Source organism: Setaria viridis, chromosome 5, assembly GCF_005286985.2.
Source record: "Setaria viridis chromosome 5, Setaria_viridis_v4.0, whole genome shotgun sequence".
NCBI lineage: Eukaryota > Viridiplantae > Streptophyta > Magnoliopsida > Poales > Poaceae > Setaria > Setaria viridis.
Window position 1 is genome coordinate 33362895 of NC_048267.2, and position 139040 is coordinate 33501934.

General features: G+C 46.2%; 14 protein-coding genes, 1 long non-coding RNA gene and 1 pseudogene across 19 annotated transcripts; 8 read left to right on the forward strand and 8 right to left on the reverse strand.

Annotated features, from left to right (window-relative positions):
• Window positions 1-4839: 4839 nt before the first annotated feature.
• Window positions 4840-6927, reverse strand: LOC117859025 (threonine synthase, chloroplastic). The gene has a single exon (XM_034742194.2). The coding sequence runs from the start codon at window positions 6677-6679 to the stop codon at window positions 5102-5104; it is 1578 nt and encodes a 525-aa protein (XP_034598085.1). The 5' UTR covers window positions 6680-6927; the 3' UTR covers window positions 4840-5101.
• A 605-nt stretch (window positions 6928-7532) lies between these two features.
• On the reverse strand, window positions 7533-15500 carry LOC117859028 (peptidyl-tRNA hydrolase, mitochondrial). The gene is made up of 8 exons (XM_034742197.2): window positions 15219-15500; window positions 14685-14769; window positions 9258-9325; window positions 9130-9180; window positions 8946-9019; window positions 8263-8321; window positions 8108-8184; window positions 7533-7982 (listed from the first exon to the last, which is right to left on the reverse strand). The coding sequence occupies exons 1-8, from the start codon at window positions 15429-15431 to the stop codon at window positions 7866-7868; spliced, it is 744 nt and encodes a 247-aa protein (XP_034598088.1). The 5' UTR covers window positions 15432-15500; the 3' UTR covers window positions 7533-7865.
• A 1384-nt stretch (window positions 15501-16884) lies between these two features.
• On the forward strand, window positions 16885-20643 carry LOC117859026 (uncharacterized). Its single transcript, XM_034742195.2, has 2 exons — window positions 16885-19933; window positions 20037-20643. Exons 1-2 carry the CDS (start codon window positions 17020-17022, stop codon window positions 20435-20437), a joined length of 3315 nt encoding a protein of 1104 aa, XP_034598086.1. The 5' UTR covers window positions 16885-17019; the 3' UTR covers window positions 20438-20643.
• Window positions 20644-20751: 108 nt separating this feature from the next.
• LOC117859027 (pentatricopeptide repeat-containing protein At3g09650, chloroplastic) lies at window positions 20752-23302 on the forward strand. Its single transcript, XM_034742196.1, has one exon. The coding sequence runs from the start codon at window positions 20905-20907 to the stop codon at window positions 23107-23109; it is 2205 nt and encodes a 734-aa protein (XP_034598087.1). The 5' UTR covers window positions 20752-20904; the 3' UTR covers window positions 23110-23302.
• Window positions 23303-24235: 933 nt separating this feature from the next.
• LOC117855983 (uncharacterized) lies at window positions 24236-27556 on the forward strand. Its single transcript, XR_004640594.2, has 3 exons — window positions 24236-24581; window positions 24684-24734; window positions 25634-27556. It is a non-coding gene; the product is annotated as an uncharacterized lncRNA (long non-coding RNA).
• Window positions 27557-32526: 4970 nt separating this feature from the next.
• Window positions 32527-37350, reverse strand: LOC117858533 (uncharacterized). Its single transcript, XM_072293670.1, has 2 exons — window positions 33708-37350; window positions 32527-33568 (listed from the first exon to the last, which is right to left on the reverse strand). The coding sequence occupies exon 1, from the start codon at window positions 36458-36460 to the stop codon at window positions 35396-35398; it is 1065 nt and encodes a 354-aa protein (XP_072149771.1). The 5' UTR covers window positions 36461-37350; the 3' UTR covers window positions 32527-33568; window positions 33708-35395.
• On the reverse strand, window positions 32928-33710 carry LOC140222885 (uncharacterized). Its single transcript, XM_072294013.1, has one exon. It carries the CDS (start codon window positions 33708-33710, stop codon window positions 32928-32930), a length of 783 nt encoding a protein of 260 aa, XP_072150114.1.
• A 146-nt stretch (window positions 37351-37496) lies between the features above and the next one.
• Window positions 37497-46496, forward strand: LOC117858531 (uncharacterized). Its single transcript, XM_034741610.2, is given in 5 exon segments — window positions 37497-40447; window positions 40538-40935; window positions 42970-43876; window positions 43879-45954; window positions 46046-46496. Coding segments are annotated over 5 exon segments (6708 nt in total). The 5' UTR covers window positions 37497-37557; the 3' UTR covers window positions 46483-46496.
• Window positions 46497-48331: 1835 nt separating this feature from the next.
• LOC117858532 (uncharacterized) lies at window positions 48332-52215 on the reverse strand. 4 transcript variants are annotated; one of them, XM_034741614.2, is made up of 8 exons: window positions 51345-52215; window positions 49975-50292; window positions 49761-49892; window positions 49368-49448; window positions 49231-49281; window positions 49070-49144; window positions 48850-48952; window positions 48332-48753 (listed from the first exon to the last, which is right to left on the reverse strand). In XM_034741614.2, exons 1-5 carry the CDS (start codon window positions 52198-52200, stop codon window positions 49253-49255), a joined length of 1416 nt encoding a protein of 471 aa, XP_034597505.1. In that variant the 5' UTR covers window positions 52201-52215; the 3' UTR covers window positions 48332-48753; window positions 48850-48952; window positions 49070-49144; window positions 49231-49252. The 4 variants fall into 4 exon arrangements, with proteins under 4 accessions (XP_034597505.1, XP_034597504.1, XP_034597503.1 ...); XM_034741613.2 differs by having other exon boundaries at window positions 48332-48763; XM_034741612.2 differs by having other exon boundaries at window positions 48850-48969.
• Window positions 52216-52834: 619 nt separating this feature from the next.
• LOC117858529 (uncharacterized) lies at window positions 52835-66663 on the reverse strand. The gene is made up of 27 exons (XM_034741608.2): window positions 66276-66663; window positions 65286-65445; window positions 63749-63841; window positions 63340-63442; window positions 63079-63241; window positions 62439-62613; window positions 61584-61703; window positions 60882-61466; window positions 60209-60796; window positions 59929-59997; window positions 59109-59222; window positions 58765-59007; window positions 58435-58482; window positions 58206-58346; window positions 57393-57557; window positions 57246-57308; window positions 56787-56897; window positions 56618-56698; window positions 56449-56496; window positions 56199-56273; window positions 55836-55931; window positions 55484-55564; window positions 55340-55411; window positions 54898-54942; window positions 54375-54458; window positions 54188-54291; window positions 52835-53505 (listed from the first exon to the last, which is right to left on the reverse strand). The coding sequence occupies exons 1-27, from the start codon at window positions 66404-66406 to the stop codon at window positions 53385-53387; spliced, it is 3879 nt and encodes a 1292-aa protein (XP_034597499.1). The 5' UTR covers window positions 66407-66663; the 3' UTR covers window positions 52835-53384.
• A 35562-nt stretch (window positions 66664-102225) lies between these two features.
• On the forward strand, window positions 102226-108149 carry LOC117854983 (putative clathrin assembly protein At2g01600). The gene is made up of 15 exons (XM_034737252.2): window positions 102226-102546; window positions 102648-102717; window positions 102866-102963; window positions 103895-104033; window positions 104120-104247; window positions 104390-104482; window positions 104631-104681; window positions 104927-104992; window positions 105102-105167; window positions 105280-105360; window positions 105455-105532; window positions 105923-106102; window positions 106176-106251; window positions 106341-106468; window positions 107448-108149. Exons 1-15 carry the CDS (start codon window positions 102457-102459, stop codon window positions 107799-107801), a joined length of 1698 nt encoding a protein of 565 aa, XP_034593143.1. The 5' UTR covers window positions 102226-102456; the 3' UTR covers window positions 107802-108149.
• Window positions 108150-108692: 543 nt separating this feature from the next.
• LOC117854984 (phosphoethanolamine N-methyltransferase 1) lies at window positions 108693-113228 on the forward strand. The gene is made up of 12 exons (XM_034737254.2): window positions 108693-108968; window positions 109110-109237; window positions 110473-110610; window positions 110743-110880; window positions 111041-111184; window positions 111347-111457; window positions 111553-111694; window positions 111780-112060; window positions 112291-112452; window positions 112567-112620; window positions 112732-112806; window positions 112900-113228. Exons 1-12 carry the CDS (start codon window positions 108938-108940, stop codon window positions 112993-112995), a joined length of 1500 nt encoding a protein of 499 aa, XP_034593145.1. The 5' UTR covers window positions 108693-108937; the 3' UTR covers window positions 112996-113228.
• Window positions 113229-114531: 1303 nt separating this feature from the next.
• LOC117854985 (phosphoethanolamine N-methyltransferase) lies at window positions 114532-118835 on the forward strand. Its single transcript, XM_034737255.2, has 12 exons — window positions 114532-114814; window positions 114983-115110; window positions 115969-116106; window positions 116238-116375; window positions 116583-116726; window positions 116882-116992; window positions 117074-117215; window positions 117306-117586; window positions 117859-118020; window positions 118119-118172; window positions 118260-118334; window positions 118452-118835. Exons 1-12 carry the CDS (start codon window positions 114784-114786, stop codon window positions 118545-118547), a joined length of 1500 nt encoding a protein of 499 aa, XP_034593146.1. The 5' UTR covers window positions 114532-114783; the 3' UTR covers window positions 118548-118835.
• A 2342-nt stretch (window positions 118836-121177) lies between these two features.
• Window positions 121178-126012, forward strand: LOC117857302 (glycosyltransferase BC10). Its single transcript, XM_034739899.2, has 11 exons — window positions 121178-121843; window positions 121962-122078; window positions 122188-122288; window positions 122804-122875; window positions 122984-123065; window positions 123151-123231; window positions 123925-123966; window positions 124532-124564; window positions 124765-124830; window positions 124927-125073; window positions 125397-126012. Exons 1-11 carry the CDS (start codon window positions 121598-121600, stop codon window positions 125571-125573), a joined length of 1164 nt encoding a protein of 387 aa, XP_034595790.1. The 5' UTR covers window positions 121178-121597; the 3' UTR covers window positions 125574-126012.
• Window positions 126013-129736: 3724 nt separating this feature from the next.
• LOC117857301 (putative D-cysteine desulfhydrase 2, mitochondrial) lies at window positions 129737-133263 on the reverse strand. 2 transcript variants are annotated; one of them, XM_034739897.2, is made up of 6 exons: window positions 132873-133263; window positions 132740-132782; window positions 132154-132486; window positions 131713-131842; window positions 131017-131193; window positions 129737-130505 (listed from the first exon to the last, which is right to left on the reverse strand). In XM_034739897.2, the coding sequence occupies exons 1-6, from the start codon at window positions 133200-133202 to the stop codon at window positions 130277-130279; spliced, it is 1242 nt and encodes a 413-aa protein (XP_034595788.1). In that variant the 5' UTR covers window positions 133203-133263; the 3' UTR covers window positions 129737-130276. The 2 variants fall into 2 exon arrangements, with proteins under 2 accessions (XP_034595788.1, XP_034595789.1); XM_034739898.2 differs by having other exon boundaries at window positions 132154-132468; window positions 132873-133262.
• Window positions 133264-135546: 2283 nt separating this feature from the next.
• Window positions 135547-138036, reverse strand: LOC117856463 (uncharacterized; annotated as a pseudogene).
• Between the last annotated feature and the right edge of the window lie 1004 nt (window positions 138037-139040).

Below are 139040 nucleotides of genomic sequence, written 5' to 3' on the forward strand. Positions count from 1 at the left end.
TGGATCGAATCGACCGGTGGGAAACGCATCGACCTCTTGCTTGCCTGGCGTAATTACCGTCGTCCTCGCAAACAAGGCTGTAACCCACGTGAAGGAGCAAGACTCGAAGCGCACTTTGACAAGGTCAGTCGTCGTTGCACTGTGCGAGTACGAGTACATGCTGCGTAGTGTGTGGGAACAATGCAAGCTCGCGGTCCCACAGGCAGGCAGAGGGAGGCCAACGGCAGGTGGAAACGAAAGACGAAGTGGCCTGGCTAGCAGCGTGCTGCAATTTTCTTTTTTAAAAAATAAGCGGGTGTTTGATACTACATGCTAAACTTTAGCAGTGTCACATCGGATATTCGGATGCTAATTAGGAGGACTAAATATAAACTAATTATAAAACTAATTGCAGAACTCCGTGCTAATTCGCGAGATGAATCTATTAAGCATAATTAATCCATCATTAGCAATGGTTACCGTAGTACCACATTGTCAAATCATGGATTAATTAGGCTTAATAGATTCGTCTCGACTCCATTTGTGCAATTCGTTTTGTAATTAACCTATGTTTAATACTCATAATTAGCATCAAACATCTGATGTGATAGGTACTAAATTTTAGTAGGGGTATCTAAACGGATCCTAAATGCATCCGCCGGCACAGTGCAAATCTGCCTCTGCAACGGGATCCTAGGGGGAAGGGTGCATGAAATATAAGAGGCGTTGACACGCGTGGAGTGCGGGTGCAGGTCCGTGGGCGCGCCAATGATTGGCAACGATCCAAACACGCTGGCTGAGATCAGTTAACGTCCAACAAATTGGTAAGGTCATCGTTGGCATCCATCCAAACGTCCCTAGATCACTACTCCACATACCTACATTAGTACCGGTTCCAAACCGGCCTTCGGTTTAGGATCCGTCGTTTGACTTTCGGCTGTGATGGAAGATCTTATCGCCGCAAAACTCAGAACCGACGGTGATGCCAATTTTTTTTAAAAAAACCACGACCCGCCAACCCCACGGGTTGCGCTCGGCCGCATCCCGGCCTTCCCGGCGGCAGTGTTGGGCCTCCCTGCCGTCGGGTGCCACCGCTGCAGCCCGTCCCGCGCCGCCGCCCTATCACGACGCCTGTCGCTGGCCACTGATACGGCCCCGCTGGATCCGGCCGTCAGTCGTAGTACCGGAGAGAGAGAGACAACATGGATCTCAACGACGCCCGCCACGTCGCCACGCTCAACTCCTGCCGCCGGATCTAGGGGCCTCCGCCGCTGCCCGCTCATCCCTCCGCCGCACTTGACGCTCGGTGCTAGATCTCGGGGCTTTTGTCGCCGCCCGCTCGTCCCTCCACCATGCTCGACGCCCACCACCAAAGCTCAAGGCCTCCGTCGAGGCTGCGCTGCCACCTGCTGGCCGCTACTGTGCGCCACCGCTCCCGCTCCTTAACCCGCCGCCGCTCCTCACCAGCGAGTGAGGGGTGAGTAGAGGGGGAAGGAGAAGGGCGGTTGAGATCCGACCGAGGGAGGGAGGGAGCAGAGGAGAGGAGAGAGCTGAGGAGGCGGCGGAGGGAGGAGAGGAAGGGAGGGAGCGGAGGGAGGAGAGGAAGGGGTGAGAGAGAGGGCAAGCGGGGGACGGGGGAGCGGATAAAAGAAAAAAGAGGGCGTGCAGGGGAGCGGACACCAGCGATTCAACAAAATTGGAGTCCATACTAATTTCAGGTCCGAGAACACCCCATCATCAGCAACTCGTAATACAAACCGATGATAATAATCACCGCCAATTATAGTTTTCACTATCAGATCATGTTAAAAACTGATGGTGATAACTTATCACCTCCGAATCGCTAAAAACCGGCAGTGATGGGCGGTGGTGATCTAGTACTAGTAGTGAATATGTGCGTGGGCCGGCCGGGTTGGTCTGGTCAGTCGCTTTGTGATTTGTGAAGGACCTGTAGAGATCTTTCGGTCTCAAGTTCCCGTCCGAACACAGCAGGGAGAACAATAATAACCGTTCCTGATACACTGCACTGTTGTGTTGCGTTGCTTAGCGGCAAATCGAGTGCAGTGTGGTGGGCCAGGTACCAGTGGGAAAGCATGCATGCATGGAGGAGGCATCGGCCACGAACGTGAAAGCGAGGTTGCGGCGATCCATGACTCTATCCTCCTGTCATACCTCAATTTTGGTGGACCAAGTGGAGCGTTCAGCTTGCTAATAACACCTAGCTTTTGGTACCAAATTTGCTGCTAGTGTTGCTGAATGATATGTCAATCTCCGGTCGAAGAGGTTCTGGGGGTCAAAAGTGAGCCTCGGTTCAGCAGGCTCCCGTCGCTGTCTCGTCGTCGTCGTCCAAGGCTACAAGCTACTATGATGGGTGGTGTGGTGGTCTGTTGTAATGGTCCACCAAAGGTAGATACCTTTTGGGATTTTTCTATGACCATCGTCCAGTGCACGTACCCAGCTGAAGAAGATGCCACAGGGACTTGCAGTCCTGTTGCTTTCTCGGTTCCTTCTTGATAAGCTCTCAACTCCGACTGGTGACGTGTTAGTAGATATCATGTGCCTAAGAGCAATGCAGGCATGGACTCTGGCGATATAATAGCCAATAGGTAGAAATCAAGAGGATTCCAGCGCCAAGGTGCATGGACGTCTGATTGGTGTGCAGATCAGGCCAGTGTCTTCGTTGCTTCTTGTCCTGCAGATATGCAGTATGTCATGGATGCTGATGGCCCTACGGAATTAGAAAGAGGAGGGTCACCTGCAAGCAAGTCCAAAATTAGTTCTGTGCTGGCCCATTGGGCTTCTAGTTTCAGCCCAATAAACAGGAGGAGTCCTCCTCGGCCTTACTCAATTGGGTTCGCCCTAGCAGGCCTAGAGGAGACGGTAAATGATCGAGCAAGTCGCCCGAGAAAAACAAAGAAACCTAGATGTTGTTCAAGCTCCTGATATCGACTGACAATTTTGTCCATCGCGCTGCAAATTCTCAGCATCATGCGAATGCGGATGCAAGAAAACATGACACAGGTGAAGGCTGTCACGACCAACTCTCGCCATCACGAACTTATCGACGTCAATAAACGAAAATCTTCTTGCGCCAACAGAGCAACACCAAGCAACAGGCAGTCAGGCACCACAGTTTTATTCACCAATGGAGCCCAGCCAGAATTGCATACGGTCCGTTGCTTGCCTGAGTTGGTGTGTGTTTGCTAGTCGTTTCCTCGTTTTTATGAGCCATTTTGTTAGACAGGCTGGGCACTTGGGCTCCAGCCCAACCGTGGGCTTTCCTTATTACAAACACGCACCTAAACAGGAGGGCCCAAGTATGCTCTTGTATCATCAAGCTTCTGCAGAATCACGTGGGAGTCTTTCAAGCAACCAGCACAAGCAGATCAATTTTTCATCAGAAAGGATATCAAACTACCATGTCTCAACATTAACTAATCACTACGGGTGAATGGCGGAGCAGAAAGCACCATTGTCACCTGCCACTGGTGGCTTATTGCAACCCCAAAATTTCAGTCCCAAGAGCAACAAGGTAGGTTCATGTGTTCTACCTTGGAAAGAGGTAGCAGATCCAAGAGACAAGAAATAAAACAAAATGTGCCAAGTCCTAAATAAGACATGCATACCATCGACCTTCTGTTCACAGAGAACTATCAATGGTTGTCCAAGGAGTGCACAAACACTTTCTGGTACTCCCTCCATATCAAAATACTCGACGTTTCCGACAGCTTTGAAAAAATTAAGGAAACAGTGCAATTACCTTTTTGCCCTTTGTCCAATCGTCCATCTCTCCTGGTCACGCATCGCACTCCTTGCGGCGGCGGAGGAGGTCAAGGGGATCAGGTGCTAAACCAGGGGTAAAAAAGAGAAATGCCTCTGCTGCATACTACTGGCGACAAATATTTTGAGTCGTTCTCGTTTGTACTAGCGGCGACAAGTAAAATGATACAGAGGGAGTACATGGGAACAGACACTGAATGAATGGGCAGTATTCATGGTTGCATGTAACAATGAACTGATACTGAATGGAGCTATCTACTCTATGACATTAGATAACTTTGATTTGTGTTACCCTGCAACATATGACATCAGAGATTTTGCAACTGTAAGGTTGTATTTATGGATTTATGCCCCCCCTTTGAAATAGAATAATTTGCCGGTGAAATCTCGGCATTTGGATTACTTATAGCTTCAAGGTGTTACAGAAATGGATCCATCTTCTGATCTTAACCACTAGTCCAGCAAGAAGGCAAAAACTGAACCATGCCAGATGAAGAAGAGAGGTTACAGCAAAAAACGGAAAAGAAAGAAACCTTCAGGGAATGCAGAGTGGTAGTGTTTTAGGCTTAGGCCCAGTGCTTCAGGAAGCGAGGTCAAGAGAAGAACAGGCTTTGGCTTTCTCAACACCCTATATTATCATAATCACTCGAAGGCCAATTCTGTCACTGGCTACGGAGTAAATAACAAATCTAACGCGCAGTCCGATGCCATGGACTAAATGGAAAGGCTCCAGCAAATGACACCAGCAGATCACTACAGAATAAACTTCTAAAACAATCTCCTATAAAGCAGGCAAAGTTCATCACACACATTAGGATTTTTGGTATTTAGCTATGGTCCCGGAATAACACGTAGAACTAACAGTCTGAACTATTTTGATACACAAGTGTCAGGTATGCCACTGAGCACGGTGACTACAATGACTGGATTTAGACTGGAATTCTCTTGTGACTGCTGAAAGCAACAAAAAAGAAATCATACTACTTGGTAAATTCCATTGATTAGTTTAAATGTTGGCAATATGGATCGCCTAAGCTCAGTGAAAACTACACAGAAGTTGCAAAACAGCACAATCCAGCATTGGCCATTCCAAACATTTATTCATTCAAACACTTTGACCATAATTTATTATTCATATTACATGATACAGTTAAAAGTACAAGGAATAGCTCTATCCACTTCGACCTATAATTAGAAGAGCCTCCAGACCTAGTACTACAAGATATGGATCTTTCCACCATATCATGTTCACCAACCATAGTTCAAAAGGATGCAGGAATAGAATCCTGGCGATGATAATTGACAAAAAAAAACGCTTTGAGGGTTAATTAAACATATAAGCTTATATCTTACCATTGAGATTTTTTTGGAGAACATCCATCACAGAAGCAAAGTCAGCCTTCACATTGATCGGTGGATTAGCATACTGGCACAACATGCCCTGGATCTTTTTGTCATGGTAGTCGATCTTTGACTGTGTGAACTTCAGCCCATGAGCTGTGCTAACAACCACCGTACGGTCACTAGGCCCAATGATACGCTGATCCCGGAGCTTAAACAGAGCAGCAAGCGCAACTCCAGTATGTGGACAAGCAAACATCCCGGTGCGGTCAGCAAGTGTCGTTGCATCCATGAGCTCCTCCTCTGTAGCTTCCTCCACAATACCATCAGTTGCCTTCAGTGCGAACACAGCACGGTCAACAGACACAGGATCACCGATCTGTATTGCAGATGCAAATGTAGTTTCAGCAACTTGTGGCTGGAACTCAGTCCACCCTGACTTGTAGTAACGGTACAATGGATTTGCATTTGCAGCCTGTGCACAGACAAGCCGTGGCACACGATCAACAAGCCCAAGAACACGGCACATCTCGAATCCCTTGTAGAAGGCATAGATATTCCCAAGATTGCCTCCTGGAACAATGACCCAATCCGGCACCTGCCAATTGAACTGCTGCAATATCTCGATGGCCGCTGTCTTCTGTCCCTCAAGGCGAAGGGAGTTGAGCGAATTGGCAAGATAGATTGGCAGCTCCGCAGTCACCTCCCGGATAAGGCGCATGCAGCCATCAAAATCAGTGTCGAGAGAGAGCACGGTGGCGCCATTGGCGATCGGCTGGATGAGCTGCTGCAGCGAGATGCGGTCTGCTGGCAGGAAAACGATGGCGGGGATTCCAGCGGCGGCGCAGTACGCCGAGAGCGCGGCGGAGGTGTCTCCCGTGGATGCGCAGCCAACACCGGCGATGGGGCGCGAGAGCGGGGCGCGGCGGAGGCGGTTCACCTGACTGACGAGCACCGTCATGCCGAGGTCCTTGAAGGAGCCCGTGTGGGAGATTCCGCAGTGCTTGACCCAGAGATCGTTCATCCCGCCGAGGTGCTCGCGGCCGAAGCGTTCCGCCCAGAAGAGGTTGGAATTGCCCTCGAAGAGGGAGACGATGTGGTCGGAGTCGATCTCCGGCAGCACGAACTCCTTCTTGGACCAGACCCCCGAGCCGTAGGGCCAGGCGGTGCGGCCGACGCGGGAGTCGAAGAGGTCCCGCCAGTAGGAGCCCGGGTAGCGCGCCAGCGCCTCCATGTCGTGGCGCACGTCGAGGAGGCCCCCCGAGCTGGAGCGGTAGACGACCTCGTCGATCGAGTAGCGCTCGTTGGGGTCGCCGCCGGGCGCCGGGGGAAAGGGCTCGTACCACGCCGAGAACCCCTGCGCGGGGCCCCGGAGCCGCGCCGCCTCCTCGCGGATGTTCTCCTCCGCGGGGCGGCGGTGCTTCGTGGCCGTGGCGGGCGCGTCGGAGGAGGCGCAGCGCGGGCGGCTGGCGCGGGCGGGGAGGCGGAGTTGGGGGCCCCTCCTGTGGGCGGACGAGTGGCCGGAGCGGGGGTGCGAGAAGAGGAGGGAGAGGGAGGAGGAGGCGGCGGCGGTAGCCATGGCGCGGTTGGTGGGGCTTGGCGGCGCGGCGGCGAGATGGGGACTGGGGAGAGGGGAGACGATTAGGGGAGGAGGCGCGTGACGTGGCGGAGGGTTTAGCCTTTTTGAGAGGCGAAGTCGAATCGGTCGGCCGATCTGGACGTTAATTGGCGGCAAGTTGCCGAGGGGCCTGACAGGTGGGGCCGCGTAGTCAGCGTCCTGCTGCAATTGCCTTTGCCTGACTTCTTTTTTCACGTCCCCCTGGTTCGTTGGCAGCTGGTATGGCAAATTGACAATCTCCTGAGCTGAACGCACGTCCTGTCACGTCGAGCCTCTGGCTTCTGGGCACTAGCTCTAGCTGTAGCTGAAGACTTCAACACTTGGATGGCTCAAAGGCCGTGGCATCCTAACCACACACAGATGTGCTAGCAACCCGAAATGCCGATTTTAGCGAGCAATCTACGTTGTTTTCGTCTGAAAAGCATGAGCACCGCATGTGCAGAACGTGGAGAATCGAGCGCGAGACGACGAGCGGCTGCAAATGGATTTTGGATGGGTATAGTACGTGCTCGCTGAACCATCGAGGGTCCCAGGCTAATTACCACCACAGATGGTCACGTCAGATATTCTAGTCGGCTTCCTCTATCTGGATGGAAATATCCCATGCTCTAATTGTGTAATTGTGTGATAGTAAAGGGAAAGCTGCCACCAATTGTGCGTACGGAAGGGAAGTATGCTGCTTTCCCCCCCTTTGGAAATTGGAACCCAGCAAGAGCAAGATGGAATCATGGAAGTCGCAATAGCGCTGCATTCAGAGAGTCGACAGTATGCGAGGAGTATTGAAGGATCAACAAGAGCACAAAGAAGCTGAAACTAAGGCCCTAAACAGAGTGCATGATTTTCAAAGAGTAGGGTACGGAGTTTTTCAAAATGTCAGTTACACGCTACAGAAGTACATATGAAATCAACAAGCCAGTATAATATAGTACAATGTTATGGGATCATGAATTCACAATACTTAGATTGCTCATATCATACAGTATTCTGCAATGAACACTTCAGCTGTCAGAACTTTCTTGCAGGCAAGATGGCGACCATGCAAATGATGAATCAGGTGAAGCTGACTGCAGCGTGCCTTACTGCAGTTCCTACCTCTGTTTAAAATCTCTTTGGCATGGGAGCACATTTGAATACAGTAATAAATCTATCATCTATTTAACATTTCAGATGACTGTGTGGTATTCACGTAAGTTGCGCTCTTGTTGAATCCTTCAAGCACCATTATTCGCACAGCCTCCAAGCCCCTATGGAAAGCAAAATCGAGCTGCATAAAATGATCACTTGCGTTACCTTCCCTGTCTCCACATGGATCAATATAGAACACCTAAGTATGTCTTTATTAAATTGGCTGAACCAAAGTATCTCTAAGGTACATATTATAGTAAAAACCTCTTCTTGCTCTCTCTTGGTAAAAGGCCGGAGAACAAAATTGGCAGGATCCATCTTCCCCGGTGGTCGTCCAATGCCTGCAAAAATACCATCACAGGAATATCTTAGACTGTGCAGCTGAAGAGCAAAGGACTGGCAAGTGGTATACGGTATACCAATCCTTAGGCGTGGAAAATCACGACTTTGTTTCAAATGGTTGATGATGCTTCTCATCCTGCAAATGGTGGGGAAAAGGTAAATAAAGAAAGAAGTTCTTCTCCAAATAATAACAGTAAAGGCAAGGTTCCCAAGTCACTGCCTGTCACTGTCTGTCAAAGTTTCCACAATGATATAGGACCTCTATGAAATTATAGATCAACAGTGTTGGACTCTTTACTTAAAGAATAAGAGGGAGCAACAAACTACAAATGAAGTTGTTACCAAAGCTTAGATGCTGTATTTTTAACAGCTAAGCGCCTAATAATCAGATTCCAAGCATCAATATACACATGCCTGTGTGCAAGTACAGCACAAATCATATGCTCAGAATATCCTTCTTTTAGGTGAACACTACCAACTGAACTATACATGGAATGGATATAAGAAAAGAATTTGCCTCTGGAGTAGTCTTAGTTTAGCATATAAAAGTTTGAGCTGTGCAGCGCCTTGATAATGCACTGTTAAGTATTGTGCGCTCTGAAAAATGTGCACTTCTCTGGTCTGGTAAGCTAATGAATACCAGAACATGGGGGTTGTTCTGCTAGAATCAAATGAGCTGTAAAACTTGAACAGTCTTGTTTTCCATAACGAAACAGAGCTTAGGCATTTCTTTAAGAAAAGTAGATGAGAAATGGAGTACCCATTATGCCCTCCATGCCCACCCTTTGGCAGCAAGCGCAATTTTGCAAATGGTAAATCTAGATCATCATACATCTGCAGAGAAGAAAAAAACAAGAATTAGATGATAGTGATTTTGCGAAGTGACAATGACAATTATAGTGATCTGTGATTAAATGAAGCCACTGAAGAGTTAGTTCATTTACCACAACGACTTGATTAAGTGGTATCTTGAAATATGAAACCAGCTGTCCCACCTATATAATTCAGTGTCACAAAAGATATAAAGAAGGAACAATAGTATTCAAAGATTCTTTCGAATTGTTATACTTACAGACTCACCGCTTGCGTTCATAAAAGTTTGCGGCTTGGCAAGCATGACAGGTGCATCACCAATACGACCTGGATAATAACGGAGCAGTTTTTGCTAAGTGTAGAGAGATAGGATATGGGGAAACACCACACACCCTAATGAGGGGGGGAGGGGGGTGACCTTTAATATATAGCATAATGGCTTGGTATACAAGGAATAAAATCAAGTATACATGGAAAGCTATAAATCAGCTATATACAACTATACATTGCCTAATACCCGCCCGCAGTCGCAGCGGGAGGTTCCTGGACGCAAAGACTGAACCTAAAGTCAGTGAACAGCTAAACCGATAGGCCTTTCATCATGATGTCCGCGAACTGATGGGAGGATGGCACATGAAGGACTCGGACCTGTCCCAAGGCGACGTTCTCACGGACGAAGTGGATGTCAATCTCAATATGCTTCGTGAGTCAATGATGAACCGGATTGGCTATCATGTAGACAACACTCACATTGTCACAGTAGACAATGGTGATCGAAGCAAGGGGAACATGGAGCTCCTGAAGAAGCCGTCGAAGCCAACAACACTCGGCAACAGCGTGAGCCATAGCCCTGTATTCAGCCTCAGCACTTGACCGGGACCAAGACATCAGGTTGTCCCCAAGATAGACGCAGAAGCCAGAGGTGGAGCGTCAAGAGTCCGGGCAACCAGCCCAGTCCGCATCGGAGTAGGCGGTTAGGGACTGGACAGGGCCGGTGCCGATGTGGAGCCCGGAGGACAGAGTGCCCTTCACGTAGCGCAGGATGCGTTTGATCAGCGCGAGATGGGGCTCGCGGGGATCATGCATGAAGAGGCACATCTGCTGAACCGCATACGCCAGGTCGGGTCGAGTCAGGGTGAGGTACTGGAGGGCCCCTGCAAGACTCCTGCACTCGGAGCCATCCTTGAGCTTGTCGTTGTCGGTCGCCGCGAGCTTGTCATGAGTGTCAATAGGAGTTGCTGTAGAGTGACACTCAGCCATGCCGACACGCTGGAGAAGGTCCAAGGCGTACTGTCGCTGGGACAGGAACAATCCGTCGGGGGACGTGACGAAGATGCTGAGGAAGTAGTGAAGATCACCAAGGTCCGTCATGGCGAACTCAAAGTGAAGGCGAGCCATGATGTGCTGGAGTAGTGTCGAGGATGAGGTGGTGAGGACGATGTCGTCGACGTAGAGCAGCAGCTAGGCGAGGCTCGTGCCCTCCTTGTAAACAACGAGGGAGGTGTTCGAGGTGGAGGCGACGAACCCGAGCTGTTTGATGAAGGAGGCGAACCGCTAGTACCAAGCCCGTGGAGCCTGCTTCAGACCATACAACGATTTCTGCAGCAAACAAACACGATCATGGGCGGCAGGGTCGACAAAGCCGAGAGGCTGCTAGCAGTAGACGGTCTCCTTGAGATGGTCGTGGAGAAATGTGTTCTTCACGTCCAACTGGTGAATCGCCCAGGCACGGGAAGTGGCGATGCTGAGGACGGTCCGTATCGTAGCCAATTTGACAACCGGGCTGAAGGTCTCGTTGTAGTCGATGCCGTGTCGCTGGGAGAAGCCACGGACCACCCAGCGCGCCTTGTGACGAGCAAGAGACCCATCGAAGTGGAACTTATGCTTGAAGATCCACTTGCCCGTCACAATATTAGCGCTGGGGGGCCGCAGGACGAGGTGCTAATTATTGTTGTCGACGAGCGCCTGAAACTCATCAGATATGGCCGCACGCCAATTAGGATTGGCCAAACCGCTGCGGTAGTTCGCCGGAATTGGCGAGGGCGACGTCGAGGAGGCTGTGGCCATGAGGTTCCTGTATTGCACCCGCTAGATGGCCCCTGTAGTCAAGCGAGTGACAGGGCGGTGTGGCACAGGAGCTGGCACAGGGGCCCTGGCGCATGAACAAGTGTAGGGGCCTGGACAGGGACAGGCGCAGGAGCCGTCTGAGGGTGATGGCTATAGACGAGGTGGAAGTCGCGCTGAAGTGGGGAGTGGCGACGTCGTCAGACCCGCCTGGTCTGAGCTGGAGCGGGGCGGTCCGGGGCGGGAGGCGCACAACCGGGCCGCAGGCCAAGATGGTGTGACCGTCGTCGGGGATCTCCTGCAAAACAGCGGGTGAAGGCCGCGGCTGCTCAACGTCCGGGGACAGAGCGACCAAGGCAGCAGCAGGAAGACCGGAAGGGCTTGACAAGAGAAAGTCAAGCTGAGACGGGGGGTGAGGTGGGAGGAGAGTGGGAAGGAGGACTCATCAAAGACAACATGCCTAGAGATGATGATGCGGCGAGTGGTCAGGTCGAGGTAGCGATACCCCTTGTGAGAGGAAGGATAGCCAAGGAAGACACGGGCAGTGGAGCGAGGAGCAAGCTTGTGGCATGCCGTGGCAGAAAGGTTGTGGTAGCATAAGCACCCAAAGACGCGCAGGTGGGAGTAGTCGGGGGGCTGTGCATGAAGGAGGCGAAAAGGAATGTCATTCTGAATAGCCGAGCATGGGCACCTATTGAGCAAATAAGTGGCGGTGCTAGGGCTTCGGCCCAATAGGTAGCGGCCATGTACGAGTGAATCAGCAAGGTGCGAGTCACATTATTTAGGGTGCGGAGGACACGTTCAGCTTTCCCATTCTGCATAGACGTGTATGGACAAGAGAGGCGTAGGTGAATGCCTCGAGAAGTCAAGAAAGATGTGAGGGTCTTGTTGACAAACTCGGTCCCGTTGTCGGCTTGGATGCTCCTAACGGGTAGGCTGCGTGTGGGCATAGGCACAGAAAGCAGTACTATGCATGGCGACTTTGGACTTGTGAGCTAGGGGAAAAGTCCAACAGAAGTGCAAGTAATCGTCCATAATGATGAGGTACTAGCGATAACCAGATATGCTAGCTATAGGAGAAGTCCAAACATCACAATGCACTACCTCAAAAGGTGTAGAACTGCGAGAACTAGAATGGGAAAAAGGTAACCGCACATGTTTGCCTAACTGACATGAATGGCACAAAGTATGAGTCCCTTTATTACAAATAATGGAGGAATTATGTCTAAGAGTATCGATGGCGGCGGGACTAGGATGACCAAGACGAAGATGCCACAGGCTGGAGGTGATGGCGAGGCCGGCGTGGGGTGTTGTGGTGCTGGCGGCTGGAGGTAGGGTGTAAAGGTCACCAGCACTATTGCAACAAAGAATCACGCGTCTGGTTGGAAAATCCTTGATAGAAAAACCAAAAGCGTCAAACTCTATAGTGCAGTTATTATCCCAGGTAAACTGACGAACAGAAATCAGGTTATGGATTAAGGATGGAACAACAAGAATATTGTTAAGGTGAAAGTGGGAAGTGGGGTGGTAAGGGTGGAGTTGCCACGACACGTGATGGGTAGGGTTTGACCATTACCGACTGTGATGGAGGAATGAATACCATCCGAGGATGCCATGTGGTCGGAAGCATTGAAGTCGACCACCCAGCCATTGTTCTGCAACGCCATCTGGTTGAGGGCAGCAACCAACCTGGCCTGGTCCCATGTTGGAGCCGGAGGGGATGCCTGGAGGGGAGCGAACGCCGTGAGCGTGCGGAGGTGGTCCGAGGAGGCCTGGAGCAGAAGCACGCCAGCCCCCCCCTCCCCGCCGCCTGTCGGGTACTGGACGCCAGCCTGCTGGTGGCTCGGAGCACCATAGGAGCCGCCCCTAGGCTGAAGTAGAACCACGGGCCGGTAGGGCGTGGGAGCTGCCGCCATGATGGCCGCCGCCGGCGGGCGCCTGGTAGCCGCTGCCACCCTTCTTTTGCTGCCAATGCTTCTTGCCGCCGTCACCGCCCTTCTTCTGTGGAAGGCCGCCGCCGCCGCTTTGGACAGGACCAGAGGCCGGGCGGCACCGGCCCGTGTAACCGGAGGACGAAGACGATGAGGCGGTCCCAGCGAGGAGGTCGGTGGTGTTGGAGACCTTCTCCTTGTTGGCGAGGCGAAGCTCCTTCAGGGCGAGCATGTCGCGGGCTTGGGCGAAGGTCGAGAATCCGATGGTGGAGTTGGCGATGTCATCAGTGGTGTTGGAGTAGCGCAGGTTGAGGCCGCAGAGAAGGTTCAGGACCAGCTGGGAGTCCTGAACGGGGTGACCAATGCCACGGAGAGCGTCGGTGAGGTTCTTCATGCGCTGGCAGTACTCCGAGATGGAGGAGTCCCCCTATGTCATGGAGTGGAAGTCGTGGCTGAGGAAGATCGCCCGGGATTGCTTGTTGGCGCGGAAGAGGCCTTCAATGGCGAGCTAGACAGCTCGGGCGGTCTGCTCGTCATCCTCCATGGCAAGATCGAGGACGGAGTCGTCGACGGAGCTGAAGATCTAGGAGCGGACGTAGGAGTACGCTTGATCCCAATCGGGGTCGTCAGGACGGGGTGCCATGGTGTCGTCGATGTGCGACTTGAGGCCAAACTTGCCGCACATGGACTTGAAGAAGGAAGCCCACTTGGAGTAGCTAGAGGACTTCATCGTCAACGTCATATGGACGTGAGACTTGACGGAGATCGTGGCGTAAGGGTGGACGACGGCCGGCGGCGCCGGCAAGGAGGGAGCCGGAGCCAAGCGCAGGCTCAGGGCTGGCGCTAGTGGCGGGCGTGGTGGCGGCGCCAGAGGCCGGCAGGGTGCCGGTGCCGGTCGCCGGCATGGGGACGCCGGTGGGCAGGAGGCCGGCGGTCAGGGAGGATTCGGTAGAGGAATCTGGAGCCATGAGAGGAGAGGTGGAGCACCGGCGCACAAGAGAGGGGCGCCGCCTAGGGTTAGGCGCGCCTGGGAGGTGGAGAGGAGCGGAAAGAAAGTCCCAGGACAGATTGATCCCAATCTCGTGATACCACGTAGAGAGATAGGATACGGGGAAACACCACACACCCTAATGAGGGGGTGACCTTTAATATATAGCCAATATGGCTTGGTATACAAGGAATACAATCAAGTATACATGGAAAGCTATAATCAGCTATATACGGCTATACATTACCTAATACTAAGAATGCTTTCTGGAATGTAAATAATTTCAAAGAACTAATGACACAACTATTTGTCATTTATTTTGCTCACTTCGAACGCATATACTCCAAGCCTGGGCGCAATGCATCACAGCACCACCTAAGTACAAGCATTTGTTCCTTGTTTGCTACCCTGTCACCGTTACAATCTACACCCTCGACACTTCCCCTCAGGCATCAACCCATCACTATGACATATTTTATGTTCAATATTCAGTTGTAGAGTATCCTAAACATATAAGTTCCTTCATAGGCAAATACTTAAGAAACCACAAGTTGCGAGGACTCTTTCAAGTTGCAACAAATTTGGTTGCAAAAGGAAGTGAGCGAAAACAATAACAAAAATTTAGCTCTGGAATCAAGATTAGCACCACAGCCTTCAACACATACTTCAGCATGCAAACAGAAATACTTAGTGTGAGTGTTACCTTTCCCAACCATTGCCTTGAACTGCATACTGCTGAGAGGTATACCCTCAGCTTCTGATATAACATCAATCATCTCGAATCCAACCTGAGAATAATCAGATATGATCTCAACTCTATGAAGAGATTGTACACTGGAGTTTTGACAAACATAATCATTTATGGAAGAGTCGATATGTGTTCTAGTTTTGTTTCACGAAACCAAGCTTAAAACTGTGGTATACAAGTCAGCAGCAAATTTCTCCGCCTGCAAGAAAAATCTCCTCTATGACTACTGAATCCTACATTTTAGTGTTTCTATCTCATTCTGTATACAACAAGAAACCAACTGGGCAATCAAATTTCCATATATCATGTTTCGACATTCTTATATCCTATTTGATGTCCATACCTGCATCTTGTCGGAAGTTAAAGCCTGCATTTTGGCCGTACAACAACATTTCCCAATACAACGACTCATGGTAACTAGGCAAATCGGCAATTCCACCGTGCAAAACGGTAGCTTTCACGGCGAACAGGGTTGGGCAGGCGGCTTACGTTGTGGCGAGTCCCCTGGTACACCTTCCCGGGGTTCCCCAGCCCGACGAAGAGCCACGGCTTCCGCGCGCCGCCGTCGCCTGCGCCCGCGGCTGATGAGGAGGCGGCCCGGCAGGCGGAGGAGGAGGCAGGCACGCATCTCGGTCTTGCACGGGGAAGTGACAGAAGCGGGGAAGGGAGGCGGGACGCCGAGGCGCCGGGGAGCAGCCGCATCGCCGTCGCTGCCGCCGCCGCCGCAGCTGTACGAGATTACGAGCTGAGCACGGGCAACGTTTTGGGGAGGGGCGGGACGGGCCGGGATTGTCATATTGGGCTTCATAGCTTAGGCCGAGTTGGGCCAACCGCGCCAGCTTTCCTTTTCATTTCCAGGGATGATTTTTTAGTTAGATTTTAATATCCTCATTCTTTTAGAAAAGGGTATTTTACGATTGCCACTGTCCCGGTTTTCATTAGAGGCAAAAGATGGGCTGACTTCACCCTTAAAGCAATCAAATGAAAAATCACATTTCTCAAGACTCGAGACCAAGAGGATGCAGCACTACTGCTATTGCTTCATATCGAGTCCCGTCTCCGTCTGCATTGGCCCGCCAAGCCTTAGCCAACAGAAGCAGGCCGAAGTTTCTGCGAAACTTGCAGCCTTGCAGGTCTTTTACGTCAAGGTTGCCGATGGATTGATGACCCTCCCGTGCAAAGAACATTCAGTCCGTGAGTTCCCATGTACGCTTTCGCTTTCTGTACCCCGTCCTTTTTTTTTTTTGAACCTACGAGTTTTTATTGATATAGTAGAATAAAACTATGGCTATAAGTACGAAAAGAGAAAAAAATACTCGCTAGGTAACTCAACTCGAAACCGTCGAAACCGATCGGTTGGATTGGGACATCAACACGGTCACACCACTCCACTCGATAACGGTAGCCGACCTAGAACCTAATCGCGACATCAACCAATATAGTTGCTGAAACCTCCCGACATGATCCCGCAATGATCGGAGACTGAGAGAATTAGACCGCACCGCACAAGAAGGCCATCACCATTCGGAACCCTTCGTTATAGTTCTGCTGCGACATCACACTCCACCTGAGAGAGTGATATCATCAGATCTGGACCTCTCGCAAAATATCTTGCAGTCACCGTCATAATAACACAGACGGGGTCCCCCCATCCGCCGTTACTCCTGTCCTTATCAGTCTAGACATGCAGCAGGCTGGAGACGGTATTCTACTGCCCGCCATCCATCGTCGTCAGATCAAACCATTTCCAGGTTCCAACCCGTCAAATGGTTCTCCGTGTATCGATCCACCCATCAGGTGATACAGGTCGTTGACGTGGCAGGTGTGCGTGTGGGTTGGAGTGGGCACCCACGCTTGACGGATGCTCCCGGTTTCGGTCCCGTTGCTTTCACCCCGGCGCGGACGCCGGAGCCGTCTCAGTCCAGTAGCTTTCCTTCGGAGCTTCAAGCCGCGTGCATGATTCCTCTGGCTCTCCAATGCAACAGTCAATCAAAGCCTTCTCGAATCTTGACAGGCAGGACTCTCCTTGCTTTATCCTCTTCTGACGCGCTGCTAACTTTGACTAATTTCAAGTTCACACTACCGTCAGTTTCCTTTGGTAAGATCAAAATTCAACGCTTAAATTAAGACCAACAAACGCACTGCTCATTCCGTCTCTGTCAGTCCTCCCATGGAATTCTTCACTTCGAATTCAGAGTTCAGACTCCACAAAAGACGACGCTACCTTGCAACGCATTACCACCACCATTAGCTATAGACCACCTTGAGCTCCACCTCTTCAGTCTCCACCATGGCCCTCCCCCACGTCGCCTTCCTAATGGCCTCATCACTGCTGCTGCTACTCCTCGCAACCGCAGCCGAAACTGCCTCGGCATCCAACGCCGGCGCCGGCGCCGACCTCTCGGCCCTCCTCGCCTTCAAGGCCCAGGTGGCCGACCCTAGCGGCGTCCTCCGCGGCAACTGGACGGCCGCCACGCCCTACTGCACCTGGGCCGGCGTCTCCTGCGGCCACCGCCACAGGCTGCGGGTCACGGCCCTGGGGCTCCCCGGCATCCCGCTAGCCGGCGCCCTGGCACCCGAGCTCGGCAACCTGTCCTTCCTCTCCACCCTCGACCTCAGCAACGCCCAGCTCACGGGGGGCGTTCCGGCCTCTCTTGGGAAGCTGGCACGCCTCACATATCTCAATCTTTCGAGCAACTTCCTTTCAAGCCCTGTTCCGGCCTCTCTCGGCAACCTTGCCGGGCTTCAAGTTCTCGACCTTTACTCCAACAACCTCACCGGTGAGATCCCAAACGAGCTGCACAATCTGCAGAGCATCGTGTATCTTGATCTAAGTAGGAACGAGCTGAACGGGCCGGTGCCGCAGGGCTTGTTCAACGGCACGTCGTCCCAGCTGAGCTACCTGAGCCTTGCACGCAACAGCCTGACGGGGAACATCCCTAGCGCCATTGGTATCTCGCCAAACCTTCAGGTCCTCGATCTGTCGAGGAACCAGCTTTCAGGGGAGATACCACCCTCACTGTTCAACATGTCTAGTCTGCTAGGATTGTACCTGTCCTACAACAACCTCTCAGGGCTGGTGCCGAGCAACCGGAGCTTCCATCTTCCCATGTTGCAACGCGTGAATCTCCACGCAAACAATCTCGGCGGCACGGTGCCCCCGGGCTTTGGGGCTTGCAAGTACTTGCAGCTGTTCAATCTGGCCTACAACCGCTTCACCGGTGGGATACCGTTGTGGTTGGAGTCCTTGCCGGAGTTGACGGTCATCTCGCTCGGTGGTAACGACCTTTCCGGCGAGATCCCCGCCGGCTTGAGCAATCTTACCGGTCTCACTATACTAGACTTCACCACTAGTAACCTCCACGGGAAGATCCCGCCGGAGTTGGGGAAGCTCACGCAGCTGCAGTGGCTGAACCTCGAAATGAACAACTTGGCAGGTACCATTCCAACCTCCATCAAAAACATGTCCATGATCTCCATCCTTGACGTATCCTACAATTTACTTACTGGACCTGTGCCACGAATTTTCTTGGGGGAATCTCTTACTGAGCTCTACATTGCCGGGAACGAGCTCAGTGGAGACCTTAGTTTCATGACTGACTTGTCGAGATCCAAGAGCCTCAGATACATCGCCATGGAGAGAAATTACTTTACCGGCAGTATCCCCAACTCTATTAGCAATCTCTCCTCCCTTCAAATCTTTAGAGCATTTGAGAACCAAATAACTGGGCACATCCCAGATATGCTTGCAAATCAGAGTAGCATCTGGTTCCTTGATCTTCGCAACAACCTATTAAGCGGGGAAATTCCGATATCAGTTACGGAAATAAAGAATCTCAAAGGTCTTGACTTGTCTAGCAATGAGTTGTCTGGGACTATCCCCGTACACATTGGAAAATTAGCAAACCTGTTTGGCTTGGGCCTGGCCAACAACAAGCTTCATGGCCCTATACCAGATAGCATTGGAAATCTGAGCAACCTGCAAACCTTAGAATTATCAAACAACCGGTTCACTTCAACAATTCCCATGGGGCTATGGGGCATTCAGAACATCTTGGGGCTTGATCTGTCTCGAAACGCCTTGAACGGCGCTTTGTCGGAAGATGTCGAAAATCTGAAGGCAATAACATATATGGACCTTTCTTCCAACCGGTTCCTTGGCAATATACCAACTTCACTGGGAATGCTCAGTACACTGACCTACCTAAATTTATCAAAGAACAGCCTCCAAGATCAGGTACCCAATGCAATTGGCAAGCTAAGCAGCATTAAAACGTTGGACCTTTCATACAATGCCCTGTCTGGTACCATCCCAAAGTCCTTCGCCAATCTCAGCTATCTCACAAGCCTAAATCTCTCTTTCAATAGACTCTATGGACAAATCCCAGAGAGCGGTGTCTTCTCAAACATGACACTACAATCATTGGAAGGGAATACCGCACTATGTGGCCTTCCACGCCTTGGGTTCCTACACTGCCCAGATGACGAGTTCAACCATCGCCACCGGTTTGGTCTCCTAAAACTTGCGCTTCCTAGTGCTGTAGCAGCCATTGCAATAGGAGTTTGCTTGTTCATCATGATCAGGACTCGTCTTAACAAGAGGCCAAAGGAGCTGCCGCTCACTAGTTTGGAGGCAAACAACTACTACAAGCAGATCTCCTACTTCGAATTGGCTCGTGCCACGAATAACTTCGACAGTGATAACCTACTAGGATCTGGAAGCTTTGGCAAAGTATTCAGAGGCATATTGGATGATGGGCAAGTTGTCGCGATAAAAGTCCTTGACATGGAACTAGAAAGAGCCACCATGAGCTTTGATGTCGAGTGCCGCGCGCTTCGTATGGCTCGACATCGAAACTTGGTCAGGATACTCACCACTTGCTCGAATCTGGACTTCAAGGCACTAGTGCTCCAATACATGCCAAATGGGAGCCTAGATGAATGGTTATTCTCCAGTAACCGTCGTGAGCTAGGACTGGTCCAAAGGGTGAGCATCATGTCAGATGTGGCTCTCGCCATGGCTTACCTTCACCATGAGCATTTTGAGGTAGTCCTGCATTGTGACCTCAAGCCAAGCAACGTGCTGCTTGATGAAGATATGACGGCTTGTGTAGCCGACTTCGGCATCGCAAGGCTACTGCTGGGAGAGGATACTTCCATATTTTCCAGGAACATGCATGGAACAATTGGTTACATGGCACCAGGTATGCATCAATCGCCTGCAACTTGATATATACTGCAATTCATACTATCTGTTTTGTGCAATGATCACTAATGTCTCCATTTCCTCTGCTCCAAACACAACAGAGTACGCCTCGACCGGCAAAGCGTCAAGGAAGAGCGACGTGTTCAGCTACGGGGTAATGCTTCTCGAAGTCATGACCGGGAAGAAACCCACCGACGCCATGTTCAACGGAGAAGAAGTAAGCCTCAGGGAGTGGGTGAGCCAAGCTTTCCCATCGAGACTTGCCCATGTCGTGGATCATGGCAGCCTTCTTCCAGACGGGGAGGCAGCAAGTAGTGGAGATATCCAACATGCTGATTGGTCATCATCTGGGGAAGAATCTTCCAACGGCTGGAGCTGCATAGAGCAGGTTGTGGACTTGGGTTTACAGTGCTCGCGGGACTCGCCTGAGGAGAGGTTGGCCATGAAGGACGTGGCTGCTAAGCTTGCACGGATCAAGGAGTGTTTGTCATCCTCGAGATGATTTTCTGCACCTGAAGGCAACTGATTCTGCAGCTGACTAGCTGAGTTGGGAATGGTGTAGATCTTGACGTCTCTAGATTTAGTGCTTTGTTCAGATAGATGACTTCAAAGTCTTTATGATTTCAGAAGTTACTTCTTTTTTAAATTTTTGAAAATACTTCTTGTTTAATTTCAGAGTTTACTTCTTCAGATTTGCTAGATCTCAAAGCCCGTGTGTTTGGTGTCAGTTTGAGATATGGCTGTGTGTTTCTGCAGCCGAGCCGAACTCGGCTCTGTCGATATGGCTGGGCCGGAGCCAATACTTTGCTCGTTCGCTTTGGTTGGGCCACGTCAATACGTCATCCTCATCCTCTCCGCTCCACTCGTCTACCGCCGCTGGTGCCGTTTCTTCTTCCTCCTCCTCCGGCCGTCCGGCGGGCCAAATCGGACCGACCATACGGCCATTGCCTGCCACTAACCGCTGCAGGGATGCTATGCTGCGGGCGCTACTCGCTCCAGCTCCTCCAACCCCATCCCTCCTTCCCCGGCGGCGGCACCTGCTCTTGCTCATGCTCCACGGCTTCTTCTTCCACCTCCGGCAACCAGCGCCAGAGGCTCCATCCGCCGGCCGCCCTGTCCCCAAATACCTCCCGCTCCACCGCGCCACTCACCCACCCGCTGGACGGCGACCACCAGGACGAGGATGGTGCCTCCGACGACGGCACCCTCCTGGCGCTCCTCCGCGCCCATGACACCGACGCCGCCTACCGCCTCTTCTCCTCCAAGCCTTCGCTCCTCCCTTCCTCCCCCACCACGGCGTCCCGCCTCCTCGCACAGCTCTCCTTCAGTTCCAGCAGCCCCGACGCGTTCTCCCGCACCGCCCGCCTCCTCCAGAGCCTCCGCGCCCGCGGCGCCCTCGACCTCCTCGACGCCAACTCCCTCTCCCTCGCGGCCGCGGCCGCCGCCCGCTCCCGCGACGCCCGCCTCGCCCACTCCCTCCTCCTCTACTTGCTCCGCCAGGGGTTCCTTCCCGACCGACGCGCGTACACCGCCGCCGTCGCCCGCCTCACGCCGCCCACCAAGGCGCTCCGCCTCTTCGACACCGTCCTCCGCCACCTCCGACGCTCGCCGCCCGAGCTCGTCTCCCCCTCCTGCCTCCCCGACACGGCCGCCTTCAACGCCGCGCTCAGTGCCTGCGCCGACGCCGGGGATTGCCGCCGGTTCCGCCAGCTGTTCGACGCAATGAGCGAGTGGAGCGCCGCCGCCGATGCGCTCACCTACAACGTCGTCATCAAGATGTGCGCGCGCGCCGGCCGCAAGGGCCTCGTCGCGAACGTGCTGGAGCGCATGCTCTCCTCCGGCATCGCCCCCTGCGCCACCACCTTCCACTCCCTCGTCGCCGCGTTCGTCGGCTTCGGCGACATCCCCACGGCGGAGAGGATCGTGCAAGCGATGCGAGGACAACGCAAGGACATATGCTTGCTGCTCAGAGCCGTCGCCATGGAATGCGACGATGTGCCCGACGCCGAGCAGGGTGCTGCCCTGCTTGACGACATTGTGGCCGGGGCCAAGCCAGAACATGGCACAGACGAGGTGCCGCTGCTCCCCAAGGCTTATCCGCCCAACGCCAGGGTGTACACCACTCTCATGAAGGGGTACATGAACGCTGGCCGCGTCGAAGATGTGGTGACCATGCTGCGCGCGATGCGACGGGAGGCGGAGACGGCACCCGCAAGCCGTCCAGACCACGTGACCTACACGACGGTGGTATCAGCACTCGCCGCCGCTGGCGATATGGCGCGCGCGCATGCCGTGCTGGACGAGATGGCCGCGGCTGGTGTTCCGGCCAACCGGGTCACCTACAACATCCTGCTCAAGGGCTACTGCCAACAGCTGCAGATCAGCAAGGCCAAGGAGCTCTTTGAGGAGATGGTGACGGGCGCCGGCATCCAACCCGGCGTGGTGACATACAACATCCTCATGGACGGGTGCGTGCTCACGGACGACAGCGCGGGCGCACTGGCCTTCTTCAACGAGATGCGGTCGCGGGGCATCGCGCCGTCCACGGTGAGCTACACGACGCTGATGAAGGCGTTCGCCATGTCGGGGCAGCCCAAGATGGCGCACAAGGTGTTCGAGGAGATGGAGCGCGACCCGAGGGTGACGGTTGACAGAGCGGCGTGGAACATGCTGGTGGAAGGGTACTGCCGGCTGGGTCTGGTGGAGACGGCGAAGCAGGTGGTGGAGAGGATGAAGGAGCGCGGGGTGCAGCCGGACGTGGCGACGTACGGCAGCCTGGCCAAGGGCGTCGCGGCGGCGCGCAAGCCCGGGGAGGCGCTGGTGCTGTGGAACGAGGTGCAGGAGCGGTGCCTGGAGGAGGCCGACGAGGAGCTGCTGGGGGCGCTGGCGGACGTGTGCGTGAGGGCGGCCTTCTTCAAGAAGGCGCTGGAGATCGTGGCGTGCATGGAGGAGAAGGGCATCGCGCCCAACAAGACGAGGTACAGGAAGATGTACATCGAGATGCACTCGAGAATGTTCACCAGCAAGCACGCGTCGCAGGCGCGGCAGGACCGCCGCCGGGAGCGCAAGCGCGCCGCCGAGGCCTTCAAGTTCTGGCTCGGCCTGCCAAACTCCTACTACGGCAGCGAGTGGCGGGTCGAGCCTCTGTTGGAAGGTGATGACGACCCAAGCTGAGGCACCAGTCTGTGTCTCTGAGCATGGAGGAAAATTGGGTTCCTTCCGGCAAAATTTTGTCAAACTCACAAAAGGACACACACATCATGTTTCTTGTTGTAAACCTCAGAAAACAGAATGGAATTTATATATTCCCTTTCCTGTACAATGTGACCATCAGTTAGCATCTAATTCACAGAGGAGTGTTTACGAAGTGTTTGGTTGGGTTCAACATCTTTTGATCTACGCAAATCGAGTTATTGTCTTGTGAATTTAAACAAAGTGCTTGGAGACTGGAATATTTATGAGCAAATGTAAGGAATCAGTGCTCATAGCTTAGAAGGGGAATGTATTAGGCAAAATTAAAACTTTAACCTATAGCTTCCACTAAAAAATAAAATATAGATTAGATCATGCTATCTAGATGTGCATCTATGGTTGATCTAGTGAAACTTCCCACCTACTACAAAGAGTTTTGCAACCTAAAATCAATCCTAGCAAATCTCTCCTGGTCAAGGTTTTAGACTCCCCACAAAGGCTCTCGCCAAGCCGGATGAGAAGCTCGCCACAAATGCAAGGCTCACCACTCCCTCTCTTTCGGTCACCTTGACGCCGTCTCCACCACACAGCTTCTCCATGAAGGGTTTCATCGTCCTCCGCACACGATTGTCGTCGCCGCTCCACATCAAGTCCAAGGTCGAAGACTTGCCGATGAGCCATCAAGATCCCAAGGTGTTGGCGTAAAATGGTGGTTCACTCCTAGAACTATTCAAACTCCGATGGTTGCACCGGATGATCCGGTGAATGTCCTTATACATTCATCGGATTCAGATCATTCTCTGAGTACACTTTCGTAAGCACAGGATGTTCCCTGCTTTGTCCTTATATGTTCTCTAACGGGCCGAGCCCGTGGGCCCAACCCGCTTCGATCGGCCCAGCAGACAGCAGGCCACCGACCCCCTTCTTCCGCCAGCCTTTTTCCTTCGCCGGCCCGACCCATCTCCCGTTTCCCTCTCTCCCCCTCTCTTCCTCGCTTGCAGGTGGGCCCCACTTGTTGGGGCCGTCTCCTACCTCCGACCAAGCGCCGCCTGCGTGACCCGCCCCCTCAGTTCCCGCACCCCCTCAGCTGCCCGCGCCACTCAGCCTCCTGCGCGCACGCTGCTCACCCCCTCCAGTTCCTGTCCCCACTGAAATGGCCGCCCCAGCACCGGCCGCCATTAATGGCGCGGCCGCCCTTTCTCCTCCCACCTGTGCCGCCTCCGCTCCCTCCCTCGCCCCTATAAAGCGCCCGCGCCGCCTAGTGTCTCCAGCCGCCACCGCCTCGCGCCGCGCGCCGCCCTAGCCCCACCGCCTAGCGCACCAGCGGCGCCGTAGCCCGTGCCCCTGACGGATACCGCTGCCGTTGGCGGGTCTCCTGACCGGCGATGCTTTTGGATCGAAACGGATGGAGGAAGAAGAAGACACCGTTTTGTGATGAAGCCCCTGATGATCCTGTAAATCTTTGTCTTTTTTTTCTTGTGTCTTGCAGCTTTACAGAAAAGTCCTCAATCTCTTCGATTTCTTTCAATCTAATCCAAGCCGTGATTCTTTTGCAGATCTAACCTTGAGGTTTCACCTTTTCACGAGCTCTGTTCTCGGACTCTAAGGTATCTTCCTTGCTAGCCCCTGTAGTCTATGGTTAATCGCGAATAGGTCCTTAGAACCTTGTTTAATCAATAGGTTACATGTTTTAGCTCCATTCAAGTTGCGTTAGATTCATAACAACATAAAATACATGTTAGTAATATTGTCCATCATTGCATGTCTTTAAAAATAAATTTAATATTAATTTGAGGAATGCCTTTTCTTAATGAGAATTTAAGTAGGGTTTACATCAATTTTTCACCATCAATATTAATTTGACTAATTCTTATTCAATTACTTTTATAAATAAAAGTTGATTAGGTTTATCCCAGTTTTCATAAATTAAGATTTAATTGATTAATTCCTATTTATAACCAGTTTTTCTAAATAAAAGATATCTAGTATTATACATCAATTTTCATAAATAAAGTTAATATCCTTAATAATATTATAAATACCTTTTTCCACGTTAACATGTTTAGTTGAACCCGAAATACAAAGTTCAATTAGATATCTTATACATGCTCTGAGTTTCTAAAGTTAATTGTTAAATTGGCATAACTCGTCCTTGAATATTTACAAATAAAATATGCTTAAGTTTACCGCATTTTCAATGATTAAATATAACTTGCTTAATTTCAAATAGGGTATTTCTCTGAAATAACCTACGTGCATGTTTTATTTAATTAAAATGGATCAAGCATATAGTTTTTTTTTATTTCTTTTGAAGAATCAAACCTCTCGATAGTTTTGCCTTGTCAACTATAGTTCCATTCTTAGCATTTCTTGCGTTTGTGTGACCTTAGATCGAGCCCTATCCTTTAGTACACTCTTTTAAAGCTTTTCTTTTGTTTTGGTGTGTTGTTCTTAGTTGTACTTGTTTGTTTGCCTTTATGTTTGTGCTGGTGCTTGCTTCGAGTAGAAGGATCGCTGTTCGAAAACTTTGAAGATGAAGAGTTTCAAAAGAGCAAGAGCTGAATAGCAGTAAGAGTAACTTGTCATTGGATAAAGACAAGTGTGTCCTTTTGTTTTTGTCCCAATAACTTTAATAATCACTATTGCATATGCTTGCATTTAATTTGATGGGTCCTATTAAGGTTTGCCTAGTTCTTATAATCATTTCTTGTCAACCTGGGTCCTGGGTTTATCATTCTATTGGGTAGATATGCTTAGCTGCTATACTTAGGTTATGGTGGTTTTAATGAACTTAATGATTAAACTTATTTATGCTATACATTTTCTTAATATAAGATCACAATACTTAATTGGAACATGGAGAACCACCCAGGAAAATAGTGCAACCACAAGAACTATAATAGCTTTGGTCTTGGATAATTAATTAGAAACCTTAGTCTAGGGTATAAGGGCAAGAGGGGCGGTGGCAGATGGGGTATAACCTGGCCCTTAGACTAATCTGCTCTATGGTAGCTTTGCAGTCTTGAGAGAGGTTTATGCACACTACCGCTTCGGAAACCTTAGCAGGTTACCACTTACTAGGGAATATTTGTAAAGGTCTTGTAGCGTCCCTATGCAATCACACCTCAGAAATGTGGTATTGTGCCTAATCATAATCAACACAGCATGGTTGGGTCAAAAATTCTTTTGAACTTTTACGTGACTTGTGGGTAAAGATGTGCAACCTCTGCAGAGTGTAAAACTGATATATCAGCCGTGCTCACGGTCAAGAGCAGCCTGGAGCATCACGTGATTAATATACTTAAAGATGGACTTAAATTGTGGTCATGGTTGTGACTTATGCTTATGGTTATGTTTCTATTTAATTGTAGTAATCAGGTGCTAATAAAATTTGACCAACTAAAAATGTTTAATGCAGTCAACCAATCAGCCTTTCTTTTTTTAAACCTTGCATTCATATTTTCTCCACACTTGCTGAGTACGACATGTGCTCACCCTTGCTATAACCAATGTTGCTCAGAAGAAGAAGCTGCTGTGAAGTTGTTGTGAAGATGATGCTTAAGTTCTAGGCATACGCAGCCCCCAATCGTTTAATTGTGAAGTTTGGAACCTCCGTTTCCAGGATTTAAACTATGTATCTCTGATAGTCTCATAAATCTTTTTTTTCTTTATGTGATACTGTTGTTGTTATTCACTAATGATGTCACTATATATATGAAACTAGATCCTGGCATATATATAAGTTGCATTTGGTTTTATTTTAAACCGGGTGTGACACTTTCCAGCTGTGACCAACCTAGCAATAGAACCGACAACACAGGTCAGCCATAAGGCCGTAAGCCACTGCAGAAAGAATGGGCCACCCACAAAGAAAGAGAAGTTGCACACGTTGCTTCATGGGATACGATGGCTAGATATTCAATGGACAAAATGTTGACTCCATCCAGAAACAAAAGAACGGAGATGATGGTCCAGCAAGCCAGAAAGCTACCAGCACATCAACTTGCATGCATCTTTAGACTCCAGATACGGTCACCCGAGAACAGGAAATGTGTGTCAAGTTACAGGCTAACCATGATGTGTGGAAAAATGGGGTGCTAGTGTGTCAATCTGAACGCGTGCCAACCTATCAGGATCATCCTGACCGGACCTCCCGTCATCAGTGCGATCTCAGATTGACCTCTCCAGATGGCAAATGTCAGGAGCAGTTGATATTCTTGGCCCCCGCTTGTTCTTGTTATCTTGTATCAACAACACTGTGTAGCGAACATGACCTCATTAGACAACAGTTTATGATTTTGGTGATTGAGTGACAATATAGTTATTGCGACTAATGCTTTGTCTAGCATGTACCTTGTAGGTTTTCTAGGTCCAAGAATGCAAACCAAATCTTAGCAAGATCTAAATGATGGTATTTTTGACATCCAAATCATGGTATTCGAGTATCCAAGTCATGGTATTTGAGTATCCAAACTATGGTATTTAAGTGACCAAGCCATGATATTTAGAAATATTCTATGGTATTGAAGCATCCAAATGCTAGAGAAAAAAAGAGACCGTCATGGAAGTCATGGTATTCAACACAGAAAAATCAGTACCGTCGGATGTTCCGATGCCCCACCTGAGAAGCGTCGGAGCAACCATCGGCGCAATTGGTACGCTGCCAAGAAGTTAAGTCAAAATCATACCATTGGATGTTCCGATGGCCACTTTTCTAGTAGCGTCAAAGCAATTGCCAGAAGTGAAGGGAGAAACCCTAGACCATCGGATGTTCCGATGCTAGGTCAAGGAAGGCGTCGGACAAAACATATTTTTTTTTGAGAAGTTCCCAACAGGTTTTGGGGAAAAACCCTTCAGCACCAGATGATGCGACGACACCATCGGAGAAAGCGTCGGAGCAATGGCGTTAGGGGGATCCAACAGCTATGTGATGTGAACAGTGGCACCGGATGATCCGATGGGGGCATCGGATAAAGCATTGGATGAGTTCTTGAGGAACTTGGGCGTGGGGAGCCCATGGCTAGTTGCATGAATGTTTTGATGCAAGTCAAAAATAGACCATCAGAACATCCGATGGAATCTTTTTTCACTACTGTTGGAGCAATGGTTCTTTGAGCTCTTTGGGCTATTTATACCCCCACCACTTGCCCATTTTGAGTTGCTGAAATGTCCAGGGATGCATTGAGGATCAAGACTCATCAAGAACACATCCATGCCACCAAAAGTGCTTAAGTGATTCATCAAAGGCTTAGCACAAGTTTAAGAGAGTGATTAGTGCTAGGATAAATTTAGAGAGGAGTGAGTGCAAGGTGTGCCTACCTTGTGATCAGTTCTAGAGTGAACCACGTTGTACAAGAGGTGTGCTGACACCTTGGGCCTTTATCGCTCGCCGTCAAATCTTTGACCCTCTGGCTTGGTGTGGAGTGGCGTCGACGATCGTGTGCGGGGACGTGGAGACCCCCTTCCTTTGTGGCGAAGCTCCTGAGTGGAGACTGCATCAAGGTGACCGAGGGACTTGGCGTGAGCCGTAGTGGCCGAGCCTTTGTGGCAAGTCAAGAAGCGCCTTGGGAGAGACTTGGTGACCGGGAAGCAATACTCTTGTGTGAGTGCTTCAACAACGTGAATTAGTGGTGGCTTAGTGCCTACGGATACCACGGGATAAATCCTTGTGTTAAGAGTTTGCTTTCCATCATCCCTTCCTTACGTTTTCGCATTTCATACTTGCAACTCGTGTGCTTTTACTTTCCTAGAGTAGTATCTTGATAGGATTGACTATAGGTTGCAAAACTTGTTTTGGGATGAAGGTTTCATACTAGATCAACCGTAAATTGCACATCTAGATAGCATGATCTAGTTTATGTTTTGATGCAAATAGTGGAAGCTATAGGTTTAGCTTTTAAGTTGCCTAATTCACCCCTCTCCCTCTTAGGCTACGAGCACCGAATCCTTTTAAATTAGATCAGGATCATCTGGAAAAACCGTTGGACAGAAAATGCAATCAGTGATGTTTCCTGCTAATTTTTTTTCCAAGAAGATTAATTCAGGTTGCTTGATACATATGTCCGAAAGCTGTTTTTTGGAAAGAACTTATTTTCACCGAGCGGTAACAAAGAAATTAAACAACGGCACATCCTTCCATACCTTTGGGGCATAGACGTGGGTATTTTCTTTTGTGTTCTAGATCAAAATTATGAAATTCAAGGTGAAGTCTTGATCTTTTTAAGGAGATCTTTTGGAAAAAGACTCATTGCTTCTGGGCTAACCTTTGGCTAAAATTTTATGAAGTTTGGACATCATTTGATCGAGTTTCCTTTTTCTTTGGATCTTTACCCGCGAAGGGAAAAACAGGAAGTTCCGGTTTTTGCAACTTATTTATTTTGGGGAGATATCTTGAGAATAGACTTTTGACAGTCTTGGAAATCCATTGTCCAAATCTCATAAATTTTGGAGTTTGTTTGATTGAGTTTTGCTATTTTTCTTAGAGCTCCTACTGGTTGTCTGGGTAAACCAGAGGTTCCGGTTTTGAAAGGAGGAAGCTCCGGTTTTGGAAGATTCCCCTCCGATTTTGAAAATATTCCCCTCCAGTTTTGGTTCTAGAGGTCTCTTTTAAGCTTTTGTTTCTTCTTTAGCTCTTTTTGTATTTGCTTCCGCTTTGTGTCAAGAACTTCCTAGTATTATCCCTAGGTGTAAGAGCATCTCATTGGCTATGTGGATCTGAGAATTCTAGAAGAGATGTGCGAATTCCTTTGTTTAAGAAGAAAATTTTGATTGACCCTGTCTCTGATCGCCTGTCCCGGTCCTTCACACGGAGGATCACGATGAGGACAGGGCGTGTCCGGCGGTCGTTCAGCACGGCCGTGCATGACCAACTTGCGGCGGTGCACGCCAACACACGAGGGGGTTTAGCTTGCAGTTTGCATGGCCGTCAGGTGTTCAGCGCCAGCGGGCTCTGCGATCGTCACCAAACTCGCCAAGCTGCCGTCCTCCTGGACTATATTTCATCTTCCGTTAAGTTGCCAAGAGATGCATGAACATGGTGCTGTGCGGGAGCAACGACAGCGGCCTCCCTTTGCGAATATCTCCAGTTCCGTATCACCTCCGGGATCATGTGCCGGCTTTTTCTGGCAAAGAATTTGGATCAAATTAAAGATGAGATGATAATGACGCACCATAATTTAGGTCCAGTTTGGTAGAGCTTCGGCTTCTTCCAAAACGGCTTCGGCTCTAGTTTCTTTGATGGAATGGCTTCTCTAGTGGAGCTAAAGCCGTTTTGCAAAATGTTTGGTAAAACAGCTTCTCAATGGCAATATGGGTAATTTTATGATCACTGGAGGGAGAGGAGAAACCGGTGAAGCCACTTTTTTTAGCTTCTCCTCTCTAGTATAAGCCGTTTTACGACTTCTTACTGATTTCAGTGGTGGAGCCATTTTAAAATTGTCCATTTGGTAGGACTTCACCAAAAATCGGTGAAGAAACATTTTGAGAAGCCCTGCCAAACGAAACCTTCGGCGGGGAGAATCGAGCAATTTCAGCTCTGCGACCAACCCTAGCAATAGAACAAGACAGCACAGGTGAGCCACGCACCACTACCAGAAACAGCGGGCGACCCACAAAGAGAAGTTTTTTTTTTGACGGTCAACGTGGGGAGGGGGGAGCGCCCCCACCTGATTTCATTTCATTGAGGGCCTATTGCAGGCCAAACGTCTTACAAGTAGTTTTCAGCAGATCAAAAAGAGAGAGAGACATAGCACATCTGGTTTTGGGATTGTTTACATTGAAGCAAAGACAGTGCACCAGGAGTCAGTTATTACGCGATCCTCCATCGGAAACCGCTCGTGCCAAAGTCGGGCTTCATCTCGGCATGCCGACCAGAAGTGTTGTCGAGATGGAGCGCAGCACTGGAACACTTAGTCATTCTAGTGCTTCCATAACATCCACGGCAGAAGGAGTAAGAAGCTGTTATAGCGTAGCACAGGGATACTTGCCAGACGGGGAACAGCACAGAGAAGCTCGACCGAGGAGGTTGCTGTGTCAGAGCCCAGCGACGACCAGATGCTTGCCGCGAAAGGACATCAGAACATGATGTGATTGCTGTCCTCAACCTCGCCGCAGAACTCACATGAGGCGTCCCGTAAGAGTTCTTCTTCAGCAAGTTCGCACGGCACTGTATTTTATCCTGAACCAGGAGCCAAGCGAAGAACTGTACCTTCGATGGCACACGATTCTTTTAGACAAAATTGGCAGAGGGGGATGGAGGTGACCCCGCGGCCTGCTCTACGTAGACAGGACCACAACGATGATGCTGCACCACAACGATGATGCTGAACTGTACTGGACCGTACTGGGCCTTGTGTAGACAGCCTTGGAGCGCAGGTGGCAGGCCTCGTCAATGGCATCGGACAGCCGCTGATCTTGCCCATCTCTGAGTTGCACTCGATTTAGAATGGCAGTTAGCAGGTGTAATTCTTCCCCAGCCCGGCGCGTTAGGCACAGCACTAGATGCATGTCGAGGCCATCGGTTAGCATTTGCTGTACTGAGAGCTCTGTATGAACGGGGTGTGAGAAGAGTAGGGGAAACATTTCACACAATCTGCCCTCCGGGAGCCATCTATCAAACCAGAAACTTGTAGATGCGCCATCAGCCACCGCAGAGCAGGTGAGAGCTCGGTAGAGTGGAAGCAGGTCTTGTAGAGCGCGCCAGTGAGCCCCCTCGACCTCGCCCTGCAGGTTAACGGCGCTGATGCGAGCACGCGCCCAATTGGCCCAGGAAGAATTGGCCGGGTGGTGCAGGCGGTGCAGGTTCTTGAGCTGAAGGCTCTTGTTCTGCAGGGATAGGTCCTTGAGGCCAATACCTCCTTGTTCTTTCGGTTGGCATGCCGTCTCCCATGCAACTAGGCATTGGGCACCACTGACAGTCTCGTCGCCAGACCATAGGAATCGTCGACGCCGCCGATCCAAAGCAGCTAACACCCCTGGCGGCAGCAGGAAAGCAGACATAGCATAAGTGACTTGGCTGTCGACAACGCTGTTTATCAGAACTACTCGGCCAGCTTTGTTAAGCAGCGATGCACTCCACCCACTTAGGCGTTTATCCACTTTAGCGATGAGCGGACTGAATGCGGAGAGCCTGAGTTTATTGCTGGACAGAGGCAGCCCAAGATATGTTGGGGGAAACTCCCTAGCTGGCATCCCAATATCTGCTGCAATTCAGTGGTCATCTGGGGCGACACAGCCATTGGTACCATTGTGCTCTTCTGATAGTTGATGTGTAAGCCAGTGGTCGAGGAGAGAAGATCAAGTACCTCCTTTAGAGCAACCAGTGCACCCACATCTGCTTTGAGCAGAATTAGCGTGTCGTCCGCATATTGCAACACAGGACAAGGCTGATCCGTGACGGTAGGGTGGGAGATGCGGCTATCCTGCTTGATTAGCTGCTGGAGCACATTGGCAATGAGCAGGAAGAGGTAAGGGGACAGAGGGTCCCCCTGTCGCAAACCTCTGCCGCAGGCGAACCAAGGGCCTGGCACACCGTTAACAAGAACAGATAGCTTGGAGGTGTGCAGCATAGCAGCGACCCATGCGTTCCATAGAGAGGGGAAGCCTCTGGCTTCCATTACTGAGTTTAGGCATTCCCAGTCCACAGAATCGAATGCCTTTGCAAAGTCGAGCTTCAGTACCAGTGTAGGAAGGCACCGGCGGTGACAGCATTGAATCAACTCAGTGGTGTAGATGAAATCCTCCGAGATAGAGCGCCCCTTGATGAATCCAGTTTGGTCGGGGTCGATCAGTGACGCGATCTGCTACTGCAGGCGCGTCGTCATCATTTTGGAGAGTATCTTCAGGGAACAGTTTTGAAGACAGATGGGCCGATAGTCTCCCGGTGCAGAAGCAACGGTGTGTTTTGGGATGAGGACGATGAAGGACCTGTTGAGGCGCTCGAGGTCTGCAGTCCCGGCGTGGAACGCCTTAGCCAAGTGCAGCACAGTCGGCGCAACAGTATGCCAGGCGGCAGTGTAGAACGCCGGGCCGAAGCCGTCCGGGCCAGGTGAGCTAGACTTGTTCATCGCGCGAACCGTTGCACGCGCTTCACGTTCCGTGAACGGAGCGATGAGCGGGGCAGCGGAGGCACGCCCGGCACCAAGGTAGAGGCGATTGTAGTCGTTGTGGCCGGTGAGCGACGGGGCCGCGTGAAGCAGCCCTTGTAGATAAGCGGTGAGTGCCACGGTCTTGTCGTGATGGGAGGAGACCACAACGCCGTCCACCTCGAACGACCGGATGCTGTTGTTGCGGAGGCGTTGGGTAGCCCGCGCGTGAAAGAAACGCGTGTTCGCGTCCCCCTCCCGGATAGCGCGGTGCTTCCCCCTTTGCTTCCAGTATGCAGCTCGCTCGCGAACGGCGAGCATGAGCTTGTCCTGGCAAGCAGCGCGCAACCAGCGTTCACCTGCGGACAGAGAGCGCACTTCCTCGAGCACATCAAACAGATATATGATAAACTTGCAGTTGGGAATGAGTGTTGGGGGGGAGCGTGCACGCCGTGCCCAGGACTTGGACGCGCGCCGCACAGCTTTCAGGGAGCTTACCATCGCTGCTGCCGCGCCGTGGGGGGAGTTGCCAAGCCAAGCCGGTAGTATCACAGGGAGGAAATCAGCGGATTTAAGCCAGGCGTTCTCAAAATGGAAAAGGGGGATACGAGGGATGACAGTGGAAAGGTTGAGCTGTATGGGGGTGTGATCGGACGTTGGCTTAGGGAGGGAGCAGAGGTGAGAGTTTGGGAAAGCGGCATTCATATGAGTGTTGAACAGGGCACGGTCCAGGTGGGCTAGGGTAGGGATACAGCGGTGATGGGACCAGGTAAACAGGCGGTCCACAAGGGGGAGATCAAACAGGCAGAGAGTGTCGATGGTGGAGTTGAAAGCTTCGCAGAGGTGGGCGTGGCAGGATCCATTGCTATTGTCTGAGCTGCTGCGCGTGAGATTGAAATCGCCCATGATAACCCAGTTCCCATGGATGTGTCGTGCAAGAGATTCTAAGTCCGCCAAGAAGGGGAGGGAGTCGCGGTGGTCGGAGGGAGCGTAAACATTCGTTACGGAAAAACTGTAGTCGGAGGTGGTGGAAGAGAGGAAGGTGGTGAGGGAGTGTCGCTGCGCAAGAGAGGAAGAAAGCCTGAACATGGCGGAGTCCCAGGCTGTGAGCACTCCGCCCCGGGTTTCGACTCGAGACACAGGAAAGCGTCAAGGTTGCTGGGGAGGAAGGTACGGGCGCGTAAAGAATCAACATCGTGAAGTTTGGTTTCCTGCAAACAAACAACGCCGGGACGAGAGGTGAAGAGAGCATCACGAACAAGCGTGCACTTAGGAGCATTGCCAAGGCCACGTACATTCCAGGAAACCAGGGAGAAAACAACACAGTTCGAATTCATGACGGATAAAGGAGCACCAGCAACTTCCGACGGGGAGCAGTTTTCAGGCAAAGCTGGGAGACAGAGGTACAGAAGAGCCGATAACAGGGGCACAACAAAGCTAAACGAGTGAACGCAGAAGGAAAGCTAAAGCAGGAGATCGCCACTCTGCTGCAGGCAGGAGACAAAGCAGGAGGCGCAACCGGTAACATAAGCTTAAGCATCATTGGAGGCGAGCGCCGACTCGAGTTGGGAAGCTGTCGCAGCTCCGATGGCCATGACACGATCAAGAGCCTTGACCGTGGCGGTGTCCTTTCTCTCTGGACCGATTCTAACCTCATCACTTTCCCCCTCTTTACGAAGTTAATAAATGATCGAAGTTAACTATCACGAAGGTGTCCACTTTGTTGTTTTGCAGGAAAGGACTCGCGAAGTTAAACCCCCCGCGAAGCTCCCAGCGTTTCGGCTTCGTGAAGACTCCATGACCAGAAGTCGAAGTCAACTGGCTTCGACCAAAGAAGACGGGAAGTCTACTGAAGGCTGCTCGGTCTCAACGAAGCTTACAAATGAAGAAGAAGACAGTCAAGGTGGCCCTGGAACCGCTTTATAGCAGGACGGCTCCGTAATAGGAGTCTAGTATGAGGTTGGATATGTAATTTTACCGTGACAGCGACGTCTTGAATGAGAACCAAGTTACTGTCTTGTACGGAATATTCTTATGATGTAGTGGTTGAGTATGGGTATAACGGGGATACGGAAATGTAACTTTATGACTCTATAAAGGGAGGTGAACCGTCCTCCCAAGAGGACACGAATCGTTGATAGGACAGCCACTGTAACGTTTGTTTGAACTACCGTTATCATCGTTCGTCATAATATTCTTACTAAATTTTGGGGGTACCCCAACACGGTGCCCAGACCTGCAGCGTCAGCAAGCTTGGCAAGGTCGCCCGGCTCGATCGGCTTCTTGGTCTTGTTGAGCAGCTTCTTGCGAGCGACAAACGACTGGACGACAGTCGAGCAGAGAGCGAGACTGTTCTGGAATGCCTTGAGCTGGGAAGCTTTGGTAGTGGCGTCGCGGTATTTTCTGTCGTCCTTGGCAGCGAGGCGGGCGCTGTTCCGGGTGCCAGCGGCGAGCGGCGGCACACGTAGCGGTTTTGTGTGAGCGCCCTTGCGTGGGCGGCCGCGCGCAGCTGGGTGAGCAGGTGGGGAGTGGTGCTGGGCGGGTGGAGCAGGCGGCGGCGAGAGGTCATCGGTAGGTGAGAGCCCGCCGTGCACGGCTGGGGTGGTAGGGGTGGCCTGATCCGTGTGCCAGGTCAGGAGCAGCACCGGACTTGCACGGCAGGTGCAGGAAGCGGGCACGGGGGAGCGTGGCAGCTGTATGAGGATGGGAAGAGGAGGCAAGCGTGGGAGCGGGAACGCGTTAATGAAGCCGTGGCACAGGATAGCAGCGCCAAGGAACGCGGCGGGGTGCAGCTGTTGCGGAGGTGGCGGGGGTGCGTGTTGCCCTGCAGCGGGGGGCGGTGGAGCAGGTCCGTGCTGTTGTGGCGCATTGTCAGGGGCGAAAGGCAGGGGGAAGGGACCAGGGGCAGCAGGCGGCGGCGGCGGTGGACCGTAGAACGGCAACCAGGCTCCCTCTTCGTCAAGCTGCTGGTCCTTCGGCCAGAACAGCAGAGCGCTCTGGCGGAGGACAATGCCGCGCCCGCTTGGAGTGTGCACACCGATCCGGTCGGGGATGTGGGGGTGCTGTAGCTCGATCACGAACCGCATACAGGGTCGGTCAAATCCTGGGCCTGGGATGCAGAAAGGATCAATCTCAAGCACGGAGCCAACGCAGCTGAAGATATCCTTGACCTTCTCCGGCTCCCAGTGTTCTTCCGGGAAATTCCAGACCGCTACGTGCCAGCCACGTCGGTACGCGCATGAAATGGTCATCGGTGTCCTCGACACGCTCAAGGCGCACCACGGTCCCGTTGACGCGGATTGACTGGACCAGCATCGCGGACTCACGGGCGGCGGGGGAGCCGAGTGGACGAGGGGGGCCGGGTTTGCCGCGGCGAGAGGCGGTTCGACCTCCACGAAGGCGAAGTGGGCGGCGTGGTCCCAGTCGCCCTCGCGCACCCAAACCTCCAGGTAGCCGGGCCCCGCCACAAAGAGAAGTTTCACACGTTGCTTCCTCTGATCTGATACGATGGCGAGATATGCATGGACCTCCGGTCACCTGCAGCTCGACTATGCATGTTGACTCCAGAAACAAAAGAACGGAGATGATGCATGCAAGGTCCAGCAAGCCAGAAAGCTACCAGCATATGCATCAACTTGCATGCATCTTCAGACTAATAAGGTATGGTCACCCTAAAATAATGTGTCAAGTTGCAGGGCCTACAGGCTAACCATGATGTGGACTGGCGAGCTAATTTGCATGAATCTGAACGCGTACCAACCTATCAGAGTATCAGGGTCAGCCTAACCAGACTTCCGTGTGTTCCCGTCTGTACATGCCGGGACCATCTCAAATTGACCCCCTCCGCGTGTTCTTGTTATCTTGTAGTCAGTAGCACTACATCATGACCATCTGGCAGAACCATTCCGCAGAAAATGAAATCACTGATTTTTCCTGCTGAAAGTTTTCCAAGCCACACAAAGTTAGATATAGAAGAATGGGGGAAACAAAAAACCAGCATATCTACTGCAGAACAGGTTGCTTGCTACGTCTGAAAAGCTGTTCCTTGGAAAGAAGTCTTTATTTCCACTAAGCTGTAATAAAGAAAAAGAGGCACATTCATCCATACCTTTGGAGCATATATCATATGTGTAGGTAAAATAGGAAACGTGTTGACCATATTCAACTAAATACCCATATGCAATGCCTCGTCAGAAGAAAAAAAAGTACTAACAAGTCATTTTCTGTTCCCAGCCACTTGAGACAGCTGAAACCTGCATGTCCAAAACTGCTTATATAAGAAGAGGAGCACTCAAGAACACCACACGTCCATATACAGTCCATTGACCTTACTCCTTAGGCTCTCCACATGGCCTTCTTCTTCATCCGCGTGGTGCTCCTCTTCTTGCTGAGCACAACATGCGCCTCTGCACTCACCCCAACATCGAATACCACAGACCTTGCTGCGCTGCTCGCCTTCAAAGCACAGCTCAAGGACCCCTTTGGCATCCTTGCCAGCAACTGGACTGCCACTGCGTCCTTCTGCTCGTGGGCTGGCGTCTCATGTGACCGCAGTCAGCGTGTCACCGGCCTGGAGTTCAGCGACGTGCCGCTCCAGGGCAGCATCGCACCACAGCTTGGTAATCTCTCTTTCCTCTCGACCATTGTCCTCAGCAACACCAGCATCATGAGCACCGTGCCAAACGAGCTTGGCAGTCTGCCCTGGCTTCAAACTCTTAATCTTTCATACAATAGTTTGTCAGGTACCATCCCACACATCCTTGGAAACCTTACTAGGCTTGACACGCTTGATCTTTCTGGAAATAACTTCTTTGGGGGAATTCCACATGAGTTGCAAAAATTGCACAGCCTTATTTCTTTAATATTGCAATCCAATGAACTGAGTGGACCAATACCACAGGGCCTATTCAACAACTCAACCAATTTGAGTGAAATAAATCTTGGGTACAATTGGCTGACAGGAGCAATTCCTGATAGTTTCAGCTCACCGCTAAAGTTGGAGATGCTAGTCCTAGAAGAAAATCATCTCTCAGGCCCCATGCCACCTTCTCTCTTCAATATGTCCCAGCTGCAAGCACTGGCTGTCGGATGGAACAATCTCTCAGGTCCAATTCCTGGAAATGAGAGCTTTCACCTCCCTATGCTGCAAGTGTTATCTCTGCCAGAAAACCAGTTCAATGGACCTATCCCTTTGGGTCTCTCCGCCTGTCAGAACCTTGAAGCGCTCAGTCTTGCAGTGAATAATTTCACTGGTACTGTGCCTTCATGGCTGGCAACACTGCCAAACCTCACCAAAATATACCTGTCAACAAATGATCTCACTGGGAAGATCCCGACTGAGCTGAGCAACCAAACAACGCTTCTTGGTTTGGATGTCAGTGAGAACAATCTTGAGGGGGAAATTCCACCAGAACTGGGAAATTTAAGAAATCTTAGGTTTCTAGGCCTTGCAAACAACCAAATAGCAGGTGTCATCCCAGAATCCATAGGCAATCTATCTAACCTTAAGAAAATAGACTTGTTTGGAAACAGATTAACTGGACCAGTGCCAGTGTCATTTCAAAACTTGCTAAATCTCCGTAGCATCTTTGTCGATAGGAACCAGCTCAGTGGGAATCTCAATTTCCTGGCAGCATTATCCAAATGCAGGAGCCTGTATATGATTGGCATATCAAACAATAAATTCAAAGGGATGCTACCACCCTACATGGGAAACCTCAGCACGGTATTGCAGTACTTCATGGCGGATAACAATATGATCACTGGAAGCATCCCTAGTACATTGGCCAATCTGAGCAACCTGTTAGTATTTTCTCTAGGTGGAAACAACCTGAGTGGGAAGATCCCCACAACAATCGGTGCAATGGACAATCTCCAAGGACTCTACCTCTCTTACAACAGCTTGTCTGGAAACATCCCAGAAGAAATCAGTGGATTAACAAGCCTAGGTAATTTATATCTTAGTGGCAATAAACTAAGCGGTTCTATTCCAAGCAGTGTCAGTAGTCTAAGCCAACTGCAAGTTTTGACGTTATCACAAAATTCACTGTCTTCAACCATACCCACAACTCTATGGCACCTTCAGAAACTTGTTGAGCTTGATCTGTCATTGAACTCTTTGAGTGGTTCCCTACCAGCTGATGTTGGAAAACTGACAGCTATTGCCAATATGGATTTATCAAGCAACCAGTTATCAGGTGAAATTCCAACTTCCATTGGTAATCTTCAGATGATGATCAATCTGAATCTATCCAGCAATTTATTCCAAGGATCACTACCAGATTCAATTGGAAAGTTACTTAGTATTGAAGAGTTGGATCTCTCCTCCAACATGCTTTCCGGTTCCATTCCAGAAACCTTGACCAATCTCAGTTACCTTGCAAACTTGAACCTCTCTTTCAACAGCTTGGATGGACAGATACCGGAAAGAGGTGTGTTCTCAAATATCACTCTCCTATCATTGATGGGGAACGATGCACTCTGTGGCCTTCCACGCCTGGGAATAGCACCATGTCAGAACAACAATGATCAGTCACGGCTAAAACCAAAGTTATTAAAAGTCATATTACCTGCAGTCCTGGGATTTTTTGTTTTAGCTGCATGCCTGTATATGTTGGTAAGAGTGAAGGTGAATATAGGAAGAAAGATGACAGTACCCTCAGACACAGACTTGCAGAAGTATAAGTTGATCTCATACCACGAACTTGTCCGTGCAACCAGCAACTTCACAGATGATAACTTGCTAGGGGCCGGAAGCTTTGGTAAAGTCTTCAAAGGAGAATTGGATGATGGATCAGTGATCGCAATAAAGGTACTAAACATGCAGCATGATTTAGCTTCGAAGAGCTTTGACACCGAGTGCCGTGCACTACGAATGGCTCGGCACCGGAACTTGGTGAAGATAATTAGTACTTGCTCCAATCTCGACTTCAGAGCACTAATTCTTGAGTATATGCCTTATGGTAGTTTGGATGATTGGCTGTACTCAAATGATGGGAGGCAACTCAGTTTCCTCCAAAGGGTTGGCATTATGCTGGATGTTGCAATGGCAATGGAGTATCTTCACCACCAGCACTTTGAAGCTGTCCTGCATTGCGATTTAAAGCCAAGCAATATCTTGCTGGACAAGGACATGATTGCAAAGGTTTCTGACTTTGGCATTTCCAAGCTGCTAGTTGGAGATGAAAACTCCATCACATTAACAAGCATGCCTGGCACTGTAGGATACATGGCTCCTGGTAAGTTAATTCCCCTTGCAATATATAATACAGCATATATCCTTGTTCTTATATAATCTCACCAGTTTTCTTTTGACATGGATTGAACAGAGTTCGGGTCAACAGGAAAAGCATCACGTGCCAGTGACGTTTATAGCTATGGAATAGTTCTCCTTGAAATCTTTACTAGGAAAAAGCCGACTGATGCAATGTTTATCGGTGAGTTGAGCTTGAGACAGTGGGTTAGTCAAGCATTCCCACATGAGCTTTCAAATGTTGTTGACAGTAACATAGTGCTAGATGAGCTGAATAATGGCATTGAAGATGCAAATAGTCTTCCTGAGAACTTCAGCATCTTGAATACCTACCTGGCATCGATAATTGAGTTGGCCTTGCTATGCTCGAGAGCTGCACCTGAGGAAAGGATACCAATGAATGATGTGGTAGTGAAGTTAAACAAGATCAAGTCAGACTACAGTTCGCAGTTCCCAACTTCAACCACATCTGGGTGATAATCGAGGCAATCTGATCAGCAAGAACTGGGAGGATATTAATCAGTAGGGGCGTGCCCCAACAGTTTTCAATCACCGGCACGAGTCAGCAAGAAATAAAGGCTTCAGTTCAGAAGCACTGGCCACAAGCATTCAATTGCCAAGGCACTCAAATCACAGAAATAGCAATTGTGCAGGATTGGAACATCAAGAAAGATCGGGATTGGCATATTTTTCCAGTGCAAGTGCAGGCAGAAGGTGGCTGCAACCTTATACCATTCCATAGGAAACGAAGGGTTGCAATTTATGGTCTTGCCTAAAGTATAGCACATTACTGATATAGAAAAAGTAATGATGTAAAATTGTACTGCTGTTTCAACCGCTGCAATCATAAAAAGGTACAAAATAATAATAAAAAAAGATGCTAACATCCACAAACCTTATTTGCAGTTTTCTGGCATTGTTGTGGGTTGCATCCGAAGGGCAGGAAAGCAACGATTAGCAGTCCACCTACTGACCTAGGCCGACTCCACTAAAACCCAAACCTAATCCGTACATTAATGACATTCTTCAGACCAGCGATCCTTACACTAATGCTGAATTTCGAAAGGAAGGGTGCATCAAACATCATGCAGGGGGGGCATTTAATTTTTTGCCACCGCATGGGATGTTCACTTAACCCCTCTCACATTCACTCCTCTCACGTAGTGGCAAATCTGTTGCCACTCACCCCTCTAATAGTGGCAAAAAATTACGGCCTGTTCGCTTCAGCTTATTCAGCCGGCTTATCAGCCACCAAACAGTATTTTCCTCTCACAACAAATCAGCCGTTTCAGCTTTTCAGCCGGCTTATAAGCTAAAGCGAACAGGCCCTTAGATGCAGGACGGGAGCGTGTGGAATTGGAAAGAGACAGCGGGAGAGATCAAATGACTCACATCGTCACATGGAGGCGTGGAGGTTCGTTGATTTGCGGAGGCCGCTGAACCGATCGGGGAGGGGGGAGGACAGCAGCGCCAGGGACAAATTGTCAAGCCATAGGGTGGAAATTTGCAATGTGCATAGCGTAAAATGAACTCTTTGTGAATCAAATTTTGTTTAGCTACAGAAAAACTTATTTTCGGATAGGAGTACTCCATATATTAAACACCAACAGCAGAATCAGCGTAAAAGAAGACAGACCAAGTTCTGGGCTAATTCCAGAAAAAGAGTGCCGAGGAACAGAAGCAATAATGCGACGATTCAATCTCGGAAATAAGCAGTGCAGATCAGATCTTAGGCATGCCAATATAATGGCTCCTTTGCTGCAGTCGGCAGTCAGCACGCGCTGTTGGACCAGTTCCCTGCGGCAACCCGACGTCGCCGTCCATGAACATCCCATCAGCTGCAAAAGAGATGCATCAACGTCGTCCTTAACTGTACATTAACTACATAGAAATGTATATGATGACGGATCACCCTCAATGAGTCAATACTCAACAGTGCGTCATCAACTCATCATGCTGCGGAGTCTACAGGTAATTAATTACAGTGTGAGAAGAAGTGCTCTCGTCTGTCCAAACCAGAACACGTGCACTTCAACTACCTATCAGGATCAGCAACCTTTTCTCTGCTCCTGCAAGATCATGCCGATAACCTCAGTGCCACCACAGACTGCAATGTATACGGCGAAGGGACGAACAGTCGACAAAAAACACAAGAGGGGCTTTTTCCTGAAGGAAAACCCCTCTTCAAGAGGCCTGAAGCGAAGTACCTGGAGTCTGCAGGGACCCTAACTCTCCAATTCTTTCCAACCAAACTGAAACATATCCAATACGCGGTAAATTAAAGAGGCGTGATTCAGAGACGAGGGTAATTTCCGACAGTTTAACTAGGTGGCAGGAACATTTCGTTCCAAGAAAACCGCAGGGTGTGAACATGTGTAGTTGTGTACAGGTACAAAGTCAACCTACTCTGACCATGTTCCATGGTGCACAAGCCGTTCCTTGTCAAAAGCAGCAGCAAGTTGGCTTCAGCTACTTTTCAGTTCCCAGGGAGGCAGCGACTCAATCTAGCAAATTGAACGTCCGGAAGCGCTGATAAAAGAACCACTCGAGCACACTGCACGCCCATCTTCTCTCCACCAACCTTTGATTCTCCACGGCTCCACCACCATGGCTATCTCTTGCATCCGCATGGCGCTCTTCATCTTACTCACGCCATGTGCCGCTGCACTCGCCACACCATCCAATACCACGGACTTGGCAGCACTGCTCGCCTTCAAAGCACAGCTCAAGGACCCCCTCGGCATCGTTGCCGGCAACTGGACTGCCACAACATCATTCTGCTCGTGGATTGGGGTCTCGTGCAGCCACGGCAGGCAGCGTGTCACCGGTCTTCAGTTCAACCATGTGCCACTCGAAGGCAGCATCGCCCCGCAGCTCGGCAACCTCTCCTTCCTCTCCAACCTGGTGCTAAGAAACACCAGCCTTGTGGGTCCTCTCCCAACTGAACTTGGCACTCTGCACCGGCTCCGAACTCTTGTTCTTCCCAACAACAGTTTGTCAGGTACCATACCCTGCACCCTTGCCAACCTCACTAGGCTCGAGTTGCTTGATCTGGCGAGCAACAACTTCGTAGGGGCCATTCCGTACGAGTTTCAAAATTTGCACAGCCTCCAGATGTTTCAATTGGTAGACAATGACTTGAGTGGGGAAATACCACAAGACATGTTCAACAACACGCCCAGTTTGAGCATAATACATCTCGGATCGAATAGGCTGACAGGAAGAATTCCTCGTAGCATCATCACGCTGTCAAATCTAGAGAAGCTTGTCCTACAAAAAAATCTTCTCTCAGGACCCATGCCACCACCTATCTTCAATATGTCCCAGCTGCAAGCACTGGCTGTCGGACGGAACAATCTCTCAGGTCCAATTCCTGGAAATGAGAGCTTTCACCTCCCTATGCTGCAAGTGCTCTGCCAGAAAACCAGTTCAATGGACCTATCCCTTTGGGTCTCTCCGCCTGTCAGAACCTTGAAACGCTCAATCTTGCAGTGAATAATTTCACTGGTACTGTGCCTTCATTGCTGGCGACACTGCCAAACCTCACCGCAATATACCTGTCAACAAATGATCTCACTGGGAAGATCCCGACTGAGCTGAGCAACCAAACAACGCTTCTTGGTTTGGATGTAAGTGAGAACAATCTTGAGGGGGAAATTCCACCAGAACTGGGAAATTTAAGAAATCTTGGGTATCTAAGCCTTGCAAACAACCAAATAGCAGGTGTCATCCCAGAATCCATAGGCAATCTATCTAGCCTTATTATACTAGACTTATTCGGAAATGGGCTGACTGGGTCATTGCCACCGTCGTTTAGCAACATGCTGAACCTGAGTGAAATATTTATCAATTATAACCAGCTTAGTGGGAAGCTTCATTTCTTGGTTGCATTATCCAAATGCAGGAGACTGAACACCATTAATATATCAGGGAATAAATTCACTGGCAGGCTACCGCCTTACATGGGAAACCTCAGCACGATGCTGGAAATTTTCGCAGCAGGTAACAATATGATCACCGGGAGCATCCCTAGTACAGTGGCTAATCTTAGCAACCTATTGATACTGTCGCTCAGAGGAAACAACCTGAGTGGGAAGATCCCCACAACAATCGGTGCAATGGACAATCTCCAAGGACTCTACCTCTCTTACAACAGCTTGTCTGGAAACATCCCAGAAGAAATCAGTGGATTAACAAAGCTAGTAGAGTTGTATCTCGGCGCCAACAAACTAACTGATCCCATTCCGAGCAGTTCCGGTAACCTAAGCCAGCTGCAATTTATGGCATTATCCCAAAACTCATTGTCTTCAACCATACCAACAAGCCTGTGGCACCTGCAGAAACTTATGGTGCTTGATCTGTCACAAAACTCATTGACTGGTTTTCTACCCGCTGATGTCACAAAATTGACAGCAATTACTGCTATGGATTTATCAGGAAACAAGCTATCTGGTGACATTCCAATTTCCTTAGGTGAACTTAATATGATGATCTATGTGAATTTGTCCAAAAATTTGTTCCAAGGATCAATACCAGATTCACTTAGCAAGTTACTCAATATTGAGAAGTTGGACCTCTCCTCCAATGCACTTTCCGGTGTCATTCCAAAGGCCCTGACCAACCTCACTTACCTTGCCAACTTGAACCTTTCTTTCAACAGACTATATGGACAGATACCAGAAGGAGGTGTGTTCTCAAACATCACCCTCAAATCATTGATGGGAAATGATGCACTCTGCGGCCTTCCCCGCCTAGGAATAGCACCATGCCAGAACAAAACTAATCACTCAAGGTCAAAACAACAGCTGCTCAAAGTCACATTAGCCGCAGTCATGGCAATTTTAATTTCAGCCTCTTGCTTGTGCATGTTGGTAATAATAACAACAAGAAGGAAAGGAAACATTCCACTACCCTTGGGCACAAACTTGCTGAGCTACCAGTTGATCTCATACCACGAACTTGTCCGTGCAACCAGAAATTTCAGTGATGATAACCTGCTAGGGTCTGGAAGCTTTTGCAAAGTTTTCAAAGGTCAACTAGATGATGAATCTTTCATTGCAGTAAAGGTACTCAATATGCAAGATGAATCAGCTTCCAAGAGCTTTGACACAGAGTGCCGTGCACTGCAAATGGCTCGGCACCGGAACTTGGTGAAGATAATTAGTACTTGCTCCAATCTCGATTTCAAAGCGCTAATTCTTGAGTATATGCCCAACGGTAGTTTGAATGATTGGCTGTACTCAAATGATGGACGACAACTCAGTTTCGTACAAAGAGTTGGTATAATGCTGGATGTTGCAATGGCAATAGAGTATCTACACCATCAGAACATTGAAGCTGTCCTACATTGTGATTTAAAGCCAAGCAATATCTTGCTCGACAAGGACATGATTGCACATATATCTGACTTCGGCATTTCCAAGCTGCTAGTTGGGCATGACAACTCCATCATGTTAACAAGCACGCCCGGCACAGTAGGATACATGGCTCCAGGTAATTCGAGTTTCTCTTGCAATGCGTGATGCAATAGGTATCCTTGTTCTTATTTAAGCTCACCACTTTTCTTTTGACATGGAATTGACAGAGTTCGGATCGACAGGAAAAGCATCACGGGCCAGTGACATTTACAGCTATGGAATTGTTCTCCTAGAAATCTTCACGAGGAAAAGACCAACTGATCCAATGTTTGTCGGTGAGTTGAGCTTGAGGAGGTGGGTTAGTCAAGCATTCCCGCATGAACTCTCAAATGTAGTCGACAGTAGCATACTGCAAGATGGTATTGAAGATGCAAGTAGGCCTCCAGAGAACTTCAGCATTTTGAATATCAACCTAATATCCATAATTGAGTTGGCCTTGCTTTGCTCAATCGTCGTACCTGAGGAAAGGATGACAATGAATGATGTGGTGGTGAAGTTAAATAAGATCAAGTTGAATTCAATTCACAGCTTTGAAAATGTGGGTGCATTCCTCATGACACCTGATATTCCCAACTTTTATCAGCAACAACCGAAAGGAATATGAGTAAATTTCACTGACGGCCCTTGAATTTGTCCCAAGTTCTCGTCCTTCCCAGTACTCTCAAAATGCACATAAGTATCCTTAAACTTGTCCGAGCTCTCATTGTGGTTTCACTCAGTTGCAAGCACTAAATAGCCAGACTCATGCTTAAATCACAGAAAGAGTCATGGGCGTACTTTTCCGGTGCAAGTAAGTCAGTGCAGGAAGGGGGTGGTGGCTTTGAACATGCTTTGAAACTCCTAATCCTGTAATGAAATATGAAGAAGATTTCCTGCTGTACTCTTCCCTAGAAAAATCAACAGTTAAAGTTCCTGGCATTGCCCAAGAAAATTAGCAAATTTCTGATGTCAGGTTTCGGAAGCAAAAGTAACGATGTAGAAGTCAGAAATTGTACTGTCGCTTGAAATATGCTTCACACTAACCATCATGGCATCATATCATGAACTGAAATGATATAACTCGTTTTCATGTTTACTAATAACAGGATTGTGTTCGGAGGGCTGTAAATAAATTAGGCTACAATCAGTTAACTGGATTGGGTTTAAGCTGAGGTTCTTCAGTACTAGGCCCGAGCGACGGAGCGAGGGCGAAACCGTAGCAATACGCGCCGATTATGGAGGTTGCCAATCCGCCTACGCCTCATTGCGATCCTAGTGCTGAATCGCACAACGAGCGGCTCGTTCAGGTCCGATGCGTATGTAAAGAGACTCGCAAAGAAGAGACAAGGCACAGGTACTCACGGCAGGTAGCGGCGCGCACGGGGGTGAAGCACAGTCGCGCGTGGCGAACGCGCCGCCGCTGGCTGGCCGCCGGTAGCCACCTCTCCTTTCCTTCAGAACAGCTGCGGTCTGCAAGGTGGCGGCGGAGCGAGCATAGCTCGTTGGGCTGATACGTGGGCCTGAAAACAGCTCGTCTGCTGAGTCAGTCAGACGACGGTAGAAGACCCCGGCCGGGGGCAAACTAGGCGTGGCAATCGCAGGTACGGAAATTATTATCCATTTCTTATCTTTCCTAATCTCATCCATATCTAATAAATAACAAACTTTATGATATATAGATATATATATATATAATTGATTAATTGTACCCTCCCTATTCCTAAAAAATATATAATTTTCTACACATACCCTTTTTATTTGAAATCGATGCAGATTTGGGAAAATCGATGCAGATTTGGAGATAGGGTATGGATATATAATCTGCAGATAGGGTATGGATATATAGTAGTAGGCCTAAGCAAACGCTGAGGTTACGCGCTAGCCTCGAGCGGGTCTAGGCGCTTCTCCAACAGAAACCGGGGCGGTAGCGGTTTTCTTTTTATTTCGAGTTACATGGAACAGGTTTTTTTATTTTAATGTTATGTAAAAAATATATGTCCTAATAAAAAATTTCACGAGCCATTTCAACGGATATATGCGTATAGATTTGAATTTTTTTATTAGAACATATATTTTTACAAAATATTATAATAAAAATATAAAAAAATTCCATGGAACAGCAAGAAGAACCAAGATAGTACTGGCAAGTGGCAAATAGAACTGGCAAATAGTCAAACATACAGGGAAGCTGCAGGGCCCGCGCGGCGCGTTTACAATGGCGGGTGCGGTGCAACTGAGTCCTGTGGCGCGTCGACGGGTGCTGGGCTGCTGGCAGGAACGCCTGTGAGTCGGAGCACGCTGCTCCAGAGCTCAGTCACTCTCGCGTTTGCGTTAAACCGAGAGTGCTCTCGGTGCAGTTGCCTCCAACATAGTATGTTAATAATACTGGTGGTCGTAATTTGGATAGCAAAACTATGACGTTTCCTGCTTGTTTTTTCAAGTTCAAAATGCTGGAATATCACAACACAAAGGCATCAACAAAAAACAACGCAAAGACACAACTGCATTTCAGTTTCAGGAGGTACATGGTAGCAACCTCACATGCCACATCGAGAAAGTACAGCGCAATAGTGGAGCATTTGATCTAGCAAGAGCCTGTACCTTATACGACTGCATTATTCATTTTCTGAGGTCCTCGGAGCACGTTCCCAAATCCCAATCCTCAACTCCCGACACTTCAGTCCAGTCTCTGAACTACACCAACAGCATTGTGCAGCACGAACAGATTCCAGTTCCATAACTGAACGTCTTCGTGGTGATCCACATTCCACAGCAGCTGAGCCTGGGATAGATTTTGCAGCATTGGCTTCTCCAAGTCATGTCAACAAGAACTGCCCTAGTGATGTAAATGTGCAAGTAGAGCAGTAGGGCCATTACAGCATGGTCTCTGCATAATCTGGCATAACCTGTCCAAAAGTTTCCATGAGGCATGCAGAAACATGGCATTGCAAGTTTGCAAGTTAACCAGTATACAAGGTAGAGAATCATGCACCTCTCGACTCTTGCTGGCAGAGCTGTAGAAGTCATGACCTTTTCACCTCCTTACTTTGACTGATAAATAGCTCATGACTTCAGAGACAGGAGGATAAGTTCATCTTCAAAATCACCAAAACTTCAGTTCGGAAGAGAAGGGAGGAAGCATTAGAAGGCAACAAATTAGAATTGTAAAGGAAATGGAGAATTCTAAACCAGTTGATAATTAATGAACTCACCCTGTTTTTAGCCAAAACCCCATCCAAAGCTGCAAATTCTTGAATCATGCTCTAAAGAACAGTGATGTCTCCTCCCTGACATCAGATTAATTTGTGGGTGTTACACTGAAGCAATAACTCGAAGAATAGAGTGAAATGTATTTTTATTCTATTATACTTACAGCACATGACAAACAACCAAATTCAAGAAGTTCCATACAGAAACATGTTGCCTGCGACATAATATTTTATCCTGTTATGAAATTTCAAAAAGGAAGAAATGAAACAAATATATCCGGAATACCAAAGCTCATTTTACCTTGACCAAGGATGAGGACTGTATCCTTGGAGAGAGGTACAATGTCCTGGACTCTTTCGCTTGTAAAGATTGCTTCAATAGCTGCATGAAAACATAATCAGGATCACCTAAGGCAAAGGTTATTATGATGTAAATGTTACACGAATAGACTTAACTATACCAAATATCTTACTACATCAATCAATCGAAAACATCTGTGAACCAACCATTAGATGTTTTTGTAACAGGTTAGCACAAGAGGAAACAGACAAAAGCAGAAAATTGTAAATTATGCATAACCAGGCAAATATCACTTCATTAACACAAAAAATGAACATTTTTGTCAAATTAAGCTAAGAATAATATATTTGACAGAGAAGAGATATGATTTAAGAACTAGGCGAATGCCAGAACCTGAGAGCTTGATAGTCGCTAGCTCTCGTTCGACGATAACACCTTCATCGTCCCCATTAGTGGATTCAATATCCAATGCTGACATTACATGTACAGAATGTCCACCATCTGAAACCCAAAAAATCTGTGTTTCTGCACAAACACTCTGAACATATTTATTAATGAAGTAAACCATAATGTGAAAGAGGACAGAAAATTCAGAACAAAAACTCACTTATAGAGCTACTTGGAAAGACAGCAGACAGTTGCACTTTCATGGGATAATCCAAGCGACATGTATGTATATTTTCAGAATATTGCTTTCTGGCAGCTCCTGAGCCCACTTCTGTTGTTGAAAGACTGAAGACATGCAACACTCCATATGAATCCAGTACCAGAAACTTGTTCTTTGAAAGAGGATGGATCGACACGGCTTTCTCTGATTTCAGCAATTCCATGCCGCCTTTTGAGTTATGACCATCATTTTGAAATGTCAACAAGAAAGGGCAATAGCTTCCTGAGCTCTGTTTTAATCTCAAAGTTGTGAGCTTACCTGGAAAGAATAATTTGCCCCCATATTAGTTGATAGTGTGTAAAATACGCCTACTAAGTTCAGTAGCTGTATAATTCTACTATTTGCATTGGTATAAGCTCTACAGTTTATTGAAGAATCCTGCACAGTTGACATGGTTGGGTCATAACAATAATTTCCACACGAAGCATCCCTTTAATGCAGTCCTTCAAGAGACAACTTCTAGTGGCATCAGTAATAAAGTATGATTGGCTGAATTTGCTTCATCCCCAAGCATTTTACAGTAATTATTCTTCGTATTTGTTTGATATACAACACCAACAGGTCTAAATGTAAACTCTCCTATCTTTCTTTAAACTCTCCTATCTTTCTTTCCCCTTATTGCGAGGACTGTAATGTATACCCTTTGACAAATATATGCCACGATAACTGTCTCTGGATAAACATCAATATATATCCATAGCACAGATAGACTAATTCTAATTATCATTGACCTCTACTAAAGTGACCGTTTTATGTACAAATAACAACCTCTAATAAATTGGCACGAAATGTACAGCAGTACAGGTGAAAATTAGTAACGCAAGAAATTTAGAAGAATGACATTAATGAATAGTTCATATATCCATCTTCTATGAAACTTTCAACTATTGTCTGCTAGCAGTTCGATATGCACAAAAAGAACATAAAAATCCCAAGTTCCCAACAAACATGGTAGGCAGACTCTGAGATAACTAGAGTGCTGGATCATGAACATAAGGGACACAAACATGGTAACCTCCCTTGTTTGCAGTTGAAAAAAGTGTACATACTGAATTGGTTAGAGATGTATCCGAGATTATTGATTCCACCACATTTAGTATGTTTTGAATATCCAAAGTAAATGCACTAGTAGAGTGTTCACCATATTATCGACACAAGGATGCTCCCCTGCATATTACACCTAACTTAATTCTCCACTCAGACTCCTTTTGCAAACGTAAATCCAATGCTGCCTTGTTCCAGTTCTCAGATTATATAACACGGGATCACTGAACAGAATCAAAGCAAGAAGCAGGGCGTGAAGTACTCACGAGTGGAAACGTCATCTCCTTCACCACCTCCCCCATGACTACCACGCCTCACTGGCATAACCCACCCGTTCATCATTCCGTTCTTCTTTTGCAAGCTCTTCCTTCCTGCAGCCCCGACACCTTCCTTCTTCCCCTCCTTCTCCTTCCCACTCTTCATCAAGCCACGCAGGGGGAACAAGCGCACGCCGCCAGCCTCGCCGAGCAGCAGCCTCCCCATTGCGACCTCCATCGCATACACGGGCCGCGCCGGCTCGAGCTCAACAACCGCGCACTTGTGAAGCTCCACCGTCCGTCCGTCCGCGGCCAGCTTCGGGGCGAGCACCCAGATCTGCCCAGCGGCCAGGGAGAGCAGCGCGACGGCGTTGACCCCGCCGACCAGGCGCACGCCGAGGCCGAACGGGAGGCCCTGGAGCGGCAGGCCCGAGGCCGAGGCGCGGCGCTTGAAGGAGAGCGGGGCGGGCGCGAAGCGCGGTAAAGCGGGCGCGGAGGCGAGGGAGTAGGCGCGGAGGTGGACCACGGGGGAGGCGGGGGACGGGTGCGCGGAGAGGAAGAGGAGGTGGGAAGACGGGAGGACGAGCGCGAAGCAGGCGGCGGCGGCGAGCGGGGAGGGGACGGGGGTGGGAGCGGGAGAGGAGGAGGAGGAGGCCGGGGAAGGGTTGGGCAGGGAAGGGAAGAGGTGGGCGGAGGAGTCGGGGAAGAGGAGCGCGAGGGCGCGGGCGGGGGAGGAGGGCGGCGCGAGGAGAAGGGAGGTTGGGGGCGGGTGGGAGGGCGGGAGAGGGAGGCGGCGGGCGCTGAGAGGAGGCGGCGGGGAAGGCGGAGGCGGAGGCGGCGGCGGCGGCGGAGGCGGAGGCGGCATGACCGCCGCCGGTGTTTGAGGGGGTGGTGCGGCGAGCGACTAGGCGGAGACGGCGCGCGGTCGTCGTCGGGCTCGTGGTCGGGCGGGGGTCGGAAACAGGGGGTCTTGCGTACTTGCGGTGGTGTGTCGGGTCGGGCCGGGCCGGGCCATGGCTCCGTGCGACCGTGGCGAGAGTCCACAATCGTGCGTCCGACTCCAACACGGACTCTGGCCTACTACAACACGTCACACACGGAGTAGATGCTTACGAATTTTGTTCGGAGATCTAGAATCAGAGGAAGGTGGTGCCATGTGATTGATTTTTACAGTACAGAATCGATAATGTTGGTGTTGCACCGTCACATTCCGAAGTCGAGACGACCAGCTGATTCATAAACGAATTGTGTTCTAGCGCAATTGTGTTTAGGGTAGTCAGTTGTAAGCGTATGCGGAGGCAAGAGGGCAATTTACCACACCTAACCACATAATCCAATGGGAAAACCTACGCGTATGGAAGCATCGAGATGAACTTACATGATGCGGAAACCCCATGTAAAATCATTAGCAGTGCCACCATTTATTTTCTTGATTAGGGGATTCTGATGACGGTAGATTATTGTTGGCCAGAGACCACAACGAAACAAATCGAAGCGGGTGTGTTTGTTAACACTAGCAGCAAACTCAATCAACTAATGTACACAGACAAACTGTTACAGCAATGGTTAGAGTAAATTAGTCAAATGCCGGCTCCCTATGAAAGGTGCAGCTGCTGCGACCCGACTTCCTTGTGTTTCATGGAAAACAATGATGGAGATCAGCTAATATGGATTACTTTCCTGTAAACAGCCTAAGCTCTGTCCTTTTGCTTTGCCTCGCCCAGCAATCGAGGGGCTCCCAAACCACGGCTATTGGACTACATTTTGCCATAATAGTACAGCTACTATACAACTCGGATTCACTTCCATCCATCGAATCAAGCCCTCCAGCACAAACACTGGACCTCACTGCAAACAACCATCTTGGTTGTTCCAGTCAACAGCTCTTTGTCGTTGACATCTCCTTGCAGAGTCACGTATAGTCACTTGACACAAAATAGCAGCCGTGTCTGAGCGGCATCAATCTTTCTCCTTGCTCCATTCCATGACCATACCACTACCGTCTGCAAAGATCTGTATGTGCATCTGTTTGGTACTACAACATCATATTCACATCAGGGTCGCACCAGGAAGAGAGGAGGTTGCATCCGCTGTCTGTAATGTAGCAGGCACAAACGACATTGGTGCCTGCTGTGGTTCGCTAATGAAGCCCAGACTTATCAACATCTGTCTGCAATTAGGACAAATCACTGGGTAAGGCACGTCAGGATGAATAAAACTAAGAATACTTTGATAAATTCTGCAGAGTATAATAATATTGATGGCTTCACTGACAGAATACTCGGATAACCCCAACAAAGCTGAGGTGATTAAAAATTGACATATCTCAATGAACAGGACACAATTAAAGACCATTAAGTCATATGTTATGAAGCTAGCGCTTGGCATTACAAGTTTACAACACAAATATAAAAGTCAAGGTGATCTTGGTTACGACTTTTAATTGCAAAGGAAATTAGGAATCACACTTATACTTTCTGTGCTTAAACCAAGGAATAATATTTGTTTGCATTAAAAATTAGAAGGTCACCATAAACTCCAGAACCTAGGAAGGAGATGAGTTAACTGGAATACTACCATAGATGACATTACAAAGCCCGAACTCCAATTGAAGCACAAGTACACCCAAGAATCTCTTTAAAGGCCCTGATTTATCATAAGCAACACCCCCCATGATTTGCATTTTCAACAATTTTACACAGCAAACCGATAAAAGTAAATAAACTGATGCTAGTTTGGGTGATTCAGATTACAGAACCTAATGGAAGTCGAAATATCTGCTGCTCAAGCCATCAAAAGAGGGTATGAAATTGAGTAGCTTATATAACACTAATGTAATATTGTAGAGGTACCTGGGCAAGGTGTTATGCATGTTCCGCTGATTAACAAAGGAAGAAAGAGGTCCTCGAAGATTGGGATACTTATTCAACACATGTTCAAACTGTGGTGGAGGTAGCTACAGGTAGCAGCATGATGTGATATCAGTAAAACAGAATTATAGATATCCAGGAATGCTTCAGTAACATGACAGGGTAATACCTGTAGTAAGACATCGAAGGAATGTGGCTGAGTCTGGGATACCAACTTTAAAAATCCAACCCATAGCTTTTGCATTTTCCATATCTGCAGCAAGAACAACCCCAAAAGCTCAGAGCTCAATAAGTCAAAATAGCAAACCAATTTAATGACCTCTATCCATATATTTTTTTTCCACAATTTTAAAACAGAAGATAATTTGTTTAGTGTGCCTACCCACAAAAACTTAAAATTATAGATCAATAATATTAGCACACCTCAGTGATAACTAATCTGCTGAACATGGCACAATGGCTCTATTAAGTTTCTAACCTTCATATATGAAAAGTAAACGACACCAACTGGGTTGGAACACACAGGGGGTATCTATATGTTAAAGTAGCTTCTTTTGCTAGCTAAAAATGTAGCTATAGAACAACTTTGTTGGGTTTTGGTTAAGCTTTGGTATAACATGGTCAAATCAACAAACAGCAAGAAATTAAACAGCCATAAAACAAAGTACATGAGACACTGGAAATTGACGAACCTGTTTATTGATGAGCCTGGAGAGTAATCCCATGACAAAATCAACCTGAATAAGTAAAGATTATCAGATAACTGAAAATCTGAAACACAATGTTCTTCAGACTATATGATTTGGAAAATGGAAAACAATACAAGCTGGCATGAACGAATTGCTCATAGTTTCTGAAACAAAACTAGTCTTTCTAGACAATATACAGGAAAATGTTGGTCACAATAAAGGAATCTATACAGCATCAGATCAGCAAGCGCATACAGTACTAATAGGTTGTTTAGCAAAGTAACCATTTAATTGTTAATAGTATATTCAAGAGTGTATAGATTGATTCCAAAAGGAACAGATGAACTGATTCCAAAAGGAACGGATGAACTAGCTAGCAAGTGTTTTCCAAAGATATCAAATTCATTATGCATAAATTAAAACAAGAATCAGCTTATCAGCGTACCAAAGCTGGGAAAGCATCAAGCGCTTGAATAACTGTTCTCATAAAAAGTAAAGGAATTGGTATCCTGTCAACCTGCAAAACAGTCCAATTAAGCAAGACGTCTTAAAGGATGCATAAAACTGCAATAGCAGTGGTAACGCTTACCATTTGATTCAGTGCCTTCTCCAAGACTTGTTGAGTAAATACCGTACGCTGCTCAAAGCATGCTTTGCAAGCATCTGTGATCTGAAATGAGTCTCCATCAGAAGCTGAAAATAATTTATGACAAGAAATAAAAACACATGACACACATTTACCCAAATGCATGTGGATGTGTTTGGGAGAACAATCTGGTATTCAGACAGTGTTCCAAAAATGTATAGATTTCTCTCAAGAACTCTATTATTTTGGAAGGCAGGTGCACTATACTGTACTCAGGAGCCATGCCATCTGTGTATTGCTAGCATGACAGAATATTATGACACGATATTTAAACAGCTATAGTACATGTTGTTACCTTTTTTAAGGCAACTTTATCTTTCTCCGGGTTAATATCATGAATTGCAATCAGAACTTCAGCAGGAGTCAATGCCGGACCAGTATGAGCAGTTCCCTGTCAAAAGTTATTTAACTGAAAGGTTAGGGGGAAAAAAGATTATGAGTGCATCCTTAATAACTGAAAGGTTAGGGGAAAAAGTTCATGCTAAAGAACACAAACAGGTGCATCAGATCAGTACTGAAACAGAGCCAGCCTGCTCATACTTCAACACCTCCCCTATCACATCTAGGCTCGAACAGGCATATGTTCATATTTCAGCCTTTTGTTGTGAGCTCAAAATGGGGGTTTACATAATGCCTATTAATGGAGTGTAATAATCACCTGCAAGATCCGAGCAAGCGCATCTTGGAACTTTTCCAGCGGAAGATCAACCAGCCTCGGAAATATGGGCAATACCTGAGACCAGTGTAACAAGAGAAATTAATTGCAGATTGCCGTGGAACTCATAAGTCTATTTGCATTTATCGAAACTAAAAAAAAAACAAATTTTATATCAAACAGATTAAGTGATCGCAGTTGGAGCACCATAATTATTGTCATTTGATGGTGTGATAAAATGCAAAGCATATACCTCTTCCTTTGGAAATGAAGGCAGCAAGGGAATGAGAATGGATGCATCCTGCCAGAGAAAGTCACAAGACTCAGCAAACACATTAAATAAACAATTAAACATACCACTGTTAAAAGTGCAAACAAGTGAATTTGAGGCAGTACAAAGCGCAGCAGAAATATATGCATACCTTCAGGGTATTATATAATTGTTTAACAGCACCAACTAGCTCAGCTGAAGGAGTTGACTCGTCAGTCAATGTTTGCAGTATCTTTAAATGAGAAGACAAAAAATAAGCATATAGAACCTACTTTTATTGATATAATATATAAAGAGAAGTCGGGAAAAAACAGTGATACCAAGGTAATAAGATGTACACTGCCTTCAGGTGGATTATGAATTATGTTCAGCATCTCAGGACATGAGGACCCCAGATTACTTACAAGGCTGGGCATATGCCAATGGATACACTGGACAAAAATGCACCACAATAAGCAGCCAGTAATTGTATTCACTATTCCCTCCAATTCAAAATACATGTCGTTTAAGACATTGACTTGGTCTACAAGGTGAAACTTTGAACAACAATATCCATGAAAAATATGACATTTCAAAGGAACGTACCTAAATGTAGGAAAAGTATTTTTCACGGTGAACCTAATAGTTCTATGTTACATTATCAATCTATATACTTTTTTATTTGGTGGTCAAAGAAAAAAAGTTTGACCAGCAGGAATCCTAAACGGCATGTATTTTGAATCTGCGGGAGTAGTCAGTATTTAAAAAACTTGACAAATTGCAAAAGATTAAAGCCGCACCTGCTTGACAACTTTTGGAGACCTTCCATAAACATTGAACAGATGTTGAAGAAGACTAGGCCTCTGCAAGAAACAAAATGCTTTTACCACCACTCAAAAAGAAGAAAATGAAAGAAAAGACTAAGATACTATTTACATAATGGATACCTTTGTGCAAAGTGCAAAGAACAAAGAAATATGGCGTTTTGCCTCAGATAAAGATATTGCCGACTGCTTCCGCGAAACCAATGATGTCTTGAATGACCCACTTTCAGAACACCCAGCATCTGGAATCTGACCGCTAACTGAAGTTTCCTGGCTGCTTACCTCAGACTGATTTCACAAAAGATCGGTTACCAGTGAAATATTCAACCAAAATGCAGTAAATATTGAAAATAATCTTAAGACAATTTATCCCTGTGACAGGAATTAAAGGAGAGCTGCAAATAATTAAATTTTAAGAAACACACCCTATTCTACACTGCTAGATGGTAAAATGAGCAAGGCACTTTCATCAACTGCAATAAATGCTCAGTAAACAATCAAGAGATTGAAGGTTTCATGAGCAAGTCACAAACTAATTGTCCCATCAATCACTAAAAGTTTTCTTTTAACCAAAACAGCTTATGTCAGCTGAACTTTCAACAAGCTTATGGAGCTACTACATCGGTTTTAAATAATCCTTGGTATTTTTTAACCAAAACATGCTAACAGTAACATGTATATTAGTTTTCCAAATTAAAATTTAAATGAAAGTACAGAAGACACAGCACTTTGGATGGATTCACATCCATATTTCACTTTTAACTATGAAGTCTGGAACAGAAACTACAATTCCAACAGGAAATTCCAATATATTTGCTGAACTCAGATTATGTATTTGAATAGTTATGATGTTCCAAAATCTCTGTCAACCCCTAGCAGAGCCTGAGAAAGAAAAGAAGTTGAACCACGGCAAACATCAAAATCATTCAGAGTTACCTCAGCTGTAGATTCTTTTGAGGATTTCAAGTTAATTTCTGTGTCCACATAATGCTCATTCGCAACTCCCACAAGACTCTCTGTGGCGAACTGCTCAATTTTTTCTGTTGCGTATGTCAGATCATAGAGCCTTTTTGCAACCTAAATATAATGCATGTATCAGCGTTACATAGCCTAGTGTTTTATCAAGTCAAAACAAGGAAAAGATAAGGCATTGCTGTTCCCATACCAATCTAACTGCCTTTCCCCTGATTTCATCCTGAGAGTGGACTGCACACTGCAAATTAACAACAAAGAATTAAGTGCAGCACAGAATAATGTACCAGCCACATTAAAAAAAACTTATAACATTATTCTGAACAAAGGTTGGTATTATCGTAAATTGGAAATTATAGTACCACAGAATGTGAGCCATGCATACTGCATGCCTGCACTTCAGGTTAATGGAAATATTACACTGAAATGAAGATAACATGACAAAGCAAACTCAAGCATTGACATGCCAACTTAGAAAAATATCAGAATATATTTCTACTAGCTGAAAAGGAAACAAGCTAACCTTCAAAACAATATCCAAGCAAAGATCGCGAAGAGGAGGCCGACCCAAGATAAGGTTCCATACAGTCCCCAGGCCTTGGGTGACACGGTCACCATCCCCATCCTTTACTTGTTGGCTGTTGTCTTCTGACATGCAAAGACCCTCAAGTAATCTAAACGAGGACTCAGGCAGATATGGTGCATCACATAAAAGTTTGCTAAAAGACTTGTCTGAGGCAGGCATTGAGTCAATCAAGGACCTCGCCTAGAGATGAGAGCAAAGGAAATGACAAATGTTATTTCTTTCCTTATTTCAACAATCAGAAAGAACATACAAGAAGACTTGATAATGCTGAGCATGCTTACAAGTGATATAAAGAACTTCTCATAATGTTTAGAAGTGGAGGTAGAGCTTTCTGGCGAATTAGCAACATTCATAGTCTGCAGCAGATACAACACATGCATTGCCAGTTCATGCCCCTACAAAAACATGTGCCTCGGCAGTGAGAATCTTACGAGGGAAGTTACCAGACAACTAATATAATGCATGCTTAGTTTGGGAGTTGGGAATTGCTATCCACATGACAAACAGAGCAAGCTTAACTAGATCAAACATAGTTAAATTCATATCTGAGATCAACTGGTGGACATACTCAATTAGCAGCAGTAACTCAACTTGACGAACGCTTAAACAGCTCAAGCTCAACAGAAATGGGCAACGGATAGAAAAGACACAAGATCACTCCAACAGTTGAACCCTAGTAAGGACAAATTCCCACATGTATGAAGATCAAAATATTGGAAGGAGAAGAATGAGATTCGCTCTAATAGGCTTAAATGCTTAATACATGTGAGTCTATTTAACCAAATCTCTACTCATCAGCTTGAGACCAACTTCAAGCTTAGTATTGTGCTCATGACCAGCTTGTCACGATGGTTCCAGCCAAGTTCACTACAACCAAAAATAATAGCATGATCACAGTTTTAATGTCTAAATTTACATCTGACGACATAATGTGATGCGCGTGTGCATTATAATCCAAAAGAGAATAATGAATTCAGATCCCAAACTCAGCCAAATGCTAATTCCTAGTGAATTGATTGATCGGAAAGTTGGATGTTTCTGCGCTGCACAGCAGTGCTAGAGACACCAAACAGTGGATATAATTCACTGTTAGTAAAGTACCTTCTGATCATGATAATGAAAGATAATGTGTCTCTGAATCAAATCCATAATATTATCATCATCAGCACTCTGCGAAGACACAAGATAACGAGAAAAGGCAGTAGTGTGAGAACAAACTACTGAAGGTATAATCAAAGTGTTAGGAAGGAATAAAAGAGGTTTGAAAAAACACATTACTAAGCTCTAATATGTACAGTTAGGAAGGAATAAAAGAGGTTTGAAAAAACACATTACTAAGCTCTAATATGTACAAGACTAGCTTACGATATCAAAATGATACCTGGGCAATCAAATGAGCAAGCAAAGAAAATCTGGCATTGAGACTATTTTTCTTGTAATCATCAATTATCCGCCCAATGGCTAGTTTGTTCAATAATGATTTCTCTTTGTCGCTTAGTTCCAAATGAGACGTAATAACTGGTAAGTTCTGATTGGTATCCTCTGGTGTTGATGCCTCGGGAACTGGTAAGAAGGGGTCAACCTCTGAATCCAAACTATCAGATTCATCGATTGAAGTAATTTCTGAAGAAATGGGATTTGGCATCTCTTCATCAACAATAGAAGAATGAACCCCGACATCCACAGGTGCCTCAGCTTCAAAGGTTGGCTCTGGCTCAGTGGCAACATCCAAAAGCTCCAACTTGTCTTTGGCAATTGTTTGATTGGGTTGAGAAGCCGAGTGATGTTCATCTTCATTTTTTTGTAAATCTCCTGAATAATCTGAATAGTTTTCAGCCTTAGAAGAATTGGAGCAAAGTGTACTTGGCAAATTATCTGTTTGAGGCACAATATTGGTTTCCACCTTCACCTGTACCGAATTTACAGCAGCAGGTGAAACTGTCCGCCGTGGATCGAGGCGACGAGGGTCCTGCAAAACATCAGCATCCTCAGAATAGGAATTTCTTCTGACTTTCATGCAAACAACCTGAAAACCACCAAAAGATAGATCATACCCTTCTTGGATCACGCTTAGCATCATGAACACCAGGCATAACAAAGGGATCAGATGTTGAGATGCTGACACCATCAGCTGTGGGTGTTGATTGTGCAGCAAACAGTGACGAGTCTGAATTGACTGGCAGGTTCTCTGTTAGGAGACCAGAGGAATATTTAAAATTCGGTTTCTGGAGATTGTTATTTGTTGCTAAAGGAAATGAGGCTCCCGGTAGATGTTTCATTGTTTCTATCACAATGTCAGCCATGACATCTGCCTCTACTGTTGACACAAGAATACCCAGGGATTCAGCTCCTCTTTCTCCTTCAGCGAGTAACGCACCAATCATTTCAATCATCTTCTCAACAGGAGACACATCACTATTCAAAATGGCTGGATCAGATGAATGACCCCCATTGGCATCATTGTCAGCCTGCATATCAGAATAATCAGAAGATCCCATAAATGGCAGATTTGAAGTAGCAGATGTATCAAATCTTGCTCTCTTAGCTATGCCATCAGACATAGCAAGAACATCACTTGATCTAGCAGCAGATTTCTTCCGATTATCTCCATACGGCATCTCCCATGCTGGAGACTCATCCTGTGACATAAGAAAACAGCTTAAAATTCTTCAAAAGCGACCGCACACAACTTATCATGGAAGCATATTTCCAAAGGTACATGTACAATCCCTTTGTGCAGACTGTATAACCAATACCTTGGTAGTGCGAGAAGCACGCTCTATATTTCTAGACATCTTCTCTGCCTGCCTAATATTTTGTTCCATTGCCTCGCCAGGGCTGAGAGCACGAAGCCGCCTTACCAATATGTCTTTGGACTGTCCAGAGAAGAAAGTCTCTGGTTAGGTTGACAAGTAATATATGTCAAAAAACAAATCGAAATATTTAAATCCTAAACAAACCCTTACGGAAAATTAATGGTAAATGATACAGGATACCTTAAAAGAAACAAAGTCTACGAAAAATAGCTCATAAACATATTAGTCAGTTTATTTAATTATCGAAAGTTACCGCAACAACACATGCAAGCAACACCTACGTGCACATAAGAAATTCCTGGAAGATCAACCAAGAATATTTTTTCTCTGGTAACTCAGACAGCTACCGGATCAAAAAAGAAGGAAGGGGAGTAGGGAACTCTTGATGGGAGTGATTCCCTAAAAAGCGGCTGAATAGCTCAGACCAGGTTCTCACAAATTTATAATCCAAAGATACAAGAACTGAAATGTGTCCTCACTTGGTTATTATTTGACACATGACCTTCATGCATGAGATAAGCTGCCATGAAGACATGATGCTTCCATCTTCGGGAGCCATTTTCACAATCAATCATTGTATTTGAATTACAATTATTTAATTGGCCATTTTGTTGAGTAAGAATGTAATAACAAGCAAGCCAAGTTACACATCATCACAATTAAAAATAAACTACAGCAACAGTTTAAGAATCTTTTAGCTGCATCGAGGCATGAAGCATGTCCATTAAATCAGATAGTTTAGCAATGAAAACTGATCCATAACTTATAAGTGTAACCTGTATTAGATGAGCTCACCTCAATCATTGCCTGGTGAGAACTCCTTAGAAACCCCAAAAAAGCTGCTCTTAGGGCATACCGCAGGCTTGCTGAATGTGCACCCTTCGCAGTCTCCAAGCTAGGGTCAAAATCAAGTAACACCGGCAGCACACGGTCATAGTAAATTGGCCGATTCTTTACAACCGCTGCAAGACTGACAAATTGGCTATATTTAGAATAACAAATACATCTTAGAAAGCTATGCAGTCTTGTAAGATGAACAGCACAAAAGTCCCAAGATTCAAAGTTATACTCGATCTCCACATATAGATGGGCTTGCAGTCAAGCACGCACGCACACACAAAAGCCAAACTAAGTGGTCAGGCAACAGAGGCCAAGATAAGAGGTCAGAGGATCACAAAGAACCAAGGTTATATAGTAAAAAGTGTAGGATACCAGTCAATTGGCTAAACTATTTCAATTATTCCATAATGCTTGCCTATTCAGCATTCAGTATAAACAAGTGGACACCTAGAAAATGATGCCACGCATTAAATAAACTCCTGTTTATCGTCGTGCCATAAAGGATGCTAGTCCCATAGGAGAAAATGAAGGAACAATGGGAGTATGATGAACCACTTCTACTCAATACATCAATACAGCTGGTAGAAACCCTTACGAATTAATGGTGCCAACTAGGAAGGACCCTCGATGAGCATAAGCTGATTGCAGAATATCCAGGAGAAGGAGGAGGGCTCTGTGTGCATCAGCTTCCAGAACAACAGGATCAAGGCAAGGATGAAATTGAGAGAATCGTGAAACATCAAATCTCCTGTTTTTTCCTGTATGTACGATGAATGCATACTTTGATGTGAAAGCCAGTTTCTCTCAAAAAAAATATTGCCCAATTAATTGTTACTGTTAATCTGGAAAATTGTACCTTCAATTGACTGTATTTGGTCGCTGATGGCTTGAGATGTGCAACACAAAATCCATGTTTCAATGAACTTTACAGCAAGTAGTTTAGTTGCAATAGGTCCAGGCTGTTACATGTCACACAATAGAGTCAGCCAGTAACAAAGAATATAAACCCAGCAATCACAGGCCAACCATTGCATCTGATCTCAGACATGTCATTTTTTTATAAAACTGGTAATATTCCCAGGAAACTCTGCAGTGAAGTACAATGTATCATCTAGGGACTTACAATCACTAGATATTTAACAAGGAGAATACAACAATGAAGACCCCACACTTTTATAGTTTTATGTAATTGCATGATGTGTCAATTACTCATGACAGAATAACAGTAGTTGCACTTATTGCATGTATGCAGCATTAAACCAAACCTCATGCATCACACCACGGACTGCATCTTTGAACTGCTTCATCCATGCCCACATGTCTTCGAGCCAAGCTTCAAGTTTTCCGCACTTGTTAATCTAGATTTACAATTACAGTAGAACAGTGAGTACCAGGAATGATTCTATTAGCAGCAAGTACCTAACATTTAAAAGATAATATTATAAGTAATATCAAATCAAAGCAGGAAACACATGTGCCATGAAAAGCAATATCAGATTTATATGATCAAGATTCCAGACCAATGCTTCATATTTTTCGAAAACAAGGGGGAAATGCCACATTAATTTGTACAGTTAAACACAATCCTTCTTGTATATTAGTACAAACAAAGAGCAGACAATCTAACCTCATGATATGTATGACTCAATCAGTTTGACAATTTCATTTTTCCCTTATAACAGTTGGATTCTAGATGTTACAGGGTAAGAGAACAGCTCGGTTTCATGCATTTTAATTCATAGTCAAATGGGAAACATATTTATCTACAAGCTTCTACAATCTTGCAGTCATATTTCATAAAAAGAATACATTGCTCTTACCACTAACAAATTCTAACAGTCCTATTAATTTATGGATTTGACCGTGTATATAACTGGGACACACTACTTTTAACTTGACAATAAGCTAAACATATAAAATTTTATGAAATTCTTTCAAGCATTTAACTGGATGAAGTTGGCTATATTTCTTTTTCATGGCAATATGAATAGTACAAGGAAAATCCAGTACATTTATTATCACTTTAATGCAGGTATACACTTAAGATGGTTGAGTCAGGGGAAGGAGGTAATTTTTAACTCACTTTTATCAAACACTAAAAATAAACACCAAATTGCCATGCAGCTCTGTCCATACTATTCTAGCATTTGTTGGGTCAGGTCTGCTCTTGCCCCAGACAATTTAGCAAATATTTATTAAAAAAATGGGGGGGAACAATGAGTTCCAGACAAAAGAGATGAATAAAACCACCAAAAGCCAGTCATTAACAATGATTTGGAGGTTTTGGTCATTAGATGAACAGATCCTTGCAAACAACTGAAATGGTTGGCTTTTTAGTGGTAGCACACTAGGTTTTGTGGTCCTCAGTTCTTGGATGACCAAAAAGAGATGCATGCACACTCAACATGCCGACAGTCGAGAACAGACAAGTGCTTTCATCAGCAGCACTTTAAGTCAATGGCTGTTACTGTTCTGCATGAACTGACAAACTGGAAACAGGAGAAAACAACAAAAAATGCTGGATTTACACTGTCTTCAATAACAGGTCAACTACAGCATGCATTGCAGTTAAAAATGCTTGGCATTTGGAGCTTGGAAACTCTTCCTATGAAGACTAGGTTTTATGTTAGGCAACAGGCATTTCTTGTAGCGTAGTTTTTCACTCCGATGGATTTTGTGAGACGTTGCAGAAACAATTAAGCAAACAACCTCATAAAATAACCATAGCAACATCACAACGGTAGGTAGTTACAACAACTGTGGATTTATTCATTGATAAATATCTGTTTTACAAAGAACAACCTGAAGTGCCATCTCTTCCAATACAGCAGCAAATAAATTTGTCCCACTAGCTATAGATTGCTTAACAACCGCAGGATCATCATGCTTCAAAAATGACAGCAAATTTGGCATCAGCACAACCAAATCTTCTGTTACATTTGTGCCAAGCTCTCTCAGCAATCTGTCATAAAGAAACAGATATATGAGAACTACCACAGCAGTTTTCCCAAGTAGAAAGGAAGGAATAAAGAAATAAACACATTATCATTAATTCGCACTACGCTAAACATTAGGTCAAATTCTATAGCCTCCAAAGAATCTCAGCAAGTTGTTCATGGGTACTCAAGTTGCTTAAAGCAGACCAATGACACTTTAAACAATATATAAACTTGAATCAATAGGGACAAACCATCAAAATTATACAGATTTAAAGATATTCTTGGACCAGACTTTGTCTTGACCAAAGGACAATACATAAGATAATACAAACTTCTATCCCGCAAGAATGAACATCATTCCAAAGCACCATGCTTCAATAGAATTAATGAAAGTGGTATTGAAACAAAGCTTTGACACCATTGCTTCATCCTCCTACTAGATGGTATCAACCAATCCATGCTAAATCAACTGAACATTCATCCTGTTATTGCCAGTTCGTGCGAAATATTAATTAATATCTCCACCCATTACTGATATTAGGCTCCAACTCAGGTTCCCAGATGCTAACAACAAAAAATCACAAACTTGGCCAAGCCCACGCTCATAAAACCTCACAAGAACAGTTGTGCACGCACGGATGCAGAACGGAGCAAGTCAGATCTACGAAGGTTAATCATATAACAATTTCCTCAGTAACTTCCTATCACGTCGACTCCAACTAAAACCAGCCTCAAGTCCGAAATTCATGAAGACAACGGACCTAACCATATAAAACAATTTCGCCAGCACGCCTGGGAGAGGGAATCACTCGATACAATACAAAAGTCTATGAAGGTATGACCCTCGGCTCACCTGAAGGCACGAGACGAATCGAAGCGGGGCGAGGCAACCTCCCCGCGGTCTCCCGGAGGCGGCGGCGGCAACGCCTCGGCTGCCTCGCCTCGCGGCTGCGACCACCGGGTGCCGTCCGCCCCGAATTCCATGGGCTCGGGGCCTAAACCCTAGCTCAGGGGCGCAGAGCCTCGCGGGCACGCAGCGGGATAGCTAGGGCGCGGGTCTGCGCCAGGGGGGGAGTACGCAGCGGCGGCGGCGGCGGCAGCGGCTATTGGGTTTGGGGTAGGATTTCTGTTTTAGCGGTGGCCGCAGGCGACGCGGCGGCGGGAGGAGCAGGGGGCCGACGCGGCCGCTCAGGCCACGGGGGATAGGAGGCGAGGAGCAGAGAGGGCCAGGCCAACGAGAGGACTGGCCGCTGGCCTGCACGACGTTATAGGGCGGAGGAGACCGACGCGTGGGACCATTTGTGGTTCTACCGGGCCCACGCGTAAGTGTCTCCGCGACGTCCGGTTTGGCAGCGTGGGTTCGTGCCTGCCGAGCCAAAGGGGCGCGGGCGCCGCACAGCCGAGCGTTTTTTTTATATACTTATTTTTTTAAAGATATTTTTACTTATACTTTACTAACTGGTGTAAGCACAGTTTTGAAGGTGATGACATGTACCGTCCAAATTCAATGAACCTCGACAACTCCGCCGCTTTCCGCAGTCACCTATCACTAATCATCAAGATCTCATCCTCACATTTCCGCCAGCGATCGTCTATCACTAATCAAGGAGGTTTCTCGTTTTCGCCTCCATCACCTTCGATCAGCTTTGGTGTACCGCTACCTCCATCGCCCCCCCCCCACCACCACCACCAACGCAAATCACTTTTGACATTCACCCATCGGCTGCCTCCACTGTTCGACTCCTTCACGCCCTGGACATGATACCCCTGCCTCAACCGCCCTTACGACCGCCTCCACTATCGGCTCGATGAACCCCTCCAAGAGCTGGTGATCATGGAAACCCTAAATTTCTAATCCTAACTCTAACCCTAACCCTAACCCTAACTCGGGCACCATCATGCCTCAATTCGGGGGATGGAAAAGAAAGAGGAAGAGGACCTACCTCATCGCCCGCCGCCCACCGCTGCCTTTTGAAGAACAGGTCGCCATGTTCCTCTACGACGCCCTTCCTCAAGGAGGTGTCGCCGGCTTGCGCCGGGGACGAAGTGAAGCGATGAAGGGATAAGGTGATTGGATCCACCTTCTGGAGGCTTTCGCTTTTGTTTATATGGTATAGCTGGAGCGACCTTGCAGGCCCAACACTATAGCCTATAGCATGTATATATATGGTAGGCGACATCGATATGCTTGCTTAGTTGGCTTGGGAGCGAGCACATGGGCCTAAGGCCCATCATCGTCAGCCTCTCTCTTACGGAAAAAAGTCTATATTGACTCCTTCAATTTATTATGAAAGTATGTATTCCTCCTCTAACTACGAAATCCAATATCAAATCTCCTGAACCAGAAAACAATATTGTTTCCCTCCTACCATGGTTCCAACCCCATTTTTGCCTATCTAGTGCCACGTCGTCAAGTACACTAGATATTGCTGGCTCAACTCATGGTAGAATATAGCTTTGTCCTTCTCCCGTTTCACGGCAACCGTCAGATGCTCGTCATCTCGTGCGCTTCCTTCCACCTGCCCGACTGTGCCCCAGCATCTCAAAAGGCAGCCAAGGTCGAGGTGGCCATGTCCTTCCGCGCTGGACTCGTCTTGCTCCTTGTCACAATCACCTCCGTTGCCGCGATGAGGGCGTTCACCTCATTATCGTACGCTTTCCAATAGACTCTGCCTTTCCTTTGGACCCACCGTGTCCCGGATTAGTCAGAAAAAAATAAACCAGTTTTTGGAGTTTAGGAGGTTTGATATCACTCTATTTTATAGATAGGAAACAACCGGAAGAATATTCATGCATTCATGATAGTTGAGGGAGCTAATAGATCATTTTTCCTCTCGCTCACTCGCTCCGCACGCACGTGGGGCATGTTTGGTTGCAGCCCTTGATCATTTGCTTGAGCAAAGATGCTGCATGCATTCTGCCTGTGAATATGTTCGCTGCCCAAGCAACCCAAGCAACCGGAAGAGTGGATTGTTTGGTTGAAGCTTGCTGCCTGGGAAAAAATGTAGGGCGTGATTGGTTGGCCAGACGAGGCCGTCCGATCCGTCATCCAGTACAGAATGGTGCGTTGACCGCTTGTTTGGTTGCTTTGCTTGTATGTTTTCCCTGCGCCCTCCCATTCACTTGATCCCTTTTGTCCTGGTTCCTCTCATACGTGAAGTCTGAGCTTCCCTCGCGAGCCGGGATGACTTGGTGCACGCATGGTGCAAGAGCCCATGTGTTAGTCACCTAGAGCTTTGGTACTTGCATGAATCAAAACAAGAACTCGCCTTATACAGGATGATCAAGCAAGACAGCTAAACACGACCACCTGCACAAGCTCAGCTTGGTTGCTTCGGTCCTGCACAGCCTGAGCATCTTGAACCGGGGAGCAAACTACAACCAATCACGCAAGTAAAGCACAAAAAGTTTGCTTTGTAAGATAGAGAATGCATACATTTTCGTGTGCTTTCATTAATCCCAACCATCTGTACTCATCGCTAGAATCCAATCGTATCTCGCTGAATCGGTGCAAGTTTGCTGACTGTGAAAGTGGGATGCAGCCGATTGATCTTTGCAGTAGCGGAGTTTGACACCTTGGCCACCTTGGCACGCGGGTCATTTGAGATAGAGTAGAGATTCAGGCAAGCCACAATGCCAAAAAAAAAAGGCAAGCCACGATGCCAAAGCAGAAAGATACGAGCTATTAGAGAGCTGGAGTAATCACGGTGATTAGAGAACTCACGCAGCACCGCGCGGCACCAGTCAGTCGATTTTGGTGACCTGGCGGAGGAAGCTGCTGCCTGGTTCAGGCTGCTATCCAGGCAGATACCAGGCAGCAGTCCGCTCAGCCCTTTACTTATTTTTAGCACGTGTCACATTGAATGTTTAGATACTAATTAGGAGTATTAAACGTAGACTATTTACAAAATCCATTACATAAGTTGAGGCTAAACGGCGAGACGAATCTATTAAACCTAATTAATCCATCATTAGCAAATGTTTACTGTAGCAACACATTGTCAAATCATGGACTAATTAGGCTTAATAGATTCGTCTCGCTGTTTAACCTCCACTTATGTAATGAGATTTGTAAATAGTCTACGTTTAATACTCCTAATTAGTATCTAAACATTCGATGTGATGGGTGCTAAAAATAAGCAAGAACAAAATAGCTGAGGGCTGCAACCAAAGCTGCAACCTCGGCCTCGCTCCGAGCCCCCCACCGAGCGGCACGAGTGCAGCTGCAGCGGTGACAATTTTTTCAGCTGTTGCTGCAGCTTGCGAGCAGGCCGTGGAGTAGAGAGATTGCGCAAGCGGGCCGCGGAGCAGGGGAACAGCGTGCAGGTCCATAACCAAGCAGGAAATTGCAAGAGGAGCGCTTGAGTGTTACTGGACCAATACTAGGATATTTGGCTTTTCTTTGAGTTCATAAGTAAACGTATAAAATAATTCAAAATATTTTTACGTGGCGGTAAATGAATTTGCAAGAGGAACAAAATTTGTATAGAAAAATAAGTAAATAACTTAACATCGTGAACAATTAGTCTGAAAAAGTGAGCAAGATGGTAGCACACGTTAACAAATTGCATTATACCGAAAAAAATAAATATGTACAAATCACTCAAACTAGTTTTACAGCCTGCTTCTTGTGGGCCAACAGATGCTTCCGTGGGCCGAGATCAAGTCACTCCGCCGGCTCCCCCCAGTTTCCGCCACCTTCTTCATCGTTGCTCACTTGCTCCCATCTTCTTCGGTTCTTCCCCCGAAGGCATATAGGAGCCCCTGTCATGTGGATTCGCATCTGGATTCTGGAGACCCACGGGAAGTAGGATGAGGAGGAGCTGGTCGTGAAGGAGGAAGGGCAATCCGGGTCAGGCAGCAAGGCAGAAGCAAGAGGCTGCGGCCAATGCAGCCGACTTAGCCGTGTGCGCGGAATGCTGCCTTTGCTTTGTCCATTCCTACCTCATGCCATGTGTTTGATCAAATGCGTGTGAGTATTGGCATTGCTACTAATTGGCACTCCCATCATTGTTTCTTTACAAGGACGTTTTCCATGTAAGGTTGCATTTCCACCTCCATGGTAGTGTCGTTTTTCTACATTGCGAATGATATTAGTGTATAACAATGTTTTACCTTCTACATCTCTTTGTATTTCATTACTCTCCATTGTCATATGCCACCTAGAGCAATGGATTTATAGTACAGAATTCGTTAGCAGTTGCTTGTTACATAGACTTCCTTTCCTTGATTAGCCCAAAATCTGCATCAACATCAGTACTGTATACCTTGTTCATTCTGCAGTAAGCAGGCGAGCAGCTCAGGTCCTTTCAAAACTTCCCAATCTTCCAACCAGCCTGTGCCAAAGGCGAGTGACATCTACTAGCCTTTCATTATTAGGCTGCATTTCTATGTAGAGGAAATAGGATTAGCAGATAGTTTAGCCCATCCCTTTACTTAGTTTTCCTCAGAATCCTTAGTTTTTGGGTGTTTTAATTTGATTATTAACCGATGAAAGTAGAAACTTATGGACCTACTGCATCTTACTAGCATATGGAACTTGCGGTTTTGACAGAAAATGAAAGAGGTGAAGCAGAAGGCACCCCACATGCATATGCACATGCACATAACACATTAGCGTCATCAAAATATCAGATTTGCACAGATTTTGATGACACAAAATGGAAGCAACTGCGGTATCTCAGAAGTTTATGCCCTTTTCATGTTTCATTTCATCATTTGACTTACTGCGGAAACTTAAGGATAATTTTCACTTAAAAATTATCATGTTGATGTATTTCCTAAGGGAATATTGTATGATGGACTTTGGGATACTTTAGAGTCTAGTTAAATTGTGGGCTTGTAGAGGTGTTGTAATACCAATGTCCCAAGCACTTCTCCATGCAGAGTGTTGCCCTGCTAGAAAATTTGTTATTTTTCCGATCCGAATTATTGTGTTCATGACATTTATTTCCCTTTTGGATTACTGTTCAACAGTGCACTCCAACTTAATTGACTCCTGAAATCTGTAGCCAGTTTGGAACAACACAAACCAGTCTTGAGAATAAAGCAGTTGTAAAGCGAAATTTTCTGTAAATCAAGTTAAGCATTGCACTTCAAAAAAAACATGGAGGGTATCAATTATCAAGTGACAATTTGAGCCACACATCTTATGGAATCTTGCATGTAAAATGCTAAATCTTCCTGCCAGTCAATGGGTCATACATTACTTTGTAGAAATTTTATCGCTTGGAATCAAAGCAACGAATTAAGGTCTAAGAACAATTTGTAGTTTGAGCTGAACAGCACATCCTTGCATTAGCATGTATTATCAAAACTGGAAACAACCAAGTAGGCAGTGCCATTGGAAATAACAAAAGAGTTCGCATCTGTAGAAGTTAAGACTGGTGGTTTGGTTTTATTACTGCATAGAAGTTTCAAAACAAATAAATTAGCAGCAAACCTTTCAATATTCTTCCAGATTCTTCAAGATGGCATGTAAATAGGTTTTAGCTAGAAAAGCATCTTGTCTAGCTTTCGGATCATTTAGATGACATGAAAATTCAGCATTTAACACCTAATATAACTGTTGGGTAAGATATGCCAGGTGTTCTGAAAGTTCTAGGCCAGAATGTAGGTCATATACTCATATGCACACAGCATGATGCTGCATGCTAGATGCTGATACCTTGATACTTCAGGTGCAGCTGTCATGCCATTTTCTAAATTACAGATCATCATCACGAACATTCATACGACACACTGATATGGAACCATAAGTTACAGATGAATACTCTTCCATTGTTGCATTTATTCTTTGAAATAACCAGGTTCTGTATTCCTGATCTATCAAATACACGACAGGAATATCAGAATCTAAAAAGGTACTAAGCATGGGCTTTAACTGCTGAAGGAATGGAAGACGAACTAAAAAAACACCACTATGTACACCAAAGAATTGCTAATCCTACATTCTGGAAAAGGAAACCAGAAGAAAATTTGGAGTGTTGGACAAAAAAAAACACTGATCACTAATCACTCGTGGAGTCTCGCTGGCACAGAAGCATGACGACGCATCGCCGGATGATGTACAGCCTTGCCTTCTGCTCCTTCAACATCCTGTTAAGGCCACAACCATTCTTCAACATCCTGGTAAGGCCGCAACCATTCTTCCCTTGGCTCATAGCCTTTTTCATCCTGGTTGTGAAGTCACGGGGTGTTTCTCTCAAGGAACGGGCAGGTTGTGCTGAGTGCCTCTATTCTTTTGCTACCAGCATAAGTGTTTCTGCTTGATTGGCATGGTCATTGTCCTAACATCTGGTGCGCTTATATAGGGCGAGAACGGCGGGGCCCCAAATCAATGCCTCATTTTTCTAAAGATAAGGCATCCCCTAGTCCCTTTGCTTAGTTGTAACTTGTAAGCTTGTGATATTGTAGTCCATTTCAATGTGGCATTATTCCACTTCGCTAAAGACAAGCCACAGTTAAGCTCGACAACTTGCATTTGAGCGAAATTTGATGCAAGATCTAGGGGGGACAATGTATCTAAAATTTGTGGACCGTGATGCCGCATGTATCTAAAGTTTTGTTTGGTGGCCTAAACATCCATGCTTCTCTGCCATCAACTTGGCCATGTCTGGCCCTGGGCATACATATCTTAGTTTCTCTCCAGAGCTTGAAAGGTCCTGATGGGTTGGGATCATAAGATTCCCCTAAATAATGCTCCCCAAGGCCAGCCTGCAGTCATCACTGATCTGATCTCACCCTGCTACGCATTTGCATCGAGCTGTACAGACATGTCCACAACAGTATATTTCAGCCTGTTGAATATCTATTTCAGGACGCTCCTCGCGTTTCACATTCTTTTTTTTTTGGAAGAAGGATGGCTAGCGATTTGTGGCCACGGATCGGGGATGGCGCATGTGACCACATGATCCTATAGATCTTGCGAATTGAACTGCACTGTTATTTATAACACCTAGAACTGGAAGGCAGAATATCTTAATTCTGAACAGCCAAAGCCTCTTCTCTCTCTTTTTATCGAATACCCAAAGCTTCAGATGAAGCAACGATGGCTGAATATCCAGAGACAGAGTGCCTTGCATTTGCAGCTGTGCATTTCGTTTGTGTTATCTTCAAGTTTAGGTGCTTTGACTGAATATTTTAGGACAGGTGATGATTTCCGATTGCATCAACCATCCAACCGCCAGCTTCCGATTGACCAGCATAGACAGCCGCGCCTTTGTTCTGCCAACGTTAGCGTTTGGGCCCTCTAAGGTTTTCAGTCAACTGGCTTGTGCGCGTGTCATCGCGTAGACGAGTAACCTTTGATGTCTGAGGTCTTGTTTATTTACCCCAAAATCCCAACTTTAGCACTATGTAAAAAGAAGATTCTCCATCACATCAAACTTACGGTACATACATGGAGTACTGAATGTAGACGAAATCAAAAACTAATTGCACAGTTTGGTTGTACTTTGCGAGATGAATCTTTTGAGCCTAATTAGTCAATATTTGGACTATAATTCACAAATACAAACGAAACGTTACAGTATGCTACACAGTGATTTTGGTTGTTCAAAATCAGGCAACTAAGCAGGGACTGAGCTCGGTTGATCTTTTTGGCTTCAGGAGCCAGCCGACGTGCTCAGCCGTCTGGATACAACGAACCCTGCGAATGCAGTCCTGCAATGGGTACTGCAGCCGTAATTTACCTCCGTACGGGATAACGGGAATAGGATCGATGGATGGGCCCTTCTCTGACAAAGTTAACTAACGTCGATCAGAGACCCCAGTCGCCTTCAGAGCGAAGCTTATTAGCGATTTCCCATGGTAAAAGTCCCCATGATTACATTGCTTAGCTTAACCTGCACTCGAGATCCTTGGAAGGAAGTTCCTTCCTCCTGGGTTCATCCATCCAGGTGACGCGAGCAGACAGGAAGTATTTGCAAATCTCCTAAGAAACGTCGATGGCTCGCCGCACGGTGCACCGGCGATGATCGCCAGCAAGCGGAGCGCGGCGCCGGTCACACACCGCCGCGCCGCCCTCGCTTTCGCCGGGGAACAGTTCAAAGTTGCAAATCGTGATCAGGCGACGGGCGGCCGGGGTTACCTCGAATCGTCATCTGGGTCCACGCGCGCATGTCGGAGCACACCTCGGCTGATGGATCCCGAGCCCAGGGAAGGAACCGGCTGGCGCGGGCGCGGGCGCCGGCCAAATTCCTCGTACGTCCTCGTACGGTGCGGCCTGGGTAGCTGTACCTCGACTGTCCGCACCTGTGCGAAACTGCGAACGAAGCTTCACTGAACCAACCAGTACCCAAGTGTCCAAGCGCACGCTTCCTTTACCCGAGCCGTGCATGCGGCGGCATCTGGTACATATGCGCAGGGGCCAGGGGCCAACAGCCAACAGGTAGTGCCGACATCATCGAGCCCAGCATGTGCTCCGCCGCCCGGAATGCCATTGCCAGCATCCTGCTCGTGCTTCCATGCTTTGGTAGTGTGCCCGTGCGTCGTCGGCAAGGCCTCTTCTCTTTTCTTGGCCGGCTGCTCCCGCCATCCCGTGCGCGGTGTGTCGGCATGGTGTTGGTGTTTCGCGGCCATGGTTTGTACCGAAAAATTCTCGTAGAGGAGGTGGGGCTAGGTGTACCGCGCGTGTACGCCCGAGGAGATGGATGGCCTGCAGACCAGGTTCCAGAGCGCCTGCCGCTGCTCCGCGTCATCTCAAGCTGCGTAGCCGGATATATGGTTTCTCCAGGAAAGGAAAACCAAATCGAAAGCCAATCAGCGACAGCGAGGGTCAATGAAAAATCCAACAACATGAAAGGGCAAAAGTCCTAACTATTAGATCAGTTACGAAACCCCCTTCAAAAAAAATTAGTTACAAAATAATTGCACAGATGTCATATGTACTTTTTTTGAATAATTGTCGTATGTGCGTCAAATATCAGAAAATCCAACAACACGACAGGGAAAAGTCCTAACTATTAGATTATGCACAAATAATTGCATAAGTGTCATATGTGCTTAAACAATCAGGTTAACCAACTGCTCCTTCCGTTCCAAATCTTAATATTACTAATTGGAAGTTCCTTTTGAAACCTATGATGAAGTCACCTAGAATTCCTAGGTGAACACTATAGAAAAAGAGAAAAATCATAGAAATTCTCACAAAAAAGCAAAAACATCCGACCATCAATTGATAGGTTCAAATCATCATAGCCATTGGATCTATTATATTTTCTAAAAAATTACCCACCTGTGCCATTATGAAAATAGCCTAAAGTAACCCCTAAATCTATATATAAATTACCCACCTCTGCTCTACCATTATATAAAATAAACTAAAGTAACCCCCTAATTTTCATCAAAATTACCCACTTATGCCATTATAAATAATATTTAAAATAACCCCCTAATTTGCAACCGAATTACCCACCACTATTACTTAAAAGCTTAAAGTAACCCGTTAAATTTGCATCTATATTACCTACACATGCCATTATTAAAAATAACATGATAACCCTACATTTGAATCAAATAACTTTAATTAAAAATATACATCAATATATGATTCTAAATCGTCCATAGTTTGCACTATTGATATATGATATAATAATTAAGATCTATACGCATGATGTGTCTCACCATTTATAAAGATATAGAGGAAGTGATGAGAATATAAATTTTTATATTAAAATTGTATCACAAACTTAGGGTTCATTAAACAAATTCAAGCGCATACCTGCGATGCAAAGTGAAAAGTTAAAGATTATAAAGGTGGATGAAAATATTATAGAGTAATTACTAACTAAAATCTATCACAATTAGATGAAGATAATAAGTATATATCTATATAAGTATTGTGCTCGAATATTTAACAAACGAGAGGTAGCTTATGGTAATATTTTTTAGCAATGTAGTCCTATTTTTTTTTCCATTGGAGATTCCGCATTAGTTCCCATGAGACAAGCTAGAAAAAATAGAAAAATTCTCATAAAAATCAAAAACATCGAACACCAAGTAAACTCTAATAATCATAGTCATTGATCTATTATATTTTCTAAAAAAGTTACCCACCACTATCATTGTGAAAATATTCAAAAATGAGCTCTAAACCTACATCTAAATCACCAAGCTCAACTATTATAAAAAATAATCTAAAGTAAACCCATAATCTTCATCGAATTTACAAATACATATCGTTATAAAGCATAACTTAAAATGTCATTCTAAAATTTTATCTATATTACCACGTACATTGTTATTAAAATAACCTAAATTAAATACCTAAATCTTAATCTAATTATCTTCATGTGCATCATACAGAAATGTCAAAAAGTAAACTAATATATGATTTTAAATTACCTATTTATGTCATTGTTAATATAAAAATACTAAGTTAAAGTATATACACATGATGAGTGTCACCATTTAGACCATTTATACATGTATGTGAGGAATCGATGAAAAATATTGATTTGTATGCTAAACATAATGTATGGAGGATTGGAGGTGCGATACAAAATGGAAAAAGTATGAATATGGATGAAAAAGTGCATAGAGTAATTATTAATTAAAAATCAATCACAACTGGACAAAGATAGGTACATATGACGTATCGAAAAAATAAATAAGAGAGTAGTAGGTAATCAATTTTAATTATTAGTTAGGAGTTTAATTTCTAAATAATTTTCAAATACAATAGCTTCTAAAAATATTTGCCCGTGCATAATATCTATGCAGCTAAAAAAGCTAAAACGACCTACAATTTGAAACGGAGGGAGTAGAAGTTTAGAAATTAGAAATTAGGCTTCATATGTTTGGTCCCTTCATTCGTTTCATCATCTGAGATAGCAGCTCAAACATTACCACCACCCTTTTTTTCAGTGACAACTAATAAACAAATTAAATGGTATATATCTGGAGCTGCTAATTTCTTTTTCGATGCAGGTCTGTGGTCAAGACCAAATAGTGTCAGCGAAGTAAAGAGTTGTCAGCGGAATACCAGAGAGTCTTTGATCAATTTTCATTTTTCAGTGTGAACCAACACTGTGAGGAAGTCCAAACAACATTTAGTATTTGACGGAAGAGAGATTATATGCAGCTCGATATCAATGCATCTTGGCTGGTACGGTGCCTTTTAGTTCATTGATCTCTCAGAATCCACATAAACATTGACTAGTAACCCGATCCAATGACTTAGATTCAAATTACAGCTGTGCAAAGACAAGTTCAGATGGACACTATCTTCAAATTACAGCTGTGCAAAGACATTGCATTTATTTTTTGAAGTGGTCATTCAAATACACACAACAGGAATTTCAGAACCAACCAACGAGGTCAAAAACATTTGTGTTAAAGGGTCAAAGAAACGAAGATAAACTAACAACCAACAGCATGTACATCAGAGCTTCCTAAAGAAAGTATACACAGGAACCGGAGAATTGCTAACAATCCTATATTCTGGAGCTAGAAACCAGAACAAAAAAATGGACTCTCTGACAAGAACAAAATGCGCTGATCATTGATCAGTCGCGATGGCAGAGAAGCAGAGCGACACATCGTCGAATGATGTACAGCCTCGACTTCTGCTCCTTCAGCATTCTACCAATGCCGCCCCGGTTATTCTTCTCTTGGCTCGTTGTCTTGTTCATCATTGGGTAGGAGGGCTTGCTTCCTCTTAAGAATGGGCAGGCTGTGTTGAGTGGAATCCTTTACTGTTTGCCTACGGGCAAGTATACTCTTATGCTTATATATAGGGGGAGAAATGAGAGAGATGGACCTTCTCTCTGCCACATTTTTTTAAGAGAAGACTTTGTACTGCTTAGTTGTCAGATTTTATATAATAATGTAAGGCATTACATTTCGATGTGGTAATAAGCCACACGTCTCTGGAGTGATCATATGCATGCCACCTCAAAGCACAAAGATGCAGTTTGGCAACTTGCGGCCGGTACACCCTTTGACTCGAGATCTGGGGGGACAGTGCCTCCAGAATCTGCGAACCATATAATGCCTCGTGAATCATCTGATTCACAGGAGATACAGAAATCTCAGTCAGGGCTATGTTTGGCCACATGCGTAGGCTTAATACTCCAATATCTTTGGAATCAACTTGATCCTCTGTCTAGTTGTAGGCATACATACATAATCTTAGTTTCTGTCGACGATTCGGAAGATCCTGGCGAGTTAGGACAATGAAGTTTCTCTAAACAATGTCGTCAAGCCCAACTTGGAACTCATGATATCATCTGCTGATCTGCAATGGGTCGTACAGACATGTGTATACCACTTGATCACAGTTTGTTCGATCGGGTACCTATCTGCAGAAACCGTACCCCAGGCATTTGGGACCTTTTTCTGAAGATTAGAAAGCCAAAATGGCTGAAGTGAGTCACGGTTTCATGGTCGCATATTTATCGTTGATTATGCGTATGACCATTGACCTGTATAAATCTTTGATCATCACGTTCTCAACTTCTCATGCTGCCAAGACGCTGAATTAAGTAGGTTTGGTTAGCAAGAACTTTGGAATCGAATCCTGACCATGCCGCCCTAAATCTTCATCATCATCAGAAGCAATCGTTGACTAATCAGCGAAGCAGCTGCAAGTTTGTCTTGTTCAGGTTTAGAGGCTTTGACTGTAAATATTATAGGCCAGGTATAGTTCCGGTCAACATATATATCTACAGCTTAGCTATCGTTTGACCGGAATTTAAAAAGGGATCCATGTGGCTTTGTTCTGCCAACGTTAACGGCTGTGTACACCAAGGTTTTAGTCAACTGGCTCAATTGCGCGCCAATATAGCTGCGAGAATGCGAGATCGTGGCGTGGACAAGTAATTCCCGGTGTTAGATTAAGCCGATCTATAGGTGCCAGCCGGCCAAGCAGCGTCGGCCGTCTGGGTACCATGCATGTATCCTGCGTATGCAAGCCCGATCGATCGAGTTACTTGGATCATATCATCATGCAAGCACAGTCATCGGCCAGCCAGGAGAACCCTATTGGAAGATTTTTGCTCGAAAATGACTGCCAAGGCTTGACAGATCGATCTGATCACATCAGAGAGCATCGGACAATCGCTATACTTCACAATCGATAAGAGACCCGAACCGTTCATGACTGCGGCGACTTTTGCAGGCAATGATGCGAGTCAGATGGGTTGCATTTGCACTGCTTCGCGCTCCATGCATCGAGCGAAAGATTCTTTCTCCTGGGTCAAGCGACGTCGATCGTAAGGCAGGAAGAAGCGTTCACAAAATCCACGAAGAAAGGTGGCGGCTCGCGATGCGTACGGTGGTGCCGTCGCCGGCGAGGCGGCGGCAATGACACCGACATCAGGCGGGCCGGTCCGTCCACTCCGCCCGGGCACCGGCCGGCCAGCCGGCCACCGGCTGGGACCATCAAAGCCCACCCACAGCGTTATTTAAGCGCCGTCAAAGCTCTCCCTGGAAACGGAAGGGATCAGGCATCATCGGCCGGACGGTCGAGATTACCTCTAATAATCTGGACACGTCGATACGCGCCCGCGTGCTTATTACGAACCATCGTGTTGTCCAGACTTGCAGTTGACTGATCGATCGGGTCCAGGTAGTAGAGGTTGGTGCATTTGCACTGAACTGCGTGTAAAGCAAGCGCGGTCAAGTCGTCGTACGTGCAGGCACAGCTAGGTCGCCGTAGCCGCGCAAGGACTGCACCTAGCGCGACCTACATTGAACCATCCAGGAATCGCGCCCAGTAGGAGTAGTATATAAGCGCGGCAGGAGCGGACGAGGAACGGCACCGGCCCAAGAGCGCTTTGCGTCCGGTCGTGTAGCTGGCTGGGATCCAGCTCGATCGATCGTTTGCGTCGAAAGCTCCAGCGTGCACCGGCCGGCACAGCTTGTTTGGGGAGGAGCTCCGGCAGCCGCTGCCCAGTCCCCCGTCGTGTGGCATCAGTTTTTGCTCCGCAGCTGCGCTGGAGGCAGGATGGAGCTGGTCGTGGTGCGGAGCCAGCAGCAGGGGAGGCGCGGCGGGGCCAGTAGCAGGGGCCTCCGCGGGGCCGTGAAGGAGCACCGGGCGCGGCTCCGCATCATCTGCCGCTGCGTCGCGCTGCTCGTCTTCTACCGCGACTGATCAAAGTCACTGATGGAGCCCACACCGCCTCCCGTAAATCCTACCCCGGTGTGCTTCTGTGTTCTTGTGCGCGCGCCCGTCCTTGTGATGGGCTTGTTTCTGTGTGTCACGGTCACGCCGGTGTTTTTGTGTTGCTGTCCTGGTGAGTTGGCTCGCCTCTCTCGTTGGTTCCTCGCCGAGGGTCTCTTGTCGACAAGGTTTCCGTTTTTTTGGGGGGCAGCTCTTGGAGTGGGCGAAATAGGGAGTGTGTGCCGCACCAGGCGAGAAATGCAAAACTGGTTTTCTGTGATATGTATGGTGTTTTCAGTTGAGGAATACAAAGTTAGAATAACAGGCGCTTGAGGAAAAAGTACAAGTGTGTCCTCCTGGGTTCTTTTTTTTCGAGTAAGTGTGTCCTCCTGGTTGATGCTGTATTTTCCGAGTTCTCGTCTTATAAAAGGTCGTTTCCGTGAAAGTGTAGATCGTGAAAGTTTAGATCGCTAGTTTGGCTCTCATGCTTCAGCTCTTTTTATTTGGGGTGCTTAGTGGTGTCTGTACCACCGGAAAACTCAGCATTCGTCCCGAGTCTCAATACCGGTTGCGTTTTGACTTGGTACTTAGTATTAATACCAGACCTAACGGCTAGTCCTCGAGGAGCCTCTCGTAACCCCCTTTAATACCGGGTGGAGCCTTCACCCGGTACTAAAGGTCGCAATTAGTACCGGTTGAAATTTCCAATCGGTACTAATGTGGCTGAGCACCTTTAGCACTGGGTGGAGGCTTCACCCGGTACTAAATCGCAATCTTCCCTCACGCGTCAGCCCCTCCTTCTCTCTCTCACCCCACACTCACCCCCTCCCCACACTTATCCGCTCGCCCCCTCATCCTATCACCCGCGCTCTCCTTTTCTCCTCGCTGAATCCCCCCTCTCTCCCCAGATGAATCCCCTCCCTCTCCCCCACACAGATCCCGTTGCCGCCCCTCTCCCTCCCACCATCCGCTAGCCTCTCACCTCTTACATGTGGCGAGGAGCGGCGCTAGGGCAAGGAGCGATGGAGGAAAGAAGGGAGGGCGCGACGAGGTGGCGGAGCGTCAGCAGGGCGCGACAGAGCAAGGAACGGCGATGGGGCAAGGAGCGGTGGAGCTCTGGTGGGAGGGCGTGGTGGTGGAGCAAGGAGCGGTGGAGCTCCGGCGGCGTGGCGGCAGAGCGTCGGCAAGGCATGGTGGAGCAAGAAGCACGTGGATCTTAGAGTAGCGGCCACCTCTCCCTCAGATCCGGCGGCGGGGGCGGCGGCAACCGGATGCGGTAGCTGAGCAGCGTAAGTACGCCGCCTCCCTCCCTTCCTCTCTTCCGTTCTCTCTCTCTCTCTCTCTGTCTCTCTCTCTTCCGTGCGGGGCTCAGGTGCTATGCGGCCGGGGCTCTGGCGCTCGGGCGGACGGCGGCGGGGTGCGGCCGGGGCTCTGATCAGCAGATTTCTTTTTTTATTTTTTTAATACCCCTTTAGTACCAGTTATTTCACCCGGTACTGTTGGCGCTAGAAATCGGTCAACCGAATCCAAGCGACCGACACACGACCCGGGAGAATCTGCTTAGCTCCTGTTCGGGTGAATGCCCTGGTGCGGTTCGCGCGGCGCGCCAGCCAATCTGACCTGTTGATTGGCAAGGAAGAACACGTGTCAGGTCCAGAAATTACGATCGGCTAAGTTTCCGATCGAGAGAGTTTATCGGCGAGTCGGCCGATTTACTGTGGTAATGAAATCGGCTATAAGACAGCCTGATCTCTATAGCCTTGTAGACAGGAAATTGCTAAAGTGATCGGTACAAAGCTTATGATGACAACACTAGGAACAGATCCAATTGGCAATAGATGAATCTAACGATAGAAAATAAAGAAAGCCGATACTACCGATTCCTAGCTGGATAACTGGTGATAAAAACTAGAAAAACAGGTAAAAACCTATGAATCTAGCAAATATCGATAACTAGTGAATAAATCTAAACGAAACAACAGCGATACGCCCGGAGTTAAAGCTTAGATATTACTCGATAAACGGAACTTACAGAATTGGCCGGAGATCAAGATGATACAACCTTGCCAATCCGCACGAACTCGTGAGAAGAGAAAAGTAATGGCGAAGTCGCCTTCTTGAAAGTAAGTACGAAGAAAAAGTAGCTTGTTGTATTGATTGGTTGATGATTACAGATTTACAAAGGTAGCTATTTATAGCCCCGTACAGATAACTTCTTAACCGACTAGAATTCTATCCCTAATTCAAACAGAAAACGAATATCTACAAGCACAATTCGTGCTAAGTTGGTTACTCTACGCCTCATGGGCTGACTTCCACCTTATCCTTCCATCCCTTTCCGAGCCCATACAGGCCCAATTAGCCCATCCCCCTAATCGGCCGATTCCTTATCGGCAAAAGATTACCGATTGGGACTCTGGTATATTCAACCCAAAGTGAGACAGAAGTCACCGGCCGATCTCACACTGTAGCACCATTTGGCCGATTCCCAACTGTGCTTCTCCGATTCCCCCTCTTCTTGGCGCCGATTCTACTAGTGACGAAATCTGGCGTCAACACATGCCCCCCAGTTTCGGAGTAAAACATAGTCTTTTACTTCGAAATTCTTTATAACCTCCCCTCCGAAACGGCCGCAGTGAAAATATCCTTCCGTTTCGCGGTCTTCCAGCTAATCATTGCAATTTTTCGAAACGGGCGCCCACGACAGCCACTACCCCCGAAAAACTCGAAGCGCCGGCGTGGTGAAAATTCCTTTTTTACCCCCCTTCAGGCATCCTTTAAATAGCGCTTCACTCGCACCTCATCTTCAAGCTTACGTCTCTTTTCCCGGCGCGCGCGTCTTCTTCTTCCTTCAGCACCTTTCTCTTGCCGCCGAAGCTTTCTAGCTCCACCTCCTGTTACTCTTCCCTCTTCTCTTCCAATGGCGGCTCCTTCCGGCAGCTCTCCCGCACACGACGCCCCAGAGGTAACACCTCCGGTAGTAGTGGCGACAACCGTCACTCCATCCACAGATGAAGGAGCTTCATCGGAGATCCCAATGGCGATCCCCATCGCGGCCCCGTCGTCCGCATCCGTATCGGCGACCACGCCGATCACTCAGAACTTCATTCCAGAGGTAAATACCGAATCCTTCTTCTATCGGCAATGTATTCACCTTAGATCTGTTTCTTACTTTTCTACACTCCCCTTCTTTTTAGGCAGTTAGGCATAGAATTACCATTCACCTCACGGGAAGCCCCGGCCTTGTTTGTCTCGGTCCCATGGGAAACCTAGATCCAATAGATCTCATAAATTTGGAAACCGACCGGATACCCTTCAAACTGTCTGATATGAACTTAGACCACTGGCTGGGCACTTTTAGATCCTGGCCGAATGAAACCCCAGGTTGGAGGGAGTGGTACCAACGGGTGGCCGCATCAAGGAGTGTCTCATGGGAAGAGCTCAAAATCGGCCAGTGCATCAACCTTTCCTTATCTCAGATGGAGAAGAATGAGCCGTTAGTGATGGCGGCTTCTTATTTTTGGTCTGATGCACTTAATGCATTCTTATTCGGGCACGGTCCTATGACCCCCACACTGGCCGATGTGGTCCTGTTGACCGGCCTTGACATATCCTCCCCAGATACGCCCTTCCACCTTTTAGCCACAACGTCACATCGGCTGGACACAAGGGGAATCGGCGGGTGGAAGGGCTTCATCAGAAGTAATAAGAGGACCGGGACCGTTGAAAACAGGGAGCACACAGCTTTCCTGATGATGTGGCTAGAAAAGCACTTCTTTTGTGGAAGAGCCGCCGGCCCGACAACCAATACCCAGGCTTTAGCTGAAGCATTATCCAGGGGAAACCATATCCCTCTTGGGAAACATCTGCTAGGGGCCACTTACCATATGCTTCATCAAATCGGCACAAGACTATCCAAGGGAGAGCCGATCGGCAATCAAGGTGGGCCCTGGTGGTTCATCAACTTGTGGCTAAACCTTTATATGAGCAGAATCACTCAGCAGCCGGTGGATCGCATGACATTCCCCAACATCGAATCGGCAGAAGACCCTACCGAACGCCGCCGATGTATGTCTTTCGGTGAAGCGGCATCGGCTTTCCCGGGTTGTGCGTACTCTGCTACAAAGGTAGCCGAATACTTTCGATGCTTCTATAACGGCTTCAACGAAAATGCAACCATCTGGTTCCCGTATCAGCGAAACGACCCGGTCTTTGAACTCCCCACTTGCTTCGATTCGGCTTCCGGCCGATTTGATGAAGATCTCTATGAAGAGTTGATCAAGCCAGGACTCCTGCCAGCCAACTTCTTCTCGGGGAAGGATGCCCCTACGTACGAATTCTACAACCCCTCCGCTGCAACACGTCAATTCGGCATGGGTCAGTTGCCGATTCAAGTGTACTTTGCTGGCCGGATCAAGTTTAGAGATGAGCTCACATCGGGCCTGGATTACAGTCGGTTGCGAGACCGAATTCCGAACTCTAGTACAATTAACTTGAACGACTGGCTGGTAGCTCCATTTGCTGTCCAGCCGTTCAAACTCTGGTGGGCCGATTGGAAGCAATTTCTCTTCTGCAACTCAGCATCGGCATACTGCATCCTTCTGGACCCGGCTAACACCGACCCGAACGCCGAGGTACTTCGCTTAGCCGATTTTTATTCCTCTTAACATGATTGAGTACTAATGATTTTATTATTTCTTCAGGCCGAGAATCGGACCCCTCCAACACACAGCCGCAGTGGACGGCTAATAGAGAGTCATCCATATACCACTTATCCTCTTATCGGCTATGACGCCCCGTCTGTTGACGTGATTGCTGGCCGATCGAAACACGTTCATAAGAGGACCACTAAAAAGACCAGTCGCCGAGTCCGGGCTCGTATGGAATCGGCGGATCCTCCTGTGCTCGTATCGGCAGAAACTTCGACCGCACCACCTTCTCAGGTCATTCAAGGCGCCAATACTCAAGCCATCACGCAAGCTGGGGCGGCCGTCGCATCGTTGCTGTTGGAAGCCCTACAGGTAAACCTGAGTTTTACTGCCCCAGATTGTTATTCTGATATTAACCCTTCTTAACCTTAGTCCACACAGAGCACCCCTATGGAAATACAACAATCGGTAGCAACTCAACCAGCCGTCGACGCGCCCCCGTCCCCATCCGTTTAGGTATAGTACCTATCTTACCGATTTCCTTTGGGTATTTACGTAATGTACTTATTCAATCCTCTGACACAGGCCATCGGCATACCAAGCGCTCCTCGACCACCGATTTCTTCTCAGGGAGCTGGTCCAAGCACCGTGCCGATTATCGTGGAGTCTTCTTCATCCGATGAACCCATGGCGCAGGCTCCTGAGCAAGGCATGACGGCTCCACAAGTGCAGCATGAGGAAATTCGCTTCAAAATGGTAAGTTTCTGCCTCGGCTTTATCCGGCCGATTTGCTCTTACTCCCCCGCCTATTTATTCTTTCCCTTTATTTTCTCCAGGAATAAGATACCCCCGACAACAGCCTCTTTTCCTTTGCGGTTGCCCTTTCCGATGACGAAGAAGTTGCTTCTCGCCAAGTCGCCCTGAGCTCCGTTCCTGATGACGTCCGAGTTAAACTTTCCAACATCCGATCCCTCCTTCAGGGGGACATCGGCCGACTAGTGGAAGATGCTTCACCGATTCGGCAGCTCTTTAATGACGTCAGCGGACGAGTACCAGAGGAGGCAGAGGAGGCCCTAGCGCCGACGGCCTTCATCGAGTCCATGAGGATCCCAGTCTTCAGGGCCCTTCGTCATATGGCCGATCGCGCTAAACTGGCCAAGACTCGTGAAGATGAAGACGCTTTTAAGCGTCAGGCTCAAGAGGCGCATCGGCGTATCCACGTTCTAGAAGATTCCCGCTCGGCGATTATCGGTGAGATAGACCGCCTCAAACGTCGGAGGGCGGAGCTTGCCAAGGAGATGGAGCAAGTGACTAAGGCAATTAGTGCCGAAGAGAACAAACTCCAAGAGCTACCCTCCGTTATTGCCGATTTGACACGGGAGAGGCAGCGCTTTGCTCACGAGGCTCTGAAACTCCATCGCAGCGCATCGGAGGTCCCTGGATCGGCGGAAGAAGACCAACGGGTTCTTGACTCTACCGATCAGATCCGGCGTCGGGCCATCACGGCTATCGATACCCTTTTGGGTAGTCTGTAAAACACTGACCGTTTTGTACGAACATTTACTATCTTCTTTGACCGTCTCTCGCGACGCCCTTTATATTTACTGCCTTTCTTATTACCGATGGGACGTGGCCTTACCAGATTTCCACGCATCTTTTTTCATAAATACCGACCTCGGTGCTTACTCCCGATAGCACCAATTTGGCTTTTGGTTTACTTTTCTTCTTCCTCTCGTCGGTGCGACTCTCTGTCATGGCTTCGTCGGCTTCTTCTTCTTCCGTTAACCAGGTGAAGTTCTGACCTCTACTTTTCCTTAGATCCTAGGAAGAGAATGTCCCCTCTTACCCTTCTTTGTTTCAGCCTCAACGTCTTAGCCCCGAGCTCGTGCATGCCATTGAATGCATTCACTCCGAGGACCCGTTGACGTCAGAGGACAAGGCGCTGATCCTGGCTCGCCGAGAGGAACTCCAAGACCATATTACTGCGGAAGCTCGTGTGGTCTTGGATTCCGTGGTGAGTGAAAGTAACCGTCGATCTCCAGCCGTCAGGAGCCATCATCGTGACGATCTTGAAGATGACATCGCCATGGCAGCCCGTACGATCTTGGACTTCGTGGAGAGGAACGGCAGCCAGCGACCTCCCGCCGACAGGGGCCGCTTGCTTCCTCGGCCAGTCGTCCTTGCGGTGGCAGGGACTTCGCGCCTCCACGTCATGAATGAGTTGGAGCGGAACGGGAAGGCGTCCAAGAAGAAGAATAACTAGTTTGTTTTTTGTATTTTTTGTTCTAAGGGCGACTAATGTTTTGTCGGCCATGTAACCCGTCGCCCGTACCTAATGAATGCTATCGGCCGATCCGGTCGACTATGTGTTTGAACCGATTTGTATCGGCTAACTGTCTGAACCGATTTGTACCGGTTATGTGTGATCGTGTCACGGTCAATTTCTTACGCTCCGACCCATATACTCGGGTAGTATCTTTTTAAGTACCTTCCGTTTAGAGCTCTAGTAAATTCCTCCCCTTCTATTGTTTCCAAAATGTAAGCATTTCCTGGAGCGCATCTGCCGATTTTATATGGCCCTTCCCAAGTAGGGGACCATTTTCCGAATTTAGGATCTTTCGACCCGATCGGCAACACTAACTTCCATACCAAGTCCCCGGGGAAGAATTGTTTGACTCTGACCTTCTTATCGTACCACCTGGCTACTTTCTTTTTATTTTCTTCAATGCTTATCAGAGCCCTCAATCGTTGGCTAGCCAAATCGTCAAGTTCCCTTTTCATAAGCGATGAATAGTCGTCGGCCGATAACTGGTCCTGGAGCGAAATACGCCTCGATCCTGCCCTTGATTCCCACGGTAGTACTGCATCGTGACCGTACACCAACTGGTAGGGAGACAACTTGGTAGCCTCAGTCAAACATAAATGCCACTTCTTTGGCTGTTCTTCGATTTTCCTTTTGATCAATTTGATTATTCCTTTATTGGAGGATTCTGCTTGACCATTGGCTTGGGCATAATACGGAGAGGAATTTAAAAATTTGATTCCCATATCGTTCGTAAATTCCTCAAACTCCCCCGATGTGAACATTGTTCCTTGGTCGGTTGTTATAGTTTTAGGGATACCGAATCGGTAGACGATATGGTCCCTTACGAAATCAGCCATGATAGCCGATGTCACGGCTCTTAACGGGATGGCCTCTACCCATTTGGTGAAGTAATCAGTAGCCACCAGAATAAATTTGTGCCCCTTGCTTGACGGTGGGTAAATTTGGCCGATAAGGTCTATTCCCCATCCCCTGAACGGCCACGGCTTGATGATGGGATTCATGGCCGATGCGGGTGCACGCTGGACATTTCCAAACTTTTGACACTCCTAACAACCCTTATAATATTTGAAACAGTCTTCGAGGACCGTTGGCCAATAGTACCCGTTATTCCTGATCATCCACTTCATCTTATGCGCCGATTGGTGCGCCCCCCACACCCCTTCATGGATTTCCCCCATTAGAGTCTTGGCCTCTTCTGTCCCAAGGCACTTGAGAAGGACTCCATCAATCGTTCGGTAGAATAGGTCATCTTCGAGCAGTACGTATTTGGTGGCATGAAAACGTACTCGTCGCTCCACCTTTTTAGACGGATCCCTCAGGTAGTCGGCAATTTCTTTACGCCAGTCGTCGGCCGCGAGTTGTAAAGCCATAGCGCCCAGAATCGGCCGATACCCAGATGCGTGCTGGGCGAGTTTGTTTGCATCTTCGTTGCGGTCCCTTGGGATGTGCTCGATTACTGCCGATCTGAATTCTTTTAAGAGCTTTAAGCAATCTTCGTAATAAATTCTTAATACGTCGTCTTTGCACTCAGACCTTCCGGTTAGTTGATCCACAATAAGCATGGAATCTCCGAAGATTTCAACGGAATCGGCCTTAACTTCCCTTAATAGTTGTAGGCCTTTTAATACAGCTCGGTACTCCGCTTGATTATTAGTAGCGGCGGTTTCTATCGGCAGAGAAAAATCATAGCTTGCCCCCCGAGGCGATATGAGGACGATGTCGATTCCTGATCCGACCCCACATGATGATCCATCGAAATATAATGTCCAGGACGCCGGCTCTACGAGGGCAATTTCCGGTCCGCAGTGTTGTGCGACGAAATCGGCCATTACTTGACCCTTGACGGCTTTTGCTGACACATACTGTAGGTCAAATTCTAACAACGCCAAGATCCATTTACCGATTCGGCCCTTCAATATCGGCAGTGATAGCATGTATTTTACTACGTCATCTTTGCATACGACCGTACATTCTGCCGACAGTAGATAGTGCCTGAGTTTGGTGCATGAGAAATAAAGACATAGGCACAAACGCTCCACTGGAGGATATCTTGTTTCAGCATCCAGAAGTCTTCTACTGACATAATAAATTACCCGCTCCTTGCCTTCAAACTCCTGGATTAGAGCCGATCCAATAGCTTTTTCATCGGCTGATAAGTATAGTTTAAACGGCTTACCAGTTTGAGGGGGTACCAACACTGGTGGTGAGACCAAGTACTGCTTGATATCTTCCAATGCTTTGCGCTGCTCTTCTCCCCATATAAATTCCTGGTCCGGCTTTAGCTTCAGAAGTGGCGTGAACGCCTGAATCCGTCCAGATAGATTAGATATAAATCTTCTGATGAAATTCACCTTGCCGATTAGAGACTGCAGTTCGGTTTTGTTCTGTGGGGCCACGACTTTGTTGATGGCCGCTATGGTCTTCCGATTGATCTCTATGCCTCGTTCGTGTACCATGAATCCTAAGAACTGTCCGGCGGATACGCCGAAAGCACATTTGTTGGGATTCATCTTGAGACCGTGTTTTTTTGGTACACTCTAGCACTTTTCGCAAATCGGCTAGATGTTCTTCGTGACCTTTAGACTTGACCACGACATCATCGATGTAGATTTCTACCAGAAGGCCAATGAGTTTGTGAAATATGTAATTCATAGCTCTCTGATATGTAGCGTCAGCGTTCTTCAAGCTGAAAGTCATCACCACCCACTCGAACAAACCAAGATGGCCTGGACATCTGAAGGCCGTTTTGGGTATATCCTCTTCGGCCATAAGTATTTGATTGTACCCGGCGTTTCCGTCCATGAAGCTAATGATTTTATGCCCCGCGGCAGCGTCGATCAGTACATCGGCCGTTGGCATGGGGTAACCATCCATCGGTGTGGCCTGATTAAGATTCCTGAAATCAACGCAAACGCGTAGCTTCCCATTTTTCTTGTATACTGGTACGATGTTAGAAATCCACTCGGCATAACGACATTGCCGAATAAATTTTGCTTCGATTAGCCGAGTTATTTCAGCTTTTATGTCTGGTAATATTTTAGGATTGCAGCGCCGTGCGGGTTGTTGGTACGGCCGATACCCCGGTTTTATGGGCAGCCGATGTTCAACAATGGATCGGTCTAAACCGGGCATCTCGTGATACTCCCAAGCAAAACAATCCTTAAATTCCTTTAATAAATTTGTCAATTTACACTTGTATTCTGGGTCTAAATTTGCACTAATATAAGTCGGCCTTGGTTTGGTACCATCACCTAAGTCTATCATCTCTAATGAATCGGCCGATGTGAACCCGTGCCCTAACTTCCCATCTTCTCGGGCGAACTGATCCATCTACTCTGAGTCTTCGGAGCCGACTGCTTGGATCGGCTGTAGGCCAAAATCGGTGACCTTCAGGAAATCGGTCTCCCATACTCTGCTGGATATGCACCTGACGGTTTCGCAGCTCCACTGCTGCGTGTCGGCTGTCGCGATGCTGTATGCGGAATCGGCTTTGACTACCTCGATGTTATCGCCGACCCATTGTACGAGACATTGATGCATTGTTGACGGAATACAACAATTTGCATGTATCCAATCCCGGCCGAGCAGCATGTTGTAGGATCCCTTGCCATTAACAATAAAGAAGGTGGTAGGAAGGGTCTTACTGCCGATGGTGAGGTCGACGCAGAGCGCGCCGCGAGCGGTTGACACGTTACCCTCGAAGTCCTTGAGCATCATGTCCGTCTTGGTCAAGTCGTCGTCGCTTTTCCCAAGCCTCTGGAGTACGGCGTACGGCATAATGTTGACTGCAGCTCCTCCATCTACCATCAGTCTAGTGAGGGGGCGGCCGTCAACATGCCCTTTAAGGAACAGCGCCTTCATGTGTTGTCTTTCGTCGTCTTTGGGCTTCTCGAACGTGGCCATCATTGGCTCCAAAGCCAACTGTGCCGTTTGTTCTTCTATCGCCGATATATCCTCTTGATCGGCGGGAGTCATGAATTCCATCGGCAGTATGAAAACCATGCCAATCTCGGCTGCCGATTCATCGCCCGCCGATTCGTCGTCTCCTTTATCGTTTCTTTTGGGGCGCCACACCCGGAGTCTTCCTTCCTTCTTGTCCGTCGCGCTTTCTTCTTCTTGCTGTTCCCATTGGCGGAGACGTTGGATTCTTCGTTTTTGAGACTTGGTCAATCCGTCGGGACACCACCTGGGGTTTATTGGTCTTCCCCCTGACCTGGCGCGTTCCCACTCCAGTTCGCGTCCTAACGGGTTTTCATCTGTCACCCGAGCATCGGCCATCTCTTCAAGCCGGCTGTGAACATTGGTCTTGTTTTCTGACCGGTCATGCCGATCAGTCCTGCCCCCCTGCCGATCATGGCGTCTATCTTCCGACCGATCATACCGGTCACTTCTGCCCCCCAGCCGATCACGCACGGGAGGGCGCTGGTCATCTTGGTTGCGCCAATTCCTGCTGATCGGTTCTGGCCTTCCGTCTCTGGAGCGAGACCTGTTGAACGGCCGATTGCCTCGATATGGGCCGTTGCATTCTGGGCAAGTATCGGCCGAAGGTAGCCTGAGGTTGTTTTCCCAACAGTGAATGAAGAACGGGCATCTCCAGTGCTCCTCGTGCCGACGCATTGCTTCTTCTCGGGATCTTGAGCGTTCATGCTGACGTTGGTACTTCTGGAGCAGGAACTGGGAAGTAATGCGTGGCCCTTCTGATTCACCATCGTCGTCCTCTATCCGCCGCTTCCCCTTGACATCTTCAGGCGTAGCTTGATTTCTGGGATCGACGGCGCCACTCTTTATGGCTGACAAGGATGTCAGCACTTTTGTTTGGAGTGAATTCTTCCCCGTATCAACCATGTTGGTAGGAAAGGGGTGTTGGTCAATCTTCATTGGCTTGGCCGATTTTGCCGGCACTTCAAATTTAATTCTGCCTTGCTCAATGGCCGACTGTATCTGTTGACTGAAGATCTTGCACTCGTTAGTATCATGGGATGTGGCATTGTGCCACTTGCAATACTTTATCTTTTTTAATTGTTCGGCAGAAGGTATTGTATGGTACGGCGAGAGTTTAATCTGCCCTTCCTGGAGGAGAAGGTCGAAGATTTTATCGGTCTTAGTTGTGTCAAAACCGAACACTTCCGGATCCTTTTTGCCGAATGGGCATGATATCGGCTTCTTCCCTTTGATCCACTCCGCAAGTCCGACTTCAACATCTTCCTCATCCTCTAACTCTTCCAGGAACGCCACTTTCTTTTGGAAATTCCTCCGTGGATCGAAAGGACGTACCTCCTGTCCAGACAATCGGTGAACAATCTGGCTCAGACTTTTGAACTCTTGTGAAGCGTATCTTTCTTTGATGTGGGGCAGAAGGCCTTGAAAAGCTATATCGGCCAACTGTGCATCGGTTAGCGCCAGGGAGTAGCACTTGTTTCTGATTTCCCGAAACCTCTATATATACGAGGATATCGGCTCGTCACTTCTTTGCCTAAGGCTGGTCAAATCGGACAGCTTCATCTCATGCACCCCGGCGTAGAAGTATTTGTGGAACTGTCTTTCTAAATCGGCCCATGTGATAATCGAATTTGGCGGCAATGTTGTGAACCACTGAAAGGCCGAACCAGACAGAGATGAAGAGAACAACCGTACCCGTAGAGCATCCTGCGTAGCTGCCTCTCCGCATTGGATGATGAATCTATTTACGTGCTCTACGGTCGAAGTATCATCCATCCCCGAAAATTTAGTGAAGTCAGGAACTTTATACCGATGGGGGAACGGCAATAGGTCATATGTAGACGGGTATGGTGTTCTGTAGGTATAAGTTTGCACTTTCGGCTTCAGGCCGAATTGTTCTTGCATCACCTCCGCAATACGTGCCGACCAATCTGGCTGTTGCTGGTGAACCGTTGGCTGCGGTATCGGTACGTGCTGGTAAATCGGAGGCTGAATAAACGGAGGCTGATTGAAAGGTGGTATCTGAGTGAAAGCCGGCTGTGTAGTGAAGGTCGGCTGTTTGAATGAACCACTTGTCTCATCATATAGCATGAGCTCTGCTGTCTTGTTGACCTCCGGAGCGACAGGCTGGTTTGGTGGTACGGTCGGCCGAATGGCCGCCTGGAAGGATGCCTGGAATGGAGGATTTCCTTGACTGGCCGATTGATTCTGACCGATCGTGGCTGAAGGTGCCCCCCAGGGTGATGGGCTTACTGGAGGGAATGGTGTAGAGGACAGCTGGATGGAGCCATATCCCATAGGAGTTGATGATGAGGAAGCGCCTGAATTCCCAACAGAAAATTGGATCGGCTGTGAAACCGAATTTGAATAATTGTGGTTTGGTGGAATCGGCTGAAAATATGCCGGTCCCCTGTACCCTTGAGGTATCCCACCAGCGAAGGAGTTGACAACGGCGTTGTGCACCATATTTGAAAGTACTGGGGACTGATCAACGAAGGCGTGATAAATGGACTGTTGGATCATATCGGACATCTTGTCCAAATCCTCAGAAATCGTGATCTGGCGGGGGGCAGGGAACGGAGTCTTCTTGATAGTCTCCCCGCTTCTGGAGCGACTGAAGGACTGTAGGCAAGCTTTTCGGAACTGTGCCGTGTACTTGTCCAGTTCTTCCTTCTGGTCGTCCTTCAGATCTGCTTCCGTCATCTCGATGACGTTTTCTTCAGAGACTTCAGTAGCTTTCGACATGATGGCGGTTGTATTGGTCCCACCGGGCGTGCCAAAAGTGTGTTGGCGCTAGAAATCGGTCAACCGAATCCAAGCGACCGACACACGACCCGGGAGAATCTGCTTAGCTCCTGTTCGGGTGAATGCCCTGGTGCGGTTCGCGCGGCGTGCCAGCCAATCTGACCTGTTGATTGGCAAGGAAGAACACGTGTCAGGTGCAGAAATTACGATCGGCTAAGTTTCCGATCGAGAGAGTTTATCGGCGAGTCGGCCGATTTACTGTGGTAATGAAATCGGCTATAAGACAGCCTGATCTCTATAGCCTTGTAGACAGGAAATTGCTAAAGTGATCGGTACAAAGCTTATGATGACAACACTAGGAACAGATCCAATCGGCAATAGATGAATCTAACGATAGAAAATAAAGAAAGCCGATACTACCGATTCCTAGCTGGATAACTGGTGATAAAAACTAGAAAAACAGGTAAAAACCTATGAATCTAGCAAATATCGATAACTAGTGAATAAATCTAAACGAAACAACAGCGATACGCCCGGAGTTAAAGCTTAGATATTACTCGATAAACGGAACTTACAGAATCGGCCGGAGATCAAGATGATACAACCTTGCCAATCCGCACGAACTCGTGAGAAGAGAAAAGTAATGGCGAAGTCGCCTTCTTGAAAGTAAGTACGAAGAAAAAGTAGCTTGTTGTATTGATTGGTTGATGATTACAGATTTACAAAGGTAGCTATTTATAGCCCCGTACAGATAACTTCTTAACCGACTAGAATTCTATCCCTAATTCAAACAGAAAACGAATATCTACAAGCACAATTCGTGCTAAGTTGGTTACTCTACGCCTCATGGGCTGACTTCCACCTTATCCTTCCATCCCTTTCCGAGCCCATACAGGCCCAATTAGCCCATCCCCCTAATCGGCCGATTCCTTATCGGCAAAAGATTACCGATTGGGACTCTGGTATATTCAACCCAAAGTGAGACAGAAGTCACCGGCCGATCTCACACTGTAGCACCATTTGGCCGATTCCCAACTGTGCTTCTCCGATTCCCCCTCTTCTTGGCGCCGATTCTACTAGTGACGAAATCTGGCGTCAACAGGTACTAAAGGTCCTCTTTAGTACCGAAATAGCAATACCGGTTGCACAATCAATGCTAAAGGGGAGTTTTGGATCCGGTACTGAAGGCGCATTCCCTCATAGTGTTGGTTGGTGAGGGTACGGGAAGAGACGAAATATGCTCATACAACCTTAAAAATCACTATGAGAAAAGTATAATTAGATTTTCATGACGTTCGGTAGTTCAATATACTACACCGCTTAAAAAAAGAAAAATCGTGCAAATGCACCCATTCCTCTTGCACGGCTTCAATTTCTGTTTCTCTTCCTCCACACACACACGCTCCCAGCCTTAGGCAGCCAAATAGGCCCATTGGAGGCTTGATTTCTCGTGGACGGGCGTACGGTGTCGGTGTTTTATACTCGGCAACCTACAGAGGGGTATCCCGAGGTAGTAGATTGGTTTGTGGGCGATTGTCAGACCTGAAATTCGAAGGTAAAAAGAAGACACAAGATACAGATTTATGCAGGTTCAGGCTACCAGAGTAGCATAATACCCTACGTCCTGTTTGGGGTGTTGTATATTTCGCTATACGCTTGGTGTTGTTTGGTATTGAGGATTTGGTCATCTACTGTGGTTCTACGAGATTTTCACCTAACGATCTAGGGACCCCTGCCCTCCTTTATATACTTCAGGAGGCGGGATTACTAGTCGTTTACAAGGAGTCCTAGTAGGATTACAAGGTATGAGTTTTAGTAGAATTACAAGAGAATCCTAAAAAGAGTCCATCCTTGTGGGTACAGAGGATCTATCCCCGACAAGCCCCCTTCATAGTTGAATATAGCAGTCTTCGAGTACTTTTCAGATTCTCGCCGAGTAATTTTTGTGCTCCTCGAGTATTTTGTCTGGCTCAATCTTCTGGCTCAATCTTCAAAGTTCCTCAAAGCTGCCATGAGGTTATGGTGCTTAAGCTCTTGATTGTCTTGATTTTGTAATCTTCTTCTTTGCTGATATGGAGGGCGGCGGAAGTCATACTCCATATGGAATAGCCCCCGAGCCTTAGGTTGAATCGAAAAATCAGGCTGAGGATCATTAAAATCTTGAATCTTCTTTCTTTGTTTTGAAAAAAAATCAACTATTGGGTGTAGCTTATCAGCTCCCGAGCCTTGGAATGATTAAATATTCAATCCGAGGGTCTTTAGTATTCACGCAAGTCATCATCCGAGTTGTATTGCGGTGTCCAGCCCCCAAGCTTATGCACCAGGTGAGTCATAGAAGTCACGTCAAGTAGTTATTGGCGCTTAGCCCCCGAGCTTGGAAGCTTGCTGAGCCACTGGAGATATTTCGAGTAGTAATTGGCACTTAGCCCCCGAGCCTTGGAGCTGGCGGAGCCATCGGAGGTACGCTGAGCATCTTGAAGAGTCGTCGCCAAAGCTTAACCTGAGAAAAAAGATGCATATATTATGTAGCATATTGTGAAATATTGAAACTACTAAAATTTATTCAATGATGAATGTAAATGTTTCGTGTCATGCTCTTGTTTTGGCCATATTTTTTCCAGGTAGTTAGTCTGTTACGTTTAAACTCTCAGTCCCTGTTTAACCATTGCTACTGTGTGTGAGATCTTTATCTCGTGTACGCGTACTGGTACTGTTGCTATTGAGATCTTTGTCTCGTGTCCTAGCGTTTAGGCATGACAGAAGATCCGAGGCTTTCACGAATTGAGGCGCATTATGCTCGAGGAGATTAGTGATCGCTAAGAGAAGATATTTAAAATAAATAGTCGACATTGTGATAAAAAACTGCGCGATTGCGCCTAAAGTAGTCATTGAAACTTTTCTGCCTTTTTGGCGAGAAGAGTGCGTGTTGCCACGCATAGGATCTATGCCTCGTTAGGGTATAGTCGCTGCGAGCCTACAACACTCAGTGCACCAAACTTCGTAGCAGAGCCTCCTAATTCGGTGTACCAAACCTGTGACGGAGCTTCTGGAACTCAGTGCACCAAACCAGTGGCGATAGCCTCCGTAATTCGGTGTACCAAGTCCATGGCTGTTGGTCAACATGCCCCAAGAATAATTGGCAAAGTGTAGCTTTGGAGAGTAATTTCTGTCAAGAGGCGTACACAAAAAAGTAGTCGGTGCATTCACCAACCATGATGAAAACAAGCCATAGAAAAATAATTATTAAAAAAGTAACTTAGCTTGGTTCATGGATGATTGTCGATGAAGACGCGACGGTTGTTGATGAAGCCGACTAGTCGGAGTTGATTCTGACTAGTTGTCAACGGTACGAGGCCTGCCCTCAACTAGTTTTCTAGTCAAGACGATTAGTTGAAGTAGTCGTTAGTGAGCCGACGTAGATGTCTTGCTCTTGTAGAAGTAGTTGATCGTATCATTGGAGATTTGTTGGTGTTGCCACGCAAGCTGAAGTCCTTTTGGTAGCTTTTTTGGCTTTCGCATAGCTGAATACATCATTGATTTCCAGTGCCAGAGGGAACAACGACAACTGTTTCTTTATTTTGATGCTTGGCGTGTTTTTCCGTATCCGATCAACAAAGCTGGTATCTGCTTCGGACTCGACTAAGGAAATCAATTCCTTGTAGGATTCCGTCTTGATGCCGTCCAATTCTATTCCATCTTGATCTTGATGCTTGGAGACGATCAGCTGCAGGTGAATTGCTCCACTCCGCACTCTGTTTCGAATTCCAATTTGGTGAGAACAGGCTAGCTCGGAATTAGTTTATCTGGCGACCTCACCTCGGACTCCGACGCAGTTGCACACCGAGTCGTTGATTGGATGGGAGAACAACATTCTTGTCTTGTAGAGTAGATTGATCTTGATGAGGTCCTTCAAGCTCACCCGGTGATCTCAACGATCACCCCTACGTGGTGTGCCAAGTGTCGGTGTTTTATACCCGGCAACCTACTGAGGGGTATCCCGAGATAGTAGATTGGTTGATGGGGGATCATCGGACTTGAAACTCGAAGGTAAAAGCGACGACACAAGACATAAATTTATACATGTTCGGACTGCCAGAGTAGCGTAATACTCTACATCCTGTTTGGGGTGTTGTATATTTTGTCCTGCGCTTGGGTGTTGTTTGGTATTAAGGATTTGGTTCTCTATTGTGGTTCTATGAGGTCTTCGTCTACCGATTTGGGGACCTTGCCCTCCTTTATATACTCCAGGGGATGGGATTACTAGTCAGTTACAAAGAGGAGTCCTAGTAGGATCACAAGATATGAGTCCTAGTAGGATTACAGAGGAATCCTAGTACGAGTCTGTGTTCTTCCTTCCTTGAGAGTACTAGGGATCTATCTGCGACACGGCCCTCCAAGGTCGCCCTGGCTTGGCTGGACGAGCCGTTGAGCCTAGGCTTGTTCATGGTGGATTATGACGGGTTTGGGTGGATTATATGTGTTGAATTGCAGCCACTGGCTAATTGGATCATTGTGTAATCTGAGTGGGTTAGATGTATCAAGAGGGTTATTGCTTAATGGGTTGGCTGGATGGATTTGATGGGTTAAATGGGTAACAAACAAGCAAGTCAGGGAACAAGGAACATCTCGTGCAAGGAATTGGCACAACCATTCACCGATTCAAACATGCTATCTTTGCCTCACAAAATTAAACAAGCAATGCAATATCAATGATCCATTTTGTAGTACAGCTCCAATCAAACAGAAGAGTAAGAGAAATTAAACAAGCAATGCAACATCAATGATCCATTCTGCTATGGTAGTTGATAGTGATGTCCGAAATGAATCTAGAATTCTTCCTCAATGTAGATTCTGAAGCTACCGGGGAAACAGGAACTGCTAAAATATCTTTGGTCAACTTAGACAGTATGGGGTACTTGCTTAAGTTACATCTCCACCACAAATAGTAAATCAAAATCATTCATGATCTTTCCACAATTCTCTGTAAGATATCTGGATAATTCAGAATTACTTTATTTTCTCTCAATTTCTTCTAGGTGCATACTCAATTGAGATGCTAGCAACATAGCAGGATTCTCCTCATGATCATCGACATTAATAAGTAGTAGAGGCTGATTGTACTTACTATTGAAGCTGGCATGTGCAGTGGACTCAACATAGCAATCAAATAAGCGGCGAAGATCACTTTCTATTTTACCAATAAGTTCTTTTTTCTTCTCTAGATCATATATCCTAAAGAAGAAAAAGCTAAGAAACTTCACCTTATAACAAGGATCCAAGATCAGAGCAATAAATAGTAAGTTGTTCAGATCCTCCTCCCAATATTTACTGAACTTCATCTTCATTAGTTCAGACATTATGGCTATAATGGGATCACTATGTCCAGCAAGTTCTTTCGGTTTTGATTGCATCAAAACAAACTCATGAAAGAAACCACTTAATGTCACGTGAAGAGAACCAGACAGACGCACTGTAGCTTTGTGGAATATCTTAAAAAAATGAATAACACGGCTAGCATTATGCCAACAGACGCAGATGGAGGAACATGACCCTCAAAGTATATTTGAATTGCTTGTTCTCCTTGTTTAATTTTGCAAATGCCTTCTCAAATATAACTATATTATCACATCGTGTGAGAGGAAATTGTAAAAAATTAGTTTCAAGTAGAGCTAAAGATCAAAAAGAGGCATGCAACTGCAAAACATAGCTCAGAGCAATAATTCCCATGTGCAAGCATACGACCTAGATATTTTTCAGACATCTAGTGACTAAAAATATCACATCATTGAACTGTGAACCTCACCAAACACTAAACAATATTAGTCGGGCTCTGAGAATCGACTCCCAAGTGTTACCATCATGGGGCTGATCACAAATTGAACTTAATAAACAAATTAGCCAATAACTAGAACAATCGGTACTATTCCAATCAGTTCCGTGGCCAGTTAATAAAGGCACTAAACAATCTTAAATCTCTCTCCTTGTTGCTTGCAAACGATAGACTAACAAATATAACAAATGCACTTCTCTCAAATAACCTCATCAGTCACCACCCTCACATAGCAGATCTCATAGGCGTCAAAATAAAAAGGGGAAAATGATTTGGGAGTGCGAGCAGTGGGACTGTTGGAGCCTCAACCTTAGTGATTCTTTTTATCTATAGCACTAAAATCTCTAATCCTAACCTCTCACCAGAAGCAAGCAAGCAACATCCGATCCATTAATACGTCAAAGAAAAAGGGAAGCGCAAGTAATTGGGACGAGAGGAGGATGGGATCAAATGACCTAACCTTTATAGTCACGCAAAGGGGATTGGGTCGCCGCCGGCAGGGGATGACGAGCGGAGCTCGGCGGTGGCAACTGCGCTGACGCCGCGACCATCGCCGATTTTGCAAGTGGCCTAGCGGTGACGACTCCTTCAGATACCGTACATGGATTAGATGGGTCAGCTGGGTTGGGCCATGTACCTACCTAATAGGGCATACCAATAGGTGGGCCTGAAATTCAACCCAACCCATGGATGTAGTTTTTTTTTCCAGATTGGGTTGGGTTACACGGATGGATTGGGTGGGTCGCTGGACCCATGCACAGGCCTAGTCGAGCCGATTTACCTGCGTGAACCGCATGCCGGGCTGCCGGCACCGCATATTCTCCCCGCCCCAACTATAACAAGTGGCAACTGTCATGCGTTTTTTTTGCAATGCCGTCTCAGTCCCCATCGGTTCACGTCTTTGCACCGGCCCCCCCGGGCATCGTCGGCTCGTCGCGGTGTACGTGAGCGGCACCGCCGCTGGCCGCCTTCTCCGAGTTTCTTCCTTTCGATCGGACGATCGGTTCAAAGAGAATGAGGTGTGTGCGGCCTGTGCATGGATCGGCCGTGAGCAACAGAAACATTCGGTGCGCGATTCACGCCTTCTGCCAACCACACCCGGCGCCACCGTCTGTTTGCTTCTCACATCCAAGTACGGTGGCGCCGAGCTGGCGGCCCCGGGACGCGCCAGCTACCCTGAGCTACCGAAAGAGAGAAGCCACCTTTCGTTTCCCTTTTTTATATCATTTTTTGTTCCTGATCGAAAAATCTGGTACTCCACACTACATATATGCTATATGGAGGACAGAACGATTGGCAAAAAAGAGAATTTGCAAAGCCAAAGTTTCAGCCTTTCAGAGACCGACGTCTGCCTCAGGCGAGACGTGCTTGTCAACCGGCGCCTCTCGTCTCCTGCCACACCTTCTCTTCTCACCGAAGGAACCCAACAAGACGTAGGGCCATTCAGGACATCAGATCGAGCTTTCAAGCGTCTTTACAACCAACCCATATCATAGCGCTTCTTAATTGTGTACTAACATGGCAGTATGGCAAACAGAGCTATCGATGTTACAGCCGGGGTGGCATGCAAAAAGGAAGTTTTAAAAAATGAGCCAGGGCTGGGACCTGTCAAACGTTGTTGTTAGGGCGGTGAGATTCAGAGTTAGACGGATCCAACCTTTCTGACGTTCAACCAAGGTCACAGTGTGAATTTATGCATGTTTGAAAACACACGGATTCTTGAACTGTCATGAGAAACAGTACTGCCCTTTCGCCTGGTGAAGCCCGATCGTCATCAGCTTATAATTTTGGCTCTGCCTTTTGCTTCATCATTGGCATCCTGGCTCTTATGATTGGAAACAACTGGTATCTCAGATCAGGCTTATTTAAGGAACACTTGATAATTCTTCTTAATTCTGGGGACAATACTAATCAATTTGCCTCCCCCAACGACAACGCGAAACTAGTTCAGCTACGCCATTGACGTCTCCAGGCCCCTTTTGAAGTGAATGAATTCTGCATGTGCATAGTACATCCGGTGAGATCCTATCCTAGGCTAGCACTCAGCTGGACTCCGGAGTAGGCACCGACACTGGACTATTCTGCAGGCTGCATGCAGCCTTGGACCGGAGTTACATAATCCTAATCCAACAAAGAAAGGCCGGTGTTGTATTTATATAGTCGGAGGGGAGCAGAAAAGAAAATTAATAAGAATCAAAAGAAACCTCACGTTCAATCACACGCCTTCCACTGGTGTGGAAGGTGAGGAACGCGCTCTCCGCACTCTGCCAGCCTATTTGTTGGGGGAAGGTTGGCAGGTCCGTGTACCGCGAGCCCGCGGCCGAAATTTCACTCAACCAAACCTCAAAGCCAAACCGGAGAGGGAGCAAAACGAGCGCGGGGCGAGGGCCGACACCACACCACCGGGCAAGCGCGGGCGCGGCGGCGGGGGCAGCAGCAATGTCGGCGCTGCAGAGCTGGCGCAAGGCGTACGGCGCGCTCAAGGACAGCACCACCGTCAGCCTCGCCAACCTCAGCTCCGACTTCAAGGTCCGACGTCGAATCCTCCTCCCCCTCTCGATGCGCTCGGATCTATGCCTGCGCTGCATTGGGGATTTATCGCTTCCTTTGGCTCGTGATCCATTTTGCAGGATCTGGATGTGGCGATCGTGAGGGCCACCAACCACGTGGAGACCCCGCCCAAGGAGCGCCACCTGCGCAGTGCGTGGATTCCTCCGATATTCTCGCTTCCCGATTTTCGCTTAATTTAGCGGGGTGGCGAGTTGTGGAGCTACCCGGATCGTCCCCAACTATCTCCCCGGTTTGCGTTTGGTGTCTGATGGGTTTGTCGGTGGTGGTGGTGTTGCAGAGATTGTGGCGGCGACCTCCCTCGCGAGGCCCCGGGCGGACGTCGCCTACTGCATCCACGCGCTTGCCCGGCGACTCGCCAAGACGCGGAATTGGATCGTAAGCGCTGTTGCTCTCTGGTTGAGATTGTTTGATCCGTTCTGCGTATTGGATGCTTTGGTAGTTGCTTTAGCTGCTGCGTTGCTGCCGATGTTGTATTGGTACTGGTAATTAACTGAATATAATCTCATGTCATTTCGTTCAGTAGAGATGTGATCACACTGAAGAACTGACTGCAGCCCAAAGCTCGATTGTTTCGTGTGGTATACTGATAATGCGGTGGTATTGATTTGGGCACCTAAACCTAGGTCACTGCACAATGGAGAGCCTGATGGCGTATGACTGGTTACATAATAGTATATTGCATTGTGAGTTTGGCATTGCAGTATGCATTTACCCTTGATTATCTCAATTTGCACTGGCTTTCGAGCGTATGAACGAGTTATCTTGGATTTGGAAACAACAACATTTTGTTCTCTACAACTGCAAACATGATTTTATATGACATTCGAAATTTGTCCTACAAAGTTGCAAATATGATTTTACTGCCAAGCTGGTATTTCTTTGCATAGCATAATGAGCTCAGCTTACAAAAGAACCATGAAATTCTATGTTTTCACATTTTTTTAAGGTGGTATATTTTATGAGAACTGAGACCTTTTTATTTAGCTTATGTGGTTCCTGTGTTTTGTTGGTTGTCCTGACTCCTGAAGCCAGTTTGGCATACTGGAATTTTGCATTCTCATATTAAATAGTTACTTTTGAATGGCTCCTTCTGGGTCTTGACCGACTTGTTTAGTGGAGTTCAGTTGAGATGGCATGACTCTGAATGTGTTCCTGATATTTTTGGTTTCCTTGCAGCTATTCTAGCAGCACCGATCTTCAAATTGTTTCATGTTTTTGAATTGTTACTCAGGGTGTCCTGCTTCCTTTTGTAGGTCTTCATCTTATCAGCCAGTTAATGTAGGATGCATTCCTTTATGTTATGTAGGTTGCCCTGAAGACACTTGTGGTGATCCATAGGCTTCTCCGCGAAGGTGATCCTACATTCAGAGAAGAGTTTCTTGCGTTTACACAAAGAGTGCGGATTTTGCAGCTGTCAAACTTCAAGGATGACTCCAGCCCTATTGGTTTGTATTTCTTCAAATAAATTTCACCTCTTGATTTATTTGGCTCATTAATCTGCTTCATTAATCTAAATTTCCTATCTACGCAGCTTGGGATTATTCTTCATGGGTTCGCACATATGGTTTATTTTTGGAGGAAAAACTAGAATGCTTCAGGGTCTTGAAGTATGACATTGAAGCTGAGCGTTCGTCAAAACAAGGTCAAGGACCTGAAAAGGTCTGGACTCAACATGGTCATTTGATATTTTTACTTTATTACCACCTTCTACCAGAGTGGTACCATGTTATCAATTATTTGTCACTATATTACTGATTTACTGGTGCTACTTTAACATATAATTAAACTACTTTATTTTCAGGGTCACAGTAGAACTAGAGAATTAAATTCTCAGGACTTGCTGGAGCAATTGCCTGCGCTGCAGCAATTGTTATATCGACTTATTGGATGCCGGGTGATTCTATCTTATTCCTTGCAACTACTAATTAAAATTAGTGATTAAAGAAATGGATTTAATAAACATTTTCATATTTTCTGGTTTGTATTTAACTTTGTTAACAGAGGCAGCATGGCACTGATTTTCTTTCTTTCTTTTTACTCAGCCAGAAGGAGCCGCAAATAACAATTATCTGGTGCAATATGCTCTAGCTCTGGTAAGCTTTATCTCTAGTCATTTTTTTGCTTCAGAGTTTTCAAGGTGATCTTCATATTTCGTTTAACAATCCAACTGATCATTTGTGAATATGTTTGGTTTTTCCTTGAACTTTATTGCCCGTTCAGTGGAGTGTTATTTTTTCTGTTACCATTGTTGAGCAGTTTGATTCCTTCTATGACTAGTTTATTCTTAGAATTGAGGAATCTTATATGCAATTTAAGTGAATCTCCTGGCTCTGTACAGGTTCTTAAAGAAAGCTTCAAAATTTACTGTGCGATAAATGATGGAATTATCAACCTTGTTGACAAGGTATACTAATTTTCAAAATTTTCAAAGCAGTAGCGATTTTTTCTATGTTGCATCGAGCTATGTTTACTGATGCTCCCTGCTTCCTGTTGGCTGTCAAACAACTGTGTAGTTTTTCGAGATGCCAAAGCATGAAGCACTCAAAGCTCTTGACATTTACAGGAGGGCTGGTCAGCAGGTAACTCTACATGATAGTAATGTGCAACATATCTTAACTTAAGAAAATCAGCATATAACAATTATCTGTGCTTAGTTGCTACTTTTACCAAGCAACATCTTTGATGATTCAGGCTGGAAGCCTATCTGACTTCTATGAAAGTTGCCGGGGCTTAGAGCTCGCAAGAAATTTCCAGTTTCCCACTTTGAGGGAGGTGAGGTCGTTTGCCTCAGAGTTCTCCATGTAAACCTTTATCATGTACCACCAGATATATCGTTGGAGTCTGATTTGATTTATTTCATTTTCAGCCACCACAAACATTCCTATCAACCATGGAGGAGTATGTGAAGGAGGCTCCACGAATGCTACCAGTTACAGAGCCACTGGTTAGTTCCTGGGTTCTAATAAACCATTTAGATTTTTGCATATCACCTTTACGTTTCATACTAACAAGTAGAAGCCTTGATGATGGTGCTTGTTTAGTACTTTCTGTGTGCATTGCATGCTAAAGGAGCATCTCATAACTTTAATCCTTTATATCTAAAATCAGCAAACTACTTGGTGTAAACTGAACTGAAGGAAACAGCTATCTTCAATATTTGTGGCCAGTTTTTTTTACTTTAATATTTTTGTGATGATTGTGTCATCAGTGTGAATATTACATTTTTTTTTGGGTAGATAAATAACTATCGCCAAAGTTTGTACCATACCACTTAGGCAATCTACTGGTTGTAGGATGGATTCTTAGACACAGGCTATCCTTCTTATTTTATCAGGAACTTCCTGAGCGACTTCTTCTGACATACAAACCGGAAGAAGCAGAAGCAGCTCCTGAGCCTGTTCCTATTGTAGAGGAAAAACCACAAATTGTTGAAGAACCTGCTCAAGTACCATCTACTTCTGAAATATCCTCACCTCCTCCCAAGCCTGAGATCGCAGATACTGGTGATTTACTGGTAAGTGGAAAAAAATTCAGAAAGTGAATATGACATCAATCTCTTTTTAATCAAAATGTCATATTTTCCATAGGGGTTAAGTGATCCAAACCTTAATGTGTCGGTAATAGAGGAGAGCAACGCTTTGGCCTTGGCTATTATGCCAACAGGTAATTAGTCAAACTTAATTCATAGTTTTGTGTGCTATTAATTTGTATTGTCTATCATGTAATTCTAAGAAGTGTCTGCAATTCTGCAGGTGTTGATAATTCAACAACAAGCACAGCTACACAGCAAGATAAAGGATTTGATCCAACAGGATGGGAGCTTGCTCTTGTTGCCACTCAAAGCACCAATACGAATCCACTGGCTATGGAGAGTAGTTTGGTAGGTTTTTTGAATCTTTCATTAAGGATATCTACCTTTTGGTGGTTGCCGCAATTTCCCAAGTCAAGATTTGGGAACTGCTATGCTGCTACCTACTGCTTTCTTGCAAGTTTGTCAAGCTCCTATACTTCTACTTTTATGGTCAACTCAGTTGCTGTCTGAAAAGTGAAAACCAGTAAGGTGGTTTCCTGCTGCTAAAATCTAGGAGCAACGACTAGCTGATTACTATATTATCAAAGTGCATTTGCACAAAAGAAAAATACATTTGCATAAAAATTAAAACCTTCTCACGTGGGTGAATGGTAAATATATATGGTATCTTGATTTATCATCTCCCCACCCCTTTCTGGAATTTCGCGGTATGTTTAATTTGCACCCAAGAATATATCTCTTGAACATATAGGAACTAAAATGCTCCCAACAAGTTCCAGGGCAATTTTTCACATCCACAACAGTTGGATTTTGCTTCTCATAAATGTTCTGTTGATGATTGGCGGTTAAAGCATATACTAGGGAAAACTTGATATCCACAACTCCTTCATTTCATGATTTGCTTGTTGCCACCCATCGTATCATTGACATTTGTTGTTGCTAGTTTTCTACCTCATGTCATCATTACTATGGTCTGGAAAGGTTTAAACTATTGTATGGCTTAGTTGATACTTGCACTAGATTTATTGGGGGTTTGAGGAGAGCATTTCTGCTAAGTCCAGAACTAGATTTTGTAGATGAAGGTCTACCTGTTGGTAAAAAAGTATGTACCGACTGCTGTGGAAGTACGACCGTACATGAGTACAGATGGATGAACTATGGCAAAACAATTAATTTTCTTGCGTTGAGTATGGTTTAGCTTTTATGAAACTAGAATCTGGTCGTTTTGTGTTCTAGAAGAAATGGCTTTGTTATTGCAGTTGGTTTCCTTTCAGAATATGTTACTGATGTGATGTGGTACAATCTGGGATTTTATTTCCATTTGCAGGGTGGTGGATTTGACAAGCTCACATTGGACAGCCTATATGATGACGGAACTTACAGGCAGATGCAACAGCAGCAGCTGTATGGCTCAGCTCCTCCCAACCCTTTCATGGCAAGCGATCCGTTTGCAATGTCGAACCAAGTAGCTTCCCCACCGTCAGTTCAAATGGCTGCCATGGCTCAGCAGCCCCAGCCCTTGATGATTGAAGCAAATCCTTTCGGACCGCCACTACAGCCGCAGCACGCGGGCATGGCTCCTGCAGCAAACCCCTTCCTTGACGCGGGGTTCGGCGCGTTCCCGGCGGCGAATGGAATGCACCCACAGGCCAACCCCTTCGGAGCGGCGCAGCTTCTCTAGGCATACACCACTTACGAGATGTGGAATTTGTAGAGATCCGTACAAGATGAGCAATCTGCGTGCCGGGAAGTGCAGATTTCCACCAATCAGGCCAATCACCACGTCTGCTTTGTGTCGCCATCCCTACAGGCTTTGTCCGCTTCGCCATTCCTGTATAGCTCCTCGTTTTGCTGTGCATTGGTTTTCACCATCTAGGGGTGGCCATTGGACCCTCCTCCCTGTAAAGAAATTTGTTTTTCCTGATGTAAAGCTACGTGTCAATAAAGTAGCAGCCCAGGACCAAATTAACTCATTCTTTCTCACCCGTTCAATGTTTACAGTATATATAAAATAGGTAGCGTTTGTGTTTGTTGTCTGCTTTTCTTTTGTAATTTTAGTAAGACGAATCCCTTATAACTTCGGTCATCAGAAGAGGCTTCCGACTGTTCTTCTACAGCTCTACATGCATACATGCAGTCATGGAGACAATTTGCTTGTCGACGGTGGACATGCTTCAGGACCACCGCTGTTTTTTCTTCAAAGTATAAATAACCGAGGGCACATATTTCGTGGCAAATAGATAAGATACCCTTTGAACGGTGGCATGATACCAACAAAAGAGGACACGTGTGATAAACGCCACGCGAGTAGGGTGAGCGAAATTTAAAATTCCCCCCAACGAATCCGGCGGTATCGGCAATAATTGCAGTCGTGGAATGGTGGGAGTAGAAAACGACGCGGACGCAGTGCAGCATCCACTCAGCCGGAAGGGAGGTCCCATCCAAATATCCAACGGACGGTCGACCGCTCGGCCGGCTCCGCCTCCAGCCCTCCACTCCACAGTCCACACTGAGGCACTGAGCCTTCTTCCCTCCCAGCGTCCCTCTTATAAAATGCCTTCGAGCCTCACCCACCCCATGCCCACTCACCCGGGTTCACGCCGCCTCTCTTCCTCCCCAACCTCGCCGTGGTTCGGCGATTTTGAATGCAGCAGCGCGGCCGCTCCTGCAACCGCCGCGCCCGGAGCTTCTCCCGAGCCCGCCTCGCCGTCGAGGGGTATTAGCCTCGCAGTACCCTCCCGACCGAACTGATCCCCTTCGTCTCGCTCTCGAGCTACACTAAGCTGAACGACGAACGATCGCCACGGGCTCGCCGTGATGGACGCCGCCGCCGTTGCTGCTGCGAATGGTAACCGATCGGCCTGCCGCGCGCTCATTTCGCGCTTGATTTTGGCTCGGGATTAGTGTCCAGCACATGGCTTGCGGGTCTCGTGTGGAGGCTGGCGTTGACTGTGGGGAGTGATGGTTTCGGACTGTGTGGGTGTTGCAGGGACCCCGGAGGTGGAGGAGAGGAAGGCGCAGAGGAGCTACTGGGAGGAGCACTCCAGGGACCTCACCGTCGAGGCCATGATGCTCGACTCCCGCGCCGCCGAGCTCGACAAGGAGGACCGCCCCGAGGTGATGCCGCGACAACGTTTTTGTCAATTTTCACTCTGTTGCTTTAGTGATTGTTTGTGAGTTCGTGACTCATCTGCTTGAATCTGGGGATTATGTGTCATGCCTTTGCCTTTGCCTTTGCCTCCCAAATGGAGTATCTCGGTGGCAGTCTCTAAGAGGGACGCCTGGTGAAACAAATGGGTCTCTCAGCTGCGATGGTCAACGCAAGCGTGTTGTGAATTATGATTGTGAAATGTTGACGCTGACAGATAGATATTCTTCGGATTTTGCGAGTGAAATGTGATCCGTGTCAGTGAAATGTGATCTGGTCTTAACATCATCTATGCACGTATCCTCGTATACAATTTCTAAGTTAAACAGTAGAATTTGGCAAACTTGTCTGATTTCAATGCCACTGGTGCCCTCTTGGTGTAATGTTTTGCTGCCTAGGTATACCCAGTCTAGAGGAAATACGCCCTTTTACTCTGGTCAAGTGTGGCTGGAAGATTTGTTTCATTTAAATAAGTAATCTGTTTGTTGACCCTTTACCTTTTTACTGTTCAGCTGAAGCTCAGAAATAATTACCTTTTGGAAAAATAAAAGCTAATGGTAGCCGAACAATATTAAAACCTTTCTGGGAGTTGGTCATTTCCCTACAATGTCCAAAGAAATTGGGAGCACTGTATTTTGATTTGTTGTGTGAAATAAACGCAGGTTGAGGGCAAATTACCAAAATAAAAATTTTATTTGACTACCCTCATATAAGATGGCCCCATAATTTTTCGGTTTCAATTGTAAATTCTTATTTCCCACATTATGGAGCTTGGATTGTCAACATTTAGGGATATGGGAAAAGGGTAATTTTCTATAAATCCAGTTCGCAGCCTGAGTTTCTTTTGCTTTGCTTTGTTTTATGATAGGTACTAAGGCACCCTCGTTTTTTCTGCAGAATGTTAAATTTTTGTGTCTGAAATGCAAACTTGTTTGGTGTTATGAACCTTACAGGAAGCCTGCATTGATCTGCCCTGACATATCGCAGCTACGATATTTCTTGTTTCATTTGGAATCTGTAAATGACGTTGTGAAGCTGAGAACTAAAATTGGAATTGATCTATTCTTTAATTTACAATCAACCCTGCTGTATCTGATTTTGAATAACAGTCTAATATACCACAGAATGTATACTAGGTCACTGAGCTTGAAATGAATCTTTAATTTTTGCAACATTTTGATATATTGGTGCTTCTTTTCCGTAGGTACTGTCTTTACTCCCTTCGTATGAAGGGAAATCTGTACTGGAACTGGGCGCTGGAATAGGTCGCTTTACAGGTGAACTGGCTAAAACAGCTGGGCATGTTTTTGCACTGGATTTCATTGAAAATGTCATTAAGAAGGTAGTGACATTGACAATTTCTTCTGATTTAAATATTTTTTTTTGCTTGACAGCCTGAAATATGATGCCTTCTTTTAATTTATACGTAGATATGCTTGTTTGATTTGTATCTTTTCTGCATTTTTTCTTGTAGAATGAAAGCACAAATGGCCACTACAAGAACACATCATTTATGTGTGCTGATGTTACATCCCCAGACCTGATCATTGAAGAGAACTCCGTTGATCTGATATTTTCAAACTGGTTGCTGATGTATCTTTCAGATGAGGAGGTAATGAGTGAGCCATAGATTTGGATTCAAGATTGATTGTTTAAGAAAAACTCAACTGCATTTTTTTAGCATGGATGGGGTTACACTTGTCATTTGTTCTGAATCAGAATATATTTTGATTATATGTCTCGATTTTTGCTAACTTTATCTCTTACTGTAGATTGACAAGCTAGCAGAAAGAATGGTTAAATGGCTGAAGGTTGGTGGCTATATCTTCTTTAGGGAATCTTGCTTCCATCAATCTGGGGATTTAGAAAGGAAAGTGAACCCAACACACTATAGAGAACCAAGGTTTTATACTAAGGTGAGAATGCAAACTCGCTCACTTCCTTCCCCTTTGCTTCTGTGACTTCAGGATCAGACTCAGCACTGAAAGTTTTTGTGCTCCTACCTGCTCCACTCTTTAGTTTTCTTAGTTTGAATACCTCTTTCTTCAAAGTAGTTGATGATGTCTTTTCCCAAATAGGTTTTTAAAGAGTGCCAAGCCTTTAATCGAGATGGCACTTCCTTCAATCTTTCTCTGGTTACTTTCAAGTGCATTGGAGCTTATGTAGAAATCAAGAAAGATCAAAACCAGGTACTTCTCTGTCCTCTCACATGCACATAGACATGTGTTTCCATTGTTTTGAAATTAGTGATGAACATGACTCCATGATGAACATGCCCTTTCAGATATGTTGGCTATGGAAAAAGGTACATTCATCTGAAGATGGGGGATTTCAAAGTTTTTTGGACAATGTGCAGTACAAAGCCAGTGGAATTTTACGCTATGAACGTATCTTTGGAGATGGTTATGTGAGCACTGGTGGAGTTGGTGAGTGGATACATCCATTTTTGTCATTTTTGTGATATTCTATTTGCAGTGCCATTAAATGTTATTATTTATCACTATCCACCAGAGACTACAAAAGAATTTGTGGATAGACTGGATCTTAAACCTGGGCAGAAGGTGCTTGATGTTGGATGTGGGATTGGGGGAGGCGACTTTTATATGGCAGAAGAGTATGGTACTCATGTTGTTGGCATTGATCTTTCTATTAACATGATATTATTTGCCCTTGAGCGTGCTGTTGGGCGCAAGTGCTCCGTGGAGTTTGAAGTTGCTGATTGCACAACGAAGACATACCCTGACCATACATTCGATGTCATCTACAGCCGTGATACTATCCTTCATATACAAGTATGTTCATACCATTCATGTACTGTCCATTTGGAGTGTCTTTTCCCCCTAGATGATAGAGCTACAGCCTTCTCATAAACAGTCATGGATAGTATCTCCAGTTGGAGATGAATTGAAACTTGAAGTTCTTCATTTTGGAATTTTTAATCACTGTCCAACATCACATATGTATGGCATATCTTTATTTGACTGTTTGACTAGCATGTCATTTGTTGCTTTTGCTTCTTCAGGATAAACCCTCCTTGTTCAAGAGCTTCTTCAAATGGCTAAAGCCTGGGGGAAAGGTCCTAATCAGCGACTACTGCAGGAGTCCTGGGAAACCATCAGAAGAGTTTGCAGCATACATTAAACAGAGAGGTTATGACCTTCATGACGTGGATGCTTATGGACAGGTACTCGTTACCTGGAAGTTTTTGCGGTTCATGCTTGTACAATTTCTTTGACCTAAAATTCTGAATTCCTGCTATGTTCTAAGTAATGCTAACTTTGTTCGTCAAACTATCCAGATGCTCAAGAATGCTGGTTTCAGTCATGTCATTGCTGAAGACCGAACTGATCAGGTTTGTCCCTCTAAATGTATGCAGTGTGCATGCTCATGTTCTGTTCCACTAAGACGTTTGGATCAGAAACCGGTTTCGATGATACTCATAGTGCTCTGTGTTGCATTCCAGTTCCTCGGGATTTTACAGAAGGAGCTGGATAAATTTGAAAAGAGCAAAGATGATTTTCTGTCTGACTTCAGCCAGGTGATTTGGCAAAGGCCTTAAGAAGTTCAACAATGAACTGGCCGGCAGTTTAGAAGCCTGCATCTCTAACTTTAGCTCTTCATTCATTCCCAGGGGGACTATGACGACATTGTGAACGGATGGAAGGCAAAGGTGCAGAGGAGCTCTACTGGTGAGCAGAGGTGGGGCTTGTTCATCGCGACCAAGTGATGGTCCTGAACTCCTGATGCCCGTGTGGCCTTATTACAAATAAGGTGGCTCTCACCAGAATAAATAAAGAAAGAAAGAAAAAGTTTCTCGAGACTTTGCTTGCTGTCGCATTGGTTTTTCTGAACCCAGTGAGAGCATGCTGGTGCCTAATTACGGTTCCTTTGTGCTTGGGACCGGTTCAATGTCCTGAGCAAATTGTCGCAATCAAAACCACTGGCAGAGTCCTCGTAACATTTTGCTTGCTTGTCTGTGCTACTTGTGCTGAAATCCTGCTAAAACCCGATTGTAAAAAAAAAAACTGCAGGCGGCGGATACCGACAGGTGTGGATCCAAAGCACACGCTCCATGGGATGCCTTTGTACTGCCACTTATTTCTACGCCTACTTCTTGATCTTTTTGTCGTGAGAGGACAGACAGATCATGTCTTTTTATGGTCAGGGTCCTCGGTTTTATATTCGTGTTCGATGCGCCCTGTCGCTCTTGACTCTTGAGCGTGTGCACGTGGGCATCGAGCGCTGGTCATCCAACGGAGGTGGTGAGTTTTCTAGGCGCGGATGGTGAGGTGGATTTGGTCTAGACACACAGAGCGCTGCTTTGCAGCTGCCTTCTGCTGCTCGGCAGAGAGCGGCACCGCGGCAGCAGCAGCAGCATCCATCGTCCGAATAGGCAGAACGAACCCGCTGCTGCCGTGTAGTAGTAGTAGTACGTATTACTTCATAGAGTGAAGAAGACGTTGGACATTATTTTCCCGAATTTCAATCGCACCAGCCGTGCGAATCTACTCCTGCTACCATTTATCGCCTTTTGGCCTCAAAAACGCCAGCACGGAGGGTAGCAGCCTAGCAGGTGCTGGATGCAAAGGTCAAATTCGCTAGGCGCGTCACGTCGAGAAGCTCGACAGACGGCAATGTTGGGCGGAACGACACATGTTTGAGATTTGAATATCTGGCTGCCGGAGTTCACTCAGAAATCAGTACTGGTTTCTAGCTAGTGATCGTTTGTGCATTCTACTACGTTGTGACTTGTCACTTGTGAGATCATTCAGAAATCAGAAGTACTCTGACCTAACTGTTGCAGTTTTCTATCTGGCTTCTCGGTCCTCGATTTGATTGCCAGCAATCAACACCACTGGGTGAGTCGCTTGTGTGAATTTCCCATCCACTGCGCTTTCTCAAGAACTGAACTCTGAAGCCGTCTGTAATCGAGGTTGTAGTTCGTGTTCACCATGAATCCATGATACCACTTCTCACGCTGTGTTGGTTACTGAAGGATTGTCACTTTGCGAGACGAATGGTGATTCCCCGGTTGAATCGTCAGACAGGCACGGTGGGCGCATACGTCCAATGAGTGCCACTGCCACAGATCAGCTCAGCGAAACGACAAAAGATTAAAAAAAAAAAACTCGCCGATCCAATACCCACGCTGCGCGTGCTGCGGGAGGCCCCCGCCCCAACCCGGCACAGATCTCACGGTCGATCGCCCATCCGCTCCCGATCCCCCCTCCCGATTCCCGCCTATAAATTCCCGTCACCCTCCCGTTCCCAGTCGCCAGCCACAGCCACGGTTCACGCCTCCTGTCGCGCCTCCTTCCTCCCCCACAGCCTCGCCGCGATCCGGTTGTGGATGCAGCAGCGCGGCCGCTCCTTCAACCGCCGCTCCCGGAGCTTCTCCCGCGCCCGCCTCGCCATCGAGGGGTCTTAATCTCTCGGTCCTCCCCCCTCGTTTGAGCTCGGTTCTGAATTCCCGACCGACGAACGAACGAACGAACGAACGGATCGACTTGCCGTGATGGACGCCGCCACTGCTGTTTCTGTTAACGGTAAGAGATTGGACCCCCGCGCGAGCGGATCAGATCCTCTCTTTGCGTTTCCCATCCGGTGTCCATTTCGTCTTGTTATTTGGTTTGGGAGAAGCGCCGAGCACATTGTGCGCGGGGCTCCTGTTGTTCCTGGGGGATGATTTGCTTGCGGTCGTGTGGGCGTTGCAGGGAAGATGGAGGTGGAGGAGAGGCAGGCGCAGAAGAGCTACTGGGAGGAGCACTCCAGGGACCTCACCGTCGAGGCCATGATGCTCGACTCCCGCGCCGCCGATCTCGACAAGGAGGAGCGCCCCGAGGTGATCCATTCCGCGATGGCATTTCCCCCCTTTGTCCACTCCGGTGCTTAGCGAATATACTGTTAGCGTTTCGTTCAGTTCCTTTTGTGATCCATCTTCTTGGATCTGGGGAGCACGTGTCTGCCTTTGCTCCTCAAAATATCACATGGTAGTCTCTCTATAGCGACGTGTGTGGAAACAAAGGCAGATGCACTTTTTTTAGGGATGAAATGGTTGGCAATTTGTGTTGAACACTAGTGTGCTATAACTCTGAGTGGAGAGGGTGACGTTGATGGATAATACCTCTTTGCATTTTAAGGAGTGAAAATTGCGGAGCCATCACTTGAGGTGGCGCCAGGTCTCAACTGTAATTTTCTGGACTAGTTGAAATTTTCTTCGCCTGAATAAACTGTAATGATTACTTTCCATGTTCTAGGCTGTCAAATATTAACCATTGTAATAAAATTGACATAAAAGCTATTTTACATAATAATTTTTTTTATTATGTTTTATGATAAATATCTTGGTTTTTCTGAAAGGTTGTTTTTTATTCCTTTTTTAAGAAACACATATTTCCTTGGTGCTATAGCCTTGTAGGAAGCATGTGTTGATCCATCCCATGTTGTGACTATGATATTTCTTTAATGTAACAGCTGTAGAGAAAGTTAGAAATTGGAAACTAAAGTTTGGCATCTATTGGGTTCTTTGATTTAACAGATGAACCTGTTCTGTTTTATATTCAAGAGCAGTTTGATATAAGTCCACTAGGTGCACTAGTAGCTTGAAACTACAAAGTAGACATTGCTTAGATTTACCAGAGAAGGTGCTCCTGGGCTTTCAGGACTAACATTTTGATATGGTTGTGTTCCTTTTCTGTAGGTCCTGTCTTTACTTCCTCCGTATGAAGGAAAATCAGTACTGGAGCTTGGTGCTGGAATAGGTCGTTTTACTGGAGAACTTGCTAAAACAGCCGGGAATGTTCTTGCACTGGATTTCATTGAAAGTGCCATTAAGAAGGTATTGGAATTTACAATTTTCTTGGTTTTAGATGTTTTGTTTTACTTGAAGTATTTATCGCTTTTATCTGTTTCATACATGTATGCTATGGTTTGGTTCATTCAATTACTCATGCAATATGTTTCTTGCAGAATGAAAGCATTAATGGGCACTTCAAGAATGCATCCTTTATGTGTGCTGATGTGACATCCCAGGACCTGGTGATTCAAGCTAACTCCATCGATATGATATTTTCAAATTGGCTATTGATGTATCTATCTGATGAAGAGGTAATGGATGAACCATGCTTTGAATAATTAACAAATTCTAGGTGTATAATAATCATTGACCTTCTTGCTGAGGTTGTTCTTGTAAAATGGACCACCTCAGAAAAAACCTGAAGTACTTATGAGTTAAATTTGCACGTTTGAATGTGCTGACTGAAATATATTTTGGTTATGTCTCCTGTATATTCTAACTTTTATCTCTTACTGTAGGTTGAGCAGCTAGTTCAAAGAATGGTAAAATGGTTGAAGGTCGGTGGCTATATCTTCTTTAGGGAATCTTGCTTTCATCAATCTGGAGATTCAAAAAGGAAAGTGAATCCGACACACTATCGGGAACCAAGGTTTTATACTAAGGTGAGAAGGCATACTAGCTCTTCCCCTTTGCTTCTGTCACTTGAGTATTGGACTTGTCTGCTCTTATATGAAGGACTTCTACCCCACTCTTTGATTTTCTTAGTTTCAATACCATTTTCTTTGAAATAGCTGATTGATTTTCATTTCATGAATAGGTTTTCAAAGAGTGTCATGCATTTAATCAAGACGGGAATTCCTTTGAACTTTCTCTGGTTACTTACAAGTGTATCGGTGCTTATGTTAAAAACAAGAAAAATCAAAACCAGGTACTTATCTGGCCATGCATATTTACACGTGTTTACCATGGTGAAGTGAGATTAGTGATGGACGTGACTATATGTTTGTAGATATGTTGGCTGTGGCAAAAAGTCAAGTCTACGGAAGATCGGGGATTTCAAAGATTTTTGGACAATGTGCAGTACAAAACTAGTGGAATATTACGCTATGAGCGCATTTTTGGAGAAGGTTATGTGAGCACTGGTGGAATTGGTGAGTGGTGCAATTCCGTTCTAATTTTAACCTGTAATGTTCTATTTGAAATATACCTTTTAAATGTGATTATTTAAAATTGTCCAACAGAGACTACAAAAGAGTTTGTGGATAAGCTGGATCTTAAACCTGGACATAAGGTGCTTGATGTTGGATGTGGAATTGGGGGAGGTGACTTTTATATGGCTGAAAAGTATGATGCTCATGTTATTGGTATTGATCTTTCCATAAACATGATATCATTTGCACTTGAGCGTGCCATCGGGCGCAGTTGCTCAGTTGAGTTTGAAGTTGCTGATTGCACCACAAAGACGTACCCAGACAACACATTTGATGTCATCTACAGCCGAGACACTATCCTTCACATACAGGTATGCATGAAGCATATCACATAGTGTCCATTTGAATTGTTTTTCTTTTGTTGCACTCATATGATTGAGCTACAGTCTTATTGGAAATCATATCACCTCTTGTTTTTTTAAGCATATATTTGTTTGGAGACCACATTCTGTACATCTAAAATTCTAGATTATACGAAATGAAACCTGAACTTTTTTGTACTTCTAATCACCTTTCCTCCATCAACTCCATGCTGCACACTAAAATTATTTTGACAACATGACTTTGGTTTTTTGTTTTGCAGGATAAACCCTCCTTGTTTAAAACTTTCTTCAAATGGCTGAAGCCTGGTGGGAAAGTCCTTATCAGCGATTACTGCAGGAACCCTGGGAAACCATCAGAAGAATTTGCAGCATACATTAAGCAGAGAGGTTATGACCTTCATGATGTGGAAGCTTATGGACAGGTACTTATTACTTTCACTTTTATATGGTTATAATACTTAATACAGTTGCTACAATCAAAATTTAGTACTCCTGCTAACTTTTTCATCAAACCATCCAGATGCTCAAGGATGCTGGTTTTCATGATGTCATTGCTGAGGATCGAACTGATCAGGTTTCTGTCTAACTAACTTTTCCACTAAGATGTTTGGATCAACACAACTTTGTACTATACTAATGAGCACTCTATGTTGTATTTCAGTTCCTCTGTGTTTTAGAGAAGGAATTAGCTAAATTTGAAAAGAACAAGGATGATTTCCTGTCGGACTTCTCCCAGGTTAGTCATCAAAGCCTAAAAATAGTCCAATCATGAACTGGCAGGCAGATTAGAAGCCCGCACTCCTTTTTGTGGCTTCTAGACACCTCTTAACTTCTGAGATTAACTTTTATCCAGGAGGACTATGACGATATTGTGAACGGGTGGAAGGCAAAATTGCAGAGGAGCTCTGCAGGTGAGCAGAGGTGGGGGCTGTTCATCGCGACCAAGTAATGATCCGGATGTGTCTGGATTTGCAAATAAAGTGGCTCCGTTACATGTGGGCCCTTCAGTTATATTTGATGTTGCAGTAGCTATTCTGAAGTCATTGAGTGTGGGTTATTACCTGCTATCATGTTTCTTTTCCGTGGAGAAAACTGGTCGTGTCCTGCGATCCTGCGATCGCACTGTCGCGTGCTGTAGCATTGCAACCTATCTGTGAAGTCTAAATAAGCTGCCTGCATGGTTCTTGTTTTAATAAGCTATTTTTTCCTCCAATGGAAGTTCGAATTTCTTGTGAAAGTACTGAGTAGCAGTTTGTTCATTTTGGTGGGCGAACTCGTATTATATTTTCTGAAACTTTGTGGAAGCAAAAGCCTTGGTACATGCAGCCTTAGATAAAATGCGCATACGTTTTGATGTATTGAAATTGTACTACACTACTACCTGCTACTCATATTTCCGCCGCTCTGGGCATTTTCTCTCCGAGTTGTTATGGCCGCTGTGTCCGCTAAGCATCCGCATCATACACCTAACACCCTTAACTTCTGGGTTCCAAATGTTAGGATTGTACTTTTTATTTGACGGAGAAAGTATACACCTTAACACCCCTGACTTCGTTCGGGTGTTGAACAGCTAGCGCAAAAGGCCATTTTCCAGCACTGTGACAAGAAAACCACGTGGATACAGGCAACGCGAAACGATGAAGCGACAACTGTTCCCCCGTCTAAACCCGGCGACAAGGAGTGACGCAACGCAGGGCATCACGCAACGCAGGGCATCACGCGTGCCTCGCTTGTCGTCTCGGAACCACCTGGCCCCACCACTCTTTGCTTCGGTCCTTCGAACGTCAGTTTCTTTCGCCGTAAAGTCGCGTTTGCTTCCGCGCGTGGAGACGGGAGGGAGACCGACGCGAGAGGGGCAGGGGAGGGCGCAAACCCAACCTGTCTCGTGAACACCAGGGTTTCAAACCCGGATGGGCCAGATGGGTGACTAGCAGCTAGCCTGCGAGTCTGCGACTGATCACGCGAGCGCTGATGAAAGGAAACCGTGGAATCCGGCCTGATCGATGCGCGACGAGTCACGAGTGGGGTGGAGGTGGACACGGGCCCGCGACAGGTGGCCTGGCCTGGCCGAAGCGGCAACGCGCGAAGCGTGGGCGACGACTTCCAGAGTCGCACAGCGCAAGTGGCGCGAGGGCGCGGCGGGCAGAACAGAACCGCAGCCACTATTTTGCCTTTCCCTTCCTTTACAGCCACGGGCGCACTCCTTCGTCCTTCCAGTTCCTGCCGGCAGGGTTCAGGAATTCGAGGTCAGGGAGAGGCATGGATGGTTGCTGTATAGCCCGCCGCCCGCGGAATCGCGGGTGCTGGCACGAGTGCTGCATCGTCGATAAAGTCTGCTCCGTCCTCTAGCATTCTAGTTCGATTGTGAAAACCATGGTTAAAGGACAACTAGCCCGTTGATTCCTCCTGCTTCGCTGTCTTCCCGGTTGACTCGTAAACATGAGATGAGATTCGAGGCCGACGGTCGGTAATTCTTTGCTACTTGTAGTACTACCTCCTAGACTAGATCGGAGAGACACGCGGTCGCGATTTATCGTCGAATCTTGCTGCATAGATTTAATCAGGAAAAGTATCTGGTTGTCAATTCTCACAAAGGTTCTCAAGGAGCCTCTAGGATTTCCTACGAGTAAGGCCTAAACTAAACTTTAGTCCATATTTGATTCTAGTAACTAAAGGATATTAAATAAGTTGAAAAAATCAAACTGTCCCTAATCATTGCCTGCCTCTACCTTTTTCCTTCTCCCACTCCTCCATGACTGAGCCCTAAATCCATGGCCACACTCCTCCTGTCGCGCGCTGCTATCGACAACGGCAGCTGCGCCGTGCCACCTGGACGACCTCTGCATGCTGCGGGCCTCCTCCTCCTCGCTGGGAACCTCATGGGCGCCGGCGATGTCAGCCTCCGCGCCGTGTGGTCCCCCTCCCCCGCCGCCGCCGCGTGCTGCACCTGGGACGCCGGCGGTTGCGTCACATCCCTGCGCCTCCCCACGCGCGGCCTCGCGGGGCTCCTCCCAGTGGGTGGGGCGGATGCTGGGGATGGCGGGGGTGGGCGGGCGGGTGGGATGGGGTGAGGGGGAGGGAGGCACGAGGCATTAATAAGGGGTACATCCTGTCCAATGTTCTTTTTAGTTCTTATAAGCAACCCCTTGGGAACTAAAGGGACTAAAGTTTAGCAACTTTTAGTCACCCTATTTAGGGACTAGTCCCTAAAGTTTAGCCGGGCAGACCAAACACCTTTTTCTTTTTTTAACATAGTACATATTTCTTCCTTGTGCCAAAATCACGACGACATCTCGAAAAAGCAGGTCGCGACAAGGCATATATGCCCAAGCCAAAAAGCCTGAGAAACTCCGGAGCGCGTCGACGGGGCCTTTGAAAGATCCCCGCGCGCTGATCCTCGAACCCCTTGATCTAAAAAAAATACTAAGCCAAATCCTACCTACTCCCCTTCACCTGGAAACCGCATTCGAGATACAGATCCCAGGCCTCCAGCCCCACTCCGCCGCGCCGCGTATCCCCCACCCCGCAGCGGCGCCATACCCACCCGCGGACCCGGACAGGGACGCCGTGCGCGTCACGGGGCCGAAAGCCCGAAACCGAGAGAACGCACCAGAAAGCTTACGCAAACCCACCCGCGCAACGCCACCGCCCGCCACCACCACAGCCGCGGCCACGGCACATCTCTCTCCCCGTTCCCGGCTCCCCGTCCGCCTCCACCAGCAGCCGCCCCCGCCCGTACACACGAACCCGTCACCGTCGTCTATCCCACGCGCCTCCGCCGCGCGCCCGCGCCGAAACGCCACGCGAGCCCCCCCGCCTCGGCCTCTCTCGTTGTGAACGCCCATCCTCCTCTTTAACCCCGCCGCGGCGCGGGCTCCCCTTCCATCCTCCCGGGCCCTCCCCGGCCTTTTCGTCGCTTCAGTTAGAATGTTAGCTGCCACGGAGGCCTCCTCCCAGCAGTAGGCCCGGACCCCACCCCTCCACCGCCGCCGCCCGCCGATGCCGGTGAAACGGTCGGGGTCGGTGGCGGCGCTCCCGCCGGCGGCGGGCCGCCGCGCGCGGGCGCGCCTCTGCCTCTGCCTCCGCCTCGCCGCGCCGCTGTCCTTCCTGCTCCTCCTCGTGGCGCTGCTCCGCGCCCAGCTCCTCCTGGGCGTCCCGCCCGCCGCGGGGCCCGCCAAGGTCGCCTTTCTCTTCCTCGTCCGCGCGGGGGTGCCTCTCGACTTCCTCTGGGACGCCTTCTTCCGCGTAAGCACCGGGGGCTTTCTCTGATCGATCCGTTTCCGTTCATCCGTTGCGCTGCGCGTTCAGCTATCTATTGTCCGGATTGATTGCTGGCCTGATCGACGCGTGTTTGTTGTCGCAGAACGGCGAGGAGGGGAGGTTCTCGGTGTACGTGCACTCCGCGCCGGGGTTCCACCTCGACCGCACCACCACGGGATCGCCGTACTTCTACGGGCGGCAACTTGCGAGGAGCGTCAAGGTTGTGGACCATTTGGATTCCCTTTTTTCTTTTACCCCTCTTGATGTGTGGCGCTTTGCGGCATGGCTGGGGTGCTATTTTGACTTGGCGCAACACGGTTGTCTCGCAGGTGGTGTGGGGCGAAGACACCATGGTCGTGGCAGAGAAGATGTTGTTCGCCGCAGCGCTCCAGGATCCCGCGAACCAGCGCTTTGTTTTGCTCTCTGATAGGTAGGTGGTGGTGCTCTCTGACTTTTCCCTCATGTGTTAACTGATATTGTTCGTACATCCAGTTCAAATTCTGTGAAGTGGTCCATGATGGAATGCGTGACCAATTTAATAACCATTAACAGATGTTTGGTAATGGTAATTCAAAAGTGAACTTGACTGGGACCAGGAAATTCTTTAGTCATGCATTTAGACGTTCCTTTCCCGCTTTGCTAACGATACTGTTTACAATTTTTGGATCTGCTAAGTGATGGTACCTTAAATAATTGTAAGTTTGCAACCGCGGAGGCATTCTGCGAATCCTTGTTTTTGGTTTCCTTGTTGGGTTCTAACACACTCCTGATTGTGCCCCTCCTCGCTGGGCTTAAAGAGAGTTTCTCAAGTTACATTCTGATTATATTTGCTACTGACTCTATATCACAATTGCATTTTGATTTCCTTTGTCGGCATAACTATGTGTATTTGAAGTTTGCAGCTTCTATATTGACATGTCAATACTTGTCCTTTTCCTGCTGCAGCTGTGTTCCTCTCTACAATTTCAGCTACATATATACTTACTTGATGGCTTCACCTAAAAGTTTTGTAGACAGGTACTGGGAAAAAAAAACATGCAAGTTCTCATTTGTTCCTTATAATATTCTCATGATCTGCAGTATTTTAGATTATTTCTTCTCAAATGTAGTCAATTCGTGTTTCAGTTTTGTTGACAAGACAGAGAAGCGTTATAATCAAAACATGTCTCCTGCCATTCCAAAGGATAAATGGAGGAAAGGATCTCAGGTAGTTTCTCGGCTTTCTTGTTCTTATAGATATTTCAGTACCTACTGAGAGTTGTATTTTGAGTCCATCTACCTACTCATTTCAGTGGGTAGTATTGACCAGAAAACATGTTGAAGTTGTTGTCCGTGACAAGAATGTATTACAAGTATTCAGAAGACATTGTAAGGTATGTTGTTATTCTCTTCATGCTGACACCAAGATGTATTCTTAGCTTGATTTGGCCTTTATAGAGGCCTTCTTGAAGAAATGTGATTACCAAAGGACTTTTCAATGCACCTGTTTTACTGTTTCATTTTCTCTTCATTGCTCTAGTAAGTGCTAGATCCTTGGGTGCTTGAACTTACAACTAGTTAAAAAAAAGTAGATGTAACTGTTTTGTTGGAATTAGATGGGATGCCAAGACTCTTCTTTTGAAATTTGATTCCCTAGTTTGAATATATGGTCACCTGTGATTCAATCAAGAATGCTAGCGTCCTATTGCTGATTTGGATAAGTACTAAGCAAGCTGCTCAAATGCTTTCATGGTCTAGTTACTTATCTGCGGTTGCTTTATGAGATCTATATTCTGGTCTTCTTTTCCACAAACAGGGATACTCTACGTAGTCTACACATCCAGAACCATCTTCATACAACAGCTACAAGAATGCCACTTGATTAGTGTCTGTTTTGTTCAGCACCATGATCTTGGTCCCATTTCCTTATGGCTAGTGCAGATTTATTATGATCTTATATCTTACGTGAAGCTGTCAAAACACTACACCAATATAACTAGTTTTGTGCCAACATAACACAAATAGTATAGGTTTCACATTCAACAGCCTGCGGGAGTAACAGTTCTGTGGGGTTTTAACCACTGCAGATGGTAGTGACCAAGAGGTTGCTTGGACGAAGGCCAAATGCTGTAAGTTTTTATTTTACTTCACTCTTGTGCACTTTTATTAGGCCTTGTACGTAATGTCCCCATATAAAGTTTTGTGCCAAATTTGGCATTCAGTGCCTGTTGCCTCCCACTTTCTATGCAACTCAATTCTAATATGGTTTCCTCTCCACTATGATTTGTAACATTATCTAATTGTCCAATTGACGAGAAGGCAATCTTAATGTAATTGCAAAATATCATATATAAGAACAATTCTTTCCTTGATCTGTGCAGTCTTAGCTAAAATGAAATTCATTTTGCGTCAGAGGTAGTGATAAACATGGATGGATCTGCACGATCTTCCTATGCTTTGTAAATCGACTCATTTCATCTTACCAATGTGAATTATTCTGTAAATGATCTAATCTGCAAGTTTTATATTGGGTAGATGCTTTCTTTTTGTTTCTTTGGATCCTCAATCAATCCAATGGGCAATCCATTTTCCATCCCCTGATCAGTAGTTATTTCATGCATTGGACAACTGATCCTCAAATTGAATATTCTTGTCTGATTATTGTTCTCATATGGTAATTCACTTTCCTTGCAGAGACGATTAGGGTTCAATTTACGGAGAAACCAGGTACTTGTAAAGTTTCAGTTTTGTATGTTCTTTTCACGTATTCTCAAGCATGTATACAGATGAAGTAGATCTGATATGACATACTTATGTATATGGTTGCAAAAGGAAAATGTGAACCTCTAGCTGTTGCTCATAGCACTTAAGGTTTCTTGTTCATTAGTTTTCTGTCTCAGACATTATGTCTACGCTTAACCTTTCAGAAAGGAGCAGTTCTACAGGAGCATGATTGTATTCCGGATGAACACTATGTGCAGACATTATTTTCTGTAAGCTTTGTTATTACTTCCATAAATCTCAAAGCTGGAACCAGTATAATTATCACACAGATTCATAATGGTTGGCACATTGTTTTGATATTCTAGATCAAAGGTCTTGAAGATGAACTGGAGAGAAGAACTTTGACCTATACCTCATGGAACCAGTCATCAAATCCAAAAGACAAAATGACTTGGCATCCTATGAAATTTGAGTATGATACGTCTAGCCCTGAGCATATCAGTGCTATCAAGGTAAGCTCTTGATTTTGTTCTGTATGTCTATTGTGTGAAAGTTTAGGGGACTTAAATCATTTAAGCTTATATTCCTATTCCATTCCAGCTATAATGGTCATAAAGCATATTGAACTGTGTTACAAGAATCTGGCATCCATTATTTCAGAATAAACAAATAGTCAGATTCAGAATTTGTGCCTGCGTGTTAGAATTAGTCGCTGATGCCTGATAGCAATGTGCATGCAAATTCAAGCCTTATATGGTTTACTTTATGACGGGCCACTTATCGTAGAGAAACATTGTGTTCATCAACTTATAGTTTGTTGTGAATATTTTTGTAGAGTATCAACCATGTCAACTATGAAATGGAGCACAGGACAGAGTGGTGCCAATGCAATGGTACCTCCGTTCCATGTTTTCTATTTGCCAGAAAGTTCTCATATAGTGCGGCCATGCATCTGTTGGAGCAAGGAACCATTGGCCCACCGAAATCGGCTCAGCTGCTGGTTAACTTTTAACAAAATGTTTACACAATCTTGTACTCACCGTTTTGACGGGTCAGATACTGTTCATAATCGGTACCAGCCTCATTAGCAGATAGTATTTGCAGATGCAGCTACAGAGATATGGAGTATCATGGAGTATTGGCAGTGATCAGAGTGCGTTTAGACAGTTAGGACTTAAGAGGTTTGATGTACAGAGCATTAGTTTTGAAGTTTGTCAGCTCCATCACTATGCAATATGCAGGAGACAGATGCAGTGAAGGAAGGGAATGTTTAGCAACCCTTTCTACTAACGGAACAGGATAGCTGTAACAATAGCTTAAATGCTCTTATACGTATTCTTCCCCTTGTATAATAATAAAAAAGGAACTAGTTTTCTCTTTTTAGTTATTGTACAATTTCTTAGACAGTGTATTGAAACACATGCAAAAAGATATAGTGTCCATCTGGTTAACTGTTTAGTATATTGGTTACATTGGCCGATGCGGATTATTGCAGAACAATGAAAACACCTGTGCTTTTTTGCTGCTTTCATTTTTGTCTGGGACGTGCTCTTATTTATTGACAAAGGTGAACAACAAGTTCAGAGAACCCAAATGATTCTACCATACTTATTAACATGCTGAGAGAATATGCCACTACTTCCTCCTCTTGTAGATCTTGTGTAGAAAGGACTTCAACACCGCTTGTACTGTTTCATCGGGTTGTGCTTCAATGTCAGATCAGATTTTCATAGCTCTTCCTTTCGTACTCAAAAAACCCTCAGGAAGCGAAGAAGTAAAAAAAATGTCAAGCATGGTATTTGTGATTTATACATAAAGGGTTGGACACAGAAATACTAGCAACTACTTATATATGAAGTGTAAGTCACCAAATATTTGCTAAATATCAACCTCAAGATCGAGTTCTTTGTACAGAGACTTCACTTGTGCTACACAAGCAGGATCTGATTTCCCATAATTTTCCTGTAAATGGTATGCGGACATTAAGATAGCGTGTTCTAGTCATATATCAGACAAAGATTATATTTCATGGCACGCTGAAGTGCTTCAACAAATAGCCAGGAGCACTTGAAGTCTTCAATGTCAATTCCAATCTGCCAAAAAATGCTTTGGAAATAAAAAACAAAGAACTTTGATAGTATCATAGGAAAGTATACTGAACTTACCTTGCCGATAACATCTGAATCACCAAAACAGTCTAGGTAATCATCCTGAAAGGAAAATATGATTTATTAACATTTAATGCAAAAGTGTGCCCAGGAAAAAACAAACATGTTCAAGAACCCAAAATGTGTACTATTAAGATGACCAATATACCTGAATTTGGAAGTAAACACCCATTTCTACTAGTATTTGCTTCACTTCAACATGATCATCCAAACTCTTACCAGACAGTAGCAGAGCACATGCGACCTTGTAACAGGTTAAAAGAATTTTTGCAGCTAGTGAAAATCTTAAACTCCAGAGTAAGGTTACCAATCACGAAAAGAAACAGTCAAATGGAACATCACTAAAACATGCACACAAACACTTTCTATGAATGAACACAACTGTTGCTATTAGCATCTGACATCACACTTCGCCTGGAGGCTAGATCTGCATTCTTACATGGATATGCTAAAGCAGCTGTGAAGTTGATGCAAGTATTAACAGTAGCAGGAATTTAGTTTCCAGGTTTCTAACAATAGCAGAATTTCAGTTCCCAGGTTTTTAACAATAGCAGGAATTCAGTGCCCAGATTTTTACACGTTGATGAACAATACGCTAAAGCAACAATCACCTCATTTAGTTCCATTTTTCCAAGCAAGTTGGGGGTAGGGTGATATACTGATATGCTATAGCGACTGTGAAAACACATTGCGCGTAGCACTTCTTTTTGGCTAGTAGAAGGAATAGTACGCTGTCTTGTATTCTACAATGCGATGGTAACTGCACAGAATTCAAACTTTCGTCAATTGCACGTAAATCTCTACCTAACATTGTTTCTTCCAACCGTCATAATTATTTAACTAAATAGTACCCGCGGTTCTGGGACCAACCGTCGTCATATTTTACAAAAGACGCCGCAGTCTGCGCTCGGCGGCAGGCAGGCGGCGGAGGGAAGCAGAGGCGCCACGGATCCAAGCCACACGCGAACAGAAATATGAACGAGCGGTATTTACTTCTCCACGTGTCGCTGGTGGTGGCCTGCCAGTACTGCTAAGCCCCGCTGGGCTGACCGCATGTGCTGGCCAGCGTAAAGCAGTACATGTATGCGCAGCAACCAGCGTAGACTCGTACGAGACTGGCTCCATGTGTGGGAGTCATGGGCTTTTACAAGGCCATTGCGTACTACGTACAACATACATGCCCATGTTACTACGAAACTAGGGATGCAAAAATGTTTTGCTTGTTTTTTCATGGGACTCCGAAAAAGCTTACGGGCATGCACGTAATATGATCCCAGGAAGGTCTTAAATCATCTTGACGAGCTTTTCAATACAGTATAATTCAATTTGTACTTTGAAAATATATCTAATGTTATCTTACTAAGTTCCTCTTTATGTCTATTTGTACCAAAATTGCATTTGGCAGCCTATTTTAATAAGGCCTTGTTTAGTTGCCCAACTTTGGGGTGCCCAAATTACTGTAGCAACACTGTAGCATTTCGTTTGTATTTATGAATTATTGTCCAAATATTGACTCATTAGGCTCAAAAGATTCCTCTCGCAAAGTACAACAAAACTGTGCAATTAGTTTTTGATTTCGTCTACATTCAGTACTCCATGCATATACCGCAAGTTTGATGTGATGAGGAATCTTCTTTTTGCATAGTGCTAAAGTTGAAATTTGGGGGTGAACTAAACAAGGTCTAAGATATCTAGGGTCCAACAATACATGATAGAAATGTAGAAAGACATGGATGAAATTGAAGAAACCTAAATGAACACGACCCCTAGAAAGCAAAATAAGTGGTACTTATATGTTTCTTATTTAAATGTCACCACTCCAACTGAGTATGGATCTCTAGCTATACCACGTGCGTTACCATTATGGTTGCTTCACCACTCTTACGTCCCATTGCAACGCACGAGCAAATTTACTAGTAGAGTAAAAAGTACGAAATTGTAATATTTTTTTCTGCAAGGTACCAGGAGCACATAGTATGATATGACGTGAATATTCGTAATCAGGTGACATACACTTGTACAATATACTTGTTTGCGCCCTTCATTTGTTGTAATTTGATCTAGCAACTCTTATGAAGTAGTCCGAAACTCAACCTAGATGTGTAGTAACAAAATTATGTTCCATGCCAAACTTGACCTAAAATAACACCAATTTGAGTATAATAATTGCCTCATTGAATAAGTCCAGTAGATCAACATAGCAGGGTTTTCCAAAAAAAAATAACGTCTAAAGATCCGTGAAATTTGGCTATGGAGCACAAGTCCATCATTTATATAGCAATGAGGCCAGCCTGCTCCGAGTACTGATAATAATAAGTATAACTTGACGATCGGACTTAACGAATGGACTAGAATGCAAAAAATATTAATCTGCATGTTCAAATCATGGTGCTAGCTCTAAATCATCCAGTCAATAACTTGATAATATTTCCCCAAAAAAAAATCTGATAGCATCTGCTTTCAATGAAACACTATCCCTCCGATAATAGTGGTATCAGAAGTTGATAAAAAACTGAAAAAGAAAACACTTTCCCATTTGAACAAGCATTTAAGCCTACGTTTCTTTAGTTGCAGTACAAGAATAAAAACTCCTATGAATAGTTGAGCCATCTTTAGACAGAGCAACAATTCAGTTGGCAAACCTTTGGAAGTCTCGCCTAGTATGAGAGTTGTCCATAATATCATCAAGAATCAAGAAATAAGCCTGAAGCTGCACAGTATTCAAAAGAACAACAGCCCAGGAACTGATTCGGTATTCAAAGCGGTCATTCGGTATACTGCCAGCCGACAAACGTTCACCGATTCAGTTTTTTTTCTCCATTTTGTTTTCTTTTTGATGAACTGACTCATAAACTTGGCCGGTCACTTCCTCTGTGGCCACCATGCGGGGCGGCCCAATGGCCGACATGTGATGTGCGCCCATACTTCCTCCTCTGCGGGGTGTGATCGAATCGCTACGGATAAAAGTGGCGGACATAACCATATATGAATTATATGAATCATGATGTCAGTTTCCAAATGAAATCATTACCACGATCCATTCTCTTTTACAAAGTGGCGCACTGCGCACAGGGCAAAGGGAAAAAGAGAACGGCTTTTAAGGGTCGTTTGGTTCCTCGAGCTAAAATTTAATCCGTGTCACATCGAATATTCGGAGGCTAATTAGGAGGACTAAATATGAGTTAATTATAAAACTAATTGCACATATGGAGGCTAAACGACAAGATGAATCTATTAAGCCTAATTAATCCATCATTAGCAAATATCTACTGTAGCATCATATTGTCAAATCATGAACTAATTAGCCTTAATTGATTCGTCTCACCGTTTAGTCTCCAACTGTGTAATAGGTTTTGTAAATAGTCTACATTTAATACTCTTAATTACTATCTAAATATTCGATGTGACAGGTGTAAAAGTAAGTCTGAGGAACCAAACAACCCATTAGTACTTTTGAGTCAAACATCACTAGTACAGCAGAGCCCATGCCACCCGAACTTTCATACTTTTGTACGACGCACCTGCACACTTGCATATCAACATTATCTTAGGATTGCTCGCCTGTGGTGAACTGTGGCGAGTACCTCTGCGCCAGCCCGAAGAGGCCAAGGGTGCCGCCCGTATGGATCATCACCACTTTGGCCTCACTGTCTCGACGGCACAGATCCACGGCTTGCTCCCAGGCGGCCAGGGTGTACATCGGATCCAGCAGGATGCCGGTCTGCTGAGCGACCTGGCGGCACATCGCGATCTCACCATCCAGCACCTTGCCAAATCTGAAGGGAAAAGGTGAAAGGTATTGATAGTTCTGTGAAAAAAAAGTCAGAAGTTTCTTTGTTCCACCGTCCAAACACATGAAAATGACTGTTTCGTTCACCAAAATAGAGTACACTTAATGTTGATTCCTTTCAGAGTTAAGGTGGATAGGTATCCTCAATCACAATCGGGATACCAATTACCACTGCAAGCAGTAGATGGATACCACTGCAAGTAATAGATGGATACCCATAAACTGCAATGAATGTCATCTGTTGAATGAAACTACAATCAAATTTCAGAAATACCAAGAATGCTACCAGCACACAATCCTTTATACTGTAAAACATATCAGTTTTATGAAGTGTTCAGGACTGAAAATAGATCTATTGGTGGGAGCGGTGTGCCTATTTCTTATTTACAATGCCACCTAGTTCCTCTTGTATGTTGCTCGGTTTTGTCAAAAGTTTTTAGAAGTTTCAGTGACTTTAAATAGGATTGAACAAATAACAAGTAAAAAAGCAACGTTACCTTCTAGGTGAAAAGCGCTCCACCCATTGAACTAGACTGCCATGAGTATCAATTTCCACCATTCCGTGGAAAAATCCAGGGTAAAGCTTTTCAAAATCAGATACAAGGGACTTCTCTTGTTGTCTGTACCTTTCAAGTGTGTCAGCAAGCATGACAGCAGTAACCCTCCACTGGAGTCTGCATGAGGAGGAGATGTGATGTGATATGTAGCAAAGATGGTGGAGAGAACAGGAATAACAACTTCGGGTGATTCTTTGATGAAAATCAGAACTGGCACAGTTTTAGATTCTTGATGCAATAGAATTTGTAGCAGCACCACCCTTTCCCCATTTTTTCACAAATCTTGGATGTAAAACTTCCGGTTAAATGGCAAGTTCAGGTCAGCCATGTGCCTACTGTAGTGAGAAATCATTGGGAATAAAAATGTAAGTACCAACAGTTGTCTTGGTTTGGTCTTTCCTATCCCTCTTTTCTTGCTGTAAAAAATATAAGAGCTTCTATCATTTTTATTTTTGTGCTCTAGATGTTTGAGAAGTATCTCCAACATTCATTTTTTTAATAAAAAGAAGTATCAGGACAAGGATAAATAACTTTTAAATGATAAATAACTTTTAAAATCTCGTTTCTATCAGGACAAGGATATTTTACTTGCTCTTGTGTGATGACAATCAGCATATGCAGTTGTATCAAACGCACCCTAGACATACCGCTCCAAGAGCTAACCCCATAGCTGTTGTGCCCGTTCCAGAATCTACCACGATATGAACTTTCTCGTCCTGTCCAAATAACGTCAAACCAGAAAGATAGTCCACTAGCCGCATGACACCTGAAGAGACAATAAAGCATGTGAAAAGTTGCATGATCTCTTTCTCTTTCAGGGTTCAGTAAAACTTTTCTTTTTACAAATCTCAGGACAGGCGTAAATAATCAACATATTCTGGGCAACATACTGGAACATACTGATCTATTAATGCTCAGAATTGAATTTCAGTCCTGATGAAACATAGCTTGAATATAATGGAATCAGCCAAATATGCATAAATTAGAACACGAGCTTATCATCTTCTTTTGGCAATAAAAAAAGCATGTGAAGTCATGAATGAAAGATGGAAACAATCCAGAAGCAATCCCTCTTACCTAGCAGCGCTTGAACCGTACCAGCCCCTTCCTTAACAATCATTACTCTTCTTGAACAATTTCCATCAGTGGTGTCCTCATCTACAACCAAATCCTCTCCAACAATATCATCAGCCCACATGACTGTACCATTACTACCAGCAACCTTTGTGGCGTGCTCATAAAGCATCTCATCTCTTTGGGCATACACTGACCGCGAGGCATATGTCACATTGCCGAACATCAAAGAGATCAGATTATACCCTGTGGGAACATCCAGTTGCTCGCCTCTCAGCAGTATATGTGGCCTGATACCCCATTCGGCACAATGAACAGCTGATACACAGTGAGAAACTACATTGTCAATAAAGTAAAGAAATTAAAACGGTACATGGAGAAACCATTTAAATGAAAAAGCTTGTCAAGAAACAAAATTTGGATTTAAGCACGTGAACAGTATGCAAATCTGTAATAAATGGAACAAGCGATTCAAGTGGTCAAATTTGCATTAAGCGTATGAATCGAGATATCAGATGAACGTGGTATGTAAAGCAATAAAACAAATTTGCAGGGATACATCGGAATCGAACAGAGTCATTGGACTAACCGACTGCGGCGACATGGGCGCTCTGGCAACCCCCGCACGTAACCTGCAATTGGAACAGTGAGCATTACCAACATATCAGAAAATGGGATGCCAAAAACAGGAAAAGCAGTGCCGCCGTGGTGAAGGAACGGACGATGTCAGTGGCGCCGTGGCGGCGGAGGAGGGGCAGGAGCGCATCGAGCTTGCGCGCCTTGTTGCCGTTGGCGAGCGGGTGGAGGAGGTCGTCGCGCACCACGTGGAACCTAGAACTCCCAACCTGTACCCCCTTGCCGCCGCCTTTCCCGAGCGACGTGGTGAGGTTGGAGAAGGCGAACTCGTGACGAGGGGTGGGTGACTGGGATTGGGAGGGAAAGACGGAGATGGTGTGGACTTGGCTGGCCGGGGACGGCAGCATCCACTCCGTGGCGGAGAGGAGGTTCGCGACCGTCCGTCCGCCAGCGGCGAGCGCCGGCGTCGGACGCATGGGACGAGACCGCGGCGGCGGCGGCGGCGGGAGGTGCTAGATGGCCTGTAAACATGTACGGTGGTGATTCGCTGACGCTAGAAAGGAAGCTACCTGAGCCGCGTAGAACGCAATTACGCCTCTATCCATCGTTGGCGTAAATACAGGTTGTGCATTTTCACATGCACCAAGTTAAGTGGTAACAGAGAATTCATTTATTTTTGTAAGTTCTAGAGACCGTACTCTGATCTGTGGTTCTTATTAGGTTGCAACTCTAGCCTACCTCAACTTGCTTGAGACTGATAGGCTGTGTTGTTGTTGTGTTATAGAGATGAAACCCGGGTTCATTATGAATTGCAAATATGATAGGACTTACATTGTTCAGCAACGATTTACAAAATTTGTGGGGGAGTCTCTCCGGTCATTTTATTTTTTATTATAAAATATTGAAATGTTTTAGATTACGTTGCTCTACCCTAACAACTTGAACGGTACAAAAATTTCATCATATCATAACTTAAATTATGTTTGGTAAGTCAACTAGTAGTCCAAAAAGTAGATCCAATGGAATATAACTGTCCATTTTACAAAAGCTACCCCTCTAATTTTTTACATACCATATTAGGTTTGTCCTAAGTCAAAGTTGTCCAACTTTGACCAAATTTGTAGAAAATATAACAACATTTGTACTACACTATCAAAATATATCCCATGACGAATTTAATGAAACAAATTTGATATGTGCACTACCATATACATGCACTATTGTGGATATTGTTATATTTTTATATAAATTTAGTTAAAGTTGGACAAGTTTGACTTAGAACAAACCTAATATAACATGTAAAATAGAACGGAGGGAGTATAAGCTAGCTCGGTTAGCTATTACAACTTATAATTATAAGTTGGGAGGATCTAAGTGGAACTTCAGTCGAAGGATTTTGTTTCTCAGCTAGTATTAGTTGCTCACGACACATCATATAACAAAGTGGAAGTGTAAACAGATATAAGTTTGGGGGATAGCAGAGTAAATTGGTGGGGGATAAATTTCAAGAATCTAGGTTGAGGAAAGCTATTCCCAATTCATTATTGAACGTTTGTCGTATTTTAGACTAACTAACGACCCAACACCAATCTTACTATTGCTAATTGGAGGCTTATTTTGAAGTCTTTAGGTGAAGCCACTTAGGACGGTGGACACTTAAAAAAAGAGAAATCAAAGAAATTCTTAAAAAAAGCAAAACATCTAATCATTAATCGGTAGACTCAAATCATCATAGCCATTGGATCTATTATATTTTCAAAAAAATTACCCACATATGACAATAGCCTAAACTAACTCCCTAAATTTATATCTAAATTACCCATCTACCATTATATAAAATAAATTAAAGTAACCTCTAATCTTCATCAAAATTACCCACTTATGTCATTATAAAAAATATTTAAAATAACTCCCTAAATTTGTAACTGAATTTTCCACCACTGATATTTTAAAAAACTAGCAGAAATGCCCGTGTGTTGCTACAGATCCTTACCTGCTCTAACGTTATTATTCTCTTGTTCCTAATATGTTGTCTTCACTTCACAATATGTTGGTGCATTGTCCCAGTATAGTAGTAGAAGATATTTGTGGGTGGTTTGATGCCATCTGTTTATTACGTGGGATCCACACATGGAAATAAAAAAAATCACCGCTTAACCTCCGCTCTATCCATTCATTTGATTTCCCCGTACTCATCGCCATCCAGCCAGTCGCTGCCTTTTCGTCCATCAGCACCACCCGCATCTTACCCCATCCTTGCCGTCGCCCAAGCGCTGCGCATCTTGCTGTCCTCGCCATCGTCCAGGCAAGTGCTCATCCTCCCCGTGCCTAGCCTTGTTCTCGCTTCGAGCGCTAGGCCACAGTGCTTCTGGCCGCCATGAGTAGGAGTGCATTCTCCTCTTCTTCTCGTTTCCATCCACCTCCCTTCTATAATCCACTCCAAAATCATTCCAATCAAGTACAAAATCGATACCTCAATTGCTAGATGTGGAGGCCTTAGTTCCGGATCTGAAGGGAATGGACGTCATTGAGAGGAGGGTGTGAGGTCCCAGCCTCCGCCTCTATTTGCGTTGCCCGCCGACTGCCGCTGCACCCCTCCTCCCTGGCACCATGCCCTCGCTGGCATATGGCTCTACTTGGTTGACTGCAAGGAGGCACTCAGCCCCTTATTTCCTTTCCTCTTTCTCCTCCCTCCTTCACCCCTTAGGCCCAGGTGGCAGGTAGGACGTGCAGCCTGAGTGAGCAGCTGCCAGGTCGAGCGACAGTAGATCAACATCACTCTAGCTAGTCGTTTCGTATGGGTGTGGAGGCGTGGTCAAAGCCCAAAAGCTAGTGGAAAACCGTATGAAAGCGATGGCTGGCTGGTGATTGACGACAGACCAGAGGGTAGCTGACCACCATTATCTGCTAAGCAACGAAAGTGAAAATAAGAGGGGAATGTGACGATCATGGCATGGACAGCCAGAAATTGCCATCACCATCATCATGATCTCGTTCAGCCCGTCCTAGATGTTCTGCTCCTTCGGCACCGGCCTCACGCCGTGCTGCCCGGCCGGCGCCGCCGTCGCAAGAGCCACGTGCACCGCCGAGGATGCATTCAACCCGCAGGTCTCGTGCAGGCTCTCGGGCAGCAGCTGCAGCAGGTGGTACATTGAGGTCGGCACCCAGGAAGGTGCGAGCGCGGGGGCCGCGTTGTAGTGGAAGTTGAGCTTGGCGCGGCGGCCCCAGAACTCGACAGCGGCGATATCGTAGGCGTGTGTGGCGTCCTCGGCGGTGTCGAAGGTGCCGGGCCACTTGCACACGGCACGATGTGGGTCGCGGATCTTCGCCGCCCACTTGCCTCATGGCCGCCGTTGCGGTACTTGCTCACCCTCCCTTTCCGCCGCCGCAGCAGCTTGCCCACGCCCCTCGCGACGGCGGCGCGGCTCGCAGACGCGGACTACTCCCCTCCATCATCGCTGTCGCTGTTCGACCCGGTCCCCACCGCAGCAAGGAGCTCGTAGCCACCGCGGGCGCACCGGTCCGCGCCGCACGTGGCGCAGGCGCACGCCGCGGGAGCTTCGACGGCCAATTGCAGTAAAGTTTGGGGAACTTTTTGAAAAATCGTCAAGACATATTCCACGGTCTACAGGTTGACTACGAAAAAGTTGAGGAACTTTTTTGCAAAACAACCACAACGGTTGGAAGAAACAACCGCACTTTAATATTTTAAAAAAAATAACTTAAAGCAATCTCTTAAATTTGCATATGCTATTATTAAAAATAACATGAGTTAGCCCTACATTTGGATCCAAATCACCTTATTCAAAAATATACATCAATATATGATTCTAAATCATCTATTTCTTACACTATTGATATACGATATAATAATTAAGATTTATACTCATGACGTGTATCACCATTTAAAATTGTAACTCAAACTTAGGGTCCATTAAACAAATTCAAGCGCATACCTATGATACAAATTGAAAATTTAAAGATTATAACTAAAATCCATTACAATCGGATGAAGATATTTATATAAGTATTGTGTTTGAATATTTAACAAATGAGAGGTAGCTTAAGATAATAGTATTGTAGCAATGTGACCTCATTTTTTTCCATTGGAGACGCCGCATTAGTTTTCACGAGACAAGCTAAAAAAATAAATCCTAAAAATTCTCACAAAAATTAGAAACATCAAATATCAATCATTTAAACTCTAATAATCATAGTCATTGGCTATTATATTATTAAAAAATTACCCATCGCTATCATTATGAAAATATTCTAAAATAAACTTTAAACCTATATTTAAATTACCGAGCTCTCCCATTATAAAAATAATCTAAAGTAACTCTATAATCTTCATCAAATTTACCCATGCATATCATTATAAAGCATAATTTAAAATGTCATTCTAAATTTATACCCACGTATGTCATTATTAAAAATCACATAAAGTAGCACCTAAATCTTAACCATTATCTTCACGTGCATCACACAGAAATGCCCAAAAATAAACTAATATATGATTCTAAATTACCTATTTATATCATTGTTCATATAGAAATACTAAGTTAAGATTTATACGCATGATGAGTGTCATCATGTAGACCATTTATATATGTATGTGAGGAAGTGATGAAAAATATTGATTTTTATACTAAACACAATAGGAGGAGGTGTGATACAAAATAAAGAAGTATGAATGTGGATGAAAAAATGTATAGAGTAATTATTAATTAAAAATTAATCAGAACTGGACAAAAGATAAGTACACATCTATATAAGTATTATGTTGAAGTATTGAAAAAATGAGAGAGTAGTAGATAAACAATTTTGATTTATTTGCTAGGAGTTCAATTTCTAAATAATTTTTAAATACAATAGTTTTTAAAAAATTAGCTTGTGCGGGAGCACGAGTTGATGGACTAGCACGTAAAAATGGAGGTAGTACATTATACGCGGTAATTCTTTCAACAATTATTGTCACACCTCAGAAGCTGTTCGCAATGATATGATTGGCATGGTAATAAACACGGGTCTATTGCTCGGAGAATTTGTGGAACCATATTGCAATTCGCAAAGCATGAGTCCTTTTCATCAGGCAACAACACTGGGCTCAAAGAGGAACTACTCCCTCCATGATTCCGAAATTCCTCGAGTTCATATCTGCCTCGGATCTAGTACTAGGACGGAATGACGTTGATCCAACGCCTGCACTCCTGCAGTGACGTACCGCTAGAAAGGCTAGGCTACACCAACCTCACACAGGTCCCGATCGAGGTAGTCGGCCTGACAGGAGCCAAGGTACCAGTAGTACATGATAGGAACGGTTGATGTTGTCAGCTCACCAGACAAAAATCTATCCGTGTTGGTTCTGAAGACGATCTCTTTGGACACGAATGAATGATTGACTCTTGTGGTAGCCTTTCCTCGGATCTGTCCTTTGGCCTTTCACATTCAGATGTGTGTGCTGCCAACTGATGCTTTTCGCTGGAGTAAGCTTTTACGTCCGAAGAAGCAACGCGACCGAGGAGAAATCAGTCATAGACCAGATCACCAGTAGCCTGTTCGCTTCAGCTTATAAGCCGGCTGAAAAGCCGAAACGGCTGATTTGATGTGAGAGGAAAACACTGTTTGGTGGCTGATAAGCCGGATGAATAAGCTGAAGCGAACAGGGCGCAGATCAGCGCGTCAAGCAAGTCCATGTGGTTGGTCCGACAGATATTAGGTTCCTTAGTCCTCCTATTACATGGAATGTTCTGATACTAATTAGAAGTATTAAATATAGATTAATTATAAAATTAATTGTACAGATGAAGACTAATTTACGAGACGATTAATCTATGATTTGATAATGTGATGCTACAGTAAAACATGTGCCTGGCCTCTCCAGCTTGTCATCCTGGACGGTTAGCCATCGTAAGATTGCATCAGCAGCAGCCCCACCTGACAAAACAACAGGTGAAAATTCCTTGGCCCGATGCTTTGCCTTGTGCTTTCTCTCTTCTCTGCGACAAAAGAGAGAAATTCTTTGATGCGAGTTGCTCGCGCGTCTTTGTTCTTCCTTCGTCTTTTCAAAAACCTCTGGCCACTAATTTGCGATGCGTTTGCCCGCAGCAATGTATACTGTCATCAACACATTAATTAGGATCCCTCATTCTGTTCGGTCACATCTATAGAATTATTCAAAGATGGTCATTTTCTTCTTGTCGCGAGAAGGGAATAAATATGCGCATATTTCAGAGACCTTAAAATAGTGAAGGCTAGCAATACACTCGCTTAATCCGCATTTCCTACGCTGCTGGTAATAATTGGCCGGCCGG

What these genes read in the sequence shown, in the direction of transcription:
- LOC117859025 (XM_034742194.2), bottom strand. Translation starts at nt 6,679, where the DNA reads ATGGCTACCGCCGCCGCCTCCTCCTCCCTCTCCCTCCTCTTCTCGCAC.
- LOC117859028 (XM_034742197.2), bottom strand. Translation starts at nt 15,431, where the DNA reads ATGCGGCTGCTCCCCGGCGCCTCGGCGTCCCGCCTCCCTTCCCCGCTT. An exon ending in CACTTAATCAAGTCGTTGTG is followed by an intron (nt 9,020 to 9,129) that starts GTAAATGAACTA and finishes TCTTCTCTGCAG; the next exon opens with ATGTATGATGATCTAGATTT. An exon ending in TTTTCCACGCCTAAGGATTG is followed by an intron (nt 8,185 to 8,262) that starts GTATACCGTATA and finishes GTATTTTTGCAG; the next exon opens with GCATTGGACGACCACCGGGG.
- LOC117859026 (XM_034742195.2), top strand. Translation starts at nt 17,020, where the DNA reads ATGGCCCTCCCCCACGTCGCCTTCCTAATGGCCTCATCACTGCTGCTG. An exon ending in AATTGGTTACATGGCACCAG is followed by an intron (nt 19,934 to 20,036) that starts GTATGCATCAAT and finishes CAAACACAACAG; the next exon opens with AGTACGCCTCGACCGGCAAA.
- LOC117859027 (XM_034742196.1), top strand. Translation starts at nt 20,905, where the DNA reads ATGCTATGCTGCGGGCGCTACTCGCTCCAGCTCCTCCAACCCCATCCC.
- LOC140222885 (XM_072294013.1), bottom strand. Translation starts at nt 33,710, where the DNA reads ATGGTAAGCTCCCTGAAAGCTGTGCGGCGCGCGTCCAAGTCCTGGGCA.
- LOC117858533 (XM_072293670.1), bottom strand. Translation starts at nt 36,460, where the DNA reads ATGACCATTTCATGCGCGTACCGACGTGGCTGGCACGTAGCGGTCTGG.
- LOC117858532 (XM_034741614.2), bottom strand. Translation starts at nt 52,200, where the DNA reads ATGCCGCCTCCGCCTCCGCCGCCGCCGCCGCCTCCGCCTCCGCCTTCC. An exon ending in CTTTCCAAGTAGCTCTATAA is followed by an intron (nt 49,893 to 49,974) that starts GTGAGTTTTTGT and finishes GTGTTTGTGCAG; the next exon opens with AAACACAGATTTTTTGGGTT. An exon ending in AGTCCTCATCCTTGGTCAAG is followed by an intron (nt 49,282 to 49,367) that starts GTAAAATGAGCT and finishes ATTATGTCGCAG; the next exon opens with GCAACATGTTTCTGTATGGA.
- LOC117858529 (XM_034741608.2), bottom strand. Translation starts at nt 66,406, where the DNA reads ATGGAATTCGGGGCGGACGGCACCCGGTGGTCGCAGCCGCGAGGCGAG. An exon ending in GTGTACATCTTATTACCTTG is followed by an intron (nt 56,699 to 56,786) that starts GTATCACTGTTT and finishes TCTCATTTAAAG; the next exon opens with ATACTGCAAACATTGACTGA. An exon ending in ATGCATAACACCTTGCCCAG is followed by an intron (nt 53,506 to 54,187) that starts GTACCTCTACAA and finishes TCCTAATTGCAG; the next exon opens with ACAGATGTTGATAAGTCTGG.
- LOC117854983 (XM_034737252.2), top strand. Translation starts at nt 102,457, where the DNA reads ATGTCGGCGCTGCAGAGCTGGCGCAAGGCGTACGGCGCGCTCAAGGAC. An exon ending in ACCTCAGCTCCGACTTCAAG is followed by an intron (nt 102,547 to 102,647) that starts GTCCGACGTCGA and finishes TCCATTTTGCAG; the next exon opens with GATCTGGATGTGGCGATCGT. An exon ending in TTATCAACCTTGTTGACAAG is followed by an intron (nt 104,993 to 105,101) that starts GTATACTAATTT and finishes ACAACTGTGTAG; the next exon opens with TTTTTCGAGATGCCAAAGCA.
- LOC117854984 (XM_034737254.2), top strand. Translation starts at nt 108,938, where the DNA reads ATGGACGCCGCCGCCGTTGCTGCTGCGAATG. An exon ending in TTGAAAATGTCATTAAGAAG is followed by an intron (nt 110,611 to 110,742) that starts GTAGTGACATTG and finishes TTTTTCTTGTAG; the next exon opens with AATGAAAGCACAAATGGCCA. An exon ending in TGTATCTTTCAGATGAGGAG is followed by an intron (nt 110,881 to 111,040) that starts GTAATGAGTGAG and finishes CTCTTACTGTAG; the next exon opens with ATTGACAAGCTAGCAGAAAG.
- LOC117854985 (XM_034737255.2), top strand. Translation starts at nt 114,784, where the DNA reads ATGGACGCCGCCACTGCTGTTTCTGTTAACG. An exon ending in AACCAAGGTTTTATACTAAG is followed by an intron (nt 116,727 to 116,881) that starts GTGAGAAGGCAT and finishes TTTCATGAATAG; the next exon opens with GTTTTCAAAGAGTGTCATGC. An exon ending in TGTGAGCACTGGTGGAATTG is followed by an intron (nt 117,216 to 117,305) that starts GTGAGTGGTGCA and finishes ATTGTCCAACAG; the next exon opens with AGACTACAAAAGAGTTTGTG.
- LOC117857302 (XM_034739899.2), top strand. Translation starts at nt 121,598, where the DNA reads ATGCCGGTGAAACGGTCGGGGTCGGTGGCGGCGCTCCCGCCGGCGGCG. An exon ending in TCTGGGACGCCTTCTTCCGC is followed by an intron (nt 121,844 to 121,961) that starts GTAAGCACCGGG and finishes TTGTTGTCGCAG; the next exon opens with AACGGCGAGGAGGGGAGGTT. An exon ending in AACTTGCGAGGAGCGTCAAG is followed by an intron (nt 122,079 to 122,187) that starts GTTGTGGACCAT and finishes GTTGTCTCGCAG; the next exon opens with GTGGTGTGGGGCGAAGACAC.
- LOC117857301 (XM_034739897.2), bottom strand. Translation starts at nt 133,202, where the DNA reads ATGCGTCCGACGCCGGCGCTCGCCGCTGGCGGACGGACGGTCGCGAAC. An exon ending in TACGGTTCAAGCGCTGCTAG is followed by an intron (nt 131,843 to 132,153) that starts GTAAGAGGGATT and finishes TTGTCTCTTCAG; the next exon opens with GTGTCATGCGGCTAGTGGAC. An exon ending in CTTGGAGCGGTATGTCTAGG is followed by an intron (nt 131,194 to 131,712) that starts GTGCGTTTGATA and finishes CTCCTCATGCAG; the next exon opens with ACTCCAGTGGAGGGTTACTG.